General features: G+C 43.0%; 6 protein-coding genes and 1 long non-coding RNA gene across 9 annotated transcripts in view; 4 read left to right on the top strand and 3 right to left on the bottom strand.

Annotated features, from left to right (window-relative positions):
* Positions 1-38666: 38666 nt before the first annotated feature.
* Positions 38667-52736, top strand: LOC115153932 (alpha-1A adrenergic receptor-like). The gene is made up of 2 exons (XM_029699627.1): positions 38667-40008; positions 51789-52736. The coding sequence occupies exons 1-2, from the start codon at positions 39051-39053 to the stop codon at positions 52328-52330; spliced, it is 1500 nt and encodes a 499-aa protein (XP_029555487.1). The 5' UTR covers positions 38667-39050; the 3' UTR covers positions 52331-52736.
* Positions 52737-70444: 17708 nt separating this feature from the next.
* On the top strand, positions 70445-83554 carry LOC115153931 (tetratricopeptide repeat protein 1). Of its 2 annotated transcripts, none has more exons than XM_029699625.1 (8): positions 70445-70479; positions 71768-72305; positions 72445-72505; positions 75118-75230; positions 76890-76926; positions 77426-77574; positions 82193-82247; positions 83124-83554. In XM_029699625.1, the coding sequence occupies exons 2-8, from the start codon at positions 71790-71792 to the stop codon at positions 83276-83278; spliced, it is 1086 nt and encodes a 361-aa protein (XP_029555485.1). In that variant the 5' UTR covers positions 70445-70479; positions 71768-71789; the 3' UTR covers positions 83279-83554. The 2 variants fall into 2 exon arrangements, with proteins under 2 accessions (XP_029555485.1, XP_029555486.1); XM_029699626.1 differs by having other exon boundaries at positions 70446-70498.
* A 1891-nt stretch (positions 83555-85445) lies between these two features.
* Positions 85446-105900, bottom strand: LOC115153930 (PWWP domain-containing protein 2A). Of its 2 annotated transcripts, XM_029699624.1 has the most exons (3): positions 104747-105900; positions 92916-94831; positions 85446-86920 (listed from the first exon to the last, which is right to left on the bottom strand). In XM_029699624.1, exons 1-2 carry the CDS (start codon positions 105883-105885, stop codon positions 92944-92946), a joined length of 3027 nt encoding a protein of 1008 aa, XP_029555484.1. In that variant the 5' UTR covers positions 105886-105900; the 3' UTR covers positions 85446-86920; positions 92916-92943. The 2 variants fall into 2 exon arrangements, with proteins under 2 accessions (XP_029555484.1, XP_029555483.1); XM_029699623.1 differs by lacking the exon at positions 85446-86920 and having other exon boundaries at positions 92819-94831.
* Positions 105901-109426: 3526 nt separating this feature from the next.
* fabp6 (fatty acid binding protein 6, ileal (gastrotropin)) lies at positions 109427-110889 on the top strand. Its single transcript, XM_029699621.1, has 4 exons — positions 109427-109587; positions 109842-110017; positions 110565-110654; positions 110765-110889. The coding sequence occupies exons 1-4, from the start codon at positions 109521-109523 to the stop codon at positions 110813-110815; spliced, it is 384 nt and encodes a 127-aa protein (XP_029555481.1). The 5' UTR covers positions 109427-109520; the 3' UTR covers positions 110816-110889.
* Positions 110890-115548: 4659 nt separating this feature from the next.
* Positions 115549-125970, bottom strand: LOC115153928 (cyclin-J). The gene is made up of 6 exons (XM_029699620.1): positions 125665-125970; positions 124929-125030; positions 119692-119902; positions 117200-117499; positions 116906-117065; positions 115549-116594 (listed from the first exon to the last, which is right to left on the bottom strand). The coding sequence occupies exons 2-6, from the start codon at positions 124995-124997 to the stop codon at positions 116108-116110; spliced, it is 1227 nt and encodes a 408-aa protein (XP_029555480.1). The 5' UTR covers positions 124998-125030; positions 125665-125970; the 3' UTR covers positions 115549-116107.
* A 4043-nt stretch (positions 125971-130013) lies between these two features.
* On the top strand, positions 130014-133141 carry LOC115153927 (uncharacterized). Its single transcript, XR_003867791.1, has 3 exons — positions 130014-130148; positions 130238-130389; positions 132344-133141. It is a non-coding gene; the product is annotated as an uncharacterized LOC115153927 (long non-coding RNA).
* Positions 133142-138856: 5715 nt separating this feature from the next.
* LOC115153926 (solute carrier family 23 member 1) overlaps positions 138857-144179 on the bottom strand; it is a 13049-nt gene continuing 7726 nt past the window's right edge. Inside the window, exons 7-14 of the mRNA XM_029699619.1 lie at positions 143478-143598; positions 142872-143028; positions 142486-142633; positions 142231-142336; positions 141550-141679; positions 140819-140962; positions 140490-140585; positions 138857-140269 (exon numbers count right to left, since the gene is read on the bottom strand). Of these exons, the coding sequence (XP_029555479.1) occupies positions 139995-140269; positions 140490-140585; positions 140819-140962; positions 141550-141679; positions 142231-142336; positions 142486-142633; positions 142872-143028; positions 143478-143598 (1177 nt within the window). The 3' untranslated portion in view covers positions 138857-139994. The remainder of the gene's footprint in view (positions 140270-140489; positions 140586-140818; positions 140963-141549; positions 141680-142230; positions 142337-142485; positions 142634-142871; positions 143029-143477; positions 143599-144179) is intronic.

The raw sequence follows: 144179 nt of genomic DNA, 5'->3' as shown, positions 1-144179 counted from the left end.
AACACACTAAACAAATACCCCCTGCCACGCCCTGACCAAACTACAATAACAAACAACCCCTTTTTACTGGTCAGGACGTGACACAGATACTCAACTAGTCTAAAGGCCAATTATATTGCTTCTTTAATCAGGACAACAGTTTTCAGCTGTGCTAACATAATTGCAAAAGGGTTTTCTAATGATCAATTAGCCTTTTAAAATGACACACTTGGATTAGCTAACACAATGTGCCATTGGAAGACAGGCCTCTGTACGCCTACGGTAGATATTCCATTTCAAATCAGCCGTTTCCAGCTACAATAGTCATTTACAACATTAACAATGTCTACACTGTATTTCTGATCAGTATGATTTTATTTTAATAGCCAAAAAAAAGTGCTTTTCTTTCAAAAACAAGGACATTTCTAAGTGACCCCAAACTTGAACGCTAGTGTATATAAAAAATACAAATATATATTTACATACGTTTTCAGACCCTTTGCTATGAGACTCGAAATTGAGCTCAGCTGCATCCTGTTTCCATTGATCATCCTTGAGATGTTTCTACAACTTGATTGGAGTCCACCTGTGGTAAATGGTAGAGTGGCCAGACGGAAGCCACTCCTCAGTAAAAGGAACATGACAGCCCGCTTGGAGTTTGCCAAAAGGCACCCAAAGGACTCTCAGACCATGAGAAACAAGATTCTCTGGTCTGATAAAACCTAGATTGAACTCTTTGGCCTGAATGCCAAGCGTCACATCTTGAGGAAACCTGGCACCATCCCTACGGTGAAGCATGGTGGTGGCAGCACCATGCTGTGGGGATGTTTTCAGTGGCAGGGACTGGGAGATTAGTCAGGATCGAGGGAAAGATGAACAGAGCAAACTACAGAGAGGTCCTTGATGAAAACCTGCTCCAGAGCGCTCAGGACCTCAGACTGGGGAGAAGGTTCACCTTCAAACAGGACAACGACCCTAAGCACACAGCCAAGACAACGCAGGAGTGGCTTTGGGACAAGTCTCTGAATGTCCTTGAGTGGCCCAGCCAGAGCTGACCTGAAGAGACCTGAAAATAGCTGTGCAGCGACACTCCCCATCCAACCTGACAGAGCTTGAGAGAAAAATAAGAGAAACTCCACAAATACAGGTGTGCCAAGCTTATAGCATCATACCCAAGAAGACTTGAGGCTGTGATTGCTGCCAAAGGTGCTTCAACAAAGTACTGAGTAAAGGGTCTGAATACTTATGTAAATGTGATGTTTCAGTATTTTTTTTGTATCAATTTGCAAAAATATCTAAGAACCTGTTTTGGTTTTGACATTATGGGATATTGTGTGTGGGTTGATGAGGGGGAAAAACAATATAATCCATTTTAGAATAAGGCTGTAATGTAACAAAATGTGAAAAAAGTCAAGGGGTCTGAATACTTTCCGAATGCACTGTAATGCATTTATTGTCATCTCCCTAATAGACCACTGCATACTGTGACATGGGCTTGGATGGTGACACACTTCTTCAAGCTTCCTGACTGAATCCTGGGTTCTTCTTCGGTTCCAGAAGCAAGGGACCCATCTGGGAGTACCTCAACAATCTCTCTGTCTCACAGCCATTTTGTCAACATGTATTGTATATAACCACTTAAATTCATGCAAACTGCTACGGACACAAGCACCAACTTAGAGTACGTTCACTTTGTCCCATTCTTTAATCTTGCCTGGGATATATATTTCAATTGAGACACCTGTATGATATACATGAATAAAAATGTAGCACTCTATAAATAAGATTTGCTTATATTTTAGAACTTTTAAATAATAATCATGTTTGTCTTGACGTTTAAGTTATCACAGAATTTAGATCAAATGGATTATTGTTTGTTCAGATGGTGACGAAAGAAATATATACAAAAACGAAAGTACCGAAGGACATGACCCAAAACTAAAAACTAAAAAAATGAACAAAAACAAACAAAGACCGGCTGAGAGGCATCTGGCGTCCTCTCTGAGACGGCTTGACGATCATCGTCATGGCCAGCACCTGAGTGCACGTATCAAGGCCTGGCATCTCCTGGACCAGTATGCCTAAGTACTTAAGTCTACTCTGTGAATGAGGTTTTATGGTAAAAACATGTATTTCATATATTTCTGTGTAAACTCGCAATGTAGACTGATGGTCTCCTCATGATGTTATGTTGAAACAAGGAAACAAGAAAACCAATCAAAACAAGTAAGTAATACATGTGCTTATAATGATTTTATACAATTGAATCAATGAAATGATTTTAGAGCGAGAAAGACATTGACCACTTTCCAGAGAACTGCTGTACATGATATTCCCAATGGTTTCTACTCAGCAGAAACTGTGGGTGTAAATGTGAGTATTTAGGGACAAATCAACATCATGGTTCTGTCTGGATGGTGTGTCTGATCTACAGACTGAGGTACAGTAGATGTAGTATAAAGTATCAGTCCAAAGTTTAGACACATCTACTAATTCCAGGGTTTTTCTTTATTTTGTACTATTTTCTACATTGTAGAACAATAGTGAAGACATCACAACTATGAAATAACACATATGGAATCATGTAGTAAACAATCACTATTATTGTACAATGTAGAAAATAGTAAAAATAAAGAAAAACCTGAAAGAGTAGGTGTGTCCAAACTTTTGACTGGTGCTGTATATTATTTGTACTGCTCTAGGGATATAATTATTATTTGGATAAGCTTATTTACTATTATGTATTGATTTGTACATTTAATTGTTTCACTCTTTATGCGATGCGCACTGCAGAGAACATCGGTAGAAGAATTATCACTGAATTCATCACAGTGAATTATTGTAATGTTTGTTTATGTGTCAGTTAATCCCATAAGGGATGGGTTGCCAACTGGCGATTCAACACGAAAATAAAATGTCATTCATTCATTCATTCATTCATTCATTCATTCATTCATTCATTCATTCATTGCATGCATTAATTTCAGTCATTGTAGTTTAGCGACGGTAGGTAGTCTAGTGGTTAGAGCGTTGGGCCAACAACTGAAAAGGTTGCTGGATTGAATCCCCGAGCTGACAAGGTAAAAATCTGTCGTTCTGCCCCTGAACAAGGCAGTTAACCCACTGTTCCCCAGTAGGCCGTCATTGTAAATAAGAATAGGGTTGGATCATGCCCACATTAGGACAGCCCCCCCCCCCCCCCCCCCCTTTTGTGTTTCTCCACCAACCGAACACAAGAGGATGTGTATTATCCGTTACTAAGGGAACCCTTTCAGCCAATCAGATCTGCATGGTAGATTCATAGGCGCAACAGTCCAATGGGTTTCAATGTACCCGGTTATAGGATTTAAACATGTAACTGACAACAAGCAATGTCATAACTACAAACTCTGATCACATATATACTTGAGTTTAAATGATTTAAATTTAACATGGTTAGGTTACCGACGCTTTCATGATGAGCAACTTCTCTGGTCCTCTGTAGCTCAGTTGGTAGAGCATTATGCTTATAGTACCAGGATAGAGGCTTTGATTCCCAAGACCACCCATATATAAAAACATGGATGCACTCATGACTGTAAGTTGCTTTGGATATGTTACTGTTTGCTAAATGGCATATACATGTGTATATATTCTTGCCTGAGTAGAGTTTTGTCGTTAAGCACGATTTGTACTTTTTCCAAAATATGTTATTAAAGCAAGCTTTTGAAAAATGTCAGGTTGCCTACCAGCAAGGTTGCAGATGCTAATATAATGTTTAATATTTACAGTAGTATTCCGTAGCTAGATTTCAGACATAACAAATAAAAGCTATGAATAATCGAGACAATTTGGTGTTTGTCGTTTATTTCCTCTTCTTGACCATCTTGAATCCTAAACAAAACTTAAAAGCCAATTTTCCAGGATGTTCTTTTCAATGGCCTTGAACATTTTGTATTCCTGGGACCTGACACGTACCTGAATTAATTATGCTGCTCCTTAGAATCAGCCTTTACTGAGTTTAGCCTGAACAGAATGTGTCATGCAGTGGAGGGAGGGTTATTTCATTGATTTCTCAGCAAAAGGCCTGATAGAAGGTAAAAAGACAAGTTAAGAAAAAGGTTATGTCGATTAGCTTCATTCCAGGTTGATCTTTTTTGTCCAGCTCCTGTTCCAAGTTGGATGTGCATATGCAATCTCCTTTATAAAATACAAGTCTACAAGTTGGTATACTTGCAGGCAAAATGCAAGATGAAAAACATTTATCCTATTTTATTGTGAATGTGTGAAAACAGTGCTGTGAGAGTATTTGTGAAGAGCACATCCAGAACATCAGTCGTTATTAAGCCTACTATTTTAATGTTCCTTGCTGGGAAATCAAACAGTAAACAAAAACACATTACTGTACTGCGTTCTATTGTATCTACCAACCTAATATTTGACAAAAGGAGTGCCTGGAGTGGTCCACCATCATGGACCTCTCTGATTATCCCTGTAACAGCAGAATTCACCTCCAAGATAATATGGAACTCTAATCATCCCTGTAACAGCAGAATTCACCTCCAAGACAATATGGACCTCTAATCATCCCTGTAACAGCAGAATTCACCTCCAAGATAATATGGAACTCTAATCATCCCTGTAACAGCAGAATTCACCTCCAAGATAATATGGACCTCTAATCATCCCTGTAACAGCAGAATTCACCTCCAAGATAATATGGACCTCTCTAATCATCCCTGTAACAGCAGAATTCACCTCCAAGATAATATGGACCTCTCTAATTATCCCTGTAACAGCAGAATTCACCTCCAAGATAATATGGACCTCTCTAATTATCCCTGTAAGAGCAGAATTCACCTCCAAGACAATATGGACCTCTAATCATCCCTGTAACAGCAGAATTCACCTCCAAGATAATATGGACCTCTAATCATCCCTGTAACAGCATAATTCACCTCCAAGATAATATGGACCTCTAATCATCCCTGTAACAGCATAATTCACCTCCAAGATAATATGGACCTCTCTAATTATCTCTGTAACAGCAGAATTCACCTCCAAGATAATATGGTCCTCTAATCATCCCTGTAACAGCAGAATTCATCTCCAAGATAATATGGACCTCTAATCATTCCTGTAACAGAAGAATTCAGGAGGAGACTGGTGTGAGTGACTCCGCAGACGAATAACCACAACAGATGTGCGGCTTAACTCACTGTCACAACCAGCCCTGGGCCACACCGATAACCGGCTTAAGATGACATCACCTATGGAGAAATACAGTAGCAAGACCATCAAATGACCGTGTCACTTGTCATAACTACTCGTGCAGTTCTCCTTTTATTTTGGAAGCCTTCTCTCTGCTGATGTCGTAGCTAAATCGAATGGTGTTTACGGTAAATGTCTGAGATAGACTCTAAATTACATTATATTGAAGAGTATTGAGTTTCAAGTCTTCAGTGTTTCATTACGGAGCCCAAAACTTTTCAGTTTCCTTTCTGATCATAAAGGCTTCCTGTTATCCTGCCCCGTCAAGATGTACAGGACTACCGGTGCCTATTCAGACACTTTAATGCTACCTCTTGTGTTCTCTTGATAAGGCCGGAGACTCTACTTTCGTTCAGGCAGCAGCACACTGTTCCAGGTGAAGTAATTATGACAAGTCATTTCATCAGACCAAAGGACGATGGAGACCTAGGGCACTATGCCATTAGAGGAGTAGTCTGTCAGTCACCCTGACTCGGTCTGTCTGTGGCTCCATGCTCCTGGCAGAGAGACAGTCGGTAGTACTTGCAACACCAACGTTTTCCCGGGTTCGATTCCTGCTGGTGCCACCCATATGTGCAATTTATGCACGCATGACTATAAGTCGCTTTGGATAAAAGCTTCTGCTAAATGGGATCGATTATTAATAACACGCTATTTTTCTGAGTGTAAACCAAAGTGAAAAACTGCTCAGGGGGATAACAGGGAGTTAACAGGTACAGCGCTGATCACTGAATGTAATCATTACTATGGTGACAAAATTACATCCTTGATGTTGGATTATTTAAGTCTGCACACATAACTCAAATTTCTGCATAGACCATGCATTGATGTCAATGGGAGTTAGGATTCAGTCTTTTCTATTTCTGAAAAACCTTTATGACACCGTAAAATCACACAGTTGTATCTCTGTGTCACGTCTGCTCCCGCTCTTCCCCCCCCCCGGCGCTTGAAGGCGCCAGGCTGCACTGCATCACGTACTCCTTCCATCCATTACGCACACCTGCCTTCCCTCGTCACGCGCATCAGCGATATTGGACTCACCTGGACTCATTCATCACCTGTTTATTTCCTTCCCTATATTTGTCAGTTCCCTTGCTCTGTTCCCTGCTGCTGCATTAATTGTTTTTTGTTTGTATTACCTGTTTGCTGACGCTGTTCCTGTCTCGTTTCATGTCCGTTCTACATTAAATGTTTGACTCCCCATACCTGCTTCGTCTCTCCAGCGTCATCCATGTGACACTCTGTCCATGTTCCTTCAATTTGATTTACTGTCACGGTTTTCGTCGGTAGAAATGGAGGACCAAAACGCAGCAGGTATGAGTAAGCTCATCTTGAGATTTATTAACTCCCAAAATGAACACAAAAATAACAAAAGAGAACGACCGATAAACTGACAGTCCTGTAATGTTGACACACACTAAACACGGAACAATCTCCCACAAATGACAAACACACCCCAATATATGGGACTCTCAATCAAAGGCAAAGAGAAAACACCTGCCTTCAATTGAGAGTCCCAACCCCAATTAATCAACCATAGAAACACAAACATAGACCATAAACCAAAAACCCGGAAATACTAAATCAAACACCCTTTTAACAAACACACCCCCCTGAACTACATAAAACACATACCCTCTGCCACGTCCTGACCAAACTACAATAACAATTAACCCTTATACTGGCCAGGACGTGACATTTACGCACTTGGCATCTGCTTTTTCTGGTATTTACTTGACCTTGTGTGATAATGAAGTTACTTCAACTTCACACCACAGAGTAGTGTCCTTAGCTGGAAGTGATGTCATAAAGCCCACCATCCCTCCAGCCCGCCACCGTGGTGTATCTTTGGGTTTATTTATAGAGGTGGTCTTTGTTCTGTGTGTGTCGAGCCTGCTCTGATCCAGGGCTCTCTCACACTGAGCTCCATGGCATTCATCATCCCAGACACTGTCACTACTGCAATATCTAAATCTCTGACCGCGTCACATGTGACTCATGTGTTGCTCATGAACAGGGATGACATCCCATCACCTCCTCTGGGAGTTATATCCTTCGCCCCACCGATACACTAGATTGAATGCCTGGGAAATGAGCTGGAGTCTGGGGGGAATTTTTGGGATGCCTGCTCTCAGGGGTCCGACCCCAATGTTGTGTCTGCTGGTGGGGACAGCCGGTGTGAAGCGCTACATGGACACCGATCACCCGGCATATAGCCGCAGTGAAGGGCTGTATGGGCACCGATCACCCGGCATATAGCCCCCGTGAAGGGCTGTATGGGCACCGATCACCCGGCATATAGCCGCCGTGAAGGGCTGTATGGGCACCGATCACCCGGCATATAGCCCCCGTGAAGGGCTGTATGGGCACCGATCACCCGGCATATAGCCGCAGTGAAGGGCTGTATGGGCACCGATCACCTGGCATACCTCACCTGTGTTATTACATTAAACGTATAACAAGGAAAAAACTAATTGTTTCTTGAAATAACATGTGAGTTAAATCTGTTTCATCTCAAAAAATGTGTGATTGTTGCTATATCCAGAGACCGCAATGTGAGTTTTAGGCTATTTATTCGTTTATCTCAATTCTGTTGACATTACTGTGGTCATCAGATTAGTGAGTTTGCCATCTAATTTAGACTCTGTGAAGCTTCGGGATACACACATTGTGAATCAATCAGTGCTTCTATAGATTAAGTGCAGTAGCTCAATAAAATTATGCCACAGTGAGATAGTGTCCCATATCATAGCAACAGCCCAGGGCGGTGCTGCCTGCCTCTGTGAGAAATGAATCATGCCACGTTCTTAACAAGTGCCCCAAAGCTGGCAAGGCCAGCAGCAGTATCAATCTCTAGTCAGCGAAAGAACAACAAGGAAATTATAAAACTATGAGCTATCGCTTTGCACCTTCTGTTTGCGGTTTTGTTATCAATAATTGGTATATCGGAAACAGATCTTTTTAGATAGAGCAGTATGTTTAGTTACAGATTATGAAAGGACATCGCCTGAGTCTTAATAAAAAATATAAAAACAAATTGTATATACAAAATACAGTATTTGTAGTATTATATGGTGGGGGTTGACTATATTTAGTCTAACCTTCAGATCCAGGATGAGTCTTAGTAGATCAGATGGCAGTGAATCAACAGAGAAAGGACTGAAAACCTTATTTAGGATCAGAGGGTTATAAAATTGAATTTACAGTCAAAACATATTATGCCTGACCCCCTCTTACATTAGATAAATGTATGCCAGTGCAAAGTCAAAGATAGTAGCCTTGGATAGATATTGTGTTTGTTAACTGACTCTCTTATGGGTCACCAAACCTCTGACTGGACTTCTAGGAATGTAACTTTTTCTTAGTAATGTCAATGTCTTACTGATGTCATCTCACATATAAGGTCAGGTGCCATTGAATACTCTAAATATTCATAAAAAAAGTGATGATTTAAGGAGTCCGCATGCTTCCCTGACGAAACATGCGGTACATATTACATACATATTATGATGACATTTTGTGATGTTTTTGTTTTGTTTTGGACAACGGTAAGGATTTTTCGTCACTTCAGGCACACCATTTTTTTGTTGTTGCTGAGAATCCGTAGGCGAGCGAGAAAACACCCATTGCCATCCATTCTACTTGCTAACATGCAAGTAATACACATTTTATTTTCATTGGAAAATAAAATGAATGACCTACAATTACGATTATCCTACCGAAGGGACATTAAGAACTGTAATATCTTATGTTTCACCGAGTCGTGGATGAACGACGACATGGATAATATAGAGCTGGTGGGATTTTCCATGTGCACCGGCAAAACAGAGAAGCTACGTCTGGTAAGACGAGGGGTGGGGGTGTGTGTCTTTTTGTCAATAACAGCTGGTGCATCTAGAATGTCATTGTATGCTGTAGATTATTAAAGAAGTCTTGAGGTATTGCTCGCTTGAGGTAGAGTACTTTAGGATAAGCTGTAGACCACACTATCTACCAAGAGAGTTCTCAGCTATATTATTCATAGCTGTCTACTTACCACCACAGACCAATGCTGGTACTAAGACTGCACTCAATCAACTCTATAAGGCCATAAGCAAACAAGAAAATGCTCACCCAGAAGCGACGCTCCTAGTGGCTGGGGACTTTAATGCAGGTAAACTTAAATCAGTCTAGACCACCTTTACTCCACACACAGAGATGCACACAAAGCTTACCTCGCCCTCCATTTGGCAAATCTTACCATAATTCTATCCTCCTGATTCCTGCTTACAAGCAAAAACTAAAGCAGGAAGTACCAGTGACTCGCTCAATATGGAAGTGGTCAGATGACGCAGATGCTACACTACAGGACTGTTTTGCTAGCACAGACTGGAATATGTTCCGAGATTCATCCAATGGCATTGAGGAGTATACCACCTCAGTCAACGGCTTCATCAGTAAGTGCATCGACAACGTCGTCCCCACAGTGACCGTACTTACATATCCCAACCAGAAGCCATGGATTACAGGCAACATCCACATTGAGCTAAAGGCTAGAGTTGGTGCTTTCAAGGAGCGGGACACTAATCCGGACGCTTATAAGAAATTCCGCTATGCCCTCAGACAAACCATCAAACAAGCAAAGCTTCAATACAGATTTAAGATTGAATCCTACTATACCAGATCTGACGCTCGTCGGATGTGGCAGGGCTTGAAAACTATTACGGACTACAAAGGAAACCCCAGATGTGAGCTGCCCAGTGACACTTCGAGTCAAGCAACACTGAAGCATGCACGAGAGCACCAGCTGTTCTGGATGACTGTGTGATAACGCTCTCGGTAGCCAATGTGAGCAAGACCTTTAAACAGGTCAACATTCACAAAGCCACAGGGCCAGATCGATTTCCAGGATGTGTACTCAAAGCATGCGCGGACCAACTGGCAAGTGTCTTCCCTGACATTGTCAACCTCTCCCTGACTGAGTCTGTAATACCTACATGTTTCAAGCAGACCACCATAGTCCCTGTGCCCAAGGAAGCGAAGGTAACCTGCCTAAATGATTACCGCCCCATAGCACTAACGTCGGTAGCCATGAAATGCTTTGAAAGGCTGGTCATGGCTCACATCAACACCATCCTCCCGGATACCCTAGACCCACTCCAATTTGCATTCCGCCCCAGCAGATCCACAGATGACGCAATCTTAATCGCACTCCACACTGCCCTTTCCCACTGGACAAAAGGAACACCTATGTGAGAATGCTGTTCATTGACTACTGCTCAGCGTTCAACACCATAGTGCCCCACGAAGCTCATCACTAAGCTAAGGACCCTGGGACTAAACACCTACCTCTGCAACCGGATCCTGGACTTCATGACAGGCCGCCCCCAGGTGGTAAGAGTAGGCAACAACACGTCTGCTACACTAATCCTCAACACTGGGGCCCCTCAGGGGTGTGTATTTAGTCCACTTCTGTGCTCCCTGTTCACCCACAACTGCGTGGCCAAACACGACTCCAACACCATCATTAAGTTTGCTGATGGCACAACAGTGGTAGGCCTGATCACCAACAACAATGATACAGCTTATAGGGAGGAGGTAAGAGAACTGGCAGTGTGGTGCCAGGACAACAACCTCTCCCTCAATGTGAGCTAGACAAAGGAGCTGATCGTGGACTACAGGAAAAGGCGGGCCAAACAAGCCCCCCTTAACATCAACGGGGCTGTAGTGGAGCGGGTCGAGAGTTTCAAGTTCCTTGGTGTACACATCACCAACAAACTATCATGGTCCAAACACACCAAGACAGTCGTGAAGAGGGCATGACAAAACCTTTTACCCTTCAGGACACTGAAAAGATTTGGCATGGGTCCCCAGATCCTCAAAAAGTTCTACACCTGCATCATCGAGAGCATCCTGACCGGTTGCATCACTGCCTGGTATGGCAACTGCTCGGCATCTGACCATAAGGCGCTACAGTGGGTAGTGCGTACGGCCCAGTACATCACTGGACCTATATAATAGGCGGAGGAAAGCCAATAAAATTGTCAGAGACTCCAGTCACCCAAGTCATAGACTGTTTTCTCTGCTACCGCATGGCAAGCAGTACCGGAGCGCCAAGTCTAGGACCAAAAGGCTCCTTAACAGCTTCTACCCCAAAGCCATAAGACTGCTGAACAATTAATCAAATGGCCACCGGACTATTATATAGACCCCCCATTCGTTTTGTACACTGCTGCTACTCGCTGTTTATTATCTTTGTATGTCACTTCACCCCTACCTACATATATAAATGACCTCAACTAACCTGAACCCCCGCACACTGACTCGGTACCGGTACCCCCTGTATATAGCCTCGTTATTATGTTACTTTTTATTATTTTTAATTTCTTTACTTTACATTTACATTACATTTAAGTCATTTAGCAGACGCTCTTATCCAGAGCGACTTACAAATTGGTGCATTCACCTTATGATATCCAGTGGAACAACCACTTTACAATAGTGCATCTAAATCTTTTAAGGGGGGGGTTAGAAGGATTACTTTATGCTACCATAGGTATTCCTTGAAGAGGTGGGGTTTCAGGTGTCTCCGGAAGGTGGTGATTGACTCCGCTGTCCTGGCGTCGTGAGGGAGCTTGTTCCACCATTGGGGTGCCAGAGCAGCGAACAGTTTTGACTGGGCTGAGCGGGAACTGTGCTTCCTCAGAGGTAGGGAGGCGAGCAGGCCAGAGGTGGATGAACGCAGTGCCCTTGTTTGGGTGTAGGGCCTGATCAGAGCCTGAAGGTACGGAGGTGCCGTTCCCCTCACAGCTCCGTAGGCAAGCAACATGGTCTTGTAGCGGATGCGAGCTTCAACTGGAAGCCAGTGGAGAGAGCGGAGGAGCGGGGTGACGTGAGAGAACTTGGGAAGGTTGAACACCAGACGGGCTGCGGCGTTCTGGATGAGTTGTAGGGGTTTAATGGCACGGGCAGGGAGCCCATCGAACAGCGAGTTGCAGTAATCCAGACGGGAGATGACAAGTGCCTGGATTAGGACCTGCACCGCTTCCTGTGTGAGGCAGGGTCGTACTCTGCGAAACTTTTGTTTGTTTGGTAAATATTTTCTTACCTCTTCTTGAACTGCACTGTTGGTTAAGGGCTTGTAAGTAAGCATTTCACCGTAAAGCCTACACATAAAGATTGATTTGATTTTCTCATAGAGATGACAGATGAAATCAACCTTGGGAACAGGTTAGTTAGAGGGAGTTTATAGTCACCAACCACCATACAGTCTTTCTGGTGGGGGATGTTAGCTTTGTGCGATGGATGTCTTGCTCATGGGAAACTGACGGAGAGCAATCTATACTCCTCATGATGCTCTCAGTTGAGCAGAAGCTTTTGGTATGGGGCCTCAAAACTTTTCCCCTTTCACTTCTGCGCCTTTTATGGGCCTGTCCCAGACATGGATTTTTTATCCACAGACTTTTATGCAGTCTGCAGTTCCATCTCTTCACATTGGTAACTTGGCCAGGCATTTTACAGCCTTTATTTTAAGTGTACATTTAGAGACTACAGTTGTCATTACAATGGTGAATAGAATAGCTTTGATGTTTTCTGTTTTGGACAGACTTGAGCACTGTCACATCTTCCCACTGACATGAAATAGTATCTCAAGAAAGCAGTCTATATTCAAATAATGATTAAATGAAACTTGACACATGATCATCTGATAATATACACTATATATACAAAAGTATGTGGACACCCCTTCAAATCAGTGGATTCTGCTATTTCAGCCACACCCATTGCTGACAGGTGTATTAATTAATTTTACAGGCAAGGCAAGTCACTTAAGATCAAATACTTATTTACAATGACGGCCTAGGAACAGTGGGTTAACTGCCTTGTTCAGGTGCAGAACGACAGATTTTTACCTTGACAACTCGGGATTTGATCTAGCAACCTTTCGGTTACTGGCCCAACGCTCTAACCACTAGGCTACCGGCTGCCCCATGTATAAAAATCAAGCACACAGCCATGCAATCTCCATAGACAAACATTGGCAGTAGAATGGCTTTACTGAAGAGCTCAGTGACTTTCAATGTGGCACTGTCATAGGATACCACCTTTCCAGTATGTCAGTTCGGCAAATTTATGCCCTGCTAGGGCTGCCCCGGTCAACTGTAAGTGCTGTTATTGTGAAGTGGAAACATCTAGGGGCAACAACGTCTCAGCTGTGAAATGGTAGGCCACACAACCTCACAGAACGGGACCACCGAGTGCTGAAGAGCATAGGGCGTAAAACTCGTCTGTCCTTGGTTGCAGCAATCCCTACCAAGTTCCAAACTGACTCTGGAAGCAACGTCAACACAATAAATGTTTGTCGGGAGCATCATGAAATACCTTTCCATGGCCGTGAAGCTGCACACAAGCCTAAGATCACCGTGCGCAATGCCAAGCGTTGGCTGGAGTGGTGTAAAGCTCGCTGCCATTGGACTCTGGATCAGTGGAAATGCATTTTCTGGAGTGATGAATTACGCTTCACGATCTGTCACTCCGATGGACGAATCTGGGTTTGGCAGATGACAGGAGAACGCTACCTGCCCCAATGCATTGCGCCAACTATAAAGTTTGGTGGAGGAGGAATAATGGTCTGGAGCTGTTTTTCATGGTTTCAGTGAACGGAAATCTTAACGCTACAGCATACAATGACATTCGAGACGAATAAGGGCTTCCAACTTTGTGGTAACAATTTTGAGAACACTCTTTCCTGTTTCAGCATGACCATGCTCCCGTGCACAAAGCGAGGTCCATACAGAAATTATTTGTCGGTGTGGAAGAACTTGACTGGCCTGCACAGAGCCCTGACCGCAACCCTATCGGAAACCTTTGGGATGAATTGGAACGCCGACTGTGAGCCAGGGCTAATCTCCCAACATCAGTGCCCGACCTCACTAATGCTCTTGTGGCTGAATGGAAACAAGTCCCTGGCTCGACTGGAGGCCCATCATTTTGGAATGAGATGTTTGATCATGTAGTGTATCTGCAATGTTTTTCTGGTTATTTGATTGATTACCAATTAAGACATTTTTGTTGTTGTCCTCAATGGGAATAGTGCCCAAAATGTGTTCCGCATGTTTCCAGAAATGCTCAAAAATTGTATTTCCCTCTCATTAAGGGGAATAGCTAGTCAGTTGTACAGCTGAAATGTGTCTTCTGCATTTAACCCAACTCCTCTGGATCAGAGAGATGCGGGGGGGCTGCCTTAACCGACATCCATGACTTCGGGGCCCGGGGAACAGTGGGTGAACTGCCTTGTTCAGGGGCAGAATGACAGATTTTTACTTTGTCAGCTCTGGGATTCAATCCAGCAGCCTTTCGGTTACTGGCGCAACACTCTAACCTCTAGGCTACCTGCCGCCCCTACACTTTAACCACTAGGCTACCTGCCGCCCCTACACTCTAACCACTAGTCTACTTGCATTATTGCATAGCTCTATGAATAGTTTTAATTGGTTAAACCAATGGTTGCCTCGACTGCGGTACAGCTGCTTACAGAGCCACACTAAATCCTCCCCTGCACCGTGTGACCAGCCTCTCGCCTCGTCAGACCCCTCTCTGTCACCTGGCACTGCTCCCAGCTCCCTGAGTAGTCCAACTAAAAGAGACAGATTGGGATTTCTTTGAACCTAACAGTAGGAATGAAGGTTTTTTATGACTCTTTTAACCAGGTCGGTAATATTGAGTTGCACGCCCCCCCGTTTTGCCCTCAGAACAGCCTCAATTTGTCGGCAAGAACACTACAAGGTGTCGAAAGCGTTCCACAGGGATGCTGGCCCATGTTGACCCCAAAGTTTCCCACAGTTGTTTTGAGTTGTCTGGATGTCCTTTGGGTGGTGGACCATTCTTCATACACACAGGACACTGCTGCATTGCAGTTCTTTACACAAACTGGTGCGTCTGGCACCTACTACCATATTCCGTTCAAATGTACTTAAATCTCTTGTCTTGACCATTCACCCTCTGAATGCACACATACACAATCCATGTCTCAATTATCTCAAAGATTAAAACTCTTTCATTAACCTGTCTCCTTCCCTTAATCTACTCTGACTGAAGTGGATTTAATAGGTGACATCAGTAAGGGATCATAGATTTCACCTGGATTCATCTGGTCAGTCTATGTCATTGAAAGAGCAGGTGTTCATAATGTTTTGTATAAAGGAAAGAGGACAAGAGTGTGAGGGAAGCAGAGAATGAGCCTGGCTGTCCAGAAAGACGAATGACAGGAGTGTGAGGGAAGCAGAGAATGAGTTTGGCTGTCCAGAAAGACGAATGACAGGAGTGTGAGGGAAGCAGGGAATGAGCCTGGCTGTCCAGAAAGATGAATGACAAGAGTGTGAAGGAAGCAGAGAATGAGCCTGGCTGTCCAGAAAGACGAATGACAGGAGTGTGAGGGAAGCAGAGAATGAGCCTGGCTGTCCAGAAAGACGAATGACAGGAGTGTGAGGGAAGCAGAGAATGAGCCTGGCTGTCCAGAAAGACGAATGACAGGAGTGTGAGGGAAGCAGGGAATGAGCCTGGCTGTCCAGAAAGATGAATGACAGGAGTGTGAGGGAAGCAGGGAATGAGCTTGGCTGTCAACCGTTTGGGAGGAGCATGGAGTTATGAGTAAGCGCCAAGTTAGCAGCTGAGAGTGCTGATTCAGTTACCCCTCTCTCCCTCCTCCCTCCTCTCTCCCCTCTCCCTCTCCCTCCTCCCCCCTTATCCCCCAGCCTCCTCCCTCTAGTACCAGGCTGCTGTGACAATGCAGGATGCAGCATTTATCTGCAAAGTTCAATACACTCCACCCATTCACCCACCCACCACCATCATCCTCCATAACACGCACCTGCATCTCAGATGGAGATATTCGTTTCCTGAGCGTGCCAAATGAAATAATGTCCGATTTCAAACATCACTAGGCGGACACTGTTTATTCTCCGGCTCTCTCTCTTTCCTTTATCAGATAATCAGATAAAGGTGCTATTTTAGCAAAGGGAAAGCAGATGATTAAGATTCAATTGGTGAGAAACATTTTGAGGAACACGTGACTGATGTGTTGGTAGCGCTAGAGGGTACAACACAAACTGATGAGGCGTGCTAACATCATGTGCACTGCATCATTTTCAAATCTGAGGCTACCAGATTTTACCCAGCAAACTGGCAACATTCCCAGAACATTAGCTAACATTCTCATTGTGTTCAAGTTAGGGTTTTTGTCTCATATTAGGATGGTAACATCCCCAAAAACACCATCAAATAATGGTTTTGATTGCAAAATGTTTTTTTTCTATTTATGTTTTAAATGAAATCCTTGGAATGTTTTCCTAACATTCACTAAAATGTTGTGCAGAACATCTGTAAAATCTACCACAGAACATTCCCATGAGGTTCTTGCTAGGTTTCCAGTTTATCCTTTATTTAAATAGGGAAGTCAGTTAAGAACAGAGGGTTAAACGCATTGTTCAGGGGCAGAACGACAGACTGTTACCTTGTCAGCTTGGGGATTTGATCCAGCAACTTTTTGGTTACTGGCCGAACGCTCTAACCACTAGGCTACCTGCCAACCCCCAGGTAATATAATAACAACATTTGTTGCAACATCAGGCAAATGTTTTATACAAACTCAGACAGTTTTTGTGTTGTGAAAAGTTTTAGGGCAACCTAACGAAGGATGTTCTGGGAACGTTGAGAGAACCAATTTTGGTTTGCTGGGTATGCTTTCTAATGAACTGTTAGGCAGTTGCAAGGATTTAGACTATAAACACACTCCTAGACTGAGAAAAATGCTTCTTGCAGTAGTGTCCAGGAACAGGCTTAATATGTATTGTTTGTCCAACTTCCCCATAGTGTTTGAGACAGATTGTAACATATATATTAATCATGACTCCTACTTGAAATGAAGTGTTAGGGCTTACTTATGTCTCCTCACATTGTATCTCTTTGATTTGTGTACTTAATGGTTGTTTTTTATCTGGATGTTGAGCTTTGACATTATTTCTGTGGGGTGAAGATCCTCTGCTGGGTGTTTCCACCTGTCAATTTACGGGTGTATTCATTACGGAGATTCTGTTGCAAAACGTTTCGTCTGGTGCAAAACGTTTAGCAAAAGAAACCATTTTACTCCAAACGGAAAATGTTTTGCAATGAAAACTAGAGTTTCCTCCCCGTTCCGTTTGCTATGTTTTTGCTTCCGTTTGGTTCTTAAACTAATAACGGTTTCCATTGCAAAACGTACTGAATACAACCTATTCCTCATATACGGGGTTTGTTAACTTCCCTTAGCTGTATTGACGCTGAAAAGCCTTGAAAGTTCCCTACAAATATATTTTTGAGATTAGTTTACCAAAATCTGTACCTATTTAACCTCTTTCATAATGTCACAGGTCACTGATGTTTCATCTCGGGATTGTCATTAAAATATCCTTTACTCCTCTGGCATTTTCACTACTATTATTATTGCACCAACTTTATGGATCAAAGAAATTGACGTTGGGTCACTTTTTTTATGAGGTTTCAAAAATCACTGTTTTATAGACTAAACAACCAAAACACAATATTGATAGATTAAGTTGTGTGTGTTGTTTCCACCCACACAGACACAACCACTGTCATCCAGTATGTCCTAAGAGCTATCCCTAGATTAAGAACAGAAGCTTGCCCTTTTCTCCATCTCCCAGATGAATGCCAGGGAATGTTTATTTGTGGACTTGATAAGCTGCAAACTCATCTCAAAAATATAAACAAAGCTACTGAATTTTCACCAGCGATACATGAATATGTCATATGAATAGGATTTATTCCCTTAGGAGAACAGCTAGTGTGGAGCTCTCTGCATGCCTGGGAATTAGACAGGGAGGAGATTCCAGAAGCCTCTATCCATCTCTGTTTCCTGTTGAGCCTGTCCAGCGCATGTTGAGGACATTTGCACAGGGCTGTATTCAGACTGAAAAGATTACATGTACCCTAGTTGTGACGTTCCTCAACATCTTGATCTGATTACCATGGTAACGGTATAACCTATCTCACAGTGAGACAGGTACATAGGCTTTCACAAGAAGGCCAGGGACACAAACTTTCTTCTATGGTTACCTACCTTTTGAGACTTTGTCCTCCCTTCATTCAGAGAACATACACTGGATATCTGCATTACTGTATACAGTAACAACAACAACATTATAATAAGGATATATCTATAAGTTTTATGGATGATTGTGTGTGGTCCTTTTGTGTTTATAAATAAGGTGGTTTTGGCAAAATGATACCGAACAAATATATAAATGCAACATGTAAAGTGTTGGTCCTATGTTTCACGAGTTGGAATAAAAGTTCCCAGAAATGTTCCATAGCCATACATATATCAGCTAACATGGTTAATGTATGTGCTACACTAACGTTGACTGTTGATCATTGATTGTGAACATGGTCGTGAATGGATCTCTTTTCGCTAATTAGCTAATTGCCTCGCAGTGTTTTCCATAATTTAACTTTTAGTATTATGAAAGGGTTGGTTAGAAGAATAGCATGTTCATTAATTAAAAGTAATTGACAAAAATAAACATCTAATGCATATTATGTGATATTATCTCAGTATTTACATTCCTTCATTTGCCTTTCAAATTTGTTTTACTCGCAATGAAGCAAAGACATTTACATTTTAGCCACAGGGTTTTCAACAGCCTTTGTTAAAATAGTCAAATGAATCCTTTGTCTCATTGGACCATTCATACCAATCATTTGGACTCACTGACAGGTGAGTCACTGACATGAAATGAAAGAGTTTCCTATGTACCTGTACACAGCATCATCTCAATTTTAATGATCAAGAAAAAATAGGTATGTTATATAAATGGGACTTGGTTTTAAAGGCACCTGACCTAACCATTTTGTACCCAGACTTGAAGTATACACATCTAACATTGGCCTTGGTACATTTTTTTTATCAATACTAATAGTTTTATTCACTTACTGTGGCTCTTGTGCAGTTTCTATGTCTCTAGTTGTCTGGCGAAGGGGTGTGAGGTAGTGAGGGAAAGCTGGGGAGAGCTGAGGGGTGACAGAGTTCAGACCCTGAAGGTCCAGTGCTATGATGCCTCTCTGTCCTCAACATATTTAACCCCTGTTGGATGTGCTTGCTGGACATAGTCCCCTTTTCCATCCATGCATGCCGCCTGGTGTGTAGCGTGTTGTTCTGTTAATGCCGATATTTAGAGATCCCACCTCCCCCAACGCTGCTATCTATCTCCTCCCAGTTGGTCACAGCTAGATGTAATAACATTTGAAGAGAGGGTAAAGCCACTGGTCAGGAAAGCCACTGTGGCTTTTAATGTTCTGTTGACTTTGAATAATAGAAGCGTGTTGATCAGGACAAGGCTGTTATAACTGTATTCTGTCCTAATTAATATCCCACTGCGGATGAGAAGTGAGTTTGTTTGAAGTCTGAGAGGTTGTTGTGAGTTTTTGATGGATCTTGTCTACTTGATTTTCACCTTGGACTGCTGGGATTTTAGAATTTAGATACAATTTTGTATTGGTTGTTTTGGTCATACAGGTACTCAAAATGAAAACTGACATTTGACCTCGTGTCGTATTTTTCCACCAATTCAATGCCTTTTGAGATGTGAACTTGATCAACAACAACAACAACAAAAAACGTTTGATTTCCCCTCATTTTAATATTCGGTCACATCACCAACTCAAGGTTATTATATAGAGAAATGACTATAGTAAGTGCCTATTAAATAACAGGGTTGACAACGTCATCTTAAAGGTTGAATAAATATGAATTATATCTACAAATGTAGCTAAATGTATATTACATGTAAACCGTTTATGATTAGTGTAGTTATTTTGTTAGACACTGTACTTCTCCCTATTAGCTGAAATCATATTTTTTAGATGTCGTGCTAGCTGTTAGGTCCGAACAGCCTTATAAATTATGGGAATTTGTCCACTATGCAGACGTTGTCTCCCTCAGAGGCACGTGTTGCTGGGCAACCCCTCGCACTGAATGCATTCAGTTGTACAACTGACTAGGTATCCCCCCTTTCCCTTTTCCACTTGGCTAAAGCAGGCCTGCTCCCTCCGTGACTAAAGCAAGTGTGAGAAACATGCTAACAAATGTTTCTGCCATGAAACTAAATAAATACTTCACTCTGACCCACAAAAGATCTTTGCTAGATTCATGTTAGTGTTGTTAGACAAAGAAACTTCAAAACGTGAGGTATTTTTATTGGAATTTGCAGCTGTTGTTGGTAAGTAATGAATCTGCTAGGTTCTGATATTACTGACTGCATCTTTAAATCAACAAATTGAAGCTTGTTGTGTGCAACACGGAGTGGCAATTGAATGCAAGCTTCACCCCAAAACATTTTTGCAAACATTCTAGCCTGTCTATCTATGTCTATTTTGACCTATTATGTTCGAACCGCTCAGTTTTCCACCAACAAACACCAGAAAATGGACAAAAACTGTAGAACCTGCTCACCATATTTTATACTATGAATTTGACTATTAGATGTTCAATGTTAAAAAGGAATAGTTTCACCGTATTAAAACGAGAGTTCAGTTCACGTAACAGGGTTGACCTTAAAATGAGGGAGGGACAGATGTAAATGAATCACTAATCAAATGAGACATTTTGGGGTTAATTGGGTTAAAATTTTCCTACAAGTCACAAAGGATGAACAGACGGACATGTCAAAATGCTGAAGTTTGGCACTTTAGCAAGTATTTATTCTGTACATATGACATTTATTTGATTTCATTCTCCATGTGGTCTATATTAAAGGGCATTTCATTTAATATAACTGGCTATCAAAATGTAATATTGGTGCACAATTTCTACTTAAAACATCAAAGGGAGGCAAAAGACACTCATTTCGTAGAACAACCCATAACATAACTTCTAATGTTATAACGTTTTATGACGTTTAACTCTTAAATTGATTCTGCATGTGTGTAATCTTAGCTCATGTAGCTCAACATATTGGACACTCTCGGGACGGTGCTGAACAAGATTCTTTTGTATTCGGGTCTCATGAACACATTGCCGACATACAGTATGCACATCCCTATCGATAGGGATGTGTTTTAGCTGCAAATGTCCAAATTTTATCTCCTGGCTGTGTGACATAAACGAGATGAAATTTTCTCTGACGTGTTTATATGCTGTTGTCAGCAACAAGGTAAATCTTTCAGGGAGTACACAATGTGCACTACAGGCCCCCTTGTTTCTGCATTCTGTCCTCAATTCGGAAAGGAGCCATTAATCAATTTGCAGCTTGCCGTAGCAAATAAATCATTTCCAAGTGCAACGGCGTCAGAGGCAGTTCTGAACTACAGATTGGGAATTTGTTTTCCAACTTTTAAAACGTCTCTTTGTATTTCTTTCACCGATGAGAGCCGAATAATCTCTCTTCAAATAACCAGCTCTGCTGATTTGTTCCTTTGTTTTCGGAGTGGTTGGGTTTTACCAACTGAGACAGGGCAGTCATTTTATCATCCGAGCATAGAGGGTTTTGTTATGATGTTGCCAGACCTACTGCGCAGAGGGGCCTTTGAGTTGTCCTAGTGTGATCGTTAGTTACACCACACCCACTCTCTAATTCAGAGGGGTTAAAGTCCCCCCCACCTCTCTAATTCAGAGGGGTTAAAGCCCCCCCCCCACCTCTCTAATTCAGAGGGGTTAAAGCCCCCCCCCCACCTCTCTAATTCAGAGGGGTTAAAGTCCCCCCCACCTCTCTAATTCAGAGGGGTTAAAGTCCCCCCACCTCTCTAATTCAGAGGGGTTAAAGCCCCCCTCCCACCTCTCTAATTCAGAGGGGTTAAAGTCCCCCCCACCTCTCTAATTCAGAGGGGTTAAAGTCCCCCCCACCTCTCTAATTCAGAGGGGTTAAAGTCCCCCCCACCTCTCTAATTCAGAGGGGTTAAAGCCCCCCCCTCCCACCTCTCTAATTCAGAGGGGTTAAAGTCCCCCCACCTCTCTAATTCAGAGGGGTTAAAGTCCCCCCCACCTCTCTAATTCAGAGGGGTTAAAGTCCCCCCCACCTCTCTAATTCAGAGTGGTTAAAGTCCCCCCCACCTCTCTAATTCAGAGGGGTTAAAGCCACCCCCACTTCTCTAATTCAGAGGGGTTAAAGTCCCCCCCACCTCTCTAATTCAGAGGGGTTAAAGCCCCCCCCACCTCTCTAATTCAGAAGGGTTAAAGCCCCCCCACCTCTCTAATTCAGAGGGGTTAAAGTCCCCCCCACCTCTCTAATTCAGAGGGGTTAAAGCCCCCCCACCTCTCTAATTCAGAGGGGTTAAAGTCCCCCCACCTCTCTAATTCAGAGGGGTTAAAGTCCCCCCCACCTCTCTAATTCAGAGGGGTTAAAGTCCCCCCACCTCTCTAATTCAGAGGGGTTAAAGTCCCCCCCCACCTCTCTAATTCAGAGGGGTTAAAGTCCCCCCACCTCTCTAATTCAGAGGGGTTAAAGCCCCCCTCCCACCTCTCTAATTCAGAGGGGTTAAAGTCCCCCCCCACCTCTCTAATTCAGAGGGGTTAAAGTCCCCCCCCACCTCTCTAATTCAGAGGGGTTAAAGCCCCCCACTTCTCTAATTCAGAGGGGTTGGGTTAAATGCGGAAGACACATTTTGGTTGAATGCATTCAGTTGTACAACTGACTAGGTAACAGCCTTTCCCTTTCCAGTCCTCCACTGTGTTTCACTGAAAGTACATTATATACTGGTCATTAGTGCCGCCACCTCCTCTCTTATCATTAGATCCTATGTGAGAAAAATACTGTAGAACCAGCAGTTTGTCTGTCTCTTCAAAGAACCGTTAGTGTCAATCAACCATAACCCTTACACTACACCATATCATACATACTAGTTTTGAAAAGATGCATTTTAATTATTGTGATTTTACCTGTAAAGCACCACAGCTATGGTGCAGCATCAGAAATGCATCTGTGCTGATGTTCTGTTCCGTTTTATCCCTTAACCAAGAGATTCTCTGAGAAAGCACGTGCATCACACATGGTCCGGCATTAGCTTACCTCTTTGTGTAACCTCTAACTTAATTTGACTTGATTTGATTTCGCCTTGTTTCAAGCAATTGGATTTAGTTGTTATTTATTATATTGTCTGGCTAAACAGTCTTCTTTCTTTCCTCCAAACAAGTTGTTGTAGCAGGCTAGCAGCAACAACACCCTTTGCACAGAGGGTGAAATTATACTGCAGAGTGTAAAGTGGTGTTTAAGATCTCTTTATGGGAGTTCTGAAACTGATTGGAACACCCAGTCAGAGATGTCTGACTGAACATTCCTTAGCAGAGTTCCTTTTGTCTACAACAACAAAATTGTCGGAGACAAGTTATTTACCACATGACATCATGACTCATGCTACCAAACAGCAGAGGTTTAGGCCCTCTGGAGCCGCCACTACATCAATCTACCAAACAGCAGAGGTTTAGGCCCTCTGGAGCCGCCACTACATCAATCTACCAAACAGCAGAGGTTTAGGCCCTCTGGAGCCGCCACTACATCAATCTACCAAACAGCAGAGGTTTAGGCCCTCTGGAGCCGCCCCTACATCAATCTACCAAAAAGCAGAGGTTTAGGCCCTCTGGAGCCGCCACTACATCAATCTACGAAACAGCAGAGGTTTAGGCCCTCTGGAGCCGCCACTACATCAATCTACCAAACAGCAGAGGTTTAGGCCCTCTGGAGCCACCACTACATCAATCTACCAAACAGCAGAGGTTTAGGCCCTCTGGAGCCGCCACAACATCAATCTACCAAACAGCAGAGGTTTAGGCCCTCTGGAGCCGCCACTACATCAATCTACCAAACAGCAGAGGTTTAGGCCCTCTGGAGCCGCCCCTACATCAATCTACCAAACAGCAGAGGTTTAGGCCCTCTGGAGCCACCACTACATCAATCTACCAAACAGCAGAGGTTTAGGCCCTCTGGAGCCGCCACTACATCAATCTTTCCTTTCCTCTTAATATCTACTGTATTTCATTCCAATGCTCTCCTCTATCTACTTTGCCAGTTTCCTTTTTTTCCGTTTGATTTGTCAGCTGGCAAAGTGAAGGCCCATTTGGTAGAATGCTCCAGGTCTGTGCACAGATCATCTGAGCTCCTGGCTAGACAGATAAATGCTAAGTCCCAGAGTAAGCCGCTGCATTGACCGCCAACTCAAGCAGGACTTGGCTCTAGAAAAGACCAGTCTTATTGACACAGCTATCGACTTCCCGCTGAGAATCACTGTTCTGGCCCCACACCATGCATCAGAAATGTTTACTTTACAGTACGTACCAACCACGGTCTCATTAGATGTTGTAATCCAATCCACTCTGAAGCACTCATTTTGGGAAAAGTGCCGTGGCCCCACCAACTCAGTGTGTTTTCTGTCTTTCCAACTAAACCCTTCATTCATCAGGGCTAAGAGTAATGAATATGATACATTTTCCACCTCACAGTAAAGCATGCTGGGATCCTCATATGACAGGCTCTGTAGTAGCGATCACGATAATGCTAGATCAGTGTAACATCATACCCACTTTGAGGCCACAATGATGGCAAATACTGCTCCATTCAAAAACTCTCACTGGGGACCAAGAAATATGTAAAAAGCCATTAAAAACTTGGCAATTCATTTCTCCTCTAAAGCCTGGGTCCTGCCAGCCTTATGCTCATAGTTATTCTCTGCGGAAAAATACCCAAAATTCATTAATCAAAAAGTCAGGCTTCCTCTACTATCGTGAATTGATAACAGATGTATATTTTCTGTACAGAGCTATAACACTGTCAGATAATGTTTATTTTTACATACATTTGTGTATTTTAGGTCTATTGAAATTCAGATTTTATAAAGGTGTCCATTTTAAATGAATGACAGAATAGTAATGATTTTGCTTCATCCCCTAATTTGCCATATTGTAGATAAAATCAGCCACTGAAATGAGTGAAGAAGATTAGGTAAATTACCTTTTACATATTCCACCACAATTTTCCACCACTTTAAGTTTCTGGCTTCAAATCAGAATATTTATTCTGAATTTCCTATTCCGCACAGTAAACTTTTCTTCTCTCCTGTAGGACTTTGTTTCTGGAGTGTGTGTAGCGTAAACTGATGATGTGCTTATCATTCTTCCCCCAGATCCTCTCTCCCCTAAAGATGCTACAGTAATAAAGCAAATCATTTGTTCAACTTTTATAGTGCTTTTCATTACAGACAGAATCTCAAAGTGCTTGTTAAGCAGAATAAAATGCAATAAGTAATATAAAGAGAGATACAGGGTACAACAGTAGCTAGATCAGATCAAGTCTGTTTGAGTGCTTCTTGAAGCCTCCAGTTTACACACGCAGCCCAATTCTGATCTTTTACCCAATTATTGCCAAATAGCAGATCTGATTGATCAAAAGACCAATTAGAGGCAAAATAATCCGATTTGTGCTGCCTGTGTAAATGCAGCCTTATAGTGACTAGAGGTACCTTGAAGACTATGATGTCATGTCCTGGGAGGCAAAAAGTCCCACCTGCATTTGTAGCCCATAATTACTATTGTAATGTCTGTCCTATTTTACCTTTATCCAGGGGCAGGTAATTTGTTCTAAAAGAACTCTCTGTTGATGGTGAAGGTCAGTTAATACCTCTGGGACACATTGTTTAAAGGCATCAGTCCACATCCATTATAAAGAGATGACAGAGCATCAGTGGATGAATTTGAGGTTTCAATGGCTACTGTATCATTTGCATGGATCTGCTGCATGGCTTGAACAGATTAGGGTTTACCTTTTTTTTTTTAAATCAATTCACAGAGTAATGTCAATATTTATTTGGCACAACAAGCGACCTAAAATGAAATAAGAACCACTCAAACTGCCAATCAAAAAGTGAGGTTTAAAGACTGGTACAAAGCTGGTACCACGACACAGAATGATTTATTCTATGATGGCACACACCATACATTTTTTCTTCAGCAATTGCAACAAGAATATGGTTTTATCACATTCACAGTTTTTCAGTTTCCTTCAACTGCAGAGATGTATTTGCTTGACTTCCTTTTATACAGATGGATCTGGCCCTAACAAGCTGGGGCACCTCGGGGCTCCGGATGTGCTGGGGCTCATCTAGTACAAACTGTTCAGGTGTCTGGTTGTTGCCTTGGAGATGGTCTTTTTTTTTGTGGCATTTCGGTGCGGGGTTGGTTGGGGTGTGGACACCGGGGCGTGTTTGGGTGGCTGTGGACCAACTGGAAGGCCCAGGATGTTTGAAATGTCATCTCGTTGAAACATGTTTTGATTGTTTTTTTGGAGGACTTGGGCGTCGTTGTTGTTTTGTGTTGTATTCTTTGTGTATGAGGTATATGTGTCATGTTGTTGATAACTGTGGTATGTTGAACATATTACTAAAATGAAATAAGTAGTAACTGAGCAACTGAATAAAGTGACAGATAATAAACAGTAGCAGTAGCGTATGTCATGAGTTAAAAAAGTTGGTGCAAAAAGGGTGGAGATAATCTGGGTAGCTATTTGGTTAACTATGTAACTAACTATTTAGAAGTCTTATGGATTGGGGGTAGAAGCTGTTCAGGGTAATTTTGGTTACAGGTCATTTTGGTACCGCTTGCAGTGCGGTAACGGAGAGAACAGTCTATGACTTGGGTGGCTGGAGTCTTTGACAATTTTTCGGGCCTTCCTCTGACACCGCCTGGTATAGAGGTTCTGAATGGCAGGGAGCTCGGCCCCAATGGTATTGGTATTTAGTATTTCATTAGGATCCCCATTAGCTTTTGCAAAAGCAGCAGCTACTCTTCCCTGGGTCCGCATAAAACATGAAACATAACACAGAATGACATAATACAGAACATCATTAGACAAGAACAGCTCAAGGACAAAACTACATACATTTTTAAAAAGCCACACGTAGCCTACATATCAATGCATACACACAAACTATCTAGGTCAAATAGGGGAGAGGCGTTGTGCCACGAGGTGTTGCTTTATCTGTGATGTACTGGGCCATACACACTACCCTCCGTAGTGCCTTGCGGTTGCATGAGAAGCAGTTGCCATTACAAACAGTTATGAAGCCAGTCAAGAGGCTCTCGATGGTGCAGCTGTAGAACTTTTTGAGGATCTGAGGGCCCCTGCCAAATATTTTCAGCCTCCTGATGGGGAAGAGGCATTGTCGAGCCCTCTTCACAAATGTGTTGGTGTATGTGGACCATGATAGATCCTTAGTGATGTGGACACAGAATGGAATGGGGGCGTGCTCGGCCCTCCATTTCCTGTAGTCCACAATCAGCTCCTTTGTCTTGCTGACGTTGATGGAGAGGTTGTTGTCCTGGCACCACACTACCAGGACTCTGACCTCCTCCCTATTGGCTCTCATTGTCATCTGTGATCAGGTCTACCACCGTCATGTCATCGACAAGCCTAATGATGGTGTTGGAATCGTGCTTGGCCACGCAGTCGTGGGTGAAGAGGAAAAGACTAAGCACACACCCCTGAGGAGCCCCGTGTTGAGTCAGCATAGCGGATGTGTTGTTGCCTGCACTCACCACCTGGGGGCGGCCCGTCAGGAAGTCCAGTATCCAGTTGTAGATGGAGGTGTTCAGTCCCAGAGTCCGTAGCTTAATTAATGATGAGCTTGGAGGGCACTATGGTGTTGAATACTGAGCTGTAGTCAATGAATAGTATTCTCACATAGGTGTTCCTCTTGCCCAAGTGAAGTCAGGTGTCAGAGTCAGTCTGATGAAATCCTTTTGTGGATTTTTTTAGGGAGATACAAAAGTCCCTTCTTCTTCTGTTCCGGTCCTTTCCACGATAAAGTCTCTGAAATTAGTCCTGACAAAGAAAAACCATCTGATTGAATCATTCCCTGTCCCAAATTCTCCTTACTATTCTAAGGAGAAACGAATTGCAAAAATCGCTGAAGCTGGAGCTGGATATTTCCCTCACTAACTTTAAACATCAGCTATCTGAGCAGCTAACCGATCGCTGCAGCTGTACATAGTCCATCTGTAAATAGCCCACCCTATCTACCTACCTCATCCCCATATTGTTTTTATTTACTTTTCTGCTCTTTTACACACCAGTATTTCTACTTGCACATCACCATCTGCTCATCTATCACTCCAGTGTTAACTTGCTAAATTGTAATTACTTCGCTACTATGGCCTATTTATTGCCTTACCTCCTCACGCCATTTGCACACACTGTATATAGACTTTCTTTCTTTTTCTATTGTGTTATTGACTGTACGATTGTTTATTCCATGTGTAACTCTGTGTTGTTGTTTGTGTCGCACTGCTTTGCTTTATCTTGGCCAGGTCGCAGTTGTAAATGAGAAATTGTTCTCAACTATCCTACCTGGTTAACTTAAGGTGAAATAAACATTTTTAAAAATAAAAAGTAAACACACCAATCAGTGGAGCACATCAATTATGTCATCATAGCTGATTCAAACCCGATTCTTGGCTAGTTGTTGCCTCAAAAACACATTTTTACCAACACGAAATGTGCAACGGACCGGAGAGCAGTTCTCCTAACCTCTTGTCATGTGACATCTGTTTATGTTCAAGGGCGCAGAGGTATAATGTTCCTGTGAGTAATAAAACCACAGACTACTGTGACAGAGATACAGTATATAACGATGAGATGTTCTTGTCTCCGCCCTAACAATGGGAGTCGTTGTCCCAAGGCAAGAAAGCAGTTCTGCTTATCACTCAGCTTATTGCTGTATTCCCGCGCGGACAGATTTTGATGGAAGGAACCCTCTCGCTTCGCCTCTTTCTCTCAGACTGTGATCATATACATGGTTCCACACCACCAGGGAATTCTGGGTAAATGGATGCCTCAGAATAACACATTTGACTCTGACAATGTGGAAAAAATCCAAAATTAGACCAAATCTACCAAAGCAGAGGGGAAAATTAGGTAAGGAGTTTTATGAAATCAGAATCTATTAATATATGATTATTTTTGTTCAGCAACACTCAGTACATTACAAAGAAGAAATTGTCTAAGATTATGATCATTCTCTATATTCATAATTTTGTTTGATGCCTGTTTATAGCTTTGTGTGAGTGTTCAAACTTAGTGACTACAAGGAAGAGGCTCTCGGCTCCTATTCCCCCTGGCTGTCCCTTTGATGGAGGCCTGTGTGTGTGTGTGTGTGTGTGTGTGTGTGTGTGTGTGTGTGTGTGTGTGTGTGTCTGTGTGTGTGTGTGTGTGTGTGCGTGTGTGCGTGCGTGCGTGCGTGCGTGCGTGTGTGTGTGTGTGTGTGCGCGCATCCACAAGGATAGTAAAACAAGGAAAATTATACCTCGTGGGGACATTTCCCATGTCCCCATGAGGACAAAGGCTATTTTTAGCTTAGGGGTTAGGGTTAGGGTTAGGGTAAGAGTAAGGGGTTAGTGGTTAGAGTTAGGTTTAGGAGTTAGATTTAGAGTTATGGTTACAGGTTAAAGTTAGGGTTAGGGTAAAGGTAAGGGTTAGGGTTAGGTTTAGAGTTACAGTTATAGGTTAAAGTTAGGGTTAGGGTTAGGGTAAAGGTAAGGGTTAGGGTTAGGTTTAGAGTTACAGTTATAGGTTAAGGTTAGGGTTAAGGTTAGGGTAAAGGTAAGGGTTAGGGTTAGGTTTAGAGTTACAGTTACAGGTTAAGGTTAGGGTTAAGGTTAGGGTAAAGGTAAGGGTTAGGGTTAGGTTACGGTTAAGGTTAGGGTAAAGGTAAGGGTTATGGTTAGGTTTAGTGGCTAGGGTTAGGTTTAGAGTTACAGTTACAGGTTAAGGTTAAGGTTAAGGTTAGGGTAAAGGTAAGGGTTAGGGTTAGGTTTAGTGGCTAGGGAAAATAGGATTTTGAATGGAAATTAATTGTAGGTCCCCACGAGGATAGAAGAACATAATGTGTGTGTGTGTGTGTGTGTGTGTGTGTGTGTATGTGTGTGTGTGTGTGTGTGTGTGTGTGTGTGTGCGTTCATGTGTGTGTGTGTGCGTTCATGTGTGTGTGTGCGTTCATGTGTGTGTGTGTGTTCATGTGTGTGTGTGTGTGCGTTCATGTGTGTGTGTGTGTGTTCATGTGTGTGTGTGCGTTCATGTGTGTGTGTGCGTTCATGTGTGTGTGTGCGTTCATGTGTGTGTGTGTGAGCCTGTGTGCCTATATAAGGACCTGCAAGTGTGAAAACATTTTTAAGTTATGAAGAACAAATCCCCTATATAAGTCTTCTACAGATCAAACAGAGTAAATCATCGACTAAGCCTTCAAGATGAATTCAGTTTGACTCCTGATAGTTTATCTCTCCAAACATTTGTGAGGTTGTGAACTCCAAAGTACATTATTCGTATTAACTGTCAAATGAAAAACAGATAAACATTATGTTTCCATAAACCTCTTTTAAGACCAGTAGATTTGGAGACTGTGGAGGAATAGGACTTTGACCTATGTCCTACAGGAACTTCTGTTTCTAACTGACTGCTGAAATCAACTGTTTACGTGTTCATGGCTGTGTTCTCTTTGAATTGCATCTCAGTTTAAGGTACTGCACTTCTCTTTTCCCGCTAGTACTGACTTTTGTGATAAATACCTTTGTTGAGGGAAAAATGAGCTTGATACGATTGTGACGTGTTGTTGTCTCACCTAGCTATCTTAAGATGAACGCACTAATTTTGTATGTCGCTCTGGATAAGAACGTCTGCTAAACAAATGTAAAGGTAGATGGATGAATTATGATGACTTTCATCTAGATTCCATTACCCAAGCCTCTCAAGAGTGCTCAAGTCTGTAAACGTCGCTTTAATATTTTGAAGTGCAAGCTTTTCATATCACACAGGCACACAATGGGACCTTAAAGTTCAAAGTAAGGAATCCCTGTTGAAGAATTATAGTATCAAAAATAGATGTTTTTTTCCCCAACGGTCCATTAATCCCAACAGTAAATACCACAGTAAATTCCATGCTAACATTTGCGTTCTTTATTAAAAGTTAACAACAGAACAGTCAGTCCTGCCACGATTTGCCAATGATGTCAGATCTGATGACAAGTTCATGTTTGAGTACCAAGCTACAAATACGGACATATATGCTTCTGTTATTACTGTAATGTAATGGCATGGGCATTTCTTTATGGCCTGTTTGCAAATACATTTATTCTTTGTGCCGTGGAAATTACATTATCATACTTTAAAGATTTATCCTTTGAAATATGCTCATTGGTTGGTGCACAACCAATCCCGTAGCGCTCATACAGAAGTCCAATAAGTGCGGCTGGATATATTTACTATTTGGGAGTCTCTGACATTGACGATATTTAAAGAGAAACACAAAACCTCTTAAAAATATCAGCTCCAACACCACGCCTGAAAGGTCTGGGTGCTTTGGGACATGGTCGAATGTGTGAAGTGAGCTAAAATGTAAACTCATAAATTTAAATTGAAACAGAACATTTACATTTCAGAATCGGATACTGTTTGTGAGGGGTGGGTGTGTGTGTGTGTGTGGGGGGGGGGGGCTAAAATGGAGTGTATACAGCTGTTTGTTTCCAACCCTCTTTGTAGCTCTCAGTGTACAGACAGGCCTCTGCTCTGTGGGAGGATTGTATCATGGAATCCCAATCATCCCAATGGCTGATGTCATATATCACCTCAAGTCTCCCTCCCCCATTCATCAACGTGAGGTAGAGTTGAGGGGAGGAAAACGTAATCACTGCAATTCACTTCAGTGTTCATCTATTTGTTATCTTGGCTACAAATCAAGAGTTTTAAATCGAGGTATAGTGTGTATTTAATATTTATATCCATTCTGCCTCTGTACTGTATATTGACTGTTGCCTTGGCTTGGTATTCTACTGTGGTCAGCACTGATCTCTCGTGTCAAAATGCATCAGACTCCCACCCACCCACCCACACACCATCCATAACTTTCCCTGTTCCCAGGCTCCAGCGTAGAGGTTGCCATATTGGATCGATCTTAGAGCTGAGGGGTTTAACAGTGCCGTCTAAGAATAAAGAAAAATGCCTAGACAGAAAATGAGTGCAATAGAAAGCCAGGACTACAGGAGGCCTAGACACACAATGAATCAGCATGCTCTCCTCCTGGTTAACCAAAGACTTATAGTTAAGACTTAACCCAAGGTTAAGTTTAATTTAAAGGTTAAATATATACTCATAAGTTGCTACATTAATTTAATAAATGAATGACGTGCACCCATTGGTTCTTGAAATGTATAACTTATCAATGAGCTTAGTTCAACTGTCGTACCACATGAGAAACCCAAAATATAAGCTTGTTTTACCACAACGTTTGTAAACAACGTAAATGTAAACAAACACTGTATAGCCCCAAGACATTGTTAAAACTATAATGTTGATATCATGGATGGTCAGTCCTTGCATCCATAGCTCTGTGGATACAATTGATAGTGATTATGTTTCTCCAGACCCATAGATTTTTAGCGAAACAGAGGCGTGGAGAACGCTTTGTTATTGTTTAATGATTCTAGCTTCAAACAAAGATGCTAACCTATATTTTCATTTAATATAGTTGTGTTTTAATGTACTTGTGTTTTAATGTAGTTGTGCATGCTATTTGACTTTTATCAGACCTCTCTCAAAATAGTTTTTCATCCAAGTTTTGTAAGGGCCCAGAGCCATGATCGAAAATAAACATAAACACAAAAATACAAATAAACATCAGTTTAGGTTACTTTGTAATTTATTTTCCTACGATTTGAGGAGCATTCCCAGGCGTTTGCATTAAATCAGACATCCCTGGTGTCTAATGCTACTGAAAATAACAAAGATTTGGAAGATAATCTGTTTTGAAACATAATATTTGGCCTGCGAGAGACTGTGTATCAAATCAAATCAAATGTTATTGGTCACATACACATGGTTAGCAGATGTTAATGTGAGTGTAGCAAAGTACTTGTGCTTCTAGTTCCGACAGTGCAGTAATATCTTACATGTAATCTAACAATTCCACAACAACGACCTAATACACACTAATCTAAGTAAAGGAATGGAATAAGAATATATACATATAAATATATGGATGAGCAATGACAGAGCGACATAGGCAAGGTGCAATAGATGGTATATAATACAGTATATACATATGAGATGAGTAATGCAAGATATGTAAACATTATTAATGTGCCATTGTGTGTGTGTGTGTGTGTGTGTGTGTGCGTGTGCGTGTGCGTGTGCGTGTGCGTGCGTGCGTGCGTGCGTGTGTGTGTGTGTGTGCCTACTGTGAATTAGCCATGTGTTAGTCATCACTTAAGAGAACATTTGAAATATTGTTACTTTATGTTCCTGTGTGCACAAACTCCTTTTATTTAGAATGAATTTACTCATCTTCAAAGCAACTTCTCTTTGCTTTCACTGGAATTATAATGGATTGAATTACTTTATGCAATTGCGGATGATTTGCTGAAATATTTGTCCACACTGTCATCCTTTAATGCTGGGCTCCAGAGTGGCTGGGACAGGGTCCACGCGACTGCCTACCCCTTACGCTATTCATTTGTGGTAGCCTACTACCAACAAAAAGGTTTACTTGTTGTGCTAATAACAAAACACAAACAGTGTTGGGGAGTAGTGAACTACATGTAATTCAACTAGTAATTTAACTACATTTTGCAGTAGCTTGGTGGTAGTTACCTAAATTAAAATCTAGGTAGTGTTTTCAGGAGTTAAATACTTTTTTGTTAACTACTGGAACTACACACTACTATTTTTTTTATAATAAAATACACACTGTAAAAAAAAATCCTGTTGTTATCAAAGTAAATTACTGGCACCCATATACCTGTAAGTTACTGTAAAAACAACAAAAAAGAGAATAGTATGCTACCGTATCATATTTTACAGTATCCAATAGTTTTACTGTAATTGATTGACACTACCAATAATGCTACTGTAGTCTTTTTATGGTAACATAATCTTACTGTAAAGCCTTATTTGCATATTTCCCAGAGTTCCTTGATTTTCGAATTAATTGTAGAGTTACCACCCATGACAGAGACATGATTGTTGCATTCATCAATGTTCAGGCCTGTGGCCTTCACCAAGTGAGATCCTCGGTGAGTATGTTATCATATATATTACATTCTTTAACACAATACAACATCTATTTCATAAGGCCTTTGAGGGCCTAGTTTTACCCTAATAAAGCGACCTGAAACTCATGGTTTACAGGCCACCTCATGCCTGCAAGTAGCCTTGCAAAATCTGGTTGAAGTATTGCGGATTTCCTGCTTATTCCCTCAAGTTTCCAGGAATCTTCCAACTGGGATTTATGGAAAACCTGGACATTTGGCAAAAGTTGGCAGAATTTTGCAACCCTACCTGCAAGTCACATTATGCTGGCTTGCAAAGTGATGTGTAATTCCTATTGGAATCCAGCCAGAGTTAGAAAATCTAACAGTTGAAATGTATTCACCCACATCCTGCATTCAGAATGATTGTCAAGATAAGGAACATTGTGAGGTGACTACCTAAGCCATTTAAACTGGAAGAAGCATTTCACTAACGGGTGCAAAAAATCTAAATGAATGATTGAATTAGTTTAGAAATAAAAAGTTATTTATCTTTTTGTAGCATAAGATTAATCAATCAATAAAAATACACAGATATTAAAAACAATTCCAAAAATTCTACTTGCAATGGAGCAGCTGGGAAATATGATAATGATAATGATTGCTGTTGTTTTACAGTAACTTACAGGTAACTGGCTGCTAGTAAGTTACCGTAAACAAAACAGTTTCATGGTACCAATGCCATTACGGTAATCCATTGAAGGTGCCATTACTGGTATTGTAATCTATTGTATTGGTTGAGGAGGGGCGGGGAGGGGAGGGGAGGGGAGGGGAGGGGAGGGGAAGATTTGTTTGAATTCAGGCTAAGTGATGTTGCAATTTGCCTAATTTCCACAAGGGGCCTGCATTTTACATGTAACTCCTATTTTGTGTGCTGCTGGGTTTACTTATGATGTGCCCTTCTGATTGTACATTGTTTCTATAATATGAAACAGCATGGCCACCAACAAAGCATATAAAATAACAAAACTAAGAATACAATATTACAATTATAATAATACAGTAAGTGAACTGCTACTGTGTTCTATGTAGCATCAGATCTACCCAATTCTCACTTGAAACGGTGTTTGTGTTTAATAAGCTAGATTGCACATTCTATTAACATCTGACTCCAGAGTAATCCGTTCTTGCTGTTAACATCTGACTCCAGAGTAATCCGTTCTTGCTGTTAACATCAGACTCCAGAGTGATCTGTTCTTGCTGTTAACATCAGACTCCAGAGTGATCTGTTATTCCTGTTAACATCAGACTCCAGATTGATCTGTTCTTGCTGTTAACATCAGACTCCAGAGTGATCTGTTCTTGCTGTTAACATCAGACTCCAGAGTGATCTGTCTTGCTGTTAACATCAGACTCCAGAGTGATCTGTTCTTGCTGTTAACATCAGACTCCAGAGTGATCCGTTCTTGCTGTTAACATCAGACTCCAGAGTGATCTGTTCTTGCTGTTAACATCAGACTCCAGATTGATCTGTTCTTGCAATTTGTAGTCTATGACATTTCAGATGTAGATATAATGTATCACACAGTAGTTTGGATTTAGTAAAATAATTTTTCAAAGTAACTTTAGTTAAGTAAACAATATTTTTCTCATTAGGGATAGCGTTAGTGTAGCTTTAATTATTCTAGTGTGAAGTAGTTGGTAGCTTGGTAAACGTATATTTTCAGAGTAGATTCCCCAACACTGAACAGAAAGTAGTTTGAATGATTATTAAGGTCTAACCTTTAGGTGTAGGCTGTGCGTGATGGTCCCTAAAAGATATCCAAAGTGTAGTCTAAATTATGTAATCACAATCAATTGTGCATTAAATTTGTGTAGATTGTAGCCTAATTATGAGACAATGACTACACTGAGTGTAGAAAACATTAGGAACCGCTGCTCTTTCCATGACATAGACTGACCAGGTGAATCCAGGTGAATCCAGGTGAAAGCTATCATCCCTTATTGATGTCACTTGTTAAATCCACTTCAATCAGAAGAGGAGGAGACGGGTTAAAGAAGGATTTTTAAGCCTTGAGACAATTGAGACATGATTGTGTGTATGTGTGCCATTCAAGAGGGTGAATGGGCAAGACAAAAGATTTAAGTGCCGTTGAACGGGGTATGGTAGTAGGTGACAGGCGCACTGGTTTGTGTCAAGAACTGCAACGCTGCTGGGTTTTTCACGCTCAACAGTTTGTATGTGTGTTAACAATGGTCCACCACCCAAAGGACATCCAGCCAACTTCACACAACTGTGGGAAGCATTGGAGACAATATGGGCCAGCATCCCTGTGGAACGCTTTCGACACCTTGTAGAGTAGGGTAGGGTAAAATTGGGTGGAACTCAATATTAGGAAGGTCTTTCTAATGTTTTGCACACTCACTGTATACAGTGAGGGGAAAAAGTATTTGATCCCCTGCTTATTTTGTACATTTGCCCACTGACAAGAAATGATCAGTCTATAATTTTAATGGTAGGTTTATTTGAACACAGAGACAGATTAACAACAAAAAAATCCAGAAAAACGCATGTCAAAAATGTTATAAATTAGCATTTTAATGAGGGAAATAAGTATTTGACCCCCTCTCAATCAGAAAGATTTCTGGCTCCCAGGTGTCTTTTATACAAGTAATGAGCTGAGATTAGGAGCACACTCTTAAAGGGAGTGCTCCTAATCTCAGTTTGTTACCTGTATAAAAGACACCTGTCCACAGAAGCAATCAATCAGATTCCAAACTCTCCACCATGGCCAAGACCAAATAGCTCTCCAAGGATGTCAGGGACAAGATTGTAGACCTACACAAGGCTGGAATGGGCTACAAGACCATCGCCAAGCAGCTTGGTGAGAAGGTGACAACAGTTGGTGCGATTATTCGCAAATGGAAGAAACACAAAAGAACTGTCAATCTCCCTCGGCCATGGGCTCCATGCAAGATCTCACCTCGTGGAGTTGCAATGATCATGAGAACGGTGAGGAATCAACCCAGAACTACACGGGAGGATCTTGTCAATGATCTCAAGGCAGCTGGGACCATAGTCACCAAGAAAACAATTGGTAACACACTATGCCATGAAGGACTGAAATCCTGCAGCGCCCGCAAGGTCCCCCTGCTCAAGAATACATATACGTGCCCGCCTGAAGTTTGCCAATGAACATCTGAATGATTCAGAGGACAACTGTGTGAAAGTGTTGTGGTCAGATGAGACCAAAATGGAGCTCTTTGGCATCAACTCAACTCGCCGTGTTTGGAGGAGGAGGAATGCTGCCTATGACCCCAAGAACACCATCCCCACCGTCAAACATGGAGCTGGAAACATTATGCTTTGGGGGTGTTTTTCTGCTAAGGGGACAGGACAACTTCACCGCATCAAAGGGACGATGGACGGGGCCATGTACCGTCAAATCTTGGGTGAGAACCTCCTTCCCTCAGCCAGGGCATTGAAAATGGGTCGTGGATGGGTATTCCACCATGACAATGACCCAAAACACACGGCCAAGGCAACAAAGGAGCGGCTCAAGAAGAAGCACATTAAGGTCCTGGAGTGGCCTAGCCAGTCTCCAGACCTTAATCCCATATAAAATCTGTGGAGGGAGCTCAAGGTTCGAGTTGCCAAACGTCAGCCTCAAAACCTTAATGACTTGGAGAAGATCTGCAAAGAGGAGTGGGACAAAATCCCTCCTGAGATGTGTGCAAACCTGGTGGCCAACTACAAGAAACGTCTGACCTCTGTGATTGCCAACAAGGGTTTTGCCACCAAGTACTAAGTCATGTTTTGCAGAGGGGTCAAATACTTATTTCCCTCATTAAAATGCAAATCATTTTATACAATTTTTGACATACGTTTTTCTGGATTTTTTTGTTGTTATCCTGTCTCTCACTGTAAACCTACCATTAAAATTATAGACTGATCATTTCTTTGTCAGTGGGCAAACGTACAAAATCAGCAGGGGATCAAATACTTTTTTCCCTCACTGTATCATATGTGTAATCACCAGTAGGCCTACAGGTTAGTGATTTGATTTGTCGTCCTTACTATAGCAATGCAACAATTTATTGTTGTTGTTGCGCTGGCCTTGACACATACTGCGTAGGGTTTTAATGCAGCATTCAGAACAACTGGGAACTTGGAAATCCCCGACCTCCCACTTGTCTTGAAGGCACCATCGATATATCATATAATAATTGGCGTGTTGATGGCACATGCTATTGCATATGCCTGTGATTTAAAATTACCGGTTGATATAGCCATGTGCTTATCAGTTTCAGGGTTGCCGTATTGGTCAGTCCTGGAAACAATTTTGTGAGGGCATGTCGGATGACGTCCAGTGCCAATATGTTTAGGTCAGTGAAGAAAGGGGAGGAAAGGTTGTATATTGTGAACATGGATGCGGGAGGGGTCAGTCGGTGGTGTCGCTGCGTGTATCACCACGGTGGCAACGCTGCAGAGTAGAGAGGAGGGAACGCAGTGAGAGGCGACAGTCACGACGACTGCAGCAGCTGGTTAAAGTGATATAATCTTTGTGTTATGAGATTGAAGTTTTCCGGGAAACATCAGGGGATTATGGAACCACACCATAAAAGGTCATTGCGCTTTTTTCTAGCAGTTTTACGCTCATTCTTAGTAATTGTTTTAATTTCTAAAGCCACTTAAAAATGAAGAATACTGGTGATTTATCAAAATGAACAATGTGTCTGTGTTGATCTATGGATTTACACTTATCTGGTATGGAGGAACTGGGTCATCAACATGAGTTTTGATACTGCTAATGATGCCAACTTCTGGAGTAACGGGTCCTCGGAGCTGTACGCAGAGACACCAGGACCGTTGTCTGCAAATCATTCCAACTTGACCACAGCGAATTACACAGACACGAATCCTCTGGACCTTACCAGAGCCGTGTCAGTTGGTATGGTTCTGGGCGCTTTCATTTTGTTCGCAATCGTGGGCAACATACTCGTAATACTTTCCGTTGTGTGCAACAGACACCTGCGTATCCCAACGAACTATTTCATTATCAACCTAGCCATTGCGGACCTGTTGCTGGGTACCACAGTGCTTCCCGTGTCCGCAACACTAGAGATTCTCGACTACTGGGTATTCGGGAGGATCTTCTGTGACATATGGGCAGCAGTGGACGTGTTATGTTGCACGGCCTCCATCATGAGCCTGTGCGTAATATCCATAGACCGTTATATAGGCGTGCGCTACCCACTGCAGTACCCCTGTATAGTAACGGAGAAAAGAGCCATTTTGGCCATGCTCGGTGTGTGGGTTCTCGCCACTGTCATCTCCATCGGACCTCTACTCGGGTGGAAACAACCACCCTCAAATGATGACACAGTTTGCCCCATCACCGAAGAGCCCTTTTACGCACTCTTCTCCTCCCTGGGTTCATTTTACATACCTCTGGCTGTCATCCTGTGCATGTACTGCCAGGTGTATGTAGTTGCCAAACGGACCACTAAGAACTTGGAGGCGGGGGTCATGAAAGAACGCATGGACTCGAATGAGCTCACACTCAGGATCCACTGCAAAAACGCACAGCTGCAAGAATACTGCGTCACGGGCAAAGGCCAGGCGCGGAGCACACTGACGGTGAAGCTGCTCAAGTTCTCCCGGGAGAAGAAAGCAGCTAAAACTCTGGGTGTGGTGGTGGGCATGTTTATTCTCTGCTGGCTGCCATTCTTCCTCGTGCTGCCCATCGGTAGGTTTGGAGTTTTTTGTTGTTGTTGTTGCAAACTTGTGTCACAATTCCTCACTAGTTGTTTTAGGTTAAATTGAACCACATACCTGTTAGATGGATATGACACTGCACGCATACATGTTGCTCTTCAAATAAACCTTGAGTGTGTGTGTGTGTGTGTGTGCGTGCGTGCGTGTGTGTGTGTGTGCGTGCGTATGTATGCGTGTGTGTGTGTGTGTGTATGCGTGTGTGTGTGTGTGTGTGTGTGTGTGTGTGTGTGTATGCGTGTGTGTGTGTGTGTGTGTGTGCGTGCGTGCGTGTGTGTGTGCGTGTGTGCGTGTGTGCGTGCGTGCGTATGTATGCGTGTGTGTGTGTAAGTGTGTGTGTATGTGTGCGTGTGTGTGTGTGTGTGACATGACAGGACAGCATCTAAACGAACAGCCTATTCTCTGCTAGTGTCCTCCAATCCAAGTATACAGCGCATATGGAAAGTATTCAGACCCCGTGACTTTTTCCACATTTTGTTACATTACAGCCCTGTTCTAAAATGGATTAAATGTTTTTTCCCCTCATCAATCTACAAACAATACCCTATAATGACAAAGCAAAAACAGGTATTTAGAAATGTTGGCAATTTTCTTTTTAAACCTGAAATATCACATTTACATATGTATTCAGACCCTTTCCTCAGTACTTTGTTGAAGCACCTTTGGCAGCGATTACAGCCTCAAGTCTTCTTGGATATGACGCTACAAGCTTGGCACACCTGTATTTGGGGAGTTTCTCCCATTCTTCTCGGCAGATCCTCTCAAGCTCTGTCAGGCTGGATGGGGAGTGTCGCTGCACAGCTATTTTCAGGTCTCTCCAGAGATGTTCGATCAGGTTCAAGTCCGGGCTCTGGCTGGGCCACTCAAGGACATTCTGAGACTTGTCCCGAAGCCACTCCCACATTGTCATGGCTGTGTGCTTAGGGTCGTTGTCCACAGAGTGACCATCGGGTTCTTCTTCCCGATTGCTCAGTTTGGCCAGGTGGCCAGCTCTAGGAAGAGCCTTTGTGGTTCCAAACTTCTTCCATTTAAGAATGATTGAGGCCACTGGGTTCTTTGGGACCTTCAATGCTGCAGAAATGGTTTGGTACCCTTTTCCAGATCTGTGCCTCGACACAATCCTGTCTCTGAGCTCAATTCCTTCGACCCCTTTGTTTCGCTCTGACATGCACTGTCAACTGTGGGACCATATATAGACAGGTTTTTGCCTTTCCATATCATGTCCAATCAATTGAATTTACCACAGGTGGACTCCAATCAAGATTTAGATACATCTCAGGGATGATCAATGGAAACAGAATGCAACTGAGCTCAATTTCGAGTCTCATAGCAAAGGGTCTGAATACCTAAATAAGGTATTTTTTAAATTTTCTGTTATAAATTAGCAAAAAAATTCACAAAACCTGTTTTAACTCTGTCGTTATGGAGTATTGTGTGTAGACTGACGAGGAAAAAAATTAATTTGAATCCATTTTAGAATAAGGCTGTAATGTAACAAAATGTGGAAAAAGTCAAGGGGTCTGAGTACTTTCCTGAATGCACTGTATAAACACTTAAGCACTCAAGCAGATATACACACAGACAAAAACACTTTCTCCCTCCCTCTCTTGCTCTCTCTGACACACACACACATAATACTTTTTTTCACTTACAGTATGCCAACAATATAGAGTTTTCATAATAAAGTTTTAATAAGAAGCAGTATGTACCCCTGCCAAAACATGTCGGGTATTAACTTCCTTTTATTATGTGGAAAAAGGGTATTAACTTTTCCATGAATTAACTTGCCAATAATGTTAAGATTGATAAATACCATATTTTCCAGTCAGTGGCACCAGAAACTGGCAATTTTTCATTTAAATTTTGTCAAGAAATGACACACACACACACGCACGCACAAACACACACACACACACACACACACACACACACACACACACACACACACACACACACACACACACACACACACACACACACACACACACACAGCCAGACACACAGCCAGACACACAGCCAGACACACTGTCACATTCTAACACACACATTCTAACACACACAATATCTTTTAGTTGTATTGTTTGTATATATTGTATGTTACATGTGTGTGACTGTTCTTGTCTATCGGTGTATGAGTGTTTTGTTACTTGTCATGTTTTATGTTTTTGTGAGGACCCCAGGATGAATAGCTGCTGCTTCAGCAAAAGCTAATGGGGATACAAATAAAGCACTAAAACAAAAACATCAATAGCCCTATATCACTAGGCAGGAGACTATATAAATAGCTACAAAAACATCAATAGCCCTATATCACTAGGCAGGAGACTATATAAATAGCTACAAAAACATCAATAGCCCTATATCACTAGGCAGGAGACTATATAAATAGCTACAAATAACATCAATTGCCATATATCACTAGGCAGGAGACTATAGCTACAAAAAGCATCAAATATGATCAATTATTGATTATACTCATTGTTTTGTGCTTTGACTAAACCAGTTTGTCCATCACATAAATAAATCCTGAATTCTCCCTTTTCAAGCTTGATATCGATCAGTCCTCACCGTGCTTGAGATAACAGAAATGGTCAGTGTTGTGGCGATAAGCAGATCATTTGGAACTGCTGAAATTACCCAGTGTTAATGTCCAATCGAGGCTCCCATTTGTTTCCTGAGGCCTCATTTGGGGTGTAATATGGACCATGAGGCTGTGTGGGTGACAGAGATGGAGACGTATATGCATTGAGGCAGAGCAGTCACCTAGCCTGGCCACACCATGGAAGTGGTAGCAATGTGTAGAGGTGGTGCCAGCCAGTGAAGATTCACACAGAGTAAATTGATGGTGCAAAATTAAGACAATGCTTTGAGTAGTAACCTAATTAGTCTGCTGTTTGTCCGTGTCTTTGTGTGTACCGTACGCTATAGGCACCCTGTTGGACCCTCCCCCGAGAGGCTCAGGGACATTTTAAGATAATAAAAATGTCATTGGTTTGAAGGATTACAGCTTTCCTGACGCTGGTTGTAATTTCCCCCTCCTATCGGGGTTTTGGAATAGGATGTTTGATATATGTGTTATGTATTCTGGGAGCAACAATAAGCCCTGAATAGCCCTGTCTTTGCTTTCTCTGCCATCACAATGCTTTCAGACTACCAGTATATGAGTGAATATATAATCTACAGAACATTATATTCAATTATTATTTACTTGAGGTATGGAGATTGAGAGCAGTTCTTATCTCAATTATGCAATAAAACCCAAGATAATACTGTAATAATTTATGGTGTTTTCATTGGAAATTATTGGGTCCTTACAAAGAACTCACTCATATGATTTTAGTCGTTAACCTACTGTGTAGCCATTCTCTCAGACGAATTGGATCAAAATAGCTTGGTCAAATATTCTTGGTGTCCACATTCGACAGACTATTGCAACTGGCAGGATTTTAAATAATCTCTTTGAAAGCTTTTGCAGATTGTGTTTGACGATAGCGCCACTTTTCACTGCCAGTATAAACTATGCAATTCTCAAGCTGTCTGCACTGACCCAACAAAGGCATGTTTTGTTTGTATCACCCAACATAATGTAATTACCACAAACAATGGTGCTCTGTGATCTAGTATGCCTGTATCTTACACCTTGTCCTCATGCGGAGGTGGTGAACAATAGAAGGATAATTTTGTGGGGAAAACAGGAAACAACATCTGTTCAATCAAACACAGATGATGGTCATCAGGATAGAAGTTGAGAGTTTTTGCTTTTTTCATCGCAGAACTCACCAGATGAAACAAAACATTACATACTAAAGATATTGCTCTTCGATTGTCGCTTTCCATGTTATGTAACCAATATTTACTGTTTTGTCAAGGTTACAAGTTGAAAATATACCCTCTTAGAAAAAAGGGTTCAATAAGGGTTCTTTGGCTGGACCACTAGAGAACCCTTTTTGGTTCCAGGTAGAACCCTTTTTGGTTCCAGGTCGAACCCTTTTTGGTTCCAGGTAGAACCCTTTTTGGTTCCAGGTAGAACCCTTTTTGGTTCCAGGTAGAACCCTTTTTGGTTCCAGGTAGAACTATTTTGGGAACCAAAAGGGTACTACCTTGAACCCAACATTTGTTTTTTACGGGTTATCCTATGGGGACAACCAAAGAACCCTTTTAGGTTCTATATAGCGTATTTGTTTCTAAGCGTGTACGGACAATAATATTGCATTCCCACCATATTTAATAGATGATTCCCAGAAGGTTTCAGACTAGTTAACTAACCAACCCAAATTCTCCAATGAGCTGTAATTTGAGCGTGATATGATGGTGATGGGTCCCTTATGCTTCTAGAGCAGTGGTTCCCAAACTTTATATAGTTCCGTACACCTTCTAACATTCAACCTCCAGCTACGTACCCCCTCTAGCACCAGGGTCAGCGCACTCTCAAATGTTGTTTTTTTGCCATCATTGTAAACCTGCCACACACACTATACGATACATTTATTAAACATAAGAATGAGTATGAGTTTTTGGGAAATGACAAAGAGCTCTTATAGGACCAGGGCACAAATAATAATATAGTAATAATCAATAATTTTGCTCTTTATTTAGCCATCTTACATATAAAACCTTATTTGTTCATCAGAAATTGTAAATAACTCACCACAGGTTAATGAGAAGGGTGTGCTTGAAAGGATGAACATAACTCTGCGATGTTGGGTTGTATTGGAGAGTCTCAGTCTTTAATCATTTCTACACACAGTCTGTGCCTGTATTTAGTTTTCATGCTAGTGAGGGCCGAGAATCCACTCTCACATAGGTACTTGGTTGCAAAGGGCACCGGTGTCTTAACAACGCGATTTGCCAACTAAAGAAACTCTGAGCGCAGCCCAATCCAGAAATCTGTCAGTGGCTTCTGATTAAATTCAGAACCGCTTGTTACAATTTCTATGAGGCTCTCTTGTTCAGATATCGGTAAGTGGACTAGAGGCAGAACATGAAAGGGATTACAAATCCAGTTGTTTGTGTTGTCTGTTTCAGGAAAGTACCTGCATAATTGCACACCCAACTCACTCAGGTGCTTCGCTATATCACATTTGACATTGTCCATAAGCTTGAGTTCATTTGCACACAAAGAAATCATAGTTAAGGCTATGAGGCTATGATGGAAAGACCTGTGTGTTGTCCTTGTTAATGCAGACAGAGAAGAGCTCCAACTTCTTAATCATTGCCTCAATGTTGTCCCGCACATTCAATATATGTCACGGTCGTCGTAGTAATTGGACCAAGGCGCAGCGGGTTGAGTGCTCATCTTAACTTTTATTGTGAACACGACTAATAAACAAAACAATAAACGAACGAACAGTCTTGTAGGCTCACACAGAAGTACAAAGAACAACCTCCCACAATTCCCAAAACAAACATACTCCTAATTATAGGACCTTCAATCAGAGGCAACGATAAACTGCTACCTCCAATTGAAGGCCCCAATCCCAATTACCTAAACAAAGATCTAAACACCCTAGAATAGACATAGAAATATACAAACATAGAACAATGACCAAAACCCCGGAATACATAAATCAAACACCCCTCTACATAAACACACACTCAAAACCATATAAAACAAATACCCCCTGCCACGTCCTGACCAAACTATAATAACAAATAACCCCTTTTCTGGTCAGAACGTGACAGTACCCCCCCCAAAGGTGCATACCCCGGATGCACCTAACAACAAAAAATATCTACAAAAATAAACCCCTAAACTAAAGGGAGGGAAGGGAGGGTGGCTGCCGTCACCGACGGCTCCCGTGCTACACCCCCCTCCCCAAACCTCCTACAGTGGAGGTGGCTCAGGCTCAGGCCTTAGTCCCCCACCTGACCTGTCCACCCCTACTGAATACCTCGGCCTGAAGCGTGTCACTGTAGACCCTGAACTGTACTCTGGGAGCTCCGGACTGTAGGGCGATTCTGGGAGCTCCGGACTGTAGGCCGTCTCACTCGGTTCCGGACTGTAGGCCGACTCACTCGGTTCCGGACAGAGGGCCGTCTCACTCGGTTCCGGACAGAGGGCCGTCTCACTCGGTTCCGGACAGAGGGCCATCTCACTCGGTTCCGGACAGAGGGCCGTCTCACTCGATTCCGGACAGAGGGCCGTCTCACTCGGTTCCGGACAGTGGGCCATCTCTCTTGGTTCCGGACAGTGGGCCGTCTCTCTACGGGGCACTGTCGCCGGAAGCTCTGGACGAGGCACCGTTGCCGGAGACTCTGGACGAGGCACTGTTGCCGGAAGTTCTGGACGAGGCACTGTTGCCGGACACTCTGGACGAGGTACTGTCGTCGGAAGCTCGGGACTGGGCTGACGCACTGGAAGCCTGATACGTGGGGCTGGTACTGGAGATACCAGACTGGAGACACGCACCTCAAGGCTAGTGCGAGGAGCAGGAACAGGACGAGTTGGACTGGGCTGACGCACTGGAAGCCTGGTGCGTGGTGCTGGTACTGGAGGTATCAGACTGGAGACACGCACCTCAAGGCGAGTGCGAGGAGCGGGAACAGGAAGTACTGGACTGGGCTGACGCACTGGAAGCCTGGTGCGTGGGGCTGGTACTGGAGGTATCAGATTGGAGACACGCACCTCAGGGCTAGTGCGAGGAGCGGGAACAGGGTACACTGGGCCGTGAAGCATTACTGGCGGTCTGGAGCATACAACCCTTACGGCTTGAGTGCTCACTCGAGCATGGCACTTGCGAGGGGCTGGAATCATTTTCACCGGACTGTTCGTGCGCATAGGCGAGATCGTGCGCACTTCCACATACTACAGTGCTCCTCTGATCCTCTGTTCCCCATAATAAGCACGGATAGTTGGCTCAGGTCTACTGCCTGCCCTAGCCAAACTACCCGTGTGCCCCCCCAACATTTTTTGGGGGGGCTGCGGCTGCCTCTCCAGCTTCCTTGCCAGCCGTGTTCCCCTGTAGCGTTCCCGGTCCTCTTCAGCCTTTCTCCATGGTCCCACTCCAGCTAATATCTCCTCCCAAGTCCAAAACTCCCGATAGTCCACCTGCTGCTCCTTTCTCTGCTGCTTGGTCCGTTGGAGGTGCGAGGTTCTGTCATGGTCGTCGTAGTAATTGGACCAAGGCGCAGCGGGTTGAGTGCTCATCTTAACTTTTATTGTGAACACGACTAATAAACAAAACAATAAACGAACGAACAGTCTTGTAGGCTCACACAACAGTACAAAGAACAACCTCCCACAATTCCCAAAACAAACATACTCCTAATTATAGGACCTTCAATCAGAGGCAACGATAAACTGCTGCTTCCAATTGAAGGCCCCAATCCCAATTACCTAAACAAAGATCTAAACACCCTAGAATAGACATAGAAATATACAAACATAGAACAATGACCAAAACCCGGAATACATAAATCAAACCCCCCTCTACATAAACTCACACTCAAAACCATATAAAACAAATACCCCCTGCCACGTCCTGACCAAACTATAATAACAAATAACCCCTTTACTGGTCAGGACGTGACAATATAGTTGCAGAGAGTCCCTGTAATCCTAGATTCAGATCATTCAGGCGAGAAAAAACATCACCCAGATAGGTCAGTCGTGTGAGAAACTATCATTGCATAATGCAGAAAATACACGAGAGTTCAGGGGCCTCGCTTTAACAAAGTTAACCATTTCACTGTAGTGTCCAAAACATCTTTCAAGCTGTCAGGCATTCCCTTGGCAGCAAGAGCCTCTCTGTGGATGCTGCAGTGTAACCAAGTGGCATCGGGAGCAACTGATTATACACACGTTACCACTCCACTATGTCTCCCTGTCATGGCTTTTGCGCCTTCAGTATAGATACCAACACATCTTGACCACCGAAGTCCATTTGATGTCACAAAACTGTCCAGTACTTAAAAAATATCCTCTCATGTTGTCCTGGTTGCCAGTGATTTGCAGAAGAGGATGTCTTCCTTAAATGACCCCCATAAACGTAACGGACATATACCAGGAGCTGTGTCAGGCCTGCCACGTCTGTTGACTCATCCAGCTGAAATGCATATAATTCACTGGCTTGTATTTTGAAGCAGTAATTGTTTCAAAACATCTTTTGCCATGTCACTGATGCATTGTGAAACAGTGTTGTTTGATGAAGACATTGTCTGTATAGTTTTTTGGGCCTTTTCCCCCAGCATTGTCCCAGCCATATCCGCGGCAGCAGGAAGAATTAAGTCCTCCACAATAGTATGGGACTTGCCTGTCCTAGCCACTCGGTAGCTCACCATATAGGACGCTTCTAGCCCCTTCTTATTAATGGTATCTGTTGCTTCTATACATGTCTTACTACTCAAAAGTCGTCTTAATTCTCACTCAAAAAAACTCCCAGGCTTATTAGTTGGAACGCCAGGGCCCTCATACAGTAGGGCCCCACTGACTAGCATACCTCCTTAGGCCCTCTTTAAATATGGCTTTGGACATGATCTTTTCCTCCATGCTTTCGTCCATTCGTGGGTGTGTGAGGACCGGTCCGAGGGTATTTAGTTCCCAGGTAGATCTCAGGGTCTTTCATAGCCTACTCTATCATAGTCAAGTGTGTCTTAGAAAATAAACCAAAACCAGAACAAAAGATAAACCCCTCCCTGTACATACATACTATCTGCTCCTGGTTGAATCTGTAGTCAATGCTTCTGTCTTAAAATGAAAAAATGCCAGTTATTTTCTCGTGCCATGTTACTCAATCAATGCCCAGACATACAGTTCCTCTAATGACCTTCTATATGGGTAGGAGAGGACATGGACTAAGAGATTCCGTTTGGGGTTATTTCTATGTATGGCTACTGATTGTGAAATTAGTCCAGGAACAATTATAGTTTGAGGTGTTTGCTGCATTTATCCTGAGTTCTCCTCCCCGTCCCTCTAACGTGCTGTTCTTTAGCAGCACTCAGGGTGAAGCCAGGAGATGTGTTGAAAGCCTGCAGCCTCACAGGGCACTGCATACTGTAAGACTACTGTACATGTAACTGCCGTCTCTCTTTAGAGTCAAATGTATTTCACCAGTCCTTACTTTGTTGTTTACTCCGTCTATAGAGCAATATCGACTACCTTCCTTTGTGGGGCTCAATAGTCAGTCCAGCGTTAAGCAGCCGTCAAGAAGGACTCAGTCAATTTGTAGATAAGAAAGCCGGCAGCATCTGGTTTCTGGATGTGTGAAAGACGTTGCCAGTAGGTTAAGTGGTGAATTAGTGATTCAATCACTGAGAGATAGACTGTGGAATTGACAGAGAAATTGGACAGAGAGCTGTGATTTGTTGCCCTGGATTCCACAGTTGCACGGCACGGAGGAGAATTCTAAATCTTCTCACCTGAGCACTATCAGAACACAGTGCAGGGTTTGGGTTCATTCTATTTCAATTCTAGTCAATTCAGAAAGTAAACGCAATTTCGAATTCCACACATTTCCCTCATTGAAAAGCATTGAAGAGAATTGGAATTGGAATTTCAGTGTACTTCCAGAATTTAAATGGAATTGACACCAATCCCGGTACAGTGGGTTGTTGGCTTCATGTGACTAGGGAGGTTCGGGGGTGAGGAGGTTACAGTGTATGGAACTGTGCTGGAGAACTGTACACATGTTGCACTGGAAAACAACCCCAGCCAGAAGCACATGATTAATTACTGCAGTGGGCTAAATCAGGGTCACACAGTGTGTTTATTGGTTTGAAACAAATCTACTTTGAAACAAAGGTATACACCTCACACTCATTTGGGCTCCCGATTGGCGCAGCAGTCGAAGGCACTGCATCTCAGTGCTAGAGGCTTCACTACAGGCCCTGGTTCAATTCCAGGCTGTATCACAACTGGCCATGATTGGGAGTCCCATAGGGCGGCGCACAATTGGCCCAGGGTTCTCCGGGTTAGGGTTTGGCCGGGATAGGCCGTCATTGTAAATAAGAATTTGTCCTTAACTGACTTGCCTAGTTAAATAAAGGTTAAATAAATGTTAAATTAAAAATACTTATAGTTATGGGCTTAAAAAAAATAAGACACCTGTACCATGTCAGATATAGAGTTGAAATGTATTACATTTTGAGTTTGCATCCTAATATTACACTTTATATACATCACAGAAGACTGGCATATAACAAAACCATTTGACATAGAAACACCAGATTTTTTGGCGTTTAAAAAAATTATGTTTAAAAAAAAAATATATATATATGAATAACATTACACCCATGGGGCCACTGGGTCATTTAACTGCAGGAAAAGGTTACAGTGTAACCACAGTCTCTCCTCGGGCCAGGCTGAGAAATTACAAATGTGTCCTTGAATTAGATGGTTCTATGAGCCATGGTTCTATTATGAGAAAACACAGTAATAACTCTTGTTAAACATCTCTCCATCCCAGAGTCTAAAGACAGAACCAGGATGGAATGCCACATCTTTCTCTTCAGGTTTTCATCCAATAACGTGACAGCCAAGGTTTCTGTGGCAGGACATACCAAAGTGGATGAGTACCCACAATGCTGAGTCCAAAAAGGCCAAAAAAGGGGATGTGATGTTCAACAGGGGAGGAGTGCGAGGGCAGTAAAACAGTGGACTCCCAGCAGTGAAAGCCTCTGGGATTAGTCCGCCTGTAAAATTAGGAAGACTTTGGAATGATGACGGATCTCTGTGACCTTTGTTTATGAGCTGGAGACAGTAAAGATAAAACTCCAGAAAGTGCTTCTCTGAAACTGATACTATCGCATGCCAGCGCAGTAGTGGCATTGCATACTGTAATGATTTCTTTAGTGAATGTGAGATTGCTTGTAAATCCTGCCTTATCTTTAACTTTTTCCACATTTGCAGTTTTACAACTTTTATTCTTTAACATTCAAGGTTCAGTAGCTCATTCAGAATCAGTGAAGGCTGATGTGAGGTCGGTAGAGTTGACCTCAGTGGTTAAGGAGACCGTAGTACAGTAATGACGAGTGCCGTCAGTGAGTCACGTTATCTTTCTCTATCTTAAACATTCCGAAACAGGAAACAGCCAAGACAATAGAATCAGTACCAAGATGGTAGTCATTGGAATCACTGTGTAGCCATCATTGTAAGCGTTGGAGACCCACCAATCTCCATATCTCTGTTATCGGGGGGGGGGGGGGGGGGGGGGGGGCTGTGGATATCAGGTGCTTGAGGTAGGTGTGTCGTATCACACACAATAGAATGTACCTTTCATTCTTGAATGAATGTATGATTAAATATAATAAATAATTTTATCTTAAGTTCTATCGAAAAAAATATATATATGACGCTTCAAAAATACCAGCAGACAGACAATCTGTCTGTACTAAAGAGTTGAATAAAGACCACCACCCTCTCTAAAACATTTTCTCATCTCATCTCCTTTGTCGCTGATCATTGATCTGAAAGGTCTGGGAAGGTGAAAGCCTATATTTCACCTTTCCCCGTCTCTCCAGATCAGTGTTGCGGAGTGAGAGGAGGACGGCTGCTGGCACGTTGGCTTTATGTGAGGTTCTATTGAATGCTGCCATCTATTGATCATCGAAATGAATGGCTTGAAGAGATGGTTCCTCGTTTACGTTATTGTCTCAAGATACATCTACCATAACAGTACATAGCACATCTTAATCATTTCTCAAATGTAAAGTTGTGTGTCAATTAAAAAAGTAATGTATAAAAGATGCATAATAACATTTGTTTTTTTCGATAATATCTCTCAATTGATAACCTATTTTCACCATGTACTCTTTCAGGGTCATTTAACGCCGACCTGCGTCCCTCGGAGACGTTCTTCAAGGTGATCTTCTGGCTGGGCTACTTCAACAGCTGCCTGAACCCCATCATCTACCCCTGCTACAGCCGAGAGTTCAAGCAGGCCTTCATACGTATCCTCAAGTGCCGCTGCCGTCAGAAGAAGAAGCAGAAGGGTTGGAGGGCCTGCTACAACCAACGTTCCTCCCGCCTGGGCTCCACCAATACCTCCTACCTGAACGGAAGTCAGCAGACCCTGTCCTCCATCAACCCCAGCCCTCGCTGTGTCAGCAAAGGGACCGGCTCTCGCCTAGAGCCTGGGTTTGACTTCAACTCCCCATCCCCCTGCACCTCTCTGCCTGGGAGCCCCTTCACTGGCCAGATGAGAGCCCTCCCTGGGGCTGTCTACCAGAGCACCAGCAGAAACAACAGAGTCCACCTGGTCTCTCCCCTGGCCAGGGAGCCAGTTCATGCCAATGGACAGAGTAGGAATGGAGAGGTGGAGCATGGATCAATCAGGGAAACACCTGACACAATTATGTAATGACTGTGTGGGGCACCAGTCATAAGCCTGGACATTATCGTTTGATAGTTTGTACTAATGCTGGCATGATACTTTTTTTTTTTTAGAGAGACTATACGTTGGATCCTTGTAAATGTCTAAATGCAATATGGACAGTAGCCTAACTACTGTAGCAGTATGGAATGAAGATGTACACATCACAATGTGTCCCTAAGTATGTATTACTAAGAGTCTGGTTGCTTCTAGTTCCATGTCCTCCAAATGTCATCCTCAATGGGTATTTTGGACAATTTTAGACAGAACACTGAAGTCCTCTGCTACTGCACAAAACATTTGCAGAACAATGTGTGCAGCTCTGGCACATACAAACTAGGCCCTTGAAAGACTCCATGAAAAAGGGACCAACTCTGCCCACGTTTTGACTTGAGTTGCACTGCTCTGCATTTGCAACAGATATACATATATATATATATATATATATATATATATATATCTGTTGTATATTGTATATATATATATATATATATATATATATATATATATATATATATATAGAATTGAATTTGGAAGTTTACATACACCTTAGCCAAATACATTTCAACTCAGTTTTTCACAATTCCTGATGTTTAATCCTAGTAAAAAATCCCTGTCTTAGGTCAGTTAGGATCACCATTTTATTTTAAGAATGTGAAATGTCAGAATAATAGCAGAGAGAATGATTTATTTCAGCTTTTATTTCTTTCATCACATTCCCAGTGGGTCAAAAGTGTACATACATTCAATTAGTATTTGGTAGCATTGCCTTTAAATTGTTTAACTTGGGTCAAACGTTTCGGGTAGCATTCCACAAGCTTCCCACAATAAGTTGGGTGAATTTTGGCCCATTCCTCCTGACAGAGCTGGTGTAACTGAGTCAGGATTGTAGGCCTCCTTGCTCACACACGCTTTTTTGGTGTGTGAGCAAATTTTATATAGGCTTGAGGTCAGGGCTTTGTGATGGCCACTCCAATACCTTGACTTTGTTGTCCTTAAGCCATTTTGCCACAACATTGTAAGTATGCTTGGGGTCATTGTCCATTTGGAAGACCCATTTGTGACCAAGCTTTAACTTCCTGACTGATGTCTTGAGATGTTTCTTCAATATATCCACATAATTTTCCTGCCTCATGAAGCCATCTATTTTGTGAAGTGCACCAGTCCCTCCTGCAGCAAAGCAACCCCAAAACATGATGCTGCCACCCCCGTGCTTCATGGTTGGGATGGTGTTTTTTGGCTTGCAAGGATCCCCCTTTTTCCTCCAAACATAACGATGGTCATTATGGCCAAACAGTTCTATTTTTGTTTCATCAGACCAGAGGACATTTCTCCAAAAAGTACGATCTTTGTCCCCATGTGCAGTTGCAAACCGTAGTCTGGCTTTTTTTATGGCGGTTTTGGGGCATTGGCTTCTTCCTTGCTGAGCGGCCATTCAGGCTATGTCGATATAGGACTCGTTTTACTGTGGATATAGATACTTTTGTACCTGTTTCCTCCAGCATCTTCACAAGGTCCTTTGCTGTTGTTCTGGGATTGATTTGCACTTTTCGCACCAAAGTACGTTCATCTCTAGGAGATAGACCGCATCTCCTTCCTGAGCGGTATGACAGCTGCGTGGTCCCATTGTGTTAATACTTGCGTACTATTGCTTGTATAGTTGAACGTGGTATATTCAAGCGTTTGGAAATTGCTCCCAAGGATGAACAAGACTTGTGGAGGTCTACAATTATTTGGAGGTCTTGGCTGATTTCTTTTGATTTTCCCATGATGTCAAGCAGAGGCACTGAGTTTGAAGGTAGGCCTTGAAATACATCCACAGGTACACCTCCAATTGACTCAAATTATGTCAGTTGGCCTATCAGAAGCTTCTAAAGCTATGACATCATTTTCTGGAATTTTCCAAGCTGTTTAAAGGCACAGTCAACTTAGTGTATGTAAACTTCTGACCCACTGGAATTATGATACAGTGAATTATAAGAGAAATAATCTGTCTGTAAACAATTGTTGAAAAAATGACTTGTGTCATGCACAAAGTAGATGTCCTATCCGACTTGCCAAAACTATAGTTTGTTAACAAGACATTTGTGGAGTGGTTGAAAAACGGGTTTTAATGACTCCAACCTAAGTGTATGTAAACTTCCGACTTCAACTGTATATATAGTATATAAAAAAAAAGACATGTCTCTGCAAATGTTTTTAGGGTAAAAAAAGTTTCCTTGTTGTCATAATGTATATGCTCTATTGTATGTTTGGTGAAACATTTCTGGAGTCATGGCTTTGCGTTGAGATCATTCAGGTTCATTATTGACATGAATCCCAGTGTGCATTTGGGTTTGTTCTCTCAATTTAAGAATCTATTTGGAACATTCCATAACAACCACTGTGTAATGAAATATTGAAAATGCATTTTTAGGTATGTATCGCATGTGGTGTATCTTGATATACAGTGTCTTATAGCAGCGTTTGTAGCTCACATCTGCTAAACTTGGGATTGATGTTTATTTATTACAATTTAGGTGGTGATGGAAATGTTGTTTTATGTAAAGGGGAATGTACTTTTAATCTCAAACAATTTAGAAGGACAGTGCAGTAACAACATAACTCTGTTGACGAATAAATTGTGTCTTAAAGATGCTCAGTGGCTATTCAGAAGGATCTACAGTACATAGATCTACAGTACATAGATCTACAGTACATGGATCTACAGTACATGGATCTACAGTACATGGATCTACAGTACATGGATCTATAGTATATTTAAGGATATTGTCAACTCAAATGCCCTAATTGCTCTCTTGAAAATATGTAGTCATATTAAAATGTATCAATCTTAATTCAGAGAAAATATATTTTTTTTCTTATCCCGCTATGGTGACTATAACCAAGTGAAGGGGATATATATATATATATATATATATATATATATATATATATATATATATATATGTAATGAAATAGTATATATATATAGTATATATATATATATATATATATATACTATATATATATACTATTTCATTACACACACACACACACACACACACACACACACACACACACACACACACACACAGGCTCCCTGGTACACCCCATAATTCGTACCACTCACTGTACATTCTTTCAAGACACAGATAAGACAGCACAGAGATGAAATGTGTCAAAAGAAATGGCTTAGTTGTACATTATGTTCTTTTGTAAATGGTTTTGAGTGCAGAGGTTAAATAAACTTGATTTATAAATGTTCCTGGGTGTTCATCATTTTTTCTTAGCTGCATTATTATGATGAAAGTTATACACATAAACACCCTCCTTTTAAGGGCATGGGACAAATCTTTACACATTCCAGCATCCAGTGTATTTTATTGTGGGCAAGCAACAGCATTGATGAGCAAGGCCAGGAGCATAAAACAATCTCCTTATTTTAAGTGTAGCAATACAACATGTTTCTTGTTTTTTCTGACTGTTGAGGAATTTGGTAGCTTCTTGAAACAAATAAAATATCTGCAGTCTGTCCAACGGTAGCATGAAAGAATATGCAGCACAGGTCGAGGCAGGATGTTCAACACCAGGGTCAGGAACATTTACATTTAGCAGACACTCTTATCCAGAGCAACTTTCATTATTGAATGCATACATTTCATGCATTTTTTTCTTTATTATTATTTAGTACTGGCCCCCCATGGGAATCGAACCCACAACCTTGGCGTTGCACACACCATGCTGGCATTGCAAACACCATGCTCTACCAACTGAGCCACACGGGAAGACGAGGAACACACACCCCTATGCAAATATGACCCTCATCCATTCAGTGATGCAGCATACTGCGTACATCTTGGACAATAGATGCTCATCACAGAATGTCAGAGAAGTTTCTATGCCAGCAATAAGGTACATTTTTAAGATATTTCATGCATATAATCCGAAAATCATATATAGTCCACATCATGTGATCTTAATAAAACAATGTTCTCTCACACACTCTCTCTCACACACTCTCTCTCACACACTCTCTCACTCTCACTCACTCACTCGCTCACTCACTCGCTCTCTCTCTCGCTCACTCTCTCGCTCTCACTAAATGGCCACACTACTTTTAAAATTTGTAAACAAGATATGAGCATTTGGATTTGGGGAGCAAGCACCATCTTTCTGAAGCATTTTTAAAAAAAATTAAAAACTTTTTCAAGCAAATAGTAAAAAAGTGATCTCAGAAGAATTGTTGATGACGATGCATGAGACATGTTTCAGAGTTACAGTAATAACTGGGTGTTTCAGAGTTACAGTAATAACTGGGTGTTTCAGAGTTACAGTACTAACTGGGTGTTTCAGAGTTACAGTAATAACTGGGTGTTTCAGAGTTACAGTAATAACTGGGTGTTTCAGAGTTACAGTAATAACCGGGTGTTTCAGAATTACAGTACTAACTGGGTGTTTCAGAGTTACAGTAATAACTGGGTGTTTCAGAGTTACAGTACTAACTGGGTGTTTCAGAGTTACTGTAATAACTGGGTGTTTCAGAGTTACTGTAATAACTGGGTGTTTCAGAGTTACAGTACTAACTGTGTGTTTTAGAATTACTGTAATAACCGGTGTTTTAGAGTTACAGTAATAACTGGGTGTTTCAGAATTACAGTACTAACTGGGTGTTTCAGAGTTACAGTAATAACTGGGTGTTTTAGAGTTACAGTACTAACCGGGTGTTTCAGAGTTACAGTAATAACCGGGTGTTTCAGAGTTACAGTAATAACTGGGTGTTTCAGAGTTACAGTACTAACCGGGTGTTTCAGAATTACAGTACTAACTGGGTGTTTCAGAGTTACAGTAATAACTGGGTGTTTCAGAGTTACAGTACTAACCGGGTGTTTCAGAGTTACAGTAATAACCGGGTGTTTCAGAGTTACAGTAATAACTGGGTGTTTCAGAGTTACAGTACTAACCGGGTGTTTCAGAATTACAGTACTAACTGGGTGTTTCAGAGTTACAGTAATAACCGGGTGTTTTAGAGTTACAGTACTAACTGGGTGTTTCAGAGTTACTGTAATAACTGGGTGTTTCAGAGTTACAGTACTAACTGGGTGTTTCAGAGTTACAGTAATAACTGGGTGTTTCAGAGTTACAGTAATAACTGGGTGTTTCAGAGTTACAGTACTAACTGGGTGTTTCAGAGTTACAGTAATAACTGGGTGTTTCAGAGTTACAGTACTAACTGGGTGTTTCAGAGTTACAGTACTAACTGGGTGTTTCAGAGTTACAGTAATAACTGGGTGTTTCAGAGTTACAGTACTAACTGGGTGTTTCAGAGTTACAGTAATAACTGGGTGTTTCAGAGTTACAGTAATAACCGGGTGTTTCAGAATTACAGTACTAACTGGGTGTTTCAGAGTTACAGTAATAACTGGGTGTTTCAGAGTTACAGTACTAACTGGGTGTTTCAGAGTTACTGTAATAACTGGGTGTTTCAGAGTTACTGTAATAACTGGGTGTTTCAGAGTTACTGTAATAACTGGGTGTTTCAGAGTTACAGTACTAACTGTGTGTTTTAGAATTACTGTAATAACCGGTGTTTTAGAGTTACAGTAATAACTGGGTGTTTCAGAATTACAGTACTAACTGGGTGTTTCAGAGTTACAGTAATAACTGGGTGTTTTAGAGTTACAGTACTAACCGGGTGTTTCAGAGTTACAGTAATAACCGGGTGTTTCAGAGTTACAGTAATAACTGGGTGTTTCAGAGTTACAGTACTAACCGGGTGTTTCAGAATTACAGTACTAACTGGGTGTTTCAGAGTTACAGTAATAACTGGGTGTTTCAGAGTTACAGTACTAACCGGGTGTTTCAGAGTTACAGTAATAACCGGGTGTTTCAGAGTTACAGTAATAACTGGGTGTTTCAGAGTTACAGTACTAACCGGGTGTTTCAGAATTACAGTACTAACTGGGTGTTTCAGAGTTACAGTAATAACCGGGTGTTTTAGAGTTACAGTACTAACTGGGTGTTTCAGAGTTACTGTAATAACTGGGTGTTTCAGAGTTACAGTACTAACTGGGTGTTTCAGAGTTACAGTAATAACTGGGTGTTTCAGAGTTACAGTAATAACTGGGTGTTTCAGAGTTACAGTACTAACTGGGTGTTTCAGAGTTACAGTAATAACTGGGTGTTTCAGAGTTACAGTACTAACTGGGTGTTTCAGAGTTACAGTACTAACTGGGTGTTTCAGAGTTACAGTAATAACTGGGTGTTTCAGAGTTACAGTACTAACTGGGTGTTTCAGAGTTACTGTAATAACTGGGTGTTTCAGAGTTACTGTAATAACTGGGTGTTTCAGAGTTACTGTAATAACTGGGTGTTTCAGAGTTACAGTACTAACTGTGTGTTTTAGAATTACTGTAATAACCAGTGTTTTAGAGTTACAGTAATAACTGGGTGTTTTAGTTACAGTAATAAATCGGTGTTTCAGAGTTACAGTACGAACTGGGTGTTTTAGAGTTACTGTAATAACCAGGTGTTTTAGAGTTACAGTAATAACTGAGTGTTTTAGTTACAGTAATAAATCGGTGTTTTAGAGTTACAGTACTAACTGGGTGTTTTAGAGTTACAGTAATAACCGGGTGTTTCAGAGTTACAGTACTAACTGGGTGTTTTAGCGTTACTGTAATAACCGGGTGTTTTAGAGTTACAGTAATAACTGGGTGTTTTAGTTACAGTAATAAATGGGTGTTTTAGAGTTACAGTAATAACTGGGTGTTTTAGTTACAGTAATAACTGGGTGTTTTAGAGTTACAGTAATAACTGGGTGTTTTAGCGTTACAGTAATAACCGGGTGTTTTAGAGTTACAGTAATAACTGTGTGTTTTAGAGTTACAGTACTAACTGGTGTTTTAGAGTTACAGTAATAACTGGGTGTTTTAGTTACAGTAATAACTGGGTGTTTTAGAGTTATGGTAATAACTGGGTGTTTTAGAGTTAGAGTACTAACCGGGTGTTTTAGTTACAGTAATAACTGGGTGTTTTAGTTACAGTACTAACTGGGTGTTTTAGTTACAGTAATAACTGGGTGTTTTAGTTACAGTAATAACTGGGTGTTTTAGTTACAGTAATAACCAGGTGTTTTAGAGTTACAATACTAACTGGTGTTTTAGTTACAGTAATAACTGGGTGTTTTAGTTACAGTAATAAATGGGTGTTTTAGAGATACAGTACTAACTGGGTGTTTTAGTTACAGTAATAACTGGGTGTTTTAGTTACAGTAATAAATGGGTGTTTTAGAGTTACAGTAATAACCGGGTGTTTTAGAGTTACAGTACTAACTGGGTGTTTTAGAGTTACAGTACTAACTGGGTGTTTTAGTTACAGTACTAACTGGGTGTTTTAGAGTTACAGTAATAACCGGGTGTTTTAGAGTTACAGTAATAACTGACGCGACCCATGTGACTCACAGCGCAGTAGCACTAGCTGGGCTCCCTGAGAAAAGAAATATACATATATATATTTATATATTGTCTCCATCACGAGCCAGACTAGTCAGGTCAACCAAGACCATTGGTCATCACCACCCTGCAATGTGCTGAATGTAATCTTTACACTTATGTCAGATATTTCTGAATGGCTAGTCTATATATTATGCTGATTCATCAGGTTTTTTAAAGGTCCAATGCGGCTTCTTTTAAAAAAATCTCAATATCAAATCATTCCTGTGTAACAATGAAGTACCTTACTGTGATTGTTTTCAATTAAAATGTAAAATAATAAACAAAAGTAGCTTCTTAGCTAAGGGCAATATCTCAATCAAGAATTTTGGTAGGACTGTCTGGGAGTGGTCTGAGTGAGGAGGGGAAAACTGAAAAATAGCTATTATTGGCAGAGAGGTTTGGAACTCTCTTTCTTGATGATCTATTAACCAATTTACAGCTTGGTGATGTCACCAGGCAGCAGTGGCAATTTTAGCATGTCAATCTTGGTGGGGCAAACTCTATCCATTTTTTTTTAGATGGATGCCAGCAAAGCCACTACACATCACAACCCCAAACAATACATCAATTGTACTATGACAGTGACAAACGGTGCCCACAAACTGTTAGGCCCTACATAAAGCTTTCACAACAGCAGAGCTTTCTTTTCAGCACCATGTAGTGAATTCTTACCACTGCTACACCTGGCTATCAGCGGAGCCTTGTCTGGCAGCGACACAGTTCATTCAGCCTCATTTACAGCCTTTTTAAAAACAATAGCTGATATGACTGACTTGCTTAAATAAATATGGTTTCTGCTGACTCTTTATGAATTTGATGTACTGTAGATGTACTATTGTAAAGTGGTTGTTCCACTGGATATCATAAGGTGAATGCACCAATTTGTAAGTCGCTCTGGATAAGAGCGTCTGCTAAATTACGTAAATGTAAATGTAAATTTGTGTAACTCTATAAGAACTGCATTCTCTTTCAATAATAACAAACGCCGACATGAGTTTTGACTTTTGAACCATACACAAACATTATTATATTTATGTTCAGTAAATTCACAATGTTTGTTCTTATATCATTAACACTAAGCTCTAAGTATAAGCAAGTGCAAGCAAACGAGCTGCGACGAGGTAGGCTTATTCGTTCCACACTTTCAAAATGGACACCGACAGAAATTCAGATAAATTCAGCAAGATGTTGAGGCCTTAACTTTACTCTTCTTTAAGTCACGAGAGAGAGAGAGAGAGAGAGAGAGAGAGAGAGAGAGAGAAAGAAAGAGAGAAAGAGGTGGAGAGAGGGAGAGAGAGAGAGAGACGAGAGAGACGTGGTTAGCCTATCATTTGAAGTATTTTATTAGGCCAATGTGGTCTAAAAAGGAAGGAAAATACAATCACGAGGATCCACTTTTATAGACTATATACAGACACACAGACAGCGCACAGCACAAACAAAACAACCCTCGCAATATCAGCTGGAATTACTGAACTTTCTGTTGAAAATAAATATTTGAATGGGAAGTGACTGTCACTGGCAAACATGGTTACAGACCCAACAACATTATATAGTATCCGTCCCCGCGGAGAAAAGCACATGATCTAATTATAATACACAAAGTAAGCAAAACAATGAAATGCATCATTCCAACATTGCCTTAAATTAGGAATTAGATACTAATGAAATAGACCAATATAAGCAATATAACAATGGAGATGTAAAAACTATGGCATGAGGAAAAGAGGAGCGGATAAGAGGCAAGCCGTAATTTTGATTAAGATGGATGTAGTCGATATGCCTATTTGTTCAACACTTTCGGAATGGACTGCGAAAGAATTCAGAACATGGCCCGTTCTTACATTATTCTCCCTGTACACGAAGTCAGAACCAAAGGATAAATAATGGGGGCATATAAGCAGACAATGAAAGCTCTTACAATATCCGAGGATTTCATTTCTCTAAAACAGTCTATAGGCTACATGTGCACCACCAAGTCAGAACAGTAGGCTAAGTTCTGAGGGGAGGACAAAATTATTAGGTTGAGACACATGGACTACTAACAGTTTACTACACAAAATACCCTTAGTATTACTTTCTTAGCTACAGTTGATGTCGGAAGTTTACATACACCTTAGCCAAATACATTTAAACTCAGTTTTTCACAATTCCTGACATTTAATCCTAGTAAAAATTAGGATAACCACTTTATTTTAAGAATGTGAAATGTCAGAAGGACAGTAGAGAGAATGATTTATTTCAGCTTTTATTTTTTTCATCACATTCCCAGTTGGTCAGAAGTTTACATACAATCAATTAGTATTTGGTAGCATTGCCTTTAAATGGTTTAACTTGGGTCAAACGTTTCGGGTAGCATTCCATAAGCTTCCCACAATAAGTTGGGTGAATTGTAGCCCATTCCTCCTGACAGAGCTGGTGTAACTGAGTCAGGTCTGTAGGCCTCCTTGCTCGCACACACTTTTTCAGTTATGCCCACAACTTTTCTATAGGATTGAGGTCAGGGCTTTGTGATGGCCACTCCAATACCTTGACTTTGTTGTCCTTAAGCCATTTTGCCACAACTTTGGAAGTATGCTTGGGGTCATTGTCCATTTGGAAGACCCATTTGTGACCAAGCTTTAACTTCCTGACTGATGTCTTGAGATGTTGCTTCAAAATATCCACATCATTTTCCTCCCACATGATGCCATCTATTTTGTGAAGTGCACCAGTCACTCCTGCAGCAAAGCACCCCCACAACATGATGCTGCCACCCCCGTGCTTCACGGTTGGGATGGTGTTCTTCGGTGTGCAAGCCTCCCCCTTTTTCCTCCAAACATAACGATGGTCATTATGGCCAAACAGTCCTATTTTTGTTTCATCAGACCAGAGGACATTTCTCCAAAAAGTACAATCTTTGTCCCCATATGCAGTTGCAAACCATAGTCTGGCTTTTTTTAGGCGGTTTCAGAGCAGTGGCTTCTTTCTTGCTGAGCGGCTTTTCAGGTTATGTTGATAGAGGACTCGTTTTACTGTGGATATAGACACTTTTGTACCGGTTCCCTCCAGCATCTTCACAAGGTCTTTGCTGCTGTTCTGGGATTGATTTGCACTTTTCGCACCAAAGTACCTTCATCTCTAGGAGACAGAACGTGTCTCCCTCCTGAGCGGTATGATGGCTGCGTGGTCCCATGGTGTTTATACTTGCGTACTATTGTTTGTACAGATGAACGTGGTACCTTCAGGCAATTGCTCCAAAGGATGAACCAGACTTGTGGAGGTCTACAATTATTTTTCTGAGGCCTTGGCTGATTTATTTAGTTTTCCCATGATGTCAAGCAAAGAGGCACTGAGTTTGAAGGTAGGCCTTGAAATACATCCACAGGTACACCTTCAATTGACTCAAATTATGTCAATTAACCTATCAGAAGCTTCTAAAGCCATGACATCATTTTCTGGAATTTTCCATGCTGTTTAAAGGCACAGTCAACTTAGTGTATGTAAACTTCTGACCCACTGGAATTGTTATACAGTGAATTCTAAGTGAAATAATCTGTCTGTAAACAATTGTTGGAAAAAGTACTTGTGTCATGCACAAAGTAGATGTCCTAACCGACTTGCCAAAACTATAGTTTGTTAACAAGACATTTGTGGAGTGGTTGAAAAACAAGTTTTAATGACTCCAACCTAAGTGTATGTAAACTTCTGACTTCAACTGTATTTCCCTGGCATATTGCATCGTTTATGCAGCAGCATACAAGATATATTTTTGGACACACCGTTGTTGTGCTGTGGCGCGGCGGTCCTTCATGTGGGTAAACTTTGTCATCAAACTTGGTCCTCAAAGTCTGGCATTCTCTGGATGAAGTCATGCTCGATTGACAGCATGGCCAATGTAATCAACCTTTTCTGGCCCACGGTGTTGCGCTTGAATGTTTATCCCTTTAAGCTTGGAAAACAGGCCCTTTCTTGGACCACTTCTCCACCGAATAACAGGCACGGGAAAAAAATGGTGATTGCTTTACCAACACTTGCAGTTAGCCACTGATTCCTTCCAAACCACTCATTATTTAATTTGTGATTTACGACTTGTTGTGTAATGTTTATGTCTAAGGGCCGATGACCATCAATATGTTTTATCTGTAATTTGTCTTCATATAACAATGATTGAAAAGGATTTGGAAGTAGATTGTCGACGTAATTCATGATGATGACTGCTTGTCTACAGTGGCTTGGGAAAGTATTCACCCCCCTTTGCATGTTTCCTATTCTATTGCCTTACAACCTGGAATTAAAATTGATTTTTGGGTGGTTTGTATCATTTGATTTACACACAACATTTTGAAGATGCAAAATATTTTTTGGTGTGAAACAAACAAGAAATAAGACTAAAAAACAGAAAACTTGAGCGTGCATAACTATTGGGCTTTGTCTAGGCCATTCCAAGACATGTAAATGTTTCCCCTTCAACCACTCAAGTGTTGCTTTAGCAGTATGCTTAGGGTCACTGTCCTGCTGGAAGGTGAACCTCCGTCCCAGTCTCAAATCTCTGGAAGACAAAAAGGCTTCCCTCAAGAAATTCCCTGTATTTAGCGCCAGTTTCCCGGTCCCTGCTGATGAAAAACATCCCCACAGCATGATGCTGCCACCACCATGCTTCACTGTGGGGATGGGGTTCTCGGGGGGATGAGAGGGGTTGGGTTTGCTCCAGACATAGCGTTTTCCTTGATGGCCAAAAAGCTAAGTTTCCGTCTCGTCTGACCAGAGTACCTTCTTCCATATGTTTGGGGAGTCTCCCACATGCCTTTTGGCGAACACCAAACATGTTTGATTATTTTTTTCGGGACACTCTTCCGTAAAGCCCAGCTCTGTGGAGTGTACGGTTTAAAGTGGTCCTATGGACAGATACTCCAATCTCCGCTGTAGAGCTTTGCAGCTCCTTCAGGGTTATCTTTGGTCTCTTTGTTGCCTCTCTGATTAATGCCTTCCTTGCCTGGTCCGTGAGTTTTGGTGGGCAGCCCTCTCTTGGCAGGTTTGTTGTGGTGCCATATTCTTTACATTTTTTCATTATGGATTTAATGGTGCTCCGTGGGATGTTCAAAGTTTTGGATATTTTTTAACCCAACCCTGATCTGTAGTTCTCCACATCTTTGTCCCTGACCTGTTTGGAGAGCTCCTTGGTCTTCTTAGTGACACTTGCTTGGTGGTGCCCCTTGCTTAGTGGTGTTGCAGACTCTGGGGCCTTTCAGAACAGGTGTATATATACTGAGATCCTGTGACAGATCATGTGACACTTAGATTGCACACAGGTGGACTTTATTTAACTAATTATGTGACTTCTGTAGGTAATTGGTTGCACCAGATCTTAGTTAGGGGCTTAATTTCAAAAGGGGTGAATACATATGCACGCACCACTTTTCCGCTGGTTTTTTCTCAAATTTTTTGAAACATGTTCTTTTTTTCATTTCACTTCACCAATTTGGACTATTTTGTGTATGTCCATTACATGAAATCCAAATAAAAATCCATTTAAATTACAGGTTGGAATGCAACAAAAAAGGAAAAAACGCCAAGGGGGTGAATACTTTTGCAAGGCACTGTAGCTAGCTAGCTTGCCAGCTAAGATTTTGAAAGTATGATGTTGACATGATCAGTCCAATCAAAGCCAAGGTAGTTATAACATGATTTTACATCATTTTATCTGTGGCCAATAACCTTGAGCCTTCTTGGACCGGCACTTCTACTGTAAATCTATGGCAGCACCCAAGAGCGCATGAACTGTCTAACTCTCCTTGAAGATTCTGTGGTGAAGTAGTGTTCCCATGAGTTTATTTATTTTTTATTTCACCTTTATTTAACCAAGTAGGCCAGTTGAGAACAATTTTCTCATTTGCGACCTGGCCATGATAAAGCAAAGCAGTGCCACACAAACAACAACACAGAGTTACACATGGAATAAACAAACATACAGTCAATAACACAATGGAAAAGTCTATATACAGTGTGTGCAAATGAGGTAAGATAAGGGAGGTAAGGCAATAAATAGGCCATAGTGGCAAAATAATGACAATTTAGCAATCAAACACTGGAGTGATAGATGTGCAGAAGATGAATGTACAAGTAGAGATACTGGGGTACAAAGGAGCAAAACAATTAAAAACAGTATGGGGATGAGGTAGTTGGACGGGCTATTTACAGATGGGCTATGTACCGGTGCAGTGATTTGTGAGCTGCTCTGACAGCTGGTGCTTAAAGTTAGAGAGGGAGATATGAGTCTCCAGCTTCAGTGATTTTTGCAATTCATTCAAGTCATTGGCAGCAGAGAACTGGAAGGAAAGGCGGCCAAAAGAGGAATTGGCTTTGGGGGTGACCAGTGAAATATACCTGCTGGAGCGCGTGCTGCGGGTGGGTGCTGCTATGGTGACCAATGAGCTGAGATAAGGTGGGGCTTTACCTAGCAAAGACATAGATGACCTGGAGCCAGTGGGTTGAGCGACGAATATGAAGCGAGGGCCAGCCAACGAGAGCATACAGGTCGCAGTGGTGGGTAGTATATGGGGCTTTGGTGACAAAACGGATGGCACTGTGATAGACTGCATCCAATTTGCTGAGTAGAGTGTTGGAGGCTATTTTGTAAATGCCATCGCCGAAGTCAAGGATCGGTAGGATAGTCAGTTTTACAAGGGTATGTTTGGCAGCATGAGTGAAGGATGCTTTGTTGCGAAATAGGAAGCCGATTCTAGATTTAATTTTGGATTGAAGATGCTTAATGGGAGTCTGGAAGGAGAGTTTACAATCTAACCACACACCTCGGTATTTGTAGTTGTCCACATATTCTAAGTCAGAACCGTCCAGAGTAGTGATGCTGGACGGGCAGGCAGGTGCGTGCAGCGATCGGTTGAAGAGCATGCATTTAGTTTTACTTGCATTTAAGAGCAGTTGGAGGCCACGGAAGGAGAGTTGTATGGCATTGAAGCTCGTTTAGATAACACAGTGTGCAAAGAAGGTCCAGAAGTATACAGAATGGTGTCGTCTGTGTAGAGGTGGATCAGAGAATCACCAGCAGCAAGAGCGACATCATTGATGTATACAGAGAAAAGAGTCGGCCTGAGAATTGAACCCTGTGGCACCCCCATAGAGACTGCCAGAGGTCCGGACAACAGGCCCTCCGATTTGACACATTGAACTCTGTCTGAGAAGTAGTTGGTGAACCAGGCGAGGCAGTCATTAGAGAAACCAAGGCTGTTGAGTCTGATAAGAACGTGGTGATTGACAGAGTCGAAAGCCTTGGCCAGGTTGATGAATACAGCTGCACAGTATTGTCTCTTATTGATGGCGGTTATGATATTGTTTAGGACCTTGAGCGTGGCTGAGGTGCACCCACAACCAGCTCGGAAACCAGATTGCATTGCGGTGAAGGTACGGTGCGATTCGAAATGGTCGGTGATCTGTTTGTAAACTTTGCTTTCGAAGATCTTAGAAAGGCAGGGTAGGATAGATATAGGTCTGTAACAGTTTGGGTCTAGAGTGTCTCCTCTGAAGAGGGGGATGACCGCGGCAGCTTTCCAATCTTTGGGGATCTCAGACGATAAGAAAGAGAGTTTGAACAGGCTAGTAATACGGGTTGCAACAAATGCAGCAGATAATTTTAGAAAGAGAGGGTCCAGATTGTCTAGCCCAGCTGATTTGTAGGGGTCCAGATTTTGCAACTCTTTCAGAACATCAGCTATAAAAAAATAAAAAAAATAAAAAAATAAATATCTGGATTTGGGTGAAGGAGAAATGGGGGAGGTTTGGGTAAGTTGCTGTTGGGGTTGCAGGGCTGTTGACCGGGGTAGGGGTAGCCAGGTGGAAAGCATGGCCAGCTGTAGAAAAATGCTTATTGAAATGTTCAATTATCGGGGATTTATCGGTGGTGACAGTGCTTCCTAGCTTCAGTGCAGTGGGCAGCTGGGAGGAGGTGCTTTTATTCTCCATGGACTTTACAGTGTCCCAGAACTTTTTGGAGTTTGTGCTACAGGATGCAAATTTCTGTTTGAAAAAGCTAGCCTTTGCTTTCCTAACTGCCTGTGTATATTGGTTCCTAATTTCCCTGAAAAGTTGCATATCGCGGGGGCTATTCGATGCTAATGCAATACGGCACAGGATGTTTTTGTGCTGGTCAAGGGCAGTCAGGTATGGAGTGAACCAAGGGTTATATCTGTTCCTGGTTCTAAACTTTTTTGAATGGGGCATGCTTATTTAAGGAAAGCACTTTTACAGAATAACCAGGCATCCTCTACTGACGGAATGAGGTCAATATCCTTCCAGGATACCCGGGCCAGGTCAATTAGAAAGGCCTGCTCGCTGAAGTGTTTTAGGGAGCGTTTGACAGTGATGAGGGGTGGTCGTTTGACCGCAGACCCTGATCGCTGAGATCCTGGTTGAAGACAGCAGAGGTGTAATAGGAAGGCAGGTTGGTTAGGATGATATCTATGAGGGTGCCCGTGTATACGGATTTGGGGTTGTACATGGTAAAATCATTGATAATTTGTGTGAGATTGAGGGCATCTAGCTTAGATTGTAGGACGGCCGGGGTGTTAAGCATGTCCCAGTTTAGGTCACCTAACAGTACGAGCTCTGACGATAGATGGGGGGGCAATCAATTCACATATGGTGTCCAGGGCACAGCTGGTATATAGCAAGCGGCAACGGTGAGAGACTTGTTTCTGGAAAAGTGTATTTTTAAAAGTAGCAGCTCAAATTGTTTGGGCACAGACTTGGATAGTATGACATAACTCTGCAGGCTATCTCTGCAGTAGATTGCAACTCCGCCCCATTTTGCAGTTCTATCTTGTCGGAAAATGTTATAGTTAGGGATGGAAATTTCAGGGTTTTTGGTGGCCTTCCTAAGCCAGGATTCAGACACAGCTAGGACATCCAGGTTGGCAGAGTGTGCTAAAGCAGTGAATAAAACAAATTTTGCAAGGAGGCTTCTAATGTCAACATGCATGAAACCAAGGCTTTTACGGTTACAGAAGTCAGCAAATGAGAGCGCCTGGGGAATGGGAGTGGAGCTAGGCACTGCAGGGCCTGGATTAACCTCTACATCACCAGAGGAACAGAGGAGGAGTAGGACAAGGGTACGGCTAAAGGCTATGAGAACTGGTCGTCTAGTGCATTCGGAACAGAGAGTAAAAGGAGCAGGTTTCTGGGCACGGAAGAATAGATTCAAGGCATAATCTACAAACAAGGGTATGGTCAGATGTGAATACAGTGGAGGTAAATCTAGGCATTGAGTGACGATGAGAGAGGTATTGTCTCTAGAGACACGATTTAAACCAGGTGAGGTCACCGTATGTGTGGGAGGTGGAACAAAATGGTTAGCTAAGGCATATTGAGCAGGGCTGGAGGCTCTACAGTGAAATAAGAGAATAATCACTGACCAAAACAGCAATGGACAAGGCATATTGACATTAGGAAGAGGCATGCGTAGTTGAGTGATCATGGGGTCTAGTGAGTAGCTATGCGGGCTGGAGACACGGCGATTCAGACAGCTAGCAGGCCGGGGCTAGCAGGCTAACAGAAGGTCCTTGGTGGGGGGGGGGGGGGCCGGACCAGTCATGATGGATCGGCAGGGACGTTTGCCAAGAGTAGCCATTCGGATAGCAGCTAGCTAGCTGCGATGATCCAGGTGAAAAGGTTCAGAGCTTGTGGTAGGAATCCGGAGATTTGGGGGAAAAGAGTCCAGTATGCTCTGGGTTGAATCGCGCTGTGCAGACTGGCAGGAGTTGTCCGGGCTAAAGGTTAGCTGATGACCGCTAGCAGTGGCTAGCTGACTACTAGCTAGTAGCTAGTTAGCTGGTTAGCTTCTGTTGAGGGTTCCGGTTCTAAAGTAAAGAAAATAACAGATCCATGCCACATTGGGTGAGGCGGGTTGCAGGAGAGTATGTTGGAGTTGAGGTTTAAAAAACATTTTAAAAATATATATGAAATATATGCGAAGAAAAAAGTTATATACACGGGACAAAGACGCCATCTTGGACTAGGGAGAGACATATAATCTTGAGTATATGAGTGACAGAACACTGAGCCAATCATGGCGCAACTAGAGAAGATTACCAACGTCTACGCTATGTGCATTCGCTGGCTGCCCCTCCACCACAGAAAACACCTGCATTTTGGAGCTGCCTTACTCAATAAAGAGACCATGTTTGATGCGGCTTTATTAAGTAAGGGAATGTTTTTTTACACTGTTTGTAAACTGATATGTGACACGCAAAAAAACAGGCAAACTTTTATTTATTTATTTTTCTCATTTTTGGGGGGCTAAACAGGTAAGGCTCTGCCCCACTGGCCCTGAATGACGGGTCACCACTACCAGGCAGGCCAAAACTCCTTCCCACCAAAACAGGTTGACATTTCAGGAGGTCTTTTCAAAATGCTCTTACATTAAAAGGGCATTATCATAATTTTCACAAAATTATTCCAACCTCATAGTGTGTAAATATATTCACAACACAAGATTATCATGTCTGCACTGGGAGTTTAATGGGACTTTAATGATTATGTTGAGGGTGAAACGTTCTTTGAGCCAACTGTTTCCTTAATGACTACATCTCCCAGAGTGCCTCAGCGTCGTATTGATTTGCTAAATAGCCGGAAGAGATGTTTACAGAGGAAATGTCATCCTGAGTACAGGTAGGACTGTAGCCACAAGGTATTAAATATGCAGCATTATACCCATTAACCCATTTTGTGTATATTTACGTTGGCGTATACATAGTTAAGTTTCAAGTATTCAAAGATATAGAAAACATGTCACAATATGTATCATTTGGGTCTGTAACTGGTAGCTAGCATTAGCTGACTAACCAGAAAGATAGCTTTGTCGCTGAAGTTTAAAAATTGTTGGGATAAAGTTAGCTGCTAGATAGATAAACAAACCTAATGGTAGCTATTATTATTATGTTATATGTCATGTCGCTAGCCTAGTAGCAGTAAAGAACAGTGGCTCTACTACTTTTGTGTTAAAGAGCAAGCTGACGTTACTAGGCTAGCTAGCCGAGGGTGCAACTGAACAGTCAGAAGATTATGGACTTACTGACAAGATATCTATCTGCCTTAACAATGGGAGCCGTCCAGCTCCCGCCTATCGTTGGGCTCCCGAGTGGGGCAGCGGTCTAAGTAACTGCATCTCAGTGCTAAAGGCGTCACTACAGACCCTGGTTTGAACCTGGGCTGTATTACAAACGGACGTGATTGGGAGTCCCATAGGGCGGCGCACAATTGGCCCAGCGTCGTCCGGTTTAGGGTTTGGCCGGGGTAGGCTGTCATTGTAAATAAGAATTTGTTCTTAACTGACTTGCCTAGTTAAATAAAATAAAAAACGATATATATGCTCAAGGTTACATATTTATTTCATATTCACTCTTTGGCTTTGTGAATACATCTCATTATTGTAATCCCTTTTTGAATATTCGATGAAGGGTGTTGATGTCAACTGCCTGTATTCAATGGAGAGAAATGCTATGTTACTAGCCTCATTTCATGAATATCCAAGTCCGATATAGTGTTTTTTCTCAAAGTTGCCTGGATGTGACGTATTTTACTTCTATCAATAAACATTACAAAACTTATATTTGAGCAAATAAACCTCACATAGCAAATAAGCCATTCATTTTTTGTTGACCAAATTTGACACTCATTGACCTCCATACAAAAAGTTCTTGCTAGGTGGGTGGAACAACGAAAAAATGCCAGCTTTTTTGCTGAGTTGGGCCTCTTCTTCTCTGACTGAAAGCTAGAGACCACTGATCTAGCTAGCAATGTCACTGGCACAGAATTGATAGAGAATGTGAATTATATGATTTCTATGGTCAGATGTCTATATCTCAGTGTAATGTGACTGACAATCATCCCAAGATAAAACTGAGATACAGGTTAAATTGACAATGTAAAAACTGACTGCAATTCCTCCTATGTGAAGTTTTGTACAGAGAGAAAATTCAATGGAATCCTCAGCAGACAAGGAGTCTGAGGCCCTCCTTGACAGGATGATCAACACTCTGACCAATGTTACGAGAGTATCTGAACAGCATGAATGTCCAGACGGCCAAAGCACTGCAGCCCCCAGGGGTACTGAGCAGGGGGACGATGCCTTCTTTGACTGTGAGGAGTCTCTGGATGGAGCAGACGGCTCCATGGGTGACAGGCAAAGAAGGACTGACTGTTCAGAAGCCCCGGCATTATGCCAGGAAACAGAGGGATGTTCACCAAACACAGAGAAAGAACACGTCGATGCAGAGTTAGGAGAAGAAGCAGAGTTGTCAGGGGAGAGAACTACATTGTTGGGAGGTGAAGAGGAAAAAGAAACTTGGGATGAGTGCACTGAAGAAGACAAGAGTGTGGCAGTTGAAGGGGGAGATTCTGATACTGAACTGAAAGAAGAAGAGAGCGCCCCTCCTGAGTTTGATGATGAGTATCTGAGACAAGTGGAGAAATACATGACAGAGGAGGAAACAGAGGTGAACTTCTTCATCCTAGTCATCAACAACAACAAAAATTTCGCAATTTGAAACTCTACAACCATCATTTGGCGGTCAGTAAATTGGCGTTACAAGAGCTCAATCTGATGTGTTTGTTGTTTTTTTTGCTGTGTCATAGAGCCGCAGAGAGGAGAGCATGAGCCTGAAGGACAAGGGGAACAGTCAGTTCAAGAGTGGAGGTAAGCTGCTGTAGGCTAAACTGTATACTACTGGAGGATGGATGTTTGAGAAAACGTGGCCAACAGGATCTTACAGAATGAGTCACTTAAACTATTGCTGATATCGAATCTTTTTACGTGAGTAAAGTACATGTCGGTAAAGTTAATTATGGGAGAAATGTCAGTGGAAACGCATTTGTGCGTAGATATTGACATAATAACCACGCGATGACATGTTGCGTGGTCCTCCCACTACGACTCGTCGGGAAAAGCATGTAGTTTATCAAGCTACAGATTAAATAAATTATGATTAACTTCACAGGGTGATGGATGAGCTTCATGCTTCTTTCCAATAAATATCGAGGGTCTTATTCTGGTGACGTGATGATCGATACTTGGCTGCTGGTTGACAAATAAAAATAATCTCGCTCTTTTGTTCATAATAATCTCATCAAGTATAACCAGGGTTCCCAACCAGGAGTACTATGACCCCTGGGGATACCTGGTCTATCCACAAGAGGTACTTGAGAAGAGTTATGAGACCATAGGATACTGGTAAAATTCACAAGATGGGGTACGTCAGGGGTACTCTGGACAGAGCATCATTCAGTCGGTGGTACAGTAACTGAAAATCTGCGAGCTGTTGGCTAAAAGGCATTTGCCAATACCAGAGTGGGCACACTCGCTATATAACACAATTTCTTTGGTGAGAAAACCATCAGTAGGGTTGAAAATGCGATGGAAACCCATTTAACTTGTATTTTTTTATTCAGTACTTCTGAATTTAACCACAAAAGGTATTTTTATGTGCGTGATGACAGTCTTTTATCCACAACAAGTTTTCTAATTTTTGAATATTAACATGAAAAACCGTCACCAATTGGATGGGATCCTAGCTAATGAGAATCGGCCCCAAAATGTGCTTTAGTGTTAACATACTGTTCACATTAAGGCTGTCTGTGTAGACAGTGCATTCAGAAAGTATTCAGACCCCTTTCCCTTTTTCCCACATTTTGTTACATTAAAGCCTTATTCTAAAATGGATTAAATAACATTTTTCCTCATCAATCTACACACAATACACCATAATGACAAGCAAAAACAGGTTTTTAGACATTTTTGCAAATGTATAAAATATGTATGTATGTATGTATTCAGACCCTTTGCTATGAGACTCAATTGATCTCAGGTGCATCCTGTTTCCATTGATCATCCTTGAGATGTTTCTACAACTTGAGTGGAGTCCACCTGTGGTAAATTCAATTGATTTGATTTGGACATGATTTGGAAAGGCACACACCTGTCTATATAAGGTTCCACAGTTGACAGTGCATGTCAGAGCAAAAACCAAGCCATGAGGTTGAAGGAATTGTCCGTAGATATCTGAGACAGGATTGTGTCGAGGCACAGATCTGGGGAAGGGTACCAAAAACAATGCTGCAGCATTGAAGGTCCCCAAGAAGTGGCCTCCATCATTCTTAAATGGAAGATGTTTGGAACCACCAAGACTCTTCCTAGAGCTGGCCACCTGGCCAACTGAGTAATCGGGGAGAAGGGCCTTGGTCAAGGAGGTGACCAAGAACCCGATGGTCACTCTGACAGAGCTCCAGAGTTCCTCTGTGGAGATGGGAGAATCTTACAGAAGGACAACCATCTCTGCAGCACTCCACCAATCAGGCCTTTATGGTAGAGTGGCCAGACGGAATCCAGTCCCCAGTAAAAGGCACATGACAGCCCGCTTGGAGTTTGCCAAAAGGCACCTAAAGGACTCTCAGACCATGAGAAACAAGATTCTCTGGTCTGATGAAACCAAGATTGAACTTTTTGGCCTGAATGCCAAGTGTCACATCTGGAGTAAACCTGGCACCATCCCTACGGTGAAGCATGGTGGTGGCAGCATGATGCTGTGGGGATGTTGTTCAGCGGCAGGGACTTGGAGACTAGTCAGGATCGAGGGAAAGATGAACGGAGCAAAGTACAGAATGATCCTTGATGTTAACCTTCTCCAGAGTGTTCAGGACCTGCGACTAGGGCAAAGGTTCACCTTCCAACAGGACAACAACCCTAAGCACATAGCCCAGATAGCGCAGGAGTGGCTTCGGGACAAGTCTTTGAATGTCCTTGATTGGCCCAGCCAGAACCCGGACTTGAAACCGGTCAACCGACCTCTGGAGAGACCTGAAAATAGCTGTGTAGCGACGCTCCCCATCCAACCTGACTGCTTGAGAGGATCTGCTGAGAAGAATGGGAGAAACTCCCCAAATACAGGTGTGCCAAGCTTGTAGCGTCATACCCAAGAAGACTTGAGGCAGTAATCGCTGCCAAAGGTGCTTCAACAAAGTACAGAGCAAAGAGTCTGAATACATGTGTAAATGTGATATTTCATTGTTTATTTTTATACATTTGCAAAAATGTCTAAACCCGTTTTTGCTTTGTCATTATGGGGTATTGTGTGTAGATTGAGGGGGGGGAATGTAATACATTTTAGAATAAGGATGTAACGTAACAAAATGTAGAAAAAGTCAAGGGGTCTGAATACTTTCCGAATGCTCTGTATAGCGTATGTATGTGTGCACCAGCAGCAATGCTTACTTGGATGGATAATTGACTGACACTTCTTCATATCTTCCCAGAGCACACTGAGGCAGAGGATTCGTACACTGCAGCTTTAGGATTATGCCCTGTGTGTTACAGCAAGGAGAGAGCTATCCTCTTCTCTAACCGTGCTGCTGCCCGCCTGCACCTGGTAAGAGTGATAGCTAGTAACATGTAAACGTAACCAAGTGGGGAACTCTGAGGACCCATTTTGAGGTAATCAGGTTGGGTAGTTATAACCCTTCTGAGGTCTCCTGAATGTCAGTCTCAGACAGCTGAAGTCTACATTTTATTGCACAATTGTATCACGTAAACCCAGTGCTTACCGGACATTACTTTGACACTGACAAACAGAGTCTGTGATCAATAAAAACGACCTTGTCTTGAATCCATCAATAGCCAAAGTGTGTGGAGACATTGTAGGCTACAATATGAGGAGGAAATTATAGTCCTAAAAATGCTTTTCAGTTTCACTGACTCACCCAGTGATGCTTAGCTCAGTCGCTGGTGATGGCCGACGAGCTCGTGCCAAAAGCCTCTCTTGTTTTACTTTGTAAAACAATATTTGAAAGTCAGTGGAGTCTGCTGAGGGGAGGACGGCTCATAATAATGACCAGGATGGAGTCAATAGAACGGTATCCAACACCTGGTTTACATGTTTGATGCCATTTCATTAATTCCATTCCAGACATTATTATGAACCATCCTCCCCTCAGCAGCCTCCACTGTTGAAAGTTGATCAAATATTTTGGTAGCCTACAAACCGATTTAGTCTTCTCTTTTCAGCAAGAGCCATTTGCTTTCCAACCTGTGTTTTCACACAATTGTATTTTAAATATTGCTAAAGGCCTGTTTTGTCTGCATGCTGTTCACTGACAGATTTGCCACGCATTCCTGACTGTAGGCATGCCTTGTTATTGGGCTACATACCATCCCACAGCTAGGCTATTTTTAAAGAAGCTATTGATCTTCTGCGGCCAAATTATAGGCATTCTCATGGTGTGCTAGGCTATTCAGAAGCCTTTATATAGCTCCTTCAGAACCCTTTTATATGATCTGTAAGGAAATACATGAGTTGCAGGGTCATGTCTATCAGAGCGGAGAGAGGGAGAAAGATCATATAAAGTGAATCTCATTCCAGTTCTGTGAGAGATACTGGTGTGCTTCTCACACAGCCACGGCCACTTGTTGGTCTCAAGTACAGGTTACAACGTTGTACAAACCTTAAGCCCTGACCGGCCCAACCCGAATCAACTCTTAGAATTATCAAGCCTGGGCTGAAAATCGACTTTTATCACATCACGTCTTTGAGTGGGGAGGAAGGAGAATTAACAAAGAGGCAACGCGAATTAACTTTGATCTCTTTTATCTGAATTTTTACATAGCAAAAAGTGAAAATTATGTTTCATGTCACGATAGGTACCGGATCCGGTCAAATAGGTTCTGGAATTAAACAGTCCAAAATGGAGAGGCTCCGGTCTGCCGGATTCTGTTCTAGCAGGTTAAAATGAAGCGCTGAGTAAACCACCATTATCTCGCAAGAGGGTGGGGCTAAGAGAGACAGATCTCTTGTGACCCCTAGTGGTGCTCTATTGTAGCTACATACTACATACGTTTAGGATAGATTTGACTGGCAAATACAATCCTACCTGGTTATTCAGGTGGCTCGGGTCAACACATCAATAGGTCATTTGGAGTTGATGTCATCTTGTCATAACCTTTCCACCCAAACAAATACATAACAAAATGGTGGCTGCTGAGTTTGAAACACCTTCCCCCCCCCCCCCCCCCCCCCCCCCCCCCCTAACAGGATAAGAATGAGAGAGCCATCGCTGACTGCACAAAGGGTGAGTCTGTTACGTCGCTGTTCTAATTCCACAATGCCAGACGGTTGAACTGTCTGGGACATGGCGTGCCAGACGGTTGAACTGTCTGGGACATGGCGTGCCAGACGGTTGAACTGTCTGGGACATGGCGTGCCAGACGGTTGAACTGTCTGGGACATGGCGTGCCAGACGGTTGAACTGTCTGGGACATGGCGTGCCAGACGGTTGAACTGTCTGGGACATGGCGTGCCAGACGGTTGAACTGTCTGGGACATGGTGTGCTTCTTTCCCAGTATATTGTGTGTGAAGAAGACACAATTCCCACTCCAGAACACTGTTTTAAAAAATATATAATAATAATTCTGTTCAACCAATCCAGGCGTATCTCCTTAAATTACAGTTGCCATGATCAAAATCACAAACACCAGCTGCAGATTTGGATAAATGCCATTTTTATTATTCATACCCATCGCTACGTAACTAGCACTCTGAACATGTGTCCTTGTTTCGTCACCTCCAGCCATAGAGTTGAACCCAAACTACATGCGAGCAATCCTGAGGAGGGCAGAGCTCTATGAGAAAACAGACAAGCTGGATGAGGCTTTGGAAGACTACAAGGCTGCTTTGGAGAAAGACCCTGACCTGCCTTCAGCCAGAGAGGCCTGCATGGTTAGTAGCAACCACTGACATTTAACTCTAATATATAATTGTTAGCAGAATAGAGAAGGCTTACATTTTAAGTCACTCTTCGCCTCCCGAGTGGCGCAGCGGTTTAAGGCACTGCATCACTACAGACCCAGGTTCGATCCCGGGCTGTATCACAACCAGCCGTGATCGGGAGTCCCATAGGGCGGCGCACAATTGGCCCAGCGTCATCCGGGTTAGGGGAGGGTTTGGCCGGGGGGGCTTTACTTGGCTCATCACGCTTTAGAGACTCCTTGTGGCGGGCCGGGCGCCTGCAGGCTGACAGTTGCAGGTCGTCAGTTGAACAGTGTTTCCTCTGACACATTGGTGCGGCTGGCTTCCGGGTGTTAAGAAGCGCGGTTTGGCAGGTCATGTTTCGGAGGACACATGACTCGACCTTTGCCTCTTTCGAGCCCGTTGGGGAGTTGCAGCGATGAGACAAGATCGAAAAGGGGGGTTAAATACCCTCCCCCCCAAAAAACGTATACAACAAAACAACACTCTTCAGTAAATGCACATTTGATGTCGGAGTTAACACATGAACAGTATTGTGTAAGGGTTGGTTTTACATTTTCTTCTTGCTTACCAACATTGAATGTTGATAGGTTTGCCTTTGGCGAAACCCGAAGAGTCATTATAATCAATAATAATGAAGAGTTTGATGTGAGGCCCATATTAAACCGTTTCATTGATTTTGCTTGTTTAATAGCTAGGCTGTCAAATTCATCAAATAAAAAAAATGCATTACTGTTTAACATGAAATATTGAATGCTAGGCAAACTGAAATGTCTTGGACAAAGACGTGTTTTTCGTCTTTCCATTCAATGAGGTTTGTGGTTGACTGTATCTATGTTCCTGATTTTGTTCTGAATGAGGCCCTGCAATAATAACAGGAGCCAAGCAGCAGCTCTTACTAATGTAGCCATGAGGGGGAGGCTTACACAACACAAGCTCACAGCGCTTGCATCCCAAATCGCATCCTATTAGTCCCTATTAGAGTGCACTAACTAGTACACTAAGTGCAATATATATATATATAGGGAATAGGGTGCCATTTGAGGCGCGGCTTGGACTGGCCTGGAATAGAAGCTTTTCACCATCTGTAATGCACTATCTGACACTACATGGTCTCAAAATACTCTCGTCTTATCTCCCCAGCCCCGACACACACGTGTACATACACTTACCAGAGAATCAACTCCTCCCAACAACTCCAGTTAATTATACTGAACAAAAATATATACTGAACAAAAATATAAAAGCAACAAGTGTCAGTCCCATGTTTGTGAGCAGAAATTTTCCATACTCACAAAAAGCTTATTTTTAAATAATTTTGGGGACAAATTTGTTTACATTCCTGTTAGTGAGCATTTCTCCTTTGCCAAGATAATCCATCCACCTGACAGGTGTGGTATATCAAGAAGCTGATTAAACAGCATGAGCATTACACAGGTGCACCTTGTACTGGGGACATTAAAAGGCCACTCTAAAATGTGCAAATGTTTTGTCACACAACACAATGCCACAGATGTCTCAAGTTTTGAGGGAGTGTGCAATTGGCATGCTGACTGCAGAAACCGTCTCAGGGAAGCTCATCTGCGTGCTTATCGTCCTCACCAGGGTCTTGACTGACTGCAGTTTGGCGTTGTAACCAACTTCACTGGGCAAATGCTCACCTTCGATGGCCACTGGCACGCTGGAGGTGTGTGCTCTTCACGGATTAATCCTGGTTTCAACTATAGCGGGCAGATGGCAGACAGCGTGTATAGCGTCGTGTGGGTGAGCGGTTTGCTGATGTCAACGTTGTGAACAGAGTGCCCCATGGTGGGGTTATGGTATGGGCAGGCATAAACTACGGACAACGAACACAATTGCATTTTATCACTGGCGATTTGAATGCACAGAGATACCGTGACGAGATCCTGAGGCCCATTGTCATGTCATTCATCCACCGCCATCACCTCATGTTTCAGCATGATAATCTGTATACTACTTGGAAGCTGACAATGTCTCAGTTCTTCAATGGTCTGCATACTCACCAGGCATGTTTGGGATGCTCTGGATCGACTTGTACAACGGCGTGTTCCAGTTCCCGCCAATATCCAGAACCTTCTCACAGCCATTGAAGAGGAGTAGGAAAACATTCCACAGGCCACAATCAACAGCCTGATCAACTCTATGTGAAGGAGATGTGTCGCACTGCATGAGGCAAATGATGGTCACACCAGATACTGACTGGTTTTCTGATCCACGCCCCTACCTTGAAAAAAATAAAATGTTAAGGGATCTGTGGCCAGCAGTTGAATATCTGTATTTCCCAGTCATGTGAAATCCATAGATTAGGGCCTAATGACTTTATTTCAATTGACCGATTTTCCTTAAACTCAGCAAAAAAAGAAACGTCCCTTTTTCAGGACCGTCTTTCAAAGATCATTCGTAAAAATCCAAATAACTTCACAGATCTTCATTGTAAAGGGTTTAAACACTGTTTCCCATGCTTGTTCAATGAACCATAAACAATTAATGAACATGCACCTGTGGAACGGTCGTTAAGACACTAACAGCTTACAGACGGTAGGCAATTAAGGTCAGTTATGAAAACTTAGGACACTAAAGAGGCCTTTCTACTGACTCTGAAAAACACCAAAAGAAAGATGCCCAGGGTCCCTGCTCATCTGTGTGAACGTGCCTTAGGCATGCTGCAAGGAGGCATGAGGACTGCAGATCTGGCCAGGGCAATAAATTGCAATGTCCGTACTGTGAGATGCCTAAGACAGCGCTACAGGGAGACAGGACGGACAGCTGATCGTCCTCGCAGTGGCAGACCACGTGTAACAACACCTGCACAGGATTGGTACATCCGAACATCACACCTGCGGGACAGGTACAGAATGGAAACAACAACTGCCCGAGTTACACCAGGAACGCACAATCCCTCCATCAGTGCTCAGACTGTCCGCAATAGGCTGAGAGAGACTGGACTGAGGGCTTGTAGGCCTGTTGTAAGGCAGGTCCTCACCAGACATCAAACGTCGCTTATGGGCACAAACCCACCATCGCTGGACTAGACAGGACTGGCAAAAAGTGCTCTTCACTGACGAGTCGCAGTTTTGTCTCAACAGGGGTGATGGTCGGATTCACGTTTTTCGTCGAAGGAATGAGCGTTACACCGAGGCCTGTACTCTGGAGCGGGATCGATTTGGAGGTGGAGGGTCCGTCATGGTCTGAGGCGGTGTGTTACAGCATCATTGGACTGAGCTTGTCATTACAGGGAAGACATCCTCCTCCCTCATGTGGTACCCTTCCTGCAGGCTCATCCTGACATGACCCTCCAGCATGACAATGCCACCAGCCATACTGCTCGTTCTGTGCGGGATTTCAGTGTTCTGCCATGGCCAGCGAAGAGCCTGGATCTCAATCCCATTGAGGACGTCTGGGACCTGTTGGATCGGAGGGTGAGGGCTGAGGCCATTCCCCCCCAGAAGTGTCTGGGAACTTGCAGGTGCCTTGGTGGAGGAGTGGGGTAACATCTCACAACAAGAACTGGCAAATCTGGTGCAGTCCATGAGGAGGAGATGCACTGTAGTTCTTAATGCAGCTGGTGGCCACACCAGATACTGACTGTTGCTTTTGATTTTGACCCCCCCTTTGTTCAGGGACACATTATTCTATTTCTGTTAGTCACATGTCTGTGGAACTTGTTCAGTTTGTGTCAGTTGTTGAATCTTATGTTCATACAAATATTTACACATGTTAAGTTTGCTGAAAATAAACGCAGTTGACAGTGAGGACGTTTCTTTTTTTGCTGCGTTTATGAACTAACTCAATCAAATATTTCTAGTTGTTGCGTTTTTATATTTTTGTTCAGTGTAGTTTGGTCTAGAATGGATAATGTGTGATGAGAACTTCTGTCCTTGGAGGCATGCTGTGTTGACCTGCAGCGCCCTAGAGAGAAGATGCTGTGTAGACCTGCAGCGCCCTAGAGAGAAGATGCTGTGTAGACCTGCAGCGCCCTAGAGAGAAGATGCTGTGTAGACCTGCAGCGCCCTAGAGAGAAGATGCTGTGTAGACCTGCAGCGCCCTAGAGAGAAGATGCTGTGTAGACCTGCAGCGCCCTAGAGAAGATGCTGTGTAGACCTGCAGCGCCCTAGAGAGAAGATGCTGTGTTGACCTGCAGCGCCCTAGAGAGAAGATGCTGTGTAGACCTGCAGCGCCCTAGAGAGAAGATGCTGTGTTGACCTGCAGCGCCCTAGAGAGAAGATGCCAGTGATTACAAAGCAGAGGAAAGGGCTTCCTTCTGACTTGAAATGGATGAGCTGTTACTGTGAAGGATTACCTCCTGCTAGCTCTAGTGCAGGGGTTAGGTGTAATGCAGTGTTCCCACCACAGGGATGTTGCCAAGACAACCTGAAGTTAAAGTAGTAGTAAGTGTTTTTATTCCGTGAAGTTCCATTCCTAACAGTGCTTGGTAGGATGAGTAGAATATAAGGTTGTTGTGGTAAGATCAGCAGAAGGTAAACCGTATCTGCTGTGAAGACTACTGGCAACCAGGCACATGGCTAGTCATTTACCTTGACTGTCTCTCTCCCTCTCCTCCGTACAGCGGCTTCCACAACAGATCCACGAGCGAAATGAGAAGCTGAAGGACGATATGATGGGTATGAGATCACCAACTGCTTTTCTTTTGTTTTGCATAGATTACACCCCCAGGAAAACATTTCAGACATAAGTGCAGTACATTTGGAAAGTATTCAGACCCCTTCCCTTTTTCCACATTTTGTTACGTTACAGCATAATTCTAAAATTTATTTTAAAAAATCCTCATCAATCTACACACAATACCCCTTAATGACAAAGCGAAAACAGGTTTTTAGAAATGTTTGCAAATGTATTAAAAATAAAACAGATCCCTATTTTACATATGTATTCAGATCCTTTGCTTTGAGACTTGAAATTGAGCTCAGGTGCATAATTTTTTTTTCTCCGTTGATCATCCTTGAGATGTTTTCTACAACTTGTTTTTAAAGACTAAAGTACATTCACTGACTAGCAATAAAAAAAAAAACAATGGTGCCTTGTGATATGTTTTAAATCATATTGTTGGCAGGTGAGCGTGGACCTAAAATAACCCAAGTGGTTCTGGTTCTGTTCCATCATGGTCAACTATAAGGTTGTATGAACCCAGATGTTACTCACTAGGCTGGGAGTGAGGAACCCATATCAACCGGTTGGAATTGAAATTGACCACCAAGCGGTGTGTAGGGAGGGAGGCCGGAGAGGCTCTTTAATCAACATTTCCTCATAATTTGGCTGCATTAAGAGCCTTGGAGCTGTGCTGGGGAAAACTGCTCACTTTGAATGTACTACGTTTGTGGAGTAGAACATAGCTAAGCATACGTTGTATTGGAATATCCTCTCATTTGCAATTGTCAACAGGAAAAATACTGACTTCAATTAAATGTCATTTTATTGTTTTCATCTCTGTTTTTGTCATTATTTAGCTTTTTAATGTCTCCCTATCTATCTGTCATTAGGCAAACTGAAGGACTTGGGCAATATGTTCCTGCGGCCATTTGGTCTGTCCACATCAAACTTCCAGGTAAACCAGGATTCAGGCACTGGATCCTACTCTGTCAACTTTGTTCAGAATCCTAACAACAACAGATCACAGCATGAGGAGCCTGTCTGAGAGCCGTCGTCACACCTGGCTTGGCCACCCATCCTCAGAGCTCAGAGACAGACAGTCAGGACCCTCCACTGGCGTGTCAGAGTGGGATCCGTTTGAAATCCAAGACAGTCTTTCATGGTTAAATAAGATTGTGTGTGTGAGAGATGGTGGACAGTCTGTCATGGTTAAATAAGATTGTGTGTGTGAGATGGTGGACAGTCTGTCATGGTTAAATAAGATTGTGTGTGAGAGATGGTGGACAGTCTGAAAAGGCCATTAAATGATAAGTGACTGTTACTTTGCTGCGTTGTCTTTTGTTTTTTTTATGGAGCGATTTTCATTTGCCGCCACTTTGACGTCAGGATCAAAAGTGTTATTGGCCTGTAAACACTCAGGTTATACAATTGATGTACAACAAATTTCACAACTTCTCAAGAATATACAGTGGGGCAAAAAAAGTATTTAGTCAGCCACCGACTTAAAAAGATGACAGAGGCCTGTAATTTTCATCATAGGTACACTTCAACTATGACAGACAAAATGAGAAAAAAAATCCAGAAAATCACATTGTAGGATTTTTAATGAATTTATTTGCAAATTATGGTGGAAAATAAGTATTTGGTCAATAACAAAAGTTTCTCAATACTTTGTTATATACCCTTTGTTGGCAATGACACAGGTCAAACGTTTTCTGTAAGTCTTCACAAGGTTTTCACACACTGTTGCTGGTATTTTGGCCCATTCCTCCATGCAGATCTCTAGAGCAGTGATGTTTTGGGGCTGTCGCTGGGCAACACGGACTTTCAACTCCTTCCAAAGATTTTCTATGGGGTTGAGATCTGGAGACTGGCTAGGCCACTCCAGGACCTTGAAATGCTTCTTACGAAGCCACTCCTTCGTTGCCCGGGCGGTGTGTTTGGGATCATTGTCATGCTGAAAGACCCAGCCACGTTTCATCTTCAATGCCCTTGCTGATGGAAAGAGGTTTTCACTCAAAATCTCACGATACATGGCCCCATTCATTCTTTCCTTTACACGGATCAGTCGTCCTGGTCCCTTTGCAGAAAAACAGCCCCAAAGCATGATGTTTCCACCCCCATGCTTCACAGTAGGTATGGTGTTCTTTGGATGCAACTCAGCATTCTTTGTCCTCAACACGACGAGTTGAGTTTTTACCAAAAAGTTCTATTTTGTCATATGGTCAGATGAAATCATTCTCCCAATCCTCTTCTGGATCATCCAAATGCTCTCTTGCAAACTTCAGACGGGCCTGGACATGTACTGGCTTATGCAGGGGGACACGTCTGGCACTGCAGGATTTGAGTCCCTGGCGGCGTAGTGTGTTACTGATGGTAGGCTTTGTTACTTTGGTCCCAGCTCTCTGCAGGTCATTCACTAGGTCCCCCCGTGTGCTTCTGGGATTTTTGCTCACCGTTCTTGTGATCATTTTGACCCCACGGGGTGAGATCTTGCGTGGAGCCCCAGATCGAGGGAGATTATCAGTGGTCTTGTATGTCTTCCATTTCCTAATAATTGCTCCCATAGTTGATTTCTTCAAACCAAGCTGCTTACCTATTGCAGATTCAGTCTTCCCAAGCTGGTGCAGGTCTACAATTTTGTTTCTGGTGTCCTTTGACAGCTCTTTGGTCTTGGCCATAGTGGAGTTTGGAGTGTGACTGTTTGAGGTTGTGGACAGGTGTCTTTTATACTGATAAGTTCAAACAGGTGCCATTAATACAGGTAACGAGTGGAGGACAGAGGAGCCTCTTAAAGAAGAAGTTACAGGTCTGTGAGAGCCAGAAATCTTGCTTGTTTGTAGATGACCAAATACTTATTTTCCACCATAATTTGCAAATAAATTCATTAAAAATCCTACAATGTGATTTTCTGGAAAAAAAATTCTCATTTTGTCTGTCATAGTTGATGTGTACCTATGATTACAGGCCTCTCATCTTTTTAAGTGGGAGAACTTGCACAACTGGTGGCTGACTAAATACTTTTTTGCCCCACTGTATGTGGTATCACACCATTTTGTCAAATGGGTTGTACAACCTCTGTGTGTACAGGGCCATAGTGTAGTAGTTAAATTGTATTGAAAGATGAATTACTTTGTAGGCCTTTTTTTTTATTTTACTTAAATATTCAGAGGATGGCGAAGTACAATATAGAATAAAATACTCACACAAAGTACAAAGGCAAACAGCAAATTTACTGATTTTTTTTAAGATACAGATACAGTAATAACAGATGTCCTACACCACCAGTCAGTCGTATGTTTAGTCAAGAAACTATTTGATTGTATTGAAACGCATATATATATGTACACAAGAAAGAGAGATGAGCCACAGCTGATTCAGTCACTGTGGCTCTCTTCAGCTGCTCCTGACTGACTGAACATTTCCCTTTTGGAATCCCCAATCTGGCCTGTATCACATAATGGCCTCCAGAGTCCAGTCAACTGGCCCTATGTGTCTTGATGTGGGGGGGGGGGGGGGACTCGGGGAGGAAGAAGAATACTGTATGTAGGTTGGTTTGACCCAGATGGCAAGGAAAATGACATGTATTCTTAAATTTGCACATTTTAATGTCATAACCTCTTTGAGCTGGATAAGGGGGAGAGAACGTGGGAAGGTGAAAGACAGTGTGAAAGTCACACGACACTGCGCGGGGGAGTGTGATATAGGCCTATCTTTGTTTTCCTGTATTTGACTGTCAACTGTAGACGACACACCTCAAGTACTGCAACACTACAGCTCCCCAGGAACATTCTAGACATTCGGAGGTGTTCAGCGGGGCTCAATTCGATCCGTGAAGAGCTGCGCTACAAGCGCGATCGAAATGTAAAAGCAATGTTCCCGCGTTACTAAATGTTAATGGCGTTATAAAATGCTGGACTTCAGCCATACGGATTGAATCGAACCCTAAGGCTGCTTGTAGCTCACTGTGGAATAACAGGAGCTAATTTACGGTCGTGGCAGAGACAGACACCGGGATCATTTTCCCCGCACAACAAAACCCATTTTTCTGCGACTGCACTGCAATAGCATAGCACATGCAATCTTTATTGCACTACATTATTTTATTTTACATATTGTTTTTATTCCTTTATTTTTTATTTTTTACATTTACATTTTAGTCATTTAGCAGACGCTCTTATCCAGAGCGACTTACAGGAGCAATTCGTCGGGTTAAGTGCCTTGCTCAAGGGCACATCGATAAGATTTTTCACCTAGTCGCCTCAGAGATTCGAACAAGCGACCTGTTACTGGCCCAAAGCTCTCTATCTTTGCATTTCAAGATCACTGATCAACCTACTATAAAACCCTGCAAAGTCCTGTCACAACGTCTGTAATAGATATCAATAACAGTCAGAGAACCCACGTGTGCTTGTCTACTGCAGAGGTCTCCACTCAAACCAAGATCACATTCTTGAGGAAATGGACGCCGGCTCAAAACAAATCAGATGGATAGGCCTGGAGGAGTAGGTCTGCTTTCCATTATAAATATATAAATGTTCCTTCTTCCGATACTTAAATACAAAATAATTATGTCCATGACATGTCTCCCATCAATTCTGGACACGTCCTTCCGTCCGACAGTCTTGCAACCAATGGTGGTGTTAGGAGTCAAGGAACCCGTCAGCAGCCCTTCAGCGTTGCAGCGCTGGAAGAGAGAGAGAGATGGACACATCAGGGACCTTTTCATCCAAATCAGAGGGCATGTTCTTGCTGTATTTGGCCGTAAGAAAGCACATTCAATAGCCATAAAAAAAAGCTTTTTTTTAATCCAAGCACAGACATTATCGAAAAAGGCGATCCTATAGTACCTGGCAGGATGGCCATTAATCCAAATACTAAAATGTTCATTGAATATGGACTGTAGGTCATTGGTCAGCCAACAACAAGGTTTTTGAGGGACTCCAGTGAACTCAGGAATTAACCTAGTACTCCTTGAGTAAACGGTACATTGTTCACGCTACAATGGCTTTACTTGCAAACTCGAGAACACTCCTAAGGCGTTTTGGGAGCGGTCCTTTATGTCTCAATGAGGGATCTCTACCCGAGTTGTCCTGTACGGATGTCTCAGCCTAGCAAGTATCTGACAGTGGCAAACCAAGATAGACATCACAAATGAGTCATCGTGTTCTGTCATAAACGTTTCAGCAGTTTGCTGGTCTGCCATGCATTTAACTCAACGGAATATTCAAATGTCCTTGAGATTCAAGCCAGATAACCTAGACTGCTGCCAAGTGGATTGTTTTATTTACGTAAGGTTGTGTATGCTGCTCCTTAACATAAATATATAGGTTGTCTTTTAATTTGTATTTCAAGCCAAAACATCTTCACAGTACCATTTCATTTACAAAAGCATTGCTTTCAATCCACTGACTGACAGCATTCTAGCAATGGCTGTTTTTTCCATTAGCCTATGAAGTCAATGACCTGCCATCCAGGACCTCTATGCCAGACGGTGTCAGTCATACTGTTCCCTCTGCTGCCGCACGGCAAGCGGTACCGATGCACCAAGCGGTACCGATGCACCAAGCGGTACCGATGCACCAAGCGGTACCGATGCACCAAGCGGTACCGATGCACCAAGCGGTACCGATGCACCAAGCAGTACCGATGCACGGCAAGCGGTACCGATGCACCAAGCGGTACCGATACACCAAGCGGTACCGATGCACCAAGCGGTACCGATACACCAAGCGGTACCGATACACCAAGCGGTACCGATGCACCAAGCGGTACCGATGCACCAAGCGGTACCGATGCACCAAGCGGTACCGATGCACCAAGTCTGAAACCAACAGGACCCTGAAATATCATCTACCTCCAAGTCATAAGACTGGTTGTGTACATATTTACCTCAATTAACTCGTACCCCTGCACATCGACGCGGTACTGGTACGCCGTGTATATAGCCAAGTTATTGTTACATTGTGTATATTATTACTTGTATATGATGTCTCTGATTGCCTTCTCTCTATATTGTTGGGAAGAGTCCGTAAGTAAGCATTTCACTGTTGTTCCACACCTGCTGTTTACGAAGCATGTGACGTATAAAAGTTGATTTGATCTGTATGACCTAGCTATTAAATAATCGCCTAGTCAGACCATTATTACTGTAAGGCCTATCAGCCAGTTGGAACAGTAATAATGGTCTGACCAGGTGATGTGTTTAATAGCTAGGTCCTATATCTGTTTGCAGGTAAGAAAATCTGTTCAATAAAAGGAATGATTTTGCGCAACTTTTTGTCTTCCATATTCCCCCTTTTCCTCCCATTATCGTTCATGTGTTAACAGCCCCAGGTGACAGACAGGGGATTGACTGGCTAACAGCCCCAGGTGACAGACGGGGGATTGACTGGCTAACAGCCCCAGGTGACAGACGGGGGATTGACTGGCTGACAGCCCCAGGTGACAGACGGGGGATTGACTGGCTGACAGCCCCAGGTGACAGACAGGGGATTGACTGGCTAACAGCCCCAGGTGACAGACAGGGGCTTGACTGGCTAACAGCCCCAGGTGACAGACAGGGGCTTGACTGGCTAACAGCCCCAGGTGACAGACGGGGGATTGACTGGCTAACAGCCCCAGGTGACAGACGGGGGATTGACTGGCTAACAGCCCCAGGTGACAGACGGGGGATTGACTGGCTGACAGCCCCAGGTGACAGACAGGGGATTGACTGGCTAACAGCCCCAGGTGACAGACAGGGGCTTGACTGGCTAACAGCCCCAGGTGACAGACAGGGGCTTGACTGGCTAACAGCCCCAGGTGACAGACGGGGGATTGACTGGCTAACAGCCCCAGGTGACAGACAGGGGATTGACTGGCTAACAGCCCCAGGTGACAGACAGGGGCTTGACTGGCTAACAGCCCCAGGTGACAGACGGGGGATTGACTGGCTGACAGCCCCAGGTGACAGACGGGAGATTGACTGGCTGACAGCCCCAGGTGACAGACAGGGGATTGACTGGCTAACAGCCCCAGGTGACAGACAGGGGATTGACTGGCTAACAGCCCCAGGTGACAGACAGGGGATTGACTGGCTAACAGCCCCAGGTGACAGACAGGGGATTGACTGGCTAACAGCCCCAGGTGACAGACAGGGGCTCTGGTTGGCTAACAGCCCCAAGTGACAGACAGGGGCTTGACTGGCTGACAGCCCCAGGTGACAGACAGGGGCTTGACTGGCTGACAGCCCCAGATGACAGACAGGGGATTGACTGGCTGACAGCCCCAGGTGACAGACAGGGAATTGACTGGCTGACAGCCCCAGGTGACAGACAGGGGCTTGACTGGCTAACAGCCCCAGGTGACAGACAGGGGATTGACTGGCTAACAGCCCCAGGTGACAGACAGGGGATTGACTGGCTAACAGCCCCAGGTGACAGACAGGGGATTGACTGGCTAACAGCCCCAGGTGACAGACAGGGGATTGACTGGCTGACAGCCCCAGGTGACAGACAGGGGCTCTGGTTGGCTAACAGCCCCAAGTGACAGACAGGGGCTTGACTGGCTGACAGCCCCAGGTGACAGACAGGGGCTCTGGTTGGCTAACAGCCCCAAGTGACAGACAGGGGCTTGACTGGCTGACAGCCCCAGGTGACAGACAGGGAATTGACTGGCTGACAGCCCCAGGTGACAGACGGGAGATTGACTGGCTGACAGCCCCAGGTGACAGACAGGGAATTGACTGGCTGACAGCCCCAGGTGACAGACAGGGGCTTGACTGGCAAATGTGTTTTTCTACAGGTCTGCTATTTCATAAAAGCCCCACAAAATGTTGCAGTAAAATCGCTGCTAATATAAAGACCACAAGCCCCATTTTAAAAGGCGTGGCCATTGTCAATTTAAAAAGCCCCCCATTTGGTGCAAAAGAGACAATAGAAGTATCTCAAATTCCAAATGACCATCAATGTCTTTATAACAGCTTGTTTCAAGGTGAAACTGAAGGCTTATAAACGTCATTGGATTTGTAGGTGTTAATGGAAGTAGGAGCACTAAAATGACGACAACTAGGGAAGATTCTTTAAAGTTTACATTTTATTTATATACTTTTTAAAAACAGCAGAAAACATTTACACAAGTGTTCCATCAAATGTTACTTTTCAACGGTTTTGTCTCCTATACAGCATTCTCTGATCTGCAAACAGATGATAGAAATCAGAAAGAAACAGAGCCAACTGTCATAACCATACACGTTTCTGCTTGTAACAATGGTCAGGTCAGTGTGTGCTACCAAGCAATAGGCCTCTGATCTCTACCTGTTCGGGCCAAAAGTGAGGCAATGTTAGTCTTACTTGAAGGCATTCATTTTAATCAAATAGCATTTTAAATGGGGGGGGGGGAAACATATCAAATGAGATTTTGTTTTACTACAATGTAAAAAACAATTTAAACTGAGCCATGTTGGTTTAAAAATCTGACTCTTACGAATTAAAATCTATAAAGTTAAAATCTAAAGTGATAGATTTTAATTCGGAAGAGTCAGCATTTTAAACCAACATGGCTCAGTTTAAATTGTTTTTTACATTGTAGTAAAACAAAATCTCATTTGATATGTTTTTTTTTACCCCCATTAAAATGCGAGTACTCCGAATGAAAATCTATGTCGTTTCATATTTAGTCAGAGTGGCTAGTAATATATTTAGGAAATGTAATTCATCATTTTTGTGATGAAATGGTCAAATCTGAAGTGAACCCACAATTACAGAACAGATCTTTACCCCCCCCCTTCCTTCAGCCAGGATAGGTCATCTTTCCACACAACACCCCCCCCCCCCCCTTTCAGCCAGGATAGGTCATCTTTCCTCACTCCCCCCCTTTCAGACAGGATAGGTCATCTTTCCACACAACCCCCCCCCCCCCCCTTCAGCCAGGCTAGGTCACCTTCCCCCCCCCCCTTCAGCCAGGATAGGTCACCTTTCCTCACTCCCCCCCCCTTCAGCTCAGCCAGGATAGGTCATCTTTCCACACACACCCCCCCCTTTTCAGCCAGGAAAGGTCATCTTTCCCCCCCCCCCCCCTTCAGCCAGCAGGAGAGGTCACCTTTCCTCACCCCCCCCCCCCTCAGTCAGACTAAAGAAAACCCTTTAACATTAATCCTCATGACAGTTGTAAATAATGTGATACAGATTGTACTGTACATAATATAGAAAATCAAGATTCACAGTCGTACGAGATTAGCCAAGCAGTGAAGGAAGTGATAGAAGATAAAGTTCAGACGCACCAAATAAAGTCAACACACATTTCCCACTTCAAATTAGGGTGGAGTAGGTCTAACAACAGAAACTGAGAAATCACTGGGCAACTTAGTAAATCAACAAGATATGGCAAACCCATAGTAAAAGTTTAACAAAATTAGCAAAAATATAGTCACTCCATGTAACGTGCTACCATACCACATCTGTCTATGAGAGGAGTAACTAAAATGGCTTCCCACAGCCAATGCTAGTCGACTCAAAATCATTTGGAATGGGAAGCTTTCACTGCATCAACTAAATGATTGTTGAAAATGTCCCGATGCAGACAATTCATTAAATCAGTGACTTTAAAACAATTGGGCATCATTTTATGTATGAAAAACCAAAGCGCTAGCTAGGAAGATTAGAGAAGTAGGAATAGAACAGTCTTGGGTAACTCAGTAGAGTATTAGGTAGACAGGACATAGTCAGATAGAAGAACAGACAGGGGAGTGACGAGGCCTAGAAGAGAGTCAAGGGAACTAGATTATGTAGTAGCACTGTAGAAATATGGGTGGGGGTGGGGTGGGGGGGGGGGGGTACTGTATCAATAGCCATCTCTATTTTGAGAGGGGATGAGGAGCGGCACACCATCCTCCTCTCACCTCCACTTGAGGCGACTTCGGCTTAAAAAAGGCACCTCTCCTCACCACCCCGGCTCACCTGTCTGGCTTAAAGGCACCTCCTGTCCTCGCTACCAAGGCTCAACCGTCTGGAATGTCCTGGCTGGCAGCTCCCACAGCCAGGCAGCTATGACTATGTCCGAGGTACAGCAGGTACATAATCCCCTATGCCTGCTCTCTTCAAATCCACAAGCGTCCACTTCCTGGTCACATCACAGCTACAGCATGTCTTCCACCCGTACAGATACATAATATCTACTACTCCTACTCAGATCCTGTATCTTTCCATTCACAGTATCTGACACTGAACCGTTTGTTGCATAGACTGAAAGAAATACCCTTTTGTCTCTAAGATTTTGACAATTGGCAGCGAAACTCGATTGATCGACCTATGAACCCGTGGTGTTAGAACATGACCTAAGTTTCTTTGCACAAATAGTGACATTTAAAGGCTTCAATTTAAGAAGTAAGGAGAATATTCAAAACCACCGACCAGTGAATAAAAATGTTCCTAAAATATACAATTACCAGATTTCCACCAGGTTGGAAAAAGTGATGCTTGATAGGATAAAGTAAAAATACACTGCCATCCTTATATACGCAGCAAGGTTCATAACCCCATACCATCCAGTCCCTTTTCAAGCGTACAAAAAAAAAAGATTACTGGTTGTGTTCTGGCCTGAAATATTTTGTTTCTTTCTCCCTGGAAGGTGAGGGGGCCCAGCAGGTGACGAGCAGGGGAGAGATGCAGGGGGGGACGAAAGTGGGTGCCATTTTTGCCTACCTTTCCTTTTCCCCCAAAGCACACCACCTCACGTCTCGAATTGCGTAAGCAAGGCGCGAACCTCGGGAGTGAGCTGCTTGGCAGCCTTGGCTGCCTCTGTGATGGCTTTACGGTACAAGCCCTTTCTCTTCTTGTCGAAGCGTGACTGGAAGCTTTCTAGAAAAGGGGCGACCTGTGCAAGAGCCAGGAAGGAGGTGGTGGGGGAACCGAACCAGGCGACACGGGCCTCCTGCCTGACTAAGAGCCCATTATCTTTGCGACTGATCTGGATGCCTAAGACGCGGGCTGGCCACCAGGGAAAGCCATATATTTTGGCCCAAACAATGTCCCCTACGCAAATGGTCCTGCCCTCCAGAGAGACACACTTAGACACATTTTTAGAAAACACTTTCTGAGATTTACAGGGCTTTTTCTCTTCCGTAGGGGCAGGCGACGGGTCAGCGACTGCTGAGGACGTGCCGGGGACGGCGGGCGAGGGGCGACCGGGAGGGGGAAAGTTAAAGCTCTCCGTAGAGCTACACTCTGAGTCTGAGGACTTTAAGTCGTCTGCACTATCAACGCTGCACATGGAGGTATTAGAGGAGTCCGGCTGGCCGGGGTTAAGGTTCATGAAAACGACAAGGTTGCCAGCCTTGCTGCCACACGTCTCCCGCCTCTCCTCCTGCCCCCCTTGCTCCACTGGCTCCACCTTGGGGTCACCGTGCTCCGTGGCTGTGGGGGGCTCCACTTGGGGCTGGGTCTGAGGACAAACCTCAGGTTCTGGCCCGTTATCTGGGCCCTGGCTTTCAGCAGCAGCGGCCTGGCCTGTGGAGCAGGAGGAGGAGGAGGAGCGTGTGGCGGTGCAGCAGGGCGCGTCTGGCTTTGGAGGGGACAAACAGCCACTTCCCGGCACTTTCTCCAGGCAAGGCAGCTTACATGTAGAAGAGTGACTCTCTTCATTACGGTACCTTTGAGGCTTGATGCGCATCCTGGGTGGGAGAGGGGTGGCGTTGCTTGGTCCCACCCCGCTGATCTGCTGCAGCCGCCGGGTGAAGTGGACCTTCTGGTGTGCGTGGGCCTCCTGCAGGGCGGCTGCCCTCGTCATCGTCTTGGCGTTGCCACTGCTGTCAGTGACCACCGTAGTCTCCCTCTGCCTCTTCTGGACCTTGGCTAGTTTCAGCACCTCCCGGGCCTTGGAGTGATCAACATTTTTGCTCTGTAGCACTTTCTTGGCATTGAGCTGGACTCTGGAGCCACTGTTCACCGGTGATGATGTTGTGGTGGAGGTCGCCCTCAGAACCCTGTTCCCTCCAGCTCCGCCCTTCACCTGGCCCAGAGAGGAGGAAGAAGAGGAGACCTGCCGCTTGGCCACCTCAGCAGCACGGCTCTTCTCCTCTGAGCGGGGGTCATTGCGCAGCCGCTTGCTGACAGCGGCTGCTGTACTGTCGTTGCGTCTCCGCTTGGCGTCCTCGCTCCTAGAGTCTGACACAGGGCCTCTGCGTGGCTCCCTCTTGTCCACTGTCGTGACAGCGCCCTTGCACTTGTCACAGAGCACCTGACGGGGCCGCAACTTGATGGCGTTCATGATGGAGGTGGGCTCCTCGCGGTACAGCCTGCGCTTGGGCCGCCTGATCTTGCGGGGGGGCGGCTGAGGTAACGACTGGTTGTAGGTGTCCCTGATGAACAAAGGGGGAGGGTAAGGGGCTCCTTCCTGAAACAGTGGCGGAGGTTTTGAAGTCCATGGGTTAGGCTTAGGCTGGGGGTCAGGGTTTGGTTCGGGCACTATGACGACTTGGCCATCAGGGTTTTCCTGGACTGGCTTTTCCACATTCTCAGTCTCTGGTTGGAGATGTTCTGTCTTTAGCTGCATAGATTCAGGTTTATCCTTGTATTCTCTCTCGGGGAACAGAGTGATTGGAATTCCATAGGGTCCAAACCTGAGAATAGAAAGTTGAGAGGATTTAGAAACTGTGGATAACTCAACAACAACAAAAATAAATCATTTCATTGGCTTTGTTTGTTTTTAGTATTTCTGACATTTCTAATTTCAGGCTTACATAGGTACATTTAGTACATACATCTAAAGCCATTAAATCCTGAACATGCAAGGAGTAAAGTTTCAGACATACAAAGAGTGCTGTGAAGAACAGCAGCACACTAAATTAGTGTTGCACGAGATCAAAGGGGTTCCCACAGACAAACACAAAACCACCGTAGGTAACTAGAGTACACAAGGCCCTGGAAACACAGCAGGAAACCAAGCTTTGTTTACAATATTAATGCTCACCTTCCCTCCAACTTTATTCATTAAAAGAGAAAATGAGTCAGAAACAATGAAGTCTTAAAATCGCTTAAATGTAACTCCATGTAATCTACGTAATCCCCAAAAGTAATTATTTATCATGAGAAGACCATAAACAATAACTAGTAATGCTTCATACTCCAACAAAGGTTCAAATCTCACCTTTCTGGCCAAAATAGTTATACATGGCTGAGGTGTAGTCACTTGAGGACAAATATGATAAAAATCTGAAATATTTTATACAACGCATTTCCTATTCAACAAAACTGGATGAATAAGGCTTGAAATTATACTATATTTAGAAAGCATGTAAGTAATACAATTATAAAACCACTAACTTGAAGAATTTACCTTCCTTATAACTGCAAAATACATATTTGTATGTTTAGTATTAGAGAAAATATGTTTATTCTTGAAAGGTCTCTCTTGATCAAAACATCTGTCCTCGTCGATGTGAACATCTCACAGAGCACTAGCTTGGCTTCCTGAACTCGTTAGGAACCTGCCTTTCATCTCATATATTATCCATCTATGACAAACAGAAAGTGTTTTTTGTTTAAAACCTATTTATTATTTGGGATTAATGGCTATAAATCGATCTCTGAATGTGCTATAGTGATGAAAGCACACTCTCCTGCTGCACTACAATGTAAGGATTGCAGGCAGGATGGGTCATATCCTACCTCTAGTGGGCCTGTACTGAACCACACTTCCTCCCCTTTGGAGAATCAATCAAATGTATTTATAAAGCCCTTTTTACATCAGCCGATGTCACAAAGTGCTGTACAGAAACTCAGCCTAAAACCCCAAACAGCAAGCAACGCAGATGTAGAAGTACGGTGGCTAGGAAAAACTCCCTAGAAAGGCAGGAACCTAGGAAGAAACCTAGAGAGGAACCAGGCTCTGAGGGGTGGCCAGTCCTCTTCTGGCTGTGCCGGGTGGAGAACAAAACAATGGATCTATACTCTTCCTTAAAGAGATTGAATGGGATCTTAAGCATTTACAAATTCCTAATATAATTGTACAAATTGGAATTTGTATCATACAAATTTCTGGATTTTTATTAGATTTTTGCAGTACGTAACATATATACATATATATATACGAAATGGATGATGTACAAAATTGTGCACAATTTATCGGGGCCGTTTTGGTTTGTGAGCTACTTTCAAAACTACTGGCTGAAATTACACAAAAAGTTCTGCTGCATCCCTTTAATAGGAGCATTCATTGTAACATGGTATTAGGAGATACACTCAAAACAAATAGTCAATTTCCTTATGTCATGTCTACATGAGCATCTTGTAAATTAATGCAACGCGACGGCAAAACATGATTATACAAATGGGAGAGTAAACGTATGCCAAGAAGTGGTGCTTTTCAATGCACTTGCCATTCATGGGAGAGGGCAATTTCAGTAACGGATCGAATTGCAGTCACAGCAACCACTAATTATAATGATATCATTTAGGCCAAGGAGAATGTAATTTGTCTAATTTGAAGAGAGATTGTGCATTGTTTACATAGGCGAGGAGACGGTATGAAACAATACCAATCAAGATTCAGGTTGAGGATGGAGGAATATTTTTTCCCCAGCAGAGCAGAGATGATGGGCCATGGTGTTTTAGCTAACCACCAGATGACTAGAAATTATACACCACAGCACTGGGTCAAGATGTGGAACAGTCTGCACAGGATAGATAGAGAATATTCTCTAATAGAATAGGGGGGGGAAAGGATTCCCCAGAAGTCACCTTGGACGAGGCCTGGACTGCACCGAGCCATCATGGAAACTGAAAATGTAACTGGACAATGTGGTAGGCTACGGCCTTTTTCAGAGCATAACGTTAAACGTGGAGGGTTGGGATGCTTGTACTTAATTACTGCACTGAAGGCTACATACAAACATTCAATCTCTCTAAACCAGCAGGATGCGTCCAGTTCAAATTAATTGCTTCCCTGGCAGTTACATAAAGCAAGTACATCCATCCTTTGCATTAATCTGGCCAGAAGCCGATCCATTCCTACTTATAAACATCCTTGAAACTGGCGAAAGATGCAGATTCCTCTGTGACAGCCGACACAAAGTGTAAAAATTGCACAAGGATTAGGAAGACTCATACACTGATCACAACTAATGAAACAGCCATGAACAGGAGAACATGCCGTTCCTTGCCACTGCCTTTTGGTTTCCATCACAGCAGCCTCCTTATCAACCAACACCTTTCATTGTCACACAACCACCATCTTCTCCTTCCTTATCAAGGGATGCTGGACAAAAAAATATGGCTTGGTCAAGAAACAGATTCTACCCCTAGATCTGAAATAGGCTTATTGGATAGTGTGGGGCTGGGAATGGCCAGGGATATCACGATACGCAGGGGCCGATACGATATGTATTGTGATTCTCACCATTCTATATGTATTGTGATTCTCACCATTCTATATGCATTGTGATTCTCACCATTCTATATGCATTGTGATTCTCACCATTCTATATGCATTGTGATTCTCACCATTCTATATGTATTGTGATTCTCACCATTCTATATGTATTGTGATTCTCACCATTCTACATGTATTGTGATTCTCACCATTCTATATGTATTGTGATTCTCACCATTCTATATGTATTGTGATTCTCACCGTTCTATATGTATTGTGATTCTCACCATTCTATATGTATTGTGATTCTCACCATTCTATATGTATTGTGATTCTCACCATTCTATATGTATTGTGATTCTCACCATTCTGTATGTATTGTGATTCTCACCATTCTGTATGTATTGTGATTCTCACCATTCTATATGTATTGTGATTCTCACCATTCTATATGTATTGTGATTCTCACCGTTCTATATGTATTGTGATTCTCACCGTTCTATATGTATTGTGATTCTCACCGTTCTACATGTATTGTGATTCTCACCATTCTACATGTATTGTGATCCTCACCATTCTACATGTATTGTGATTCTCACCATTCTATATGTATTGTGATTCTCACCATTCTGTATGTATTGTGATTCTCACCATTCTATATGTATTGTGATTCTCACCATTCTATATGTATTGTGATTCTCACCATTCTGTATGTATTGTGATTCTCACCATTCTACATGTATTGTGATTCTCACCATTCTACATGTATTGTGATTCTCACCATTCTATATGTATTGTGATTCTCACCATTCTACATGTATTGTGATTCTCACCATTCTATATGTATTGTGATTCTCACCATTCTATATGTATTGCGATTTGATGTTTCAAACATATTGCTCACTATATATATATATGATGCAGAGAGAAGAGAGAGCTTTGAGAAAATTAGTTTTGATCAGTAATTGAAATAAAAGTACTGAAAATATGTTGGCTCACTGTTTAAAAAGATGGAGAACAAGCTATAGGATGAAAAATACTGGGGTTTTGGCGCAGGTATAGCCGACAAGCACTAATTAGGGAGATGCATTCAGTTGTACAACTGACTAGGTATTCAACTGAAAGGTGTCTTCTGCATTTAACCCAACCCCTCTGAATCAGAGAGGTGCGGGGACTGCCATAATTGACATCCACCTCTTCGGGGCCTGGGGAACAGTGGGTTAACTGCCTTGCTCAGGGGCAGAACGACAGATTTTTACCTTATCAGCTTAGGGATTTGACCACTACGCTCTAACCACTAGGCTACCTGCATGCTACAGAGCAACAAAAACAAGCAACCATTTAAATCCATACTTGGAGTTAAAGGATCAATATAATATCGTCCCAAAAATAATATTGCGATGTGTAACTATCGATTCCCCCCCCTCATCACTACTGGATAGGTACATGCAATATGGTAGTAGTGTCACCTTATGATAGGTGGGTAGAATTTACACCATCATTTGTAATACAGATTTTTCCCTGATGTTTCTGATAAGTGCTTAAGTAGAATATGGAATGTTCCAGGGCCCAGTTTCCCAAATGCATCTTATTGGCTGTTCATCATTAGAACCATTGATGATTCTAACAATGAATTAGCCTTAAGTTGCTTTTGGGGAACCGGGCCTAGGTCTATAGTCCAAAGCGACAGCAACTCACCTCACCTGTCTTTTGAGCACACATCCAATGGGGAAAACAACACCACCATATGATCTGTAGAGAAAGACCGATAATCGGCCAAGCCGATAATCGGCCTTTTCTAGTCTATCGGGCCTTCTCTTGGGAGGCGGTAGGTAGCCTAGTGGTTAGAGCATTGGGCCAGTAACTAAAAGGTTGCTGGATCGAATCCCTGAGCTGACATGGTAAAAATCTGTAATTCTGCCCCTGAACAAGGCAGTTAACCCACTGTTCCCCGGTAGGGCGTCATTATAAATAAGAATTTGTTTCTTATCATTTTGAACATGCACCATTTTCGGCAACGAGCCATCTGACTTGCAGTGTAACATTAGCTATTTACTGGTGTGTTGATTTGACCAACAGGAAATTGTATCCGTATATTGACAGTTGGATTAGATTATTGTCATAATAAGGAAAGAAGCAAGTGTTTTAAAATATCTAAATACAGGGTAATGGGTTTGGCTAGCTAAAAATCTTCCAGTTTGTTTATGGACCAAGAAAGCTATAGAGGGAAAGGGGGATACCTAGTCAGTTGTAGAACTGAATGCTTTCAACTGAAATGGTGTCTTCTGTGCTTGTGTGCATTCTCACTTCTCAGATTTGAGTCCTTCGGATAGAACTTGCATCGTCATGTGATCTTTTTTTCCTAGCCTCGTTCTCGTTAGATATTATGCACATTATGACTTGGTAGCAAATGTCATCGCCATTGAGCTAATTCTCATAGTAGCAGTAAACAGCACCAAGTGATATGAGCGATGGAGGGATGTGAAAGGAAGTGGAGTAACAGCCTCACTATCCAATCATAGCAGTAGAATCTAGCAGCGGAGCTGTTTAGTTATGAGTCATGACATCTGGAAAAAAAATAAAAAATCCTGATCACAGAAAATTACCAAAATAATACTAGTTTCATAAGCATCCGTGATCCCAAATCATTAAGTTACGTTGGACCCATTTGGATTGAATAGATGTTATTCAATATAGTCAAACTAAAAGCAGTGCCTATATGATGTCCTTCCATACAGGCTTGACATGGAGTGATGCTAACAGAAGTCCCACATGGAAGGAGCACAGATTGTCATCTGTAGCACCATAGACACTGGTCAGCCAAAACAAGCTCAATAACTCCTATTGAATATGCATTCACCTGTATTGTGAGTAAGCCTACAGTATGCCATCCTAATTTACCCAGTTTATCAAGAAACCATTCAAATAAAATGAATCCCATTATGTTATGTAGTTAGATTGTTTTATCAAAATCACATTTTTTGTTAGATTTTTTAAATGAATGGCTACCTCTGGGAAATTTTGTAATCAACATTTTAAAATGTAATAATATTGAATATCAGTCTAAAATATTGTCAATTGGGCTCCTTGACCCTCAAAAATCGGTATCGGCCCTAAAAAAAAAAATCCATATCAGTCGTTCTCTAATGAACTATGTTATGGAACACACTCTGGCCAATCACAGGCACAAGGCCTGCACTCAGGAGACTTTTGGAAACCAAAAGCCATAAACCGATCCCTTAAACTAGAGAGGAAAATGCGAAACAAGAGGTTTAACTCTCACCAAAATCTGTCCAAAATAAGCCCAATGAGTTTCTATGTTGCCTGCCTTCCCCTCTTTGGGACAAAGACTTCTATTGTTAAGGCGGAGAAATAAGCATCTTGTCATTATATACAGATCTCTGCTTAGACTCAACAATGAGGATCTAAAAAAAAAAAAAATAGAATTGTATTTTGTTTGTAGAGGGGGCTGGTGCTGATTATCTACAGTGCTGTAAGATTGTAAAAGGAAACCCTAAGGTTTTAGTGGCCTCCATCTTGTCATTGCAATGAACTGACCATTGTCTTTGAGATGAGCGCTGCTCAGGATCTTATCATAGCAACTTAAACTAATGTGGCTTCCCAAGTTATAGCATATATTATTCCAGGTATTGATAGACTATATTAATATTAATAGCCTAGGTCTACATGGAATAACACCAGAAATTAACATATCCTGATATTATACTCTGAAATGATATGAAGCTATCCTGAAATTATATGAAGATATCATTTCAGGGTATAATATCAGGATATCTTATCAGGATATCTTCATATCATTTCAGGGTATAATATCAGGATATCTTCATATCATAAGGATATGAAGACATCCTGAAATGATATGAAGATATCCTGATATTATACCCTGAAATGATATGAACATCTAAAGAACTCCACAAAGAGCAGCTTGTGAAGGGAAACGAAACACCACAAAGTGTTGATTTCCTCTGATAGTTTAGTAAAGTTTGTGTGTGCAGATGTCACCTTTGCTTAACATAATAAGGATAATTTACATAGGCCCCCAGGCAAAAATAAGAAAGTTTAACAATGACCCTAAATATAGATCTGCAGCTGATAAGTGAGAGAAAGAAGTGGGGGGTGGGTAGAGGAAAGGTGTTGATGAGGCGGGTGATAAATTACAAAGAGGAAATAAGACAGAAACCGAGGGGGGGGGGGGGGGGGGGGGGGTAACAGTAGCATAGTTCTACTCTACCAACTGCACCATTCTCCAATGCTGCTTTTTGACTTTAGTGTATACACTAGTGTAACACTGGTGTTAGAGGTCGACCGATTAATCGTAATGGCCGATTAATTAGGGCCGATTTAAATTTTTCATAACAATCGGTAATCGGTATTTTTGGCCACCGATTTGCAGATATTTTTTTTTAACAATATTTTTTAACTAGGCAAGTCAGTTAAGAACACATTCTTAGTTTACAATGACGGTCTAGGAACGGTGGGTTAACTGCCTTGTTCAGGGGCAGAACGACTGATTTTTACCTTGTCAGCTTGGGGATTCAATTTTGCAACCTTACGGTTAACTAGTCCAACGCTCTAACCACCTGCTTTACATTGCACTCCACGAGGAGCCTGCCTGTTACGCGAATGCAGTAAGAAGCCAAGGTAAGTTGCTAGCTAGCATTAAACTTATCTTATAAAAAACAATCAATCAATCAATCAATCAATCATAATCACCAGTTAACGACACATGGTTGATGATATTACTAGTTTATCTAGCCTGTCCTGCGTTGCATATAATCGATGCGGTGCGCATTCGCGAAAAAGGCCTGTCGTTGCTCCAACGTACCTAACCATAAACATCAATGTCTTTCTTAAAATCAATACACAAGTATATATATTTTTAAACCTGCGTATTTAGTTAATATTGCCTGCTAGCATGAATTTCTTTTAACTAGGGAAAATGTGTCACCTCTACAACAGAGTCAGGGTATATGCAGCAGTTTGGGCCGCCTGGCTCGTTGCGAACTGTGTGAATACTATTTCTTCCTAACAAAGACAGCCAACTTCGCCAAACGGGGGATGATTTAACAAAAGCGCATTTGCCAAAAAAGCACAATCGTTGCACGACTGTACCTAAGCATAAACATCAATGCCTTTCTTAAAATCAATACACAGAAGTATATATTTTTAAACCTGCATATTTAGCTAAAAGAAATCCAGGTTAGCAGACAATATTAACCAGGTGAAATTGTGTCAGTTCTCTTGCGTTCCTTGCACGCAGAATCAGGGTATATGCAACAGTTTGGGCCGCCTGACTCGTTGCGAACTAATTTGCCAGAATTTTACGTAATTATGACATAACATTGAAGGTTGTGCAATGTAACAGGAATATTTAGACTTAGGGATGCCACCCGTTAAATAAAATACGGAACGGTTCCGTATTAAACTGAAAAAATAAACGTTTTGTTTTCGAGATGATAGTTTCCGGATTCGACCATATTAATGACCTAAGGCTCGTATTTCTGTGTGTTTATTATATTATAGTCTATGATTTGATAGAGCAGTCTGACTGAGCGGTGGTAGGCACCAGCAGGCTCGTAAGCATTCATTCAAACAGCACTTTCATGCGTTTTGCCAGCAGCCCTTCGCAATTCTTCAAGCATTGCGCTGTTTATGACTTCAAGCCTATCAACTCCCAAGATTAGGCTGGTGTAACCAATGTGAAATGGCTAGCTAGTTAGCCGGGTGCGCGCTAATAGCGTTTTAAACGTCACTCGCTCTGAGACTTGGAGTAGTTGTTCCCCTTGCTCTGCATGGGTAACGCTGCTTCGAGGGTGGCTGTTGTCGATGTGTTCCTGGTTTGAGCGAGGAGAGGGACGGAAGCTATACTGTTACACTGGCAATACTAAAGTGCCTATAAGAACATCCAATAGTCAAAGGTATATGAAATACAAATCGTATAGAGAGAAATAGTCCTATAATTCCTATAATAACTACAACCTAAAACTTCTTACCTGGGAATATTGAAGACTCGTGTTGAAAGGAACCACCAGTTTTCATATGTTCTCATGTTCTGAGCAAGGAACTTAAACGTTAGCGTTTTTACATGGCACATATTGCACTTTTACTTTCTTCTCCAACACTTTGTTTTTACATTATTTAAACCAAATTGAACATGTTTCATTATTTATTTGAGGCTAAATTGATAGTATTTATGTATTATGTTAAGTTAAAATAAATGTTCATTATTGTTGTAATTGTCATTATCACAAATAAATACAAATCGGCCGATTAATCGGTATCGGCTTTTTTGGTCCTCCAATAAATCGGTATCGGTGTTGAAAAATCATAAATCGGTCGATCTCTAGTATACACCCTTATGGTATACTAAGGGCATTGTGTTTACATAGCTAGGGCTGACAGTGAGGACTTGTGAAAAGCAGAATCAACGACCTCTGCATAATAAAAAGTGTTGCTTTGTGCGAAGGTGTTAAAAGTTCACAGTTAGCCATTGTTATGTAAAATGACAGCTGAAAAGTACCAGTGGCCTGGCTTTGGCCCCAAGTGAGAGCAGGGCTGCCGGAGCCATGGCCCATTGAGGCACGGGTGCCGGCTCACGTAAATGGAAACAGGAAAGTCTCTGAGCATTTTGGGTAAAACACTAGGGTAAATCCTGTATGGAAATGCATCATAAGACTGACCTTACACTATAGACTGTTCATGTGATCCTCCTCTCCAGTTGACCTCTGATATAACTGGACTTTGTAAATAAAACCCAAGATGAGTTTTGTAAACTGAAAAGACTAAAACCAAAAGCACAGCCCACATAATTGGGGATAAGAGCAGTTATTCTCTGTATTTTTGTGACTTGGTTGTCAAGCTATAGAGGTCACTTGGTAGCTTGACCCCTAGCCCTGTGGCAAGAGTAGAAAACTGTCTGTTAAGGTTAGGAAGATGGGTTTGCAAAGCACAAGTTAGGAATGTAGACGCACCACATATTTCAGGAGTGTATATTGTATGTGCCATGGATGTCAGTAGTAAACAAAACAAAGTGATATGATTCCAAGGTGTAGGCCTAAATTTAAGAACAGAAAAAAAAAGTGACATAAAAATGACATAGCTAGAAAAAACATAAGAGACATTTCTGAGAAGGATCATAATATACCTTTTAGATAAGTCCATCAGAACCCCGGAGAAGATTTTCTTGCCTAACTGAAAGGACACCACCAGTGCGTCGTCGATTATGTGATCCAGAGATACTAGAACCTCGGACCCAGGTATCAGATTGTGCACAGAATCAGTCTGTACCTCCTCAGTTTCAGCACCAGACACATGAGGAGATGGTTTCGATACTGGATCTCTTTCACTGCAATTCGTTTCGAACCTCTGTGGTGAGCACGAGTCTCCAAGTTCTGCCGAGGATGGTACCTGGTCCACTGGCATTACAGGAACCACGGGTCTCGGAATGTTCTGGGTTGTTATGCTCGAAAAGTCACACATGTAACCAGCCTCCATGGGTGTCCCAAGGACTGTTTCCCTCTCTTGAATTGGTAGAAAGTCGACGTGGTCTATGGACTGGGGACGTTCAAGCGAAGCAGCTTCTGACGAGTCGTCATTCTTGTACTCGGAGACGGACGGGAATTCATCTGTTGGTTCGGGATCCAGTTCAGCCTCGTGAGACGGTTTAATTAAAGCTCTATAGTCACACTCGATATTAGTAGGTTTGGTTAATTCTGGGTTCTTATCGTAATCTATAATGGGTTCCGCTGGTTCTGCTAACGACAGTCCAGCCTCCGTAGCCACAGGTTGCGCAGGGAACGAATGCAAAAAGACCACCGATGGCTGTGAATCGGAGATGGAGCTATTCTGATGGCAGGCGTAAGGCTCGTGCTTACTGACCTCGTTTGCAGGTTCAACATTCGGCGAAAAAAACTGTTTCAATCGTTCCGCCCGGGACATGGTGTATTTGGAACCAAAGCCCTCGAGAGCATGGTTCTCCGTTTTTTCTACGCCGACACCGAGACAGCCTGCCTCTATCTGTTCATCCTCTGCACTAGCAGCGAGGGCTTTTCCCGCTGCTTCTAGGTCTGGCCTGTTCACTAGCTCCATTTGGACCTGGTTGCATTCCTGAACTGCATCCCCATCCTTGAGTTGGTGAACATGGTCCATTGCTGGTGCGTACTCCTGTGTCGCATCGAAGTCGATTTTGGCCTCCGGCACCGGTTCCGGTTCGAAATCACCACTGTTCCCCGCTGTTGTTGTTGATGCCGCAGCAGCTCCTGGCTCCGCAGCCACGGCCGCCATTTTCTTTCCGCTTTGCGTGTACGGCCAGGTCCTCTCCCTGTGATAGCGATAGAGCCCGCCTACTTAAAACCCAAGAACACTTGGGATTGGCCAGCAAACTACAAAGTTGTAGTTGACTGGTCAATATCTACGTCATTCAACAGAAACCCCTGGAAACACTTTTGTAATTGGCTCCCTTTGTCTGGTTTTGTAAACATTTGCCACAAGGGGCGATATTGTATTGTATTTTAGGTACCAGCGATGTTCAAACAGAAATGTTACAACATTTACAGTAGGGCCTATTGACATTAGGACCTTTGTCTTTGGTTCAATACTGCCCCAGTATATGTGCGTTAAGAGATGTCTAACGCCCAGGAAGCTCCAATTCAAACTCCCAATAGACAGCTTTGCAAGCGTTTTAATGTCAAATATGGAGTTTCGTTGAGCAACTAGCTTCATCTACTCCGGTATGTACTTCTAAAAAGGTGTACATAAAGTAACCGAAAAATTGCTGATTCGGCACCTCCAATGTATTTATTGGGCTCCCGAGTGGCACTGCATCTCAGTGCTAGAGGCGTCACTACAGACTCTGGTTCGATTCCAGGCTGTATCACAACCAGCCGTGATTGGGAGTCCCATAGGGAGGCGCACAATTGGCCCAACGCCGTTAGGGTTTGGCCGGGGTCGGCCGTCATTGTAAATAATAATTGGTTCTTAACTGACTTGCCTAGTTAAATAAAGGTTACAAATAAATAAAACATTTAGCTGTTGTAGCCTTCAAATCTGTACTGGCAGTAATGAGTGATCAATTGGACGGGCCGAATAGGCATATTTTCGGTTGCTTGTAAATTCTTTTTTGTTTTGGAAGTGCATACTTGTAATGACCCTGGGTCGTTACAATACATTACAGGCTTAACTTAAGATAGATGCTCAGCGAAACTCTATATTTGGTGAGCAAAAACAAACGTATTTTGACATTAAAACGCGTGGAGAGTTGTCTAATGGGAGTTTGAATCGTAACTTCCTGGTTGTTAGAGAGGAGACCCGTCATGCTCATCGTCGGCATCTCTACCGGGGCAGTTCTATTCCTCCCTTTAAAAAACAAACAAATTCAGAGCAACACTCCATGCATTGCGTTTAACATAAGTCACTGCAAATTCACCAGGAAGGGACTCTAGTAAAAAGCTGAGATCAAACACAATATACAGTAAAATGCCTGCAATGACTTTGAGCAGTATTTTCTTACTGTTCAAACTACAACAAATGGCTCAAGTCCTTGGTGTAGCCTCAGCTTCAGGATTACTGGGTGCTGCAAGGGTTTTCAAAGTCCTAGGCCATAATTGCACATTTGTATTTTATTATCTTATTTTCTCACATTATTTGTATGTCTCTATAGAATCCCCATTTACCAGAAGGTCTATATATGCTACAGTTTCTCCATTTCTGAAGACAGGATCCCAAAAAACGAGGGGTCACATCAGCGCTACCATTTATGTCATCTACATAAAAAGTGTCTGAATGGATCAATTGTAGAAATACAATGCAAACTACTGTATATCCCTCATCTGTGTTATTTAATGGATACAGGATTTTTTTCAAACTGATAGTGTTTGGTCAACAGTGTTCCCTCTGAAAAGCACTGTCAAAGCATCTCAGCAGGAAATACCGTTGGGGTGGATGGGAGATAAATTATTTGACTAGGCAGCTGAACTACATTTTGAGTTGAGGAAATGTGGACATATTCAAATAGTTTATTAGTACTTTGCAAAGAAATTAGACAGATACAATCACGCCACAGACCATACATGCTATAAGGTTTGAGAGCACAAATGTGACATACTCCTTGTTGAAAGACCTTGCAGATTGCATACTATGGAATATGAGAATACAGTATAGGCCATATTTTATGGACAAAGACAGTTCGTTGTGTCAGTTGTGTGAATTACAGATTATCAATAAGAGAGAGCACCTACTTACAAAGATTCATTCTGATTTGTATGACATTTGGCAAGTATTACATTTAACTAGGCAAGTCAGTTAAGAACACATTCTTATCTTACAATGACAGTCTACCCCAGCCAAACCCTCCCCTAACAACACAAGGCCAATTGTGCGCCCGCCCTATGGGACTCCTAATACACAGCCGGTTGTGATACAGCCCAGGATTGAACCAGGGTGTGTAGTGACACCTCTAGCACTGAGATGCAGTGCCTTAGACTGCTGCGCCACTCGGGAGTCATTGGTAAGGTGTACTTTGAATTAGTATGGTGCACTATAAAAGTTGATGTTTCACTGTGTTTTACGTTCTTCAAACTGATTCAACCCTGAGAGGGGAATAAAATTATTTGGCTCAGCGCTGAAGGACACTGTTGAGCATACAATCATGAAAGAGGTTTATGTTTTCTTATGGCATAGTACAACAACGACACTAGTGATGAAATCAAAGGTGACAGTTTAAGTCAATGAGTAACTGGAACCCGAATAGACTTTGGGATGACTTCGTCTCACAGTTGTAAGCATTTCAAATGAGCATTTCAACAAACAAAAAACTATTAGAGCATTTCGTAAATAAAGGAATGATCAAAAACATGGGCAGAAAGCAACAGTCTTGTGGCTTGCATTTTGAAAAGGTATATACCAGTAGAGATTATATGATGAGCAATGGGTTTTACCCCTATCACTTAAGGGTATTGACCTGGAGTATGTGTTGCTTCCTCAAAAACGACTTTAGAACTCTGAAACACACTGTGTGTGTGTGTGTGTGTGTTAAGAGATATTTACTCTGAGTAGCATCTGAGTAGTGGAACACTGAATTGCATTGGTGTGTGAATTTTTGGGAGAGGTCTGAGTATAGGTGTGCTTTCCCATGTGCTCGAACTCACTGTCCACACCTGAAGACAACACACCCTGGTGTTGTGGCTGTTGATCTAAAGAGCTTACTGTCCTTACATGAGTTGACCTTGTGTACTGCCAAGTCCCAGATCTTGCCTCATCACAGCTTTGCAGGCCCTTTTGTCAAGAGTGGAAAATGCACAGTACACCTCTGTGGCTGTCCATCGGGGGTTACAACAACACTCCCAGTGACAGAGGAGAACTAAACAGGCAAGGCAAAATGGTGGTTGATTCAGAGAGCCTTTTTCATCTCTATGTAAGGTAGCCTTAGGGGCCTAGACTGAAGCAGTCAGTAAACTCACAATGTGATTCCCCCTTTACTAACAAACTTAAAAAGGAGTTGTACAGTACAATCTTGTCCACTTTTCTGAGACACTTTGGACCTCTGTGCTGCCATTTGATGTGGTATTGAAATATTGTTCAAAGTTAAATCTATTCAGTCGGGCTCACGTCTGGTTGTGTTGTTTAAGGGCTTAACATTCGGTGCAGTGGGTATTTCACCATAGGCTACTATACTATGTGGAAAGGTGAGTGACCCCATGGTCAACAGCTCTCTGATGACTCGCCATATTACCCAGGTGGCACCATAAATGTTTATGGTGTAGTTATGGTAGTGCTGTACCAAAAGTGTCATGAGAGATGGGTGGAGATGGTGACTGTATTTAAAGAAGGACAGGTTGTCACTCAGTACCTTACGCTTCCCTGCTTGCCTTGGAATTGATTTTTCGCTCACCTCTCCTCAACCCATCAACTCTCTGTACACCATGGCCTTCGCTGGAAAGTGGGAAACTGAGACCCAGGAAGGATACGAAGAATTCTGCAAGATCGTTGGTGAGACATTTACTCAAGCTTACTGGCCTAGAGCCTATAAAAACTATTTGTCTTGACATCTTGAATTAACTTGGATTATGCAATGTATTGAAAGTGATGTATTCACATTCATTGGTGATTAGCAGTGTCAGTGTGGAAAAATGACAGTGCTCAAACTGTGCTCACACGTATGATAGTATGTGATTCAAAACACATATGATTCAAAATGGCCTCATTACCCCGTAGTCTAACTACATATTTTCTTGTAATCCAAGGCATCCCTGATGACATCATTGAGAAGGGTCGCGACTACAAACTCATCACTGAGGTGGTGCAGAACGGCAACGAGTTCTCATGGTCCCAGCTCTATCCCACAAACAAGAGCGTCACCAACAAGTTTGTAATTGACCAGGAATGTGACATGGAGACCATCGGTGGGAAAAAGTTCAAGGTAAACATCTCTAGATCAGAAATGAGGGAGTTTTGTGTCGGTGTCTGTTGTGTAAACTGCTGTTGTATTTCAGACTCAAGTCTCATATAGTCACTATAGTCAGTAGTCAGGGTCAACAGCCGTAAAGATGACATTCGGACAAGATAGACAGTTATCATGTGTATATTGACATTCAAATTCACATAATGAAATCTGCAGCAAGTTTGTCTAATGTTTTGGAGGGTTTGAATAGCAAAGCGAAGATCAGAAGGGCAACAGGTAGCCTAGCAGTTAAGCATGTTGGGACAGTAACCGAAAGGTTGCTGGTTTGACTCCACCGAACTGACTAGGTGAAAAATATGTCGACGTGCCCTTGAGCAAGGCACTTAACCCTAATTGCTTCTGTAAGTTGCTCTGGATAAGAGTGTCTGCTAAACGTCAAAATAAATCTATGTCTAGGGGAACTTGGATGCATGTATTATATGACATGTAGATCAAACAAACTGAGGTTGTTTGTTGAATAAATGATAGTATGAATAAAAAGCATTTTTATGTCCATCCATTTCAGGCCACCGTTACAATGGAGGGGGGCAAGCTGAGCACGAAATTCCCCAAATACCACCACACATCTGAAATCAGCGGAGGAAAGCTGATTGAGGTAAGAGTGGCATGCACTTTGGCAGAAGATGGTGTATATTAGGAGAGAGAGGATAAAATACGTTTTGGCAGTTCCAAGTGATGTTTAACGTCTTTTCCCCCGCTGTTTAGACCTCAACCGTGGGCTCGGTCGTGTTGAAAAGAACCAGCAAGAAGATCTAAAGATATTGTGACCGTGTTATTAACAACAACAACTCTAATTAAGTCAATAAAATGAGACTGCACTGGCCAACTTGCTGCCTTTGTCTTAATGTCTTTCTTACACTTGATGACATTTGCCACATGGGTACAAGAGAACCTCAAGTCTTGCCAAATGTCACTATGTTTATCCTGAGACAACCACTGGGGGCAATCTATCTTTAAACACAATACAAAATACACAGTAGTAGTAACTTCAGACTATTTGAAAGGTTGAAATAAGTCTATCAAGATTTGCTAGAAATGTTCAAACCGGATAACATCAAGATTAAGCAGTGTGAAGAACAGAATGTGGAAACGAGTTTGATTCTCATTCCACCATGACAGATGTACATTGAGTTTTAGTATTAAACATTAACATGCAATCAATAGGTTTGTGCCTCACTGTTATTTAGCCATTAAGCTCTCTGGGATAGACACAATAAAATGCTAGGCAGAGAAGAGGATGTCTCGGGTGAGTCAGTGCCCCTGGGTAAGCCGAGGACTATGCTAGCCAACCCCTCCCCCCTCTGTAAACAAAGCTAGCGAGAATGATCCATTACCCAACCCCCCCTTGCCCACCCCAGCGTCCCCACTTCAGTACCCCCTACCAAGCTGTCCATTGAAGGGGGGCTACTATAACCTCTCACTCACTTTCCTATCATCAGTGATCAACTGAAATTAGAAGACTCTTTTTTATTTAACCTTTATTTAACTAGGCAAGTCAGTTAAGAACAAATTCTTATTTTACAGTGACAGCCTACCCCAACCAAACCCTAACGACGCTGGGCCAATTGTGCGCTGCCTTTATGGGTCTCCCAATCACAGCTGGTTGTGATACAGCCTGGAATCAAACCAGGGTCTGTAGTGACGCCTCTAGCACTGAGATGCAGTGCCTTAGACCACTGCGCCACTCGGGAGCCTATTTTCATGGAAACGGTGAATGCATGGCCACAAAGGATGATGTTACGAAACCTCTCAGAAAGGCTCTGAAAATTACCAGGAAAAAACAGCTGAAATAATCGGGGGGAAAGCTGCCTTTATCGTATATCAGTCTTTCGTCGTACAGTTGACAGGCAAAGTCTATGCATTGTTCCTGAATTTAATTCCTGTTGGAGTTTAACCAAAACTCCACTAAAAGACCCTTGAACTGAGTATCTCTATATACAGGACATCCTATGCATTGCTTTTGCTTCCTCATTTTGTCTTTCTGTTGTGGTTTGTATCTCAAGAGATACTAACTTGTTTTCATAATTCTTCATCTGCAAGGATTCTTCACACATACAGTTTGTTCTTTACACTTAATCACATTGGTCTTTTCATTGTGAGATACAAATCCCCGTTACACCTACAGTATCGATAGTCTCCAGTGTCTTGACTTCATTTGTTTAGTGGCAAAGGGAGGGTAAACATGAGGGATAGGAATCTCCTCCATTGTCTTGAGGTCTGTAGAGGAAGGGAGGGAGCATCAAGAGAGGCTGGGGTGAGGTTACTGATCTAGAGGGTGGAGCTAATTGGTAGAGCCCCCTCCTCTCACCCCCATTGAAGACCTTTTCATGTGCAATGAGTTGAGACATTCATATTAAACTATTCCCCTTGGGGTATGCTAATCGACTTCAGAGAGGCTTGCAATACCTCTAGCTACGCATATTCTCCACAAAGACCAAAAACAGGGTGGAGGAAAGATACTGCCAGACTGGATTTTTTGGTTTTTATTTGCACCTCATTTGACAGAGTAAACACTGTTTTTTGATTCCCTTCCTCAATGTGCTTCTCCTGCACACAGCCGTAATCATTATTCCATTGGAGTGGATATAGTTGGGCCACTTGGATTTCAAGAGTTGAGGCTACTAGGTGGTTGCAATGTACAACATTTTCATTTAAGGTAAAGAAATCCACTGCCTTAAAGCAGTTAAAAACACACACATACTAAAAAAACATTAGCAAAAAAAAAAGGTGACCTTTAAAACGTAAGATGACAGTGTGATTGAAAGCAGTCTTATCTAAAATGACCAACCGTTAGGCTACAGATCACAAGATACACTACATTGGTCCTTGATGGTGCATTGAACTCTTCATCTATTCTAACAAAACACACAGTTAACAAAAAAAACACAAGATAAAAAAAGTTGTAGATCAAATATAAATCTACAAACATTTGGTCTAATGATAAAACATAGGTTGCACTATATATAGAGGTAGGTCAAAGTTAAGGTACGCAGAAGAATGGTTTTGTTATCCGAGACCCACTAAACTAGAGGCCTATGGGTCCTTCATGCCATTTGTCAACAGTAGTGGAAGCAGACAGACATTGTGGTCAGGATGTGATCAGTGTAAAATATTTAATACTCTATAAAAAAAACGTCTCACCCCATCAAACCTGAGACACGGACACCGGACCCACGTGTACTTGGCTAAATGGTAACAGCATGTCTAGCCTGCCTGGATTTAGACGTCACTAAATGGTAACAGCATGTCTAGCCTGCCTGGATTTAGACGTCACTAAATGGTAACAGCATGTCTAGCCTACCTGGATTTAGACGTCACTAAATGGTAACAGCATGTCTAGCCTGCCTGGATTTAGACGTCACTAAATGGTAACAGCATGTCTAGCCTGCCTGGATTTAGACGTCGCTAAATGGTAACAGCATGTCTAGCCTGCCTGGATTTAGACGTCGCTAAATGGTAACAGCATGTCTAGCCTGCCTGGATTTAGACGTCGCTAAATGGTAACAGCACGTCTAGCCTGCCTGGATTTAGACGTCACTAAATGGTAACAGCATGTCTGGCCTGCCTGGATTTAGACGTCGCTAAATGGTAACAGCATGTCTGGCCTGCCTGGATTTAGATGTTACTAAATGGTAACAGCATGTCTGGCCTGCCTGGATTTAGACGTCGCTAAATGGTAACAGCATGTCTAGCCTGCCCGGATTTAGACGTCACGAAATGGTAACAGCATGTCTAGCCTGCCTGGATTTAGACGTCACTAAATGGTAACAGCATGTCTAGCCTGCCTGGATTTAGACGTCGCTAAATGGTAACAGCATGTCTGGCCTGCCTGGATTTAGACGTCGCTAAATGGTAACAGCATGTCTAGCCTGCCTGGATTTAGACGTCGCTAAATGGTAACAGCATGTCTGGCCTGCCTGGATTTAGACGTCGCTAAATGGTAACAGCACGTCTGGCCTGCCTGGATTTAGACGTCGCTAAATGGTAACAGCATGTCTAGCTTGCCTGGATTTAGACGTCGCTAAATGGTAACAGCACGTCTGGCCTGCCTGGATTTAGACGTCACTAAATGACAGTGTCATGACTCACGATACAAACGTCAAGCTCACGTCGCGTTCACATGCTAGTCGGGATTAGGAAACTGTGACATTTCCCACTTGCTAACTGGTTGTAGTTATACACGTGCCGCATTCAACCAGTTAGCAAGTCAGAAATGTCAAGAGATCCCTAATTCCGACTAGCATGTGAACGCGGCAATATTCCATGTAAGCATCAAAGAAAAAAAGTCACATTTTGTTATTATACTTCTGTTCTTCTATTGTCAGAGATATTTCTACTGTCATTCAATGGGTCGTATCCAAGGTAACCAATAAATCACAAAACATCTTACGGTCAACTGTAATTTTGCTCATTTTATAGGATCTCATGTTTGGTGGCACTCCCAACCATCTGACCCGGCAAGGTCAATTTTACAGCAGGTTTGTTGTAATAACACGACAACCCTGGAGAGTGACTGAGGTAGGACATCAGTAGTTGTATGTGCTAATCAAAGTTTATTGGTCGCATACACAGATTTGCAGATGTTATCGCGGGTGCAGCGTAATGCTTGTGTTTCTATCTCCAACAGCGCAGTAATACAGAACAATATGATGGATGCTACAAGATATCCTGTGCAGCAACATTTTCATGGCGTCGTAAACTGCTCAAGGTGTTTGTGACAATGAGAGCAGCAGAAGCTGTACCAGCGAGGGTTGTGTGACTGGCATGGGTTTCAGTCAAAGACACACATATTAAATGGTACCAGTCAGGAGAATTTACATGACAACTGAGGAGAAAGCGTGGCTTCGCCCCCCCGGGGACTAGCTAGTAAAGTATCACTTCCTGCCCTGTGGTTTGATTTGCTGAGAGGACAGATGTGTCTGTTCCCCTGGACACCATGGCTCCATGCCTGCAGTGGCACCAGAACAGCAAATCAAGACGGAGTCTACTCCCGAGTGGCACAGCGGTCTAAGGCACTGCATCTCAGTGCAAGAGGTGTCACTACAGTCCCTGGTTCGAATCCAGGCTGCATCACATCCGGCCGTGTTTGGGAGTCCCATTGGGCGGCGCACATTGGCCCAGCGTCCTCTGGGTTTGGCCCGGGGTAGGCCGTCATTGTAAATAAGAATTTGTTCTTAACTGACTTGCCTAGTTAAATAAAGGTTACATAAAAAAAATTACAAAATAAAACACCAGTCAAGGCCAAAGAATAGATCAGAAATCCCAGTGAGACATCTCTCCTACATTACAATATACACGTCTTTAACCAATAGAAGTTAAACAACATAAAAAAAGGAATTCATTGACACAGCTATTAAAATACAGCTTTCACCCCCAAGTAATCCATCAAACACCCTGATATATGGTATTGTTCATGTAAACCAGTGGTTCTCAAACATCTCCTCAGGGACCCCCAGCCGTCCCAGGTATTTTATTTATTCTAGAGCTAGCACACCTGATTCAACTCGTCAACTAATCATCAAGCCCTTGAGTAGATGAATCAGGTGAGCTAGTTCAGAGCTACAACAAAATGGTGAAATGTCTGGCGGTCCCTGAGGAGAGGTTTGAGAACCACGGATGTAAACAATACCAAAGACAGACCCACTTGCATGATCATAAAGCCATCATTTTGTTTAAGGCAGCAGCATTGAAAGATACTAGTATAAAAAAAACAGATGTTCCACATTGAGAGAAATGGTGTGGAAGCAGGGAGTCAGAATCGCAGTGGCCAAACCAGCCTCACAGTCTCTCAGTATTGATCAAGCAGTCTTGTGAAAGGAACAGAACATACTGTATGTAAACAACTCATCACAAATAGTGTGTCATTTCAAATAGTTAGGACCTTTGTTAGGTCAAAACCGCAGCAATATCTGCATTGACATTGCTTCTTCCTTTTGGTTTCCTTCGTCCTTGGTGGATGAGGTCAGGACAGGTAATGGAGGACAGGGAGTCAGGACAGGTGGAGGACACTGACTGGCCCAGGTTCAGTTCGTCCTCCCTCTCCTGGCGTCACCTGTCGAAGCAGCCTGCTGTGAAGGTGTGATGGGAGCCCAGGTAGCCTCCCCCGTAGGACAGGCCGAGACAGTGACGGGGCTCTGCAGCAAGGACCACTTGCATGGAGATGGGTCCCTGGAGGGGCAGGGAGGAGCCCAGTCCTGAGGTCAGGCTGGGGAAGGGGGGGAAGGCTCCCTGAGAAACCGAGCCTGAGAGGAGCCCTGCCTGGTGGGACTGGAGGTAGTCCCGAGACCCAACAGGGCCTAGAGCCTGGGACTCAACTAGCATGTCCATGTGGGAAACAGAAGTAGAGTGCTGGGTGAGGTGCTGCTGGTAGCCGCCTGTCTGGAAGAGCAGCTGCTGGGAGCCAGAAGAGGGTTGTATCAGGGTGGAGCAGGAGACTGTGGAAGGCGAGGGATAGGCCTGCGGTTGGAGAGGGCTCTGGCCAGACGGAGAGTTGGACTTGGATTTGTTGGCCTGTTTCACATCGTTGTCATGGGCACTACAGGGAGGAAAAGAGTGAAAATCATTACTTGACGACCTTTAGCTGATGGACATAAACATCAATATACAGAGGAAATAACTAAGGGTCAATGGTATTGACAGAATGAAAAAGCTGTAGAATATTAACCTTGCATTAAACCCACCACAACATGAAGGAAAAGTGCATACACGGGAAGAACACAACACAAACACAAAAACTGCTGACTTTAGACATGGCAGACGATAAATGAAGCCTAGGCAGATGGCCAGCAGCATGGTTTGTGGTCAGATTAATGTGGGTGTGCAGCACGTTATGTAAAGCAGTATTACAGCAGCAGCAGCTTTATGCACTGGGTGAGGTGGTCCCAGGAGTATCCGGTGAGCTGGCGGAGGACGGTGGTCCAGCTGGGGGTGATCTGGAGACAGATGCGGGACGCCGCGATGCAAGCTGCTGTCACCTGGGACGGCCGGAAGCCCAGGAAGGCATGGTCTGGGACACACAGACACAGATCATCAGTTACATTTACTCAATAACGGACGGCCCCACTAAAGAGGAAATCTGTCTTGCCCATTAAACCACCCACTGCTGTCACTATGAACTTCCACTCCTAATCTCCTCCTCACCTTGCAGGGAGACTTCCAGGAAGTAGTGTGTGTATTTGTCCATGAAGGCTCTGGTCTTGTTGAGGGAGGAGAGAGGCCAGCCGTTGTGCAGGTCTCCGTCCTGTACAGCAGCATGGAGGTAGTAGTCTATGAAGTGTGCCGACGTGGGCATACACAGGTTCCAGCCAAACGTCTCTAAGAGAAGCAGCTCCATCTTGACCAGATCCTTCTTGGTCAGTGACAGGTTCAGACTGCACATGAAGCCCAGAGAGTTGAGCTGCTCCAGCTTTGGCACACAGTCCTCCTTCTCCTCAAACTTACCTGGATGGGAAACAGTGTTATAGTGAGTGAAAAATCAAACACATGTTATGGGTCGTGTGAGAAAATACTGAGTGTGCTCAAAAGACTGCTTATAGATGTATAATTCATCACACACACACACACACACACACACACACACACACACACACACACCTCCAGCTTCCCTTTCACTGGTCACAGCTAAATCCTCATCATGCATATCCCCCTAGAGTCAGATGCTCTAACAATGCAGAAGCCCTGACCTCTGGAGACCAGTCCTGGGCACTCAGGGAGAGGCCCTTTCAACAGATCACTGGAGGGTGTGTGTGTTTGAGAAGGGGGCAAATAATTACCCCACTTTTCATTTTTTAAGTCATTAAACATTCATGCAGATATTCACCCCAGCAACATTCACTGAAAAGGCCCAACAGTACTTATTAACGCTTCTCCGTTAGCAAAATCCTTCCAGCAGCCCTTCCCCTCTCAGAGAGGTGCAGGGGTAATCATTGTTCCACAACAGAAGGCAAAAACAGCCCTAAACAATGAGACCTCTCAATCTAAAACACAAATGTTGTCAATGTCCACGGCAACCCTGTCCACGGCAACCCTGTCCACGGCAACCCTGTCCACGGCAACCCTGTCCACGGCAACTGTTCCGTTAGTCAGGCCTACATCTAATCTGTAGAAGACATCTAATCTCTAGAAGACAAGACATCTCATCTGTAGAAGACAAGACATCTCATCTCTAGAAGACATCTCATCTCTAGAAGACATCTCATCTCTAGAAGACATCTAATCGCTAGAAGACAAGACATCTAATCGCTAGAAGACAAGACATCTAATCTCTAGAAGACAAGACATCTAATCTCTAGAAGACAAGACATCTAATCGCTAGAAGACAAGACATCTAATCGCTAGAAGACAAGACATCTAATCGCTAGAAGACAAGACATCTAATCGCTAGAAGACAAGACATCTAATCGCTAGAAGTCAAAACATCTAATCGCTAGAAGTCAAAACATCTAATCGCTAGAAGTCAAAACATCTAATCGCTAGAAGTCAAAACATCTAATCGCTAGAAGACAAGACATCTAATCGCTAGAAGGGTTCTGGGTAACGCAGGCCAGGGTTGCGGGTAACGCGGGCCAGGGTTCTGGGTAACGCGGGCCAGGGTTCTGGGTAACGCGGGCCAGGGTAACGCGGGCCAGGGTAACGAGGGCCAGGGTAACGCGGGCCAGGGTTGTGGGTAACGCGGGCCAGGGTTGTGGGTAACGCGGGCCAGGGTTGTGGGTAACGCGGGCCAGGGTTGCGGGTAACGCGGGCCAGGGTTGCGGGTAACGCGGGCCAGGGTTGCGGGTAACGCGGGCCAGGGTTGCGGGTAACGCGGGCCAGGGTTCTGGGTAACGCGGGCCAGGGTTCTGGGTAACGCGGGCCAGGGTTGGGGGTAACGCGGGCCAGGGTTGCGGGTAACGCAGGCCAGGGTTGCGGGTAACGCAGGCCAGGGTTGCGGGTAACGCAGGCCAGGGTTCTGGGTAACGCAGGCCAGGGTTGCGGGTAACGCAGGCCAGGGTTGCGGGTAACGCAGGCCAGGGTTGCGGGTAACGCAGGCCAGGGTTGCGGGTAACGCAGGCCAGGGTTCTGGGTAACGCAGGCCAGGGTTCTGGGTAACGCGGGCCAGGGTTGCGGGTAACGCAGGCCAGGGTTCTGGGTAACGCAGGCCAGGGTTGCGGGTAACGCGGGCCAGGGTTCTGGGTAACGCAGGCCTACTGGTTTTTACATGTGATAAGTTCCCTTGGTGACTGACAGAGGTCTGGGGGAGGCCGAGGCTCTTATACACACAGCTCACACTAAACACAGCGCCTCAGACAAACCACGCAGTCACAGGCTGCTCCACGATCCCCACTTTACTTTTTCACATCAATTATGATTCTAAAACATACACATATATATATATATATATATATATATATATATATATATATATATATATATATATATATATATATATATATATATATATATATATATATATATATATATATATATGTAGTTGAAAATGCAGCTTTCTGTACAAGAGCAAACAACCTACATCTGTCCTTGTAAAGGAAGGACATTATAACTGAAGTACTTGTCACTATGAGATGACATGTTCTAGAGGGTAGTCTTACTGCTGCTCCATCTTTACCGGATCGACTGTGTTGCTGTTTGCTTACTAGCTAGGAGGAGACAGGAGAGGGCGATGACGTAGAGCTGGCGGACTGCCACGTCGTAGTGGTCCATAAACAAGTCCAGGAGGTAGACGGCCAGGTGGCGAGCCGCTGGGCACAGCTGGTAGCGGTTACTGAGGACAGCCAGCAGGTCAGAAAAGTACCGCCGCATCCTGATCTGAGGAGAGTGGGCCTTGTAGGTAGGCAACTTCAGCTCCTGAGGAGAGGAGACGAGACAAATGAGAGGGACTAAGGATATTGCACAGTTGAATTGGGTATACAGAAAACAAACAGCACTTTGTCAGGAGGCATGTAACCTACAAGCTCTCACAGTCTCACGTCATAATTAGACATTCGTCCATGTTTCTCAAACGTCAAATTTCGAAGTTGTTTCAAACATCAAATTTCTAAGTGTTTAAGGTTAGGCATTAACTCCACATTGTCAAGGTTAAGTTTAGGCATTAAATCTGAACAGTTAAGGCAAAGGTGTGGGATAGGCTTGATAGGCTTAAAACAGAAATATAAAAAACAACTTTCTTTCGCTGGATTCAAACACGCAACCTTTGGAATCAGAAGCAGATGCTTATGCCCATCCATCTTCCCTTTCCACAAAGCTCTAGCAAAACCAAAACCTACTGGAAGGTAACAGAGCTCACTGTTGCCCCTAGTGGCCGGTTTCCACTTCATCTCCCAACATCCTCAGACATGGACGGACGTCGAATTCTGACTTGTATCACAGGTGACCTTGCCGATGTAAAAGCATGTGCCAAGGCTCCACTTTAAAATGTGAAGAACTGCCAAGAAATTGCAACCCATTCTGGACAATGGGCCTAAAAGATTACTCAAAATATTATGAATTAGTTTTATATTTTTTGGAACTAAGCGACTTGTTTCTCCCATGCCTTCCAGACCCGTCGCCAGCTATAAAAGCCTATTCTTCACGTAAATTGTTAACATTAATGTTGGAGGGAAATGAAATATTAAAATAACCCACTAACCTTTATTAAATATGTTATGGATCATTTAAAAATATGCATCCCACAGACATCCATGTGAACAACCTATCCTATTTCAGACCTGGAAACATTGACATACATATCTCTATTTAATTATGTGTCTGGCAAGGTCACTGTTGCTAGGCAAAGGAAGACACCGAAGATCCAAATCCAACTCTTCCATATATCTCCCATCTATACGTAGCTCATATTCAAGGAGTCTGCTGTGGGAACCAGGGAGTCTCCCATGTTTGTGCAAGCCCAGCCAGGCCACATGTCTCACAGCCATCTGTCTCCCTGGGGATGAGGGGCTTGGGCCTGACCCTCTGAACACAGCCTTTTGTAGAGCACGGCTTTCATTTAGGGAACTCTACAGCTGCTTCTTGATCAGCTGAAGGCATGGTCTTGATATTCTGCAACACGCGGTTCCAATTGGGTCAACATTCTGCTGTCTTCTAGAGTTGGCCGTTATTTGGGGAGACCTCTTCTACGATATGCTAATTCAAATATCGAGATACCCGATATAAATTGTTTTGCACCATTTATGACTAGATAATTCTAGACTGTGAAATTTGTCATCTTATTTACGATATTATAGTCACATTTTCATTAAATAATATTAGTATGTAATATTAGTTCTGATATTTATACATGTGTGTGTATTGTTAGATATTACTGCACTGTTGGAGTTAGAAACATAAGCATTTCGCTGCACCTGCGATGTTCACGCGACCAATAAAATGTGATTTGAATGCCGAAGAAATAAGGCTTAATCAATACATTTAGACCTCTTTTTCAACACATTGACACATCCTAACTGATAAAAGTGCACTGTTTTTAAATCGTAAAAATAAAAGAATGTTATTTGTCACATGCGCCGAATACAACAGGTGTAGTGAACCTTACAGTGAAACGCTTAGTGACCAGCCCTGAACCAACAACACAGTTAAGAAAAATATGTACTAAATAAACTAAAGTAAAAAATAAGAGCAACAATAAAAGAACAATCATGGAGTAAAGTCCTGCACATCACAATATAAAGAGGGATACCTAGTCTGCAGTCCAACTGAATGAAAGGGGGGATACCTGGTCAGTTGTCCAACTGAATGAAAGGAGGGATACCTGGTCAGTTGTCCAACTGAATGAAAGGAGGGATACCTGGTCAGTTGTCCAACTGAATGAAAGGGGGATACCTGGTCAGTTGTCCAACTGAATGAAAGGAGGGATACCTGGTCAGTTGTCCAACTGAATGAAAGGGGGATACCTGGTCAGTTGTCCAACTGAATGAAAGGGGGATACCTGGTCAGTTGTCCAACTGAATGAAAGGGGGGATACCTGGTCAGTTGTCCAACTGAATGAAAGGGGGGATACCTGGTCAGTTGTCCAACTGAATGAAAGGGGGGGGATACCTGGTCAGTTGTCCAACTGAATGAAAGGGGGGATACCTGGTCAGTTGTCCAACTGAATGAAAGGGGGATACCTGGTCAGTTGTCCAACTGAATGAAAGGGGGGATACCTGGTCAGTTGTCCAACTGAATGAAAGGGGGGATACCTGGTCAGTTGTCCAACTGAATGAAAGGGGGGATACCTGGTCAGTTGTCCAACTGAATGAAAGGGGGATACCTAGTCAGTTGTCCAACTGAATGAAAGGGGGGATACCTAGTCTGCTGTCCAACTGAATGAAAGGGGGGATATCTGGTCAGTTGTCCAACTGAGTGAAAGGGGGGATACCTGGTCAGTTGTCCAACTGAATGAAAGGGGGGATACCTAGTCAGTTGTCCAACTGAATGAAAGGGGGATACCTGGTCAGTTGTCCAACTGAATGAAATGGGGGATACCTGGTCAGTTGTTCAACTGAATGAAAGGAGGGATACCTAGTCTGTTGTCCAACTGAATGAAAGGGGGGATACCTAGTCTGTTGTCCAACTGAATGAAAGGGGGGATACCTAGTCTGCTGTACAACTGAATGAAAGGAGGGATACCTAGTTAGCAGTCCAACTGAATGAAAGGGGGGATACCTGGTCAGTTGTCCAACTGAGTGAAAGGGGGGATATCTGGTCAGTTGTCCAACTGAGTGAAAGGGGGGATACCTAGTCAGTTGTCCAACTGAGTGAAAGGGGGGATACCTAGTCTGCTGTCCAACTGAATGAAAGGGGGGATACCTGGTCAGTTGTCCAACTGAGTGAAAGGGGGGATACCTGGTCAGTTGTACAACAATGTATTCAACTGAAATGTGTGTTCTGTATTTAACCCAACCCCTCTGAATCAGAGAGGTACGGGGGGGCTGCCTTAAATTGACATTCAAGTCATATATCGTCTTGCACTTCACAATATATCGTCAATGTCAAATATTACGATATTGGATTTGTCGGAATATCGACACAACCCTATTCTGAAACGCAGGTCAAATTGGGTCAACATTCTCCAGTGCAGGATTGTCAGTATTTCATTTTCTCCAGGACAGTGGGTGATACGACTTTGAAAGATTCTGAAGGGTTTGATAACATCACACTTACAGGAAATTCTTGTCAAATTGTGAAATGGAATGTATTAATGAATTGGTCATTCAAAAATCACTAATATTATTGTTCCACTTTCAATTTCAATTGTTTTACTTCAACCTTGTGAACTGCATTATCGTCAAAATGCAATTAGCAGTGCAGCAACAAACTAGGCATACAACCCGGCAGCAGCAAACTGTGCCTTTTTATACAGAGAAGCGCTATTAATACATTCAACAGCCTTTGGTGAGCAGGAGGACACAGGTAGAGAGGCCTCCATAGCAACGGTCTGTGGGAAAGAATCAGTTGTGCAATTTATCATACTGTAACCCTGCAGATGCATCAAAGCTCTCATAAAAAAACATCCTTGTAAAAAAGCACCTAGATTTAGCTCTAATGCACCCATTTGCTAAAATATTTATTCCATGAAGCCTGTCGAATTCTATTTCTGAATAGCTACTGATAAAAATCAGATCTCGCCAGTAGTTGCCAACTTGTAAATTGTTTCAAACTAGAACAAGGACGGTGTAAGTGTAAACATCAAAGCTCTGGAGATTGCATTCCTTCACGATGACCAAGTAATGTCAGCATAAAGTTACACATCACTTCAGCCCCATTATCTGGCTACTGGGTAACAGGCAGGACAAGAGGAACTTCAGATCTAACCAGGGGCGCAACTTTGGTTTTAGAAATTGGGGGGGGGGGGGACATAATTATTTTTAATCCAGTCAGATAAACACTCCAACCAGCCTACCCGACCGCTCGGAGGCGTCCGCATGGTCCTAAAGCACACCGTTGCCTCATTTTGTGTCACATTCCAAAAATGCAATTTCAGAATGTGGACGTCCCCAGTGAAAGATGCGCCCCTGGATCTAACAATGTTGAGTCTTTGGCAAGAGAGCAAGATCCTAAATTAGCATAAAAGCAAACGCTCCACATACAGCCAAAAAGCTTCCACTTAGCAGCTCCTACAGGAAGTGGGCATGATATACAGCCGTGCCATAAACAGGAGACAAACACAAACAGACAGACAGAGCCAACAGGCTGAGTAGAGTCGTCAGGTCCTCAGTGCTCTCTAATCCAGTCAACACAGACAATTACAGTCTGCCCTGAATGAACCCCCTCCACCCATTAACCCACTTCACAGATCTTCTCTCAGGTCAGCTGGCTGCATCAGCTCATTTGGACAGCAATTGCACACAATAGCTCGGCCAATTTGACTAATTACAATTTAAGATGACTGATCAATACATCTCTTTTGAAGCCGTCTTTGGGTTTATTATTGTTCACAACCATTAAGTGTCAATCCCTGATAGGTCGTGGAAATCCTGAACTACAAAATATAATGATACCATGGGGTCAAACGAATGCATCTCTTGGTCTTATTGAAATACATAAGATGGCTGCGTTTAGACAGTCAGCGCAAATCTGATATTTTTTTCCAAGATCTGATGTGAAAAGAACAGTGATGCCTGTCTAAACACAGCCAATTTTAGGCAAGGCTGTGGTAGAGGTTCTGCTAATCAGACAGGGAAACGACCTCAAGTGTTATGGTTTAGGCCCAAGCTTCAGGGGGGCATGTGACATTTCACACCTCAGCATCAAAGACAGCAAATAGTACAGGAATAGATTAACTCACTACGGGCAAATAAAATACACACACGTCATTTTCTGAATGGTATTTGTGAAATTCAACTAAGCAAAATGTTTGCTGTGGATAAAAACGATCAGAGAATGAGACGTTCACCTTTATTCGTAGAGACTGGTGGATGTCTGCAGCGAGTTGGCACGTCCACCACTGCTCCTCCCGCTCCATCTTGCCAGTGGTGAGTTGTGGCCACTGTCCACCCTGAGCAAAACGCCAAACAGTGCCCAGAAACACATTACATACCTGTCCGATCGACATCAATTATATCATCAAGGCAAACTTTGGGAAACTGACAGGTTTAACTTGAATTTTTGTATGATTTTATGTGTTAGGGGATCCAAATCATTTGGATTTGCAGCAAAATAATGCACTCAAACTGACTAACGTTACTCAGATTTTGTTCGGTTATTTTAGGAAGTAACGTTAGGGTAGCCAGCCTAGTGTGCACTGATTGATTTCAGATACTACCGCGTATTGCTTATTGTACAACAGTTTTCATTACACTTAGATACATTCAATAAATATGTCAGCTAGCCTACAGCACAGAAATGTAATTTAAGAAAGCGACTCCCTCACATTCGCCATCTGTATTGCACAAGGCATGCTCATGTTCGGATACATTGTTTATATTCGTGCTTATAAATTGTTACTAATCTACCACGCGTGGCAACTCACCTCGCCACACTAGAAAGTTATGGTGACCAATCGGATATTTCTGACAATTGTTCTACACATGACTGTACCACAGTACATACTGGAAAGAGGTTGGAATGGTGACAACGTGCAAAGCTAGTCACATGTTGGACTTGTAGGCTAGTATCCACTAAAATGTTACCTTTCAACCTGCTTTTACCACTGCAGCACTCCGGAGTCCCGACCCCTTTGTTTCAGACCAGCAGCATTCTGATTCAAATCTTCGCCGACAATTTCCCTACACCTTTAAACACCTTCAACAACAGAAAATTAACAGCAAAATAATCAACTCCTAGTCTAATCGGCACAGATCCATGAACTCAAACCCAAAGACTGGTATGTTGAGTTTGAATGATATTTTTGTTCGACGCCCCTCTCCATTCACCCCCCCCTGTGATGTGTTCCCTTCAACTCAATGGAACCTGGTCAGACAACACGCTGTTCTCCCTGTTGGTACCGTGAAGAAAATCTTGAATGGGGAGGGTTTTGACAGCGCCCCCAGACAGCATTCAACTAAAATCAACTTCTGGTGGATATTCTATGTAACATCTATATTATACTTGTATATTATTACAGGATTTGAAATACGTGTTTTATATTCTGGGAAGATCAGGGCAGGCCTATTTGAAATGACAGCATTAAGGCTATTGAGTTTGACTGATGCATGTTGGTGGTGCAGGTCGTATAGGCCTTCTGGACAAACTCATAAAATGAATACTTAAAAATAAGAATCTATATTTTGTGAACTAGAGAAATGATCAAAACCACGTGTCAATACAATCAGATCCAGCATGTAGAACAATGGCATTGACCACAGTGTGATCCTTATGCCATCTCTCTGTTTGACCAACAGGTGGCACATGAAATCAACTGCTAGATGCCTGCCATGGACAGTTGTGTAAAGTACTTAAGTAAAAAATAATTTAAAGTACTACTAAAGTCGTTTTTGAGGGTATCTGTACTTTATTTTACTATTTATATTTTTGACCACATTAACTTTTACTTCACTACATTCCTAAAGAAAATAATATACTTTTTCATCCATACATTTTCCCAAACACCCAAAAGTACTCGTTACATTTTGAATGCTTAGGCAAGACAGGAAAATAGTCCAATTCACACACTTATCAAGAGAACATCCCTGGTCATCCCTATTGTCTCTGATCTGTCAGACTCACTAAACACAAATGCTTAGTTTGTAAATTATGTCTGAGTGTTGGAGTGTGCCACTGGCTCTCGTAAATAAAATAAAAACAAGAAAATGTTGCCATCTGGTTTGCTTAATATAGGGAATTAGAAATTATTCTCTTAAGTATATTTTAGCAATTACAATTATTTTTTTATTTCACCTTTATTTAACCAGGTAGGCAAGTTGAGAACAAGTTCTCATTTACAATCTCTATTGCACTCAACACTGCCTGTTCCCACCTACACAAATGGAACGCCTACGTGAGCATGCTGGTCATCAACTACAGCTCAGGGTTCAACACCATAGTGCCCTTCAAGTTCATCACTATCCTAAGGACCCTGGGACCAAACACCTCCCTCTGCAACTGGATCCTGGACTTCCTGACAGGCCGCGCCCAGGTGGTGAGGGTAGGTAATAACACATTCGCCACTCTGAACCTCAACACGGGGGCCCCTCAGGGGTGCATGCTTAGTTCCCTCCTGTACTCCCTGTTCACTCATGAATGCGTGGCCACGCACGTCTCCAACACCAGCATTAAGTTTGCTGATAACACAACAGTGATAGGCCTGATCATAGATGACGATGACACAGCCTATAGGAAGGAGATCAGAGACCTGGCAATGTGGTGCCAGGACAAAAACCTCTCCCTCAACGTCAGCAAGACAAAGGAGCTGATCGTGGACTACAGGAAACGAAGGGCCAAGCGAGTCCGCCCCATTCATATCGACAGGGATGTACATTTACATTTAAGTCATTTAGCAGACGCTCTTATCCAGAGCGACTTACAAATTGGTGCATTCACCTTATAATATCCAGTGGAACAACCACTTTACAATAGTGCATCTAAGTCTTTTAAGGGGGGGGGGGGGGGGTTAGAAGGATTACTTTATCCTATCCCAGGTATTCCTTAAAGAGGTGGGGTTTCAGGTGTCTCCGGAAGGTGGTGATTGACTCCGCTGTCCTGGCGTCGTGAGGGAGCTTGTTCCACCATTGGGGTGCCAGAGCAGCGAACAGTTTTGACTGGGCTGAGCGGGAACTGTGCTTCCTCAGAGGTAGGGAGGCGAGCAGGCCAGAGGTGGATGAACGCAGTGCCCTTGTTTGGGTGTAGGGCCTGATCAGAGCCTGAAGGTACGGAGGTGCCGTTCCCCTCACAGCTCCGTAGGCAAGCACCATGGTCTTGTAGCGGATGCGAGCTTCAACTGGAAGCCAGTGGAGAGAGCGGAGGACATCACTAAGGATCTATCATGGTCCACACACATCAACACAGTCGTGAAAAGGGTACGACAAGTCCTCTTCCCCCTCAGGAGGCTGAAGAGATTTGTCATGGGCCTTCAGATCCTCAAAAAGTTCTACGGCTTCACCATTGAGAGCATCTTGACTGGCTGCATCACTGCTTTGTATGGGAACTGCTTGGCATCCGACCGTAAGGTGCTACAGAGGGTAGTGCGTACGTTCCAGTACATCACTGGGAATGAGCTCCCTGCCATCCAGGACCTCTATACCAGGCGGTGTCAGAGGAAGGCCCTAAAAATGGCCAAGACTCCAGTCACCCAAGTCATAGACTGTTTTCTCTGCTGCCGTATGGCAAGCGGTACCGGTTCACCAAGTCTGGAACCAACAGGACACTGAACAGCTTCTAGAAGCCATAAGACTTCTTTCTCTCTGCTTTGTTGGGAAGGTCCCATAAGTAAGCATTTCACTGTTGTTTACGAACGTGACAAATATAATTTGATTTGATTTTTTATTTGATTTGAGTGGCTCTGCCCATGCTGTCATATATGCTACATACACTATAAATTCCCAAGTTGTCCCTCATACCATCACGGTCATCTAATCATCCCCAGCTTACAATTGGCTCTTTCATCACCCTCCTCTCCCCTGTAACTATTCCCCAGGTCGTTGCTGTAAATGAGAATGTGTTCTCAGTCAACTTACCTGGTAAAATAAAAAATAAAAAATAATAATAATGGCACAGATACAAAGATGAGTCCTCTATCTATCTCTATAGCCTGGACATACTATACACTTGTGTCATGCATAGAGACACTTTCATGCTATTGCTGAGTGAATGGTCACGTGTGTGTTTGTATGTGTGTGTGTGTGGGTGTTTGTTTTCAATGATTGCACAGTTTAATTATGTCTACTGCCATATAAGCCTAAACATTTATGATCTGTAGGGTTTTATGTTTCTTGCCCTTTCCATTTGCTCAGGTCAGCATAATTTGATGCAATTTCTTTCTCGTTTTATTTGTTTAGAAGAGTCAAAGAAAATAAAGAAAGCATGCAATCTAATGAGGAGTGAAGAAGAGGAATCACATCCTGTGCATCACTACAGGGCCAGACCCCCACAGTCACCCCAGACAGGGTAGACCCTTACCACAGGAGGTTGGTGGCAACCTTAATTGGAGAGAACGGCCTAGTGGTAATTCCTGGAGTGGAATAGGTGGAATGGTATCAATTACATAAAACGCATGGTTTCCATGGTTTCTAGGTGTTTGATGTCATTCCATTCGCTCCGTTCCAGACGTTATTATGAGCCGTCCTCCCCTCAGCAGCCTCCACTGAGCCTTACACAAACACACAGGTTAACACCGGAGTGTTCCAGTTGATGCTTGCTGATCTGCAGGGACTGGGGATCTGCACACCACAGACATCTAGCAGAGTGGGTATTTACCACACAAGCTATACCAGTTAGCTCGTTAAAATGCAATGTATTCCATACCAACAAACTATTTGGCGCTGCCACGGTGGTAAATTTGACCGAATGTCCATTCCCTGTCCTCTTGGTATGGTCGGCACGGTAGTGTCCCATCAGACACATTTGGCACTGCACCACGACACATTTATCACAGGGGGGGGTTATCTCAACTGCTGAATCATGATCCCACAGCAGCACTACTGCAACAACAGTCAATAATACAAAACGTTCAAAATGGTATGATCTTCATTCTAAAGAATAAACACTTATACTATAGCTATCAAAGTTCATGTATGTATTAGGTGCCTACTATGTGCCCTTCTGTATAAATGAACTATTACATAAACTAAATTGTAGGTTTCCAGCTAGTAGTACATACAGTGTATCACCATCATCAAATGACCATTCAACCATTCCATTTAGAGGAGTCATTTAGTGGCCTATAGCGATATCTCCCCAATGATAGCGCTATAGGGCTGCAGCGGCTATATTTAGCCAGCCCTGTGACTGTGTGTAAACTGGCATTGCTATGTGGATTCCAGTGGTATGCTCAGCTCCAGCACAACCCAACCAGCACCTGCTACTTCGAGTTTACTGCCAGGCTGTCGTGTCAGCTCCTGCTGGGCCAGGACCACATAGCCCCAGGGCCCAGGGCCAAACCTCAAGAGACGAGAAAAGAAGGTCAGACAGTCATCCAGTCTCCAGTCATCCATTTATTTTAGACGGTGAAGAGGAGAAGGTTGGCGTAGTTAATTTTGTTTTGATTTCTATTTTTTGTTGTATTTGAGATGTCTAGACATATAAAGGCCTGTGGTTCTTTGGTTTCAGGTTTTGTTGGAGGAGGATTTGACTGGACTGGTGGTTGATGTGTGAAGAATTTTCTCCAGGCTGGGCTGTAGGATCTGTTCATAGGAATTAGGTTGTGGTTCTCTTCACAGCTGACATGACACGAGGGGGGCCTTCATCTACCTCACATCAAGGTAACTGTAGATGTCTTACTGGAAGTGTCAGGTCTCACTTTCACAGACACTGCCAGCTACAAACACACGGTCAGGGGAGAATACCTTTAAGTCAGATCAGATGCATGTGCAGGCCTTCAGAATCCCACTTACCTAATAACTATGAGGATTTCACAAGACTGACAGAGGTTTCATAGATAATGTAGATGTTATACATTAACTGTTAAATACCTTGATACATTTTATTTTATACTATGCAGCACTTTTAGATTTGTTACATAAAAATAGAATACAAAAGTTAGATGAACAAAACATGATTCAAAACTGTGTAAATACAGTCGTGGCCAAAAGTTTTGAGAATGACACAAATATTAATTTCCACAAAGTTTGCTGCCTCAGTGTCTTTAGATATTTTTGTCAGATGTTACTATGGAATACTGAAGTGTAATTACAAGCATTTCATAAGTGTCAAAGGCTTTTATTGACAATTACATGAAGTTGATGCAAGAGTCAATATTTGCAGTGTTGACCTTTCTTTTTCAAGACCTCTGCAATCTGCCCTGGCGTGCTGTCAAATAAATTCTGGGCCACATCCTGACTGATGGCAGCCCATTCTTGCATAATCAATGCTTGGAGTTTGTCAGAATTTGTGGGTTTTTGTTTGTCCACCCGCCTCGAGGATTGACCACAAGTTCTCAATGGGATTAAGGTCTGGGGAGTTTCCTGGCCGTGGACCCAAAATATCGATGTTTTGTTCCCTGAGCCACTTAGTTATCACTTTTACCTTATGGCAAGGTGCTCCATCATGCTGGAAAAGGCATTGTTCATCACCAAACTGTTCCTGGATGGTTGGTAGAAGTTGCTCTTGGAGGATGTGTTGGTACCATTCTTTATTCATGGCTGTGTTCTTAGGCAAAATTGTGAGTGAGCCCACTCCCTTGGCTGAGAAGCAACCCCACACATGAATGGTTTCAGGATGCTTTACTGTTGGCATGACACAGGACTGATGGTAGCGCTCACCTTGTCTTCTCCGGACAAGCTTTTTTCCAGATGCCCCAAACAATCGGAAAGGGATTTATCAGAGAAAATGACTTTACCCCAGTCCTCAGCAGTCCAATCCCTGTACCTTTTGCAGAATATCCATCTGTCCCTGATGTTTTTCCTGGAGAGAAGTGGCTTCTTTGCTGCCCTTCTTGACACCAGGCCATCCTCTAAAAGTCTTCGCCTCACTGTGCGTGCAGATGCACACCTGCCTGCTGCCATTGCTGAGCAAGCTCTGTACTGGTGGTGCCCCGAGCCCGCAGCTGAATCAGCTTTAGGAGATGGTCCTGGCGCTTGCTGGACTTTATTGGGCGCCCTGAAGCCTTCTTCACAACAATTGAACCGCTCACCTTGAAGTTCTTGATGATCCGATAAATGGTTGATTTAGGTGCAATCTTACTGGAGGCAATATCCTTGCCTGTGAAGTCCTTGTTGTGCAAAGCAATGATGACGGCACGTGTTTCCTTGCAGGTGATTGACAGAGGGAGAACAATGATTCCAAGCACCACCCTCCTTTTGAAGCTTCCAGTCTGTTTTTCGAACTCAATCAGCATGACAGAGTGATCTCCAGCCTTATCCTCGTCAACACTCACACCTGTGTTAACATGAGAATCACTGATATGATGTCAGCTGGTCCTTTTGTGGCAGGGCTGAAATGCAGTGGAAACGTTTTTTGGCGATTCAGTTCATTTGCATGGCAAAGAGGGACTTTGCAATTAATTGCAATTCATCTGATCACTCTTCATAACATTCTGGAGTATATGCAAATTGCCATCATACAAACTAAGGCAGCAGACTTTGTGAAAATTAATATTTGTGTCATTCTCAACTTTTGGCCACAAGTGTACATGTTAGGATGTATTTATTTAGGCTACTTTTCATTTAAAGGCGTCATTGTGTAAACCCAAAGTTTTATTCTTCTTTCTTTCTGTAGTTCTGATTTAGGTGCCGGATAAAAATAAATTAAATCAAGCTTTAAACACTGAAGAACTGTTATTAAGGATGTAACTTGGAGGACATCCTACACTGCATTTAAAAGAGGAGAGCATTGTGACAGTAGGGTCATGTCGGAAAGGACCTTTCCATGGGGTATTATCGACGACGAGGAGGAGGAGGATAATGGGACTTTGACGCCAACTGATGACGTCAGTGATTGGACTAGTTCCTACTGCGCTGCCCTATGTTTACTAAGTGATTTTGGTGAGGTGGAAGAACCAAAAGACACACCATCTCCTGAGCCCCAGCCTCTAGTCTGAGATCTGTTAACACCGTCTCCTGAGCCCCAGCCTCTAGTCTGAGCTCTGTTAACACCGTCTCCTGAGCCCCAGCCTCTAGTCTGAGATCTGTTAACACCATCTCCTGAGCCCCAGCCTCTAGTCTGAGCTGTTAATACCGTCTCCTGAGCCCCAGCCTCTAGTCTGAGCTCTGTTAGCACCGTCTCCTGAGCCCCAGCCTCTAGTCTGTGCCCGCTAATACCACCTTCATCTCAAATTACTGATGCTGTTCTACTGTTTGAGCCCTGTATAACCAACCTGACAGAGGAGGGGAAGAGTACAGATGGGTCAGGTAAAACATCAGATGAAACTTCTGCATCCAAAAAAACAGTGGCACAGTGGCTGCCATCCTCACTGATACTGACACCAATGAGAAGTCCTTCTCCCCTCAACCCAGATTCACCTGTAACACTCTTTTGATCCAAGGCAAACCAATACAACCTGGACAAGGGACGAGAACACATTGGCAGACAGCCTAACGAGGTTTCCACAACACAGAGAGGTTCCCAGTATTTGTGATACTGAAAGTAAACTCCTTAGCAGACACCCCATGGAGGGTAACCCTAACCCTAACGCCATGGAGGGTGGTCAGGAGGAGCGGTGGGAGGGGTTGGACTGCACAGAGGCTAGCTACAGAGAGGAGCAGACGGAGCTGTCACTCAGAGCCAGAAATAGAAAAGCGCCTGCAAGCTGCATCTCGACACTCAGGATCTGCAGTCAGGAATCCCAGCGTGTTGTTATTCAGAGTGTTCCCTCGCAACTGGGCAGCAACACCAATGACAGAGCCCTCCCGGATCCCAGAGCTTGCCAACGGACAGCCAGGAAGACGCCTGGAGATCCAGACCGCTCCCTCAGAAACCCTGTAGAAGCACCTGGTGGCTCCACAAAGCTCTACAACACAGGGGTGAGACATCCACCATGACCACCAAGTTCTACGAGGCTGACAGAGACCTGGCCTTCAGCAAATACTACTGCCCCCAGACAGACTACTTGGATGTCTACAACTCCAGCTGTAGGTCCTCGACCCAAACGTCTACAGTCAGCGACTGGTCAGAAGATGATATCTCCCTCCAGCTGTCCTCGGTTGTGTCAGCTAACATCCAAAGCACAACAGCATGCTTAGAAACCGGCAGCTTCGAATGCATTGATGTGGCTATGGAAAACCAAGGGGAGGTGTACAGAGGGGGGACGAAAACCGTTCCCAAGAGGCAAATCCAACTCAAGAGACGGGACACGGCAGAATCACAAGACAGTGATAAAGGTGAGGTGACAGATGAAGGCCGATGTACACCCTGTACAGTCAGCCACCGCAGGGACGTGTTCATGCGTCAGCACAGCACCCCGGCTGCCTTTCACCAGGAGTCACATGGGATGGAGTCGGAGAACAGGACAACTCAGGCAGAGCGAAAGCAGAGGCTCCAGAAGTCCGTTTCCCTGGACGAGACCTCCACAAAAACCAAAATGGCCTCATGTATCATTAAGAGTGTCCTGTCAAAGAAGATGCAGTTGGAGCAGAATCTTCAAAACTCTGAAGTGAAAGAAGGAGCCTTCGCACCTGCAGAAGTCCAGAGCAACGTTAAGGACTCTCACCAGAGCCCTCTGGCAGTCAAAGAGAACACAACTGATATGAGCTCCGTTGATTCACATAGACAGAGTAACTCGATCCAATATCATCAGGTTGCAAGTGCCAAAACACACCAAAAGCTGCTTTACAAACAGAACTCAATTCCTCTGGTGAGCAGCTTTGGAGGGTCAGAGTTTCAGAGGATTTTCACTAAGAGGGCTGGAATAGCCACCGCTCTAGAGAGTGAGGAAATAGAACGGCAAAACCTCAGGGATGGGGCTCTACCGTACGCTAACCGGAGCCCTGGGGACAGACTATCCTGTGACTCAGCAAAAGGCAAGAACAAGAGCACATGTTGTTCTGGTTCAAGTAGAACTGGAGGCAAACGGACTCCGGTGAAAAACACACCAGAGGAATGCAACAGAGGGGAGGGGGTCCATAAACAACAGAACCCCCTGCCTAAGGCACTACAGAGGACTGATATACTCTGGCAAAGTCAAGATGGTCAGCAGCCACTAATTCGTGAAGGTTTATCAGGAAAGGTGATCGAGCCAGGGGACAGGGGAGATGTACAGTTCCTGGGACCATCTGGGAACATGGGGACACTTAAAGCCATGGCTCCAGTGCATGTTGTGAGGGATGTGAGGAGACTGGTGAAAAATACCTACAACCTGTCTTTCAAAAATGTAGGGGACACTGTTTTGGGACAAGAGGACAGATCCCCATCCTTCTATCAGCAGTCTATGTATGACCAGGTCAGCCACAGAGAGGCCTGTAGGGTCAGAGCAGCCAGGCCTGATGAAAAGCTGTTTGTGAAGAAAGTGTCCCCTCCGGCACCTCTGAATGTTGTGAATACAGCTTTACTTTACACCGCCCCGAAGGGATATGTAACCAAAGCCACAGCTCTCCATGAATCACAAGACATCATTTGTAACACTGGATTTACAAATGTCACACCCCAAAGCCTTGTAAAACCTTTTGGGAGAAGAGACAGCCAACCTCATATCAACCAATCTGATTCAACGTCAAAATACCCAAACAAAGCAGAGATGCCCCGGCAGACCTGGTCTTCAGTGGAGCTCCCTAGTAAGTGTAATCAGCGACAGTGTGAAAGGACAGGCACCACCAATGGAAAACAGAAATCACCACAAGCGGAAAATAGTTTTACTGCAGTTCCAACTTATTACTCACCAGCAGCATACCAGCCAGAACAGTATCAGTGTTCCAGTGTCAAGGATAACAACCAAATTCAGGGCCCACCTCCCAGATACCAGGCTCAAACTACACTCGCTTGCACACCATCCCCTGCCTGTGTACAGCTCAACACCACTGGGACTCCAAAGACGCTGATGTCTTCCTTCTTTTATCCAGCCAACCCAATGAGCTACCACACAATCCACACCCATGAAGGAAAGATGAGTTTCATACAGGCCCCTGTACTGATGCAGCCTTCACTTCAAAACCTGCCTTTCCAACTGCTGAGCGGAGAAAAATATGCCCCTCGGCAGCCAGCAGGGAATGGAGAAATCAAAATGCCCTCCCCAGAAACACAACAACAGCAGTACATGTGCAGCACACAGGGTTTCATGGCCCCATTCAGCACAGAGTACAGGCAGGGCAGTGCAGGGCTGGTGTACCCTGAGATGGCTGGAGCTCAGGTTTATGGAAAGGGACCCCGACACATGCTGATCGACCCGGAGACAGGGAGATGTTTCTACGTCGACGTTCCCCAACTTCCCCCTCAGCCACAACGCAAGATGCTGTTCGATCCAGAGACCTGCCAGTTTGTGGAGGTGCTGCTGCCACAGCAGACGGTGCCTACTGCAGTACTGCCACCAGTGTATGCAATGCCCGGCCACTCACTGCAATTCCCAGCCATGTACACTCCACAGTGCTTCTCTGTTCAGGCTCATCCACAGGAGATGCCTCACACCGGGCCTTGAGACGTCTACCGGACTGCAACAGCAGAACACTACCACATGACTGCACACTGCACTATCCAGGAAGTATGGACTGTGTGGGTAAGCCACCCAAGGCTACCCAGTGATAGATCAGACAGTCTTAGCTACATACTGTCAGGTTGAGTAAATCTTGCGTATCAATCATAGTCATTAAAATCAGTGTCTCATCTCTGATTCGGAGACTCCTGACAATACCGATTACGATTAGAACTACTGGGACTTTACATCATCATATATCTGTGTGAGAGAACAGAGGGCTGCTAATGTACAGTCCTTCAGAAAGTATTCATGCCCCTTGACTTATTCCACATTTGGTTGTGTTAGGCTGGATGAAAAATAATAATCATTCTCAACTGTATACACCCCATAATAACAAAATAAAAAAATATGCTAATTTGTTGATAATTAAATACAGAAACATCTCATTTACATAAGTATTTACACCCCTGAATCAATACATGTTAGAATCCTCTTTGGCAGTGATTACTGCTGTGAGTCTTTCTGGGTAAGTCTGTAAGAGCTTTCCAAACCTGGATTGTGCAACATTTGCCGATTATTCTTTTCAAAATTATTAAAGTTCTGTCAAATTGGTTGTTGATCATTGCTAGACAACCATTTTCAGATCTTGCCATAGATTTTCAAGTACATTTAAGTCAAAACTGTAACTCGGCCACTCAGGAACATTCACTGTCTTCTTGGTAAGCAACTCCAGTGTAGATTTGTCCTTGTGTTTTAGGTTATTGTCCTGCTGAAAGGGGATTTAATCTCCCAGTGTCTGATGGAAAGTAAACTGAACCAGGTTTTCCTCTTGGATTTTACCTGTGATTAGCTCCATTCGGTTTCTTTTTAACCTGAAAAACTCCCCAGTCCTTAATGATTTTAAGCATACCCATAACATGATGCTGCCACCACTATGCTTGAAAATATGGAGCTTGCTACTCAGTAATGTATTGCATTGGGTTTGCCCCAAATATAACACTTTGTATTCAGGACAAAAAGTGAATTGCTTTGCCACATTTTTTGCAGTATTACTTTAGTGCCTTGTTGTAAACAGGATGCATGTTTTAGAATATTATTATTCTGTGACAGGCTTCCTTCTTTTCACTCTGTCATTTAGGTTAGTATTGTGGAGTAACTACAATGTTGTTGATCCATCCTCAGTTTTCTCCCATCACAGCCATTAAACTCTGTAACTGTTTTAAAGTCACCATTGGCCTCATGGTAAAATCCCTGAGCGGTTTCCTTCCTGTCTGGTAACTGAGTTGGGAAGGACGCCTGTATCTTTGTAGTGACTGGGTGTATTGATACACCATCCAAAGAAATTCAATGTCATCTACCAATAGGTGCAGTTCTTTGTGAGGCATTGGAAAAAGTCCCTGGTCTTTTTGATTGAATCTGTGTTTGAAATTCACTGCTCGACTGAGGGACCTTACAGATAACTGTATGTGTTACAGAGATGAGGTAGTCATTCAAAAATCATGTTAAACACTAGTATTGCACACAGAGTCCATGTAACTTATTATGTGACTTAAGCACATTTTTACTCCTGAACTGATTTGCCATAACAAAGGGGTTGAATACTTAATGACTCAAGACATTTCAGCATTTTTTTATTTCTATTAATTTGTAAAAATTTCGAGAAACATAATTCCACTTTGATACTATGGGGTATTGTGTGTAGGTCAGTGAAAAAAAATCTACATTTAATACATTTTCAATTCAGACTGTATCACAACAAAAAGTGGAATAAGTCAATAGGGTATGAATACTTTCTGAAAGCACTGTATGTGTTGTTTTGCATACCTAAAATGCATACAGTGTGTTTCTCCCTGGTTCCATGAACCCTCCTCTTCCTACTGACAATGTGTATTTGTGGGCAGAAACCTGATGATCTTTTACTAATTTCCTAACGTAAACAAACTGTTTCTTTGTTGTTGGTGGTAATGTTTTTCATGTCTAGTTGTGTAATATAGATAGAACAACACATTCTTAAAAACACAGATTATATTTTTCCACATTTCAAAGGAGAAATGTACAAATTAGATTTTTAGTGGTTGATATTTTTTACACTGAGTGAAATATTTTCTAAAAATAACAACAAAGTTTGATAGGACCAGATTTTTCCTATGACCTGCATAAGCTTTGTTGTCTTTTCCATCTTACCATTGTTTACTTGAAGAGCGTGACCTGAACAAAGCGAGAGGGCAGCTGTCGTCAGATTACAAACTAATCGCCAGGGAGACTGCAATGGGCGCTATTGACAGACACTCTGACAGAAAAAGGCTCAGAGTAATATGGAAGGGAAATTTAAATTCAACATCTTTCCATCATGTCACAGTGAAATCAATCATGAATAGTCATAAAGATACGGATCCTGTGCTTCCTTGATAGATCAATAGATCCTAGCTTCTTGGTTTACGCCTTTTTAGAATCACTTCTAGAGGTCGCACCCGTGTCACAGTCTTTCAATCTGTACGGTGTCGTTTCATGGTTCAGTCTCTCAGATAATAGTACAGTGTCGTTTCATGGTTCAGTCTCTCAGTTAATAGTACAGTGTCGTTTCATGGTTCAGTCTCTCAGTTAATAGTACAGTGTCATTTCATGGTTCAGTCTCTCAGTTAATAGTACGGTGTCGTTTCATGGTTCAGTCTCTCTCAGTTAATAGGACAGTGTCGTTTCATGGTTCAGTCTCTCTCAGTTCATAGTAGTGTCGTTTCATGGTTCAGTCTCTCAGTTAATAGTACAGTGTCGTTTCATGGTTCAGTCTCTCAGTTAATAGTACAGTGTCGTTTCATGGTTCAGTCTCTCAGATAATAGTACAGTGTCGTTTCATGGTTCAGTCTCTCAGATAATAGTACAGTGTCGTTTCATGGTTCAGTCTCTCAGTTAATAGTACAGTGTCGTTTCATGGTTCAGTCTCTCAGATAATAGTACAGTGTCGTTTCATGGTTCAGTCTCTCAGTTAATAGTACAGTGTCGTTTCATGGTTCAGTCTCTCAGATAATAGTACAGTACAATTACCATGTTGACTTGACATAGAAGCCTGTGGGATTTCTTTCTTCCGGCACTTTGTCAAATCAGTTCATAGACGTCTCTACTCTCATTGGTCTGTTTAACATGTTATTCTAACACTTAATAATGTAAACAAACATTTGACAGTCAAAAGTAGGAATGCTTTCCTTAATTATACTTTAGTTTTATATCATAAATGTTTTTGAATAAATGTTTGAGTTCAGATCATCAGAAGAGATACACTATCATTACTTATAATTTTGTACACTATAAAGACTTACTAAATAAACCCTGTTAATGTTGTCTCTTCGATACAGTCGACACACAAGTATAAGGTCAGTATGCATCTGAATATATGACTCTTTGTTCTTCAACTTAGAAACAGAATGCTGTAAGGTGGTAGTGGACAGTAGACAAACCTCCCAAATCAATGTGGTGAGGAATGTGCTCTGGTAAATAACATTCCAGTTTCAAAAATGCAACATCATTACAGTGCATTTTTTCAATTACAACTGTAAGTGTCCAAAAACAATAAATAGCTGTGAAAAATACAGCTGTATAAAATGATCTTAAAGATGAATTATTGCAGGGTTCCTATACTTTGGTGCAGACCAAGGTAATTGAATCATTGCAGGGTTCCTATACTTTGGTGCAGACCAAGGTAATTGAATCATTGCAGGGTTCCTATACTTTGGTGCAGACCAAGGTAATTGAATCATTGCAGGGTTCCTATACTTTGGTGCAGACCAAGGTAATTGAATCATTGCAGGGTTCCTATACTTTGGTGCAGACCAAGGTAATTGTTGTGTCCATACGTAAACTCTCAGTCCTCTCTCTTAATTCATCCTCCATGTTTTCCTGCACGCTGTCCTTCCGTCTGCATCGCATGAAGCCTTGGAAGCTGGGGCAGATGGGTAGATAGCGCAGGAAGCTGACTTTCCTAACGCAGCTCATTCCAATAGGGAAGTCATAAGTACGCATGTTCGCTGAGCTTTCCCCCCTGCTCTCATCTGCCTTCCAGTCCAGCAGCCCTCTCTCCCTCCTGGTGCCTGTTTAAACCGTACATAAACACACACACAATGCCACATAACCAAACATTGGTAGTTACAGGCAACGGTTGCGCAAAAATGGAAAGATTGATGTGTCCCATAGTGATATGGTGGTGTCACATAAACAAACACAAAGCAACTGATGATCTCTTTGATCAGCGTGTGACAAGGTGACTGGTAGCTCCTGTTAATGAGATGAGGTTTCACATAGCATGCATACCTGGGATGGTGTTATCCAGAGCAAACGCCAGGAAGCCTCCGACAAACATCTCCGTGGTCAGGAGCACTGTGAGGATTTGATCCACCTCTGCAACTCCTGAGGACGGCAATAAAACATGTATTACCAAATGAATTATCCTAATCGTTATTCATAACATCAACATAATATTCCATACTAAAGCTTCATTACATCCACAATATAATCCATACTAAAGTTTGATAACAGTTTGAACTGTACACACTGTAACTCTCTAAAGCCACTCCTACACTTCCTCTTAAGATGGAGATGTCTTTTCATATCAGTAAAAACCTTTTCAATGTGCAGCCCACCTGTTTGGATGCAGCCGGGATGCATGTCTAGGTAATTGGGCAACATTAGGCCAAAGAACATGGAGAAGCCGAGGACAAAGAGATTCCTAGAGGAGTTGAGGTCTACACTCTGCAGGTTGGACAAGCCCACAGCTGTGATCATACCTGCAGGGCATAGACACAAACAACAGAGGGCTGGATAAGGTTATTATTGTCTTATTGTTATCTGTGTTTCTAGCTAGAGACATATTTCCTCATCCCTTCTCAAATAGAGGTGAGCTTTCTGTGATCATACTGCCCCCTGGTGGGGGAGAGAGAGACAATACCATCACAGCAGCAATATTTGTGACCTGTTGCCACAAGAAAAGGGCAACCAGTGAAGAACAAACACCATTGTAAATACAACCCATATTTATGTTTATTTATTTTCCCTTTTGTACTTTAACCATTTGCACATTGTTACAACACTGTATATAGACATAATATGACATTTGTAATGTCTTTATTCTTTTGGAACTTCTGTGAATGTAATGTTTACTGTTTATTTTTATTGTTTATTTCACTTTTGTTTATTATCTACTTCACTTGCTTTGGCGATGTTAACATATGTTTCCCATGCCAATAAAGACCTATGAATTGAGTTGAATTGAACTGAATTGAGTTGAATTGAATTGAGTTGAATTGAGTTGAATTGAGTTGAATTGAGAGATGAAGCTGTGTGTGAGTTCTCTGTTAGGAGGTCAGTAACTCACCGAACAAGGTGCAGAACATGCCACCTAGAATGGGGTCAGGCAGCGATGCAAAGAGGGCAGTGAATTTCCCCACAGTTCCTAACAGAAACATTATGCCTGCGCCGTATTGTACTACCCTCCTGCTTCCCACCTGTGTGTAGAGAGAGAGACATTGTACAACGTGACTCAATGTGAACTGTGCAACCTCTGGTATCAGCTCATTGTTTATTCATAATTATTAACATAACAGTTAATGTAAAGATGAGCAGACCTTTAGCTAATAATCATGTGGCAATAATAACAATCGATTTGCATTGTGACAAAGCACTTGCACTGGAGATCATGCCAATAAGCCTTTATCCGTTTCAAAAAGATAATTTTGCTGATTCCAACTTGAACTAGACAGCTTGAGATTACATATCTACAATCGTGTTTTTCATTACATAGATTAAAGACAACAAGGGGCTTAGGGGCCAACGGGGTCATATTTAGACAGCATCCTTATGTCAAATTTACATCAAAAGTCGAAACGTTTAGCATTTTGGCTAACCCTTTTCCTAACCTTAACCTAATTCTCCTAACCAGCTATGTTAATTCTCCTAACATGCTGCGTAAGTTCTCCTAACCTGCTACAAAAAGTCAATTTTGTCATAAGCTGTACTCCATCTAGTCAAAATGAGTTGAGGGGCTAAGCTTCCTTACCTTAGTGATTCCCAGAACTCCAATGTTGGGACTGGAAGAGGTGGAGCCATTTCCTGTACCCAGCAGTCCTGCTATAATACAGCACACCCCCTCTGTGAAGATACCCCTAGTACAGGAAAGACATGACACAGACATACATCAACACAGGGTACTGATGCTTGACAATAAGAGCACATTTAAGAACATAGGTCCCTGTCAGAGCCTTATAGGTCCATGTTAGAAGTCGAACCCCCGGTGTAGGAGACTGATGCTCACCTGTTGATGGCATGGACAGGTGGAGGAGGTGCCCCTGAGAGGCGGGCACAGGCGTAATAGTCCCCGATAGACTCTACGATACCAGCTAGTGTGGCGCTGAACATGCCCAGCACCCCAGCGATGGTCACCGTGGGCAACCCCCACTGACCTATCAGAGACACACAGACATCACACGTCTGAATCCTCCTCCTATGCAGCAAGATTAAAGGCAATGGAAATAAATGACAACTCAGATCATTTCCCCATTTAAAATGATATACAAGGTCATTCTAAAGTGACTAATAAATGACCAGTGTCATCCGCTTTCTTAACTTGACCCTTGATCTAGCTCGTGTGTCCAAACTGCCCCGGTGTGTGAGACAGTGGAGGTAATGCTGGTCCCTTACAGGGGTAGGGGACCCGGAACCAGGGGGAGAGGGTCATGATGTCACCACGGGCGTCTGTGCGTGCCTTCTGTCCGTACCTGCTGGGGTCACTGGGCAGCACATCGGTCAGGGTCAGGATGTAACATAGCAACCACACCAACATGATGGCCATGATGATCTGAACACAGGAAGAACAACATAACATGTCATATAACGGAATCATAGGGATTCTGAGATTCCAAGTTATAATTTTGGATGTGCCTAGTCTGTGCCATATTTGTATATTATTTTACAGCCATTTTCATCAGAAAGCTAATTCTTGGCTTTAACATAACGGTGACATGATCCCTGTCGTCTGTGTCTGTCTATAACAGTGAGTCATTTCTATAGCCTGACAGTGTCCCCACCACATGTCTGGCAGCACTCACTAAGGCAGTAGCATTCAGGGCACTGCAGTAAAATGGGCCTCAGACTCTCTTATAACCGCTCAAGATTTGTATGACATGATGTGCCGTGAATGATTAGTCTGATGTATTTAACAATAGGTCAAACCCCACATGAGAACATGTTATTAGTATGACTTTCTAACATCCCTGTGAGACAGATGTGTGCTGTGTTGGTTCTAACCGGGAACATCTTAAAGATCTGAACCCTGGCGGTGCTGAAGCCTTTCTTTCTGTTGTAGGAGGGGAGAGGGAAGGACCAGTTCCTCAGATACTGAGCAAACAGAACGATGAGGAAGATGGACCTGGGGAGAGGCAGTGATATTGTTACACCATAACCCAATAAAAGACATCAAACAGGGACAAAGTAATTACGTTAACAGCATGTGATTAGATTACAAAGCATCAATGACCTCGACGTAAGACGATAAAGAGTCTCAAGCCCAAAACAAGGTAAACCATTTAAACAAAAGAAGTGAGGAAGGAGGTAAGAACAACATACCACACACAATAATACAACTCAAGACAACATAGATGGATCTCAAGTGTCAAAACACGAGAGAAACCTGGGAGGATCAGATGGAGAGAGCAGAGAGAAACCTGGGAGGATCAGATGGAGAGAGCAGAGAGAAACCTGGGAGGATCAGATGGAGAGCAGAGAGAAACCTGAGAGGATCAGATGGAGAGAGCAGAGAGAAACCTGGGAGGATCAGATGGAGAGAGCAGAGAGAAACCTGGGAGGATCAGATGGAGAGAGCAGAGAGAAACCTGGGAGGATCAGATGGAGAGAGCAGAGAGAAACCTGGGAGGATCAGATGGAGAGAGCAGAGAGAAACCTGGGAGGATCAGATGGAGAGAGCAGAGAGATACCTGGGAGGATCAGATG

Source organism: Salmo trutta, chromosome 19 (genome assembly GCF_901001165.1).
Source record: "Salmo trutta chromosome 19, fSalTru1.1, whole genome shotgun sequence".
NCBI lineage: Eukaryota > Metazoa > Chordata > Actinopteri > Salmoniformes > Salmonidae > Salmo > Salmo trutta.
This window is presented reverse-complemented; position numbering and strand designations above follow the sequence as displayed.

Excerpts from the sequence above, each read along its gene's own strand:
- LOC115153932 (XM_029699627.1), top strand. The coding sequence starts at position 39,051 with ATGAGTTTTGATACTGCTAATGATGCCAACTTCTGGAGTAACGGGTCC. Across the intron at positions 40,009-51,788 it reads CTTCCTCGTGCTGCCCATCG|GGTCATTTAACGCCGACCTG; the intron begins GTAGGTTTGGAG and ends GTACTCTTTCAG.
- LOC115153931 (XM_029699625.1), top strand. The coding sequence starts at position 71,790 with ATGGAATCCTCAGCAGACAAGGAGTCTGAGGCCCTCCTTGACAGGATG. Across the intron at positions 72,506-75,117 it reads CAGTCAGTTCAAGAGTGGAG|AGCACACTGAGGCAGAGGAT; the intron begins GTAAGCTGCTGT and ends ATATCTTCCCAG. Across the intron at positions 77,575-82,192 it reads CAGCCAGAGAGGCCTGCATG|CGGCTTCCACAACAGATCCA; the intron begins GTTAGTAGCAAC and ends TCCTCCGTACAG.
- LOC115153930 (XM_029699624.1), bottom strand. The coding sequence starts at position 105,885 with ATGGCGGCCGTGGCTGCGGAGCCAGGAGCTGCTGCGGCATCAACAACA. Across the intron at positions 94,832-104,746 it reads CTGATGGACTTATCTAAAAG|GTTTGGACCCTATGGAATTC; the intron begins GTATATTATGAT and ends TTCTATTCTCAG.
- fabp6 (XM_029699621.1), top strand. The coding sequence starts at position 109,521 with ATGGCCTTCGCTGGAAAGTGGGAAACTGAGACCCAGGAAGGATACGAA. Across the intron at positions 109,588-109,841 it reads AGAATTCTGCAAGATCGTTG|GCATCCCTGATGACATCATT; the intron begins GTGAGACATTTA and ends TTGTAATCCAAG. Across the intron at positions 110,655-110,764 it reads GCGGAGGAAAGCTGATTGAG|ACCTCAACCGTGGGCTCGGT; the intron begins GTAAGAGTGGCA and ends CCCGCTGTTTAG.
- LOC115153928 (XM_029699620.1), bottom strand. The coding sequence starts at position 124,997 with ATGGAGCGGGAGGAGCAGTGGTGGACGTGCCAACTCGCTGCAGACATC. Across the intron at positions 117,500-119,691 it reads CTCCTGTCTCCTCCTAGCTA|GTAAGTTTGAGGAGAAGGAG; the intron begins GTAAGCAAACAG and ends TTTCCCATCCAG. Across the intron at positions 117,066-117,199 it reads CCTGGAAGTCTCCCTGCAAG|ACCATGCCTTCCTGGGCTTC; the intron begins GTGAGGAGGAGA and ends TGTGTGTCCCAG.